The 142,051-nt window shown below is 47.6% G+C and overlaps 5 protein-coding genes across 12 annotated transcripts; all 5 read right to left on the reverse strand.

The window, feature by feature from the left end:
• Nucleotides 1-3,144: 3,144 nt before the first annotated feature.
• Nucleotides 3,145-17,750, reverse strand: ZNF621 (zinc finger protein 621). Of its 7 annotated transcripts, none has more exons than XM_043595673.1 (5): nt 17,647-17,750; nt 16,010-16,095; nt 6,504-6,630; nt 5,828-5,932; nt 3,145-4,353 (listed from the first exon to the last, which is right to left on the reverse strand). In XM_043595673.1, the coding sequence occupies exons 1-5, from the start codon at nt 17,657-17,659 to the stop codon at nt 3,293-3,295; spliced, it is 1,392 nt and encodes a 463-aa protein (XP_043451608.1). In that variant the 5' UTR covers nt 17,660-17,750; the 3' UTR covers nt 3,145-3,292. The 7 variants fall into 7 exon arrangements, with proteins under 7 accessions (XP_043451608.1, XP_043451611.1, XP_043451609.1 ...); XM_043595676.1 differs by having other exon boundaries at nt 17,549-17,660; XM_043595674.1 differs by lacking the exon at nt 17,647-17,750 and adding an exon at nt 16,801-16,923.
• A 6,020-nt stretch (nt 17,751-23,770) lies between these two features.
• On the reverse strand, nt 23,771-35,327 carry ZNF620 (zinc finger protein 620). The gene is made up of 4 exons (XM_043595679.1): nt 34,955-35,327; nt 28,476-28,629; nt 27,743-27,856; nt 23,771-25,631 (listed from the first exon to the last, which is right to left on the reverse strand). The coding sequence occupies exons 1-4, from the start codon at nt 34,976-34,978 to the stop codon at nt 24,625-24,627; spliced, it is 1,299 nt and encodes a 432-aa protein (XP_043451614.1). The 5' UTR covers nt 34,979-35,327; the 3' UTR covers nt 23,771-24,624.
• Nucleotides 35,328-51,409: 16,082 nt separating this feature from the next.
• Nucleotides 51,410-64,320, reverse strand: ZNF619 (zinc finger protein 619). Its single transcript, XM_043595680.1, is given in 6 exon segments — nt 51,410-53,942; nt 53,944-54,202; nt 57,623-57,739; nt 58,334-58,460; nt 63,012-63,097; nt 63,219-64,320. Coding segments are annotated over 5 exon segments (1,590 nt in total). The 5' UTR covers nt 63,036-63,097; nt 63,219-64,320; the 3' UTR covers nt 51,410-52,879.
• A 3,627-nt stretch (nt 64,321-67,947) lies between these two features.
• Nucleotides 67,948-73,288, reverse strand: RPL14 (ribosomal protein L14). The gene is made up of 7 exons (XM_043595681.1): nt 73,122-73,288; nt 71,328-71,581; nt 70,711-70,812; nt 70,192-70,286; nt 68,858-68,957; nt 68,710-68,763; nt 67,948-68,278 (listed from the first exon to the last, which is right to left on the reverse strand). Exons 1-7 carry the CDS (start codon nt 73,126-73,128, stop codon nt 68,000-68,002), a joined length of 891 nt encoding a protein of 296 aa, XP_043451616.1. The 5' UTR covers nt 73,129-73,288; the 3' UTR covers nt 67,948-67,999.
• A 14,482-nt stretch (nt 73,289-87,770) lies between these two features.
• Nucleotides 87,771-125,995, reverse strand: ENTPD3 (ectonucleoside triphosphate diphosphohydrolase 3). 2 transcript variants are annotated; one of them, XM_043595683.1, is made up of 13 exons: nt 125,900-125,968; nt 125,470-125,532; nt 124,891-124,942; nt 119,231-119,358; nt 111,421-111,538; nt 103,667-103,817; nt 100,903-101,062; nt 99,700-99,933; nt 92,807-93,079; nt 92,522-92,632; nt 91,589-91,726; nt 88,550-89,133; nt 87,771-88,496 (listed from the first exon to the last, which is right to left on the reverse strand). In XM_043595683.1, the coding sequence occupies exons 3-12, from the start codon at nt 124,928-124,930 to the stop codon at nt 88,897-88,899; spliced, it is 1,590 nt and encodes a 529-aa protein (XP_043451618.1). In that variant the 5' UTR covers nt 124,931-124,942; nt 125,470-125,532; nt 125,900-125,968; the 3' UTR covers nt 87,771-88,496; nt 88,550-88,896. The 2 variants fall into 2 exon arrangements, with proteins under 2 accessions (XP_043451618.1, XP_043451617.1); XM_043595682.1 differs by lacking the exon at nt 125,470-125,532 and having other exon boundaries at nt 125,900-125,995.
• Between the last annotated feature and the right edge of the window lie 16,056 nt (nt 125,996-142,051).

The following is a 142,051-nucleotide window of genomic DNA, read 5'->3' on the forward strand; positions in this document are numbered from 1 at the left end:
GTAACCTTACTCCAAGTACCTGGTGCTCCCCCTTAACATGTGCCGATGAAGGCATGGAACCCTAGGCTTCAGTTCTGGGAAATCTTCCAGAAGCATTTCTTGCAGCATTTGTTTCTCTCTTCCTCTCTCTCTTAGCGCCTGTCAGGTCACCTACACTGCACCCCTCTTTGTGCTGCGTTCACCTCTTTTTTGCTATGCTTCCCTGGGTGATTTCCTTGACTGTATTTTCCAGTGCTTATTCTCAGTCTCATTTCTGGTATCAACGGTGAGTTTTCAAGAGGTCTTTTTCGGTTCTCTGAATTTCCCTTTTTTGGAGCAAAAAGGTTTGCATCTGTTTCATAGATGCAAACCTCTTCTCCAAGCTTAGAATAAATTTGCTTCTTCCCACACAGTCTGTTCCAAGTGGGCTTTCTTTTTCCTTGCCCCGGCCTCTTTCACATCCTTGGCTATTTGTTTATATCTAAGAACGGAGCAATAAAAAGCTGGCTGGGGGGGGCTGGGCACGGGGAACCTGGCTAAGAAGCTGTATGTGCACAGCTGGAATGTCTAAAGAGCCATTTCACTGAGGAATCAGGTATGTCAGGATCATCGCTCTTTCCTCTCCCAAAGAAAGTTCTTCTGATTTCCAGCTGAGAAGGTACACAAGTCCAGTGGGCAGCATTCTGGATGGAAATGGGGGCAGAAGGCTAGAAGGGAGGGAGAAGCATTTGACATTCGGCATCGTACCCATGACCTCCAAAACTGTTTTACTGCTCCAGAGAATAGAGGGATGGGGCGACCTGAGAATCTTAGTGCTTTGCAAAGACTTAGCAAATTCTCCTGTTCTTGTAGCCCCACCAGCACCCTCCACCTCCACAGAAACGTGAATCTTCAATTCCCAAGTCGCTGTGGGAAATCTGCCACATAGGACGGCTGCTCGGCATCCCCCAGTGCGGCTGTTCAAAGTCACAACTCTTCACCCGCCTTCCAGCCTCCAAACCGTTGGCATCATATTTTCAACATCCTTGTAAGTTTGTGCCTTTTCATTGTTAACCATTTACCGTTTTACTGGGGTTTCAGGAGGCCATGGATGCTAACATGTCCAGCTACCGTTTTCACTAAAAACTCTGCTGTGGATTTGATCTTTGCCAACTTTGATTTGGGTTTTCTGGGTCTGTTTTTCTTGTCTTTAGTTTTTGCTTGATTTGTTTCCCACCACCAAACACCATCCCCAGCTTTCTGAATCCAAGGCCTCAAACTCATTTGCTAAAGAACGCATCCAAGCCTGCAAACACTGCTCTGAGCACCACCTTTTGTCACATCCCAGACCCTGCTGTATACTGTTCTTAGCATTGTTCAGTTCCTGATCGTTCCCAGCAGCCAGTCTGTGCTACCTTGAACCCAAGAGCTCCTTGGAGGGGAATTAACTCATAATACGAACATATTTCTTCATTACTTCAGCCAAGAAGCAAACAGCAAAAGGTAGCCAATGTCAACCCCTGCAAGCCTTTGGCAGGGGAGACTTCTAGAACGCCTCAGAGCCACCTCAGACATCTTTGCCTCTTTCTTTCTTTCTTTCTTTCTTTCTTTCTTTCTTTCTTTCTTTCTCTCTCTCTTTCTTTCTCTCCCTCTTTCTCTATTTCTCTTTCTTTCTTTCCCTCTTTCTCTCTCTCTCTCTCTTTCTTTCTTTCCCTCCCTACTGGCCATATTTCAGTTGCTTTTCTCTCTTCTTCTAAACCAACACCACCTGCCCTGCTTTTAGAGGTCTCTCTGTCTCTCTCTCGAAGATCCACTGTGAAATCAGGCAGTCTCCCCCAAACCCTGTATCAACATATCAACCTCCAAACAGCCCACAGCCATTTTCTGCTTAGAGCATCTCTCTCAATGTATGTCTAGGCATCAGCTCAGATATCCAAAATTAGAACTTCTGGGAGTTAGGCTAGAAAATTCCTCTTTTTACACCAGGTTATTCAGACACACGGTGAAGTTCAAGAGCCACTAATTTAAAGGTTTTTCTGTTAACTTCTGTGGAGAAACATCTAGGTAGTAAGAGCAACAGAAAGGAATAAAATGTATGACTGCTTCCATCAGTGTTTAAGGAGTTACTTTAAATTAATGCTGATAATGCAGGACTCAAATTCTTTCTCCAGAAATTGCTTCGTACAGGCCTTTGCATCGTTGTAAAAGATCCCCATCAAGGCCCAAACTAAGAGCAGTCCAAAATCCTGCTTCGCTGACCTATCACATAAGCCTAGCCACTGACGCATCACACAGCTCCCTCTATGTCTAAAAAATAACTTTAGAGGCTTATTCAGATTTCCCCCAAGTTGGCTTTACACTGATGCTACTGCTTTCATAATTCGCCAAATTCATATTTACAATTCATGCTATCTGGAGCACACAGAACGCAGGAGCCAAAGCTTGCAAACAGAAAACCAGAATGCCCACCGGGAAAAATGGACACAACACATGGAACGAAGACGAATACCTTGGTGTATATTTACTTAGGAAAAGTTAAAAAGAAACAGCTAGATCTCCAGAGCAAAACTACAGGGGAAAAAAAAAAAGTTTTGTGTTTAAAGACATGATTGCTCTCAGTCACATAAATGATCGCTATTACTGCATACACACTGTTGTTTTCCACTGGTTATTTCACATGACCTTTTGCACAGACACAGGAGACACTCAATGACCGGCGCGGAGGGCAACATAACCTCAGTTCTGTTAATGGACCATCTTAGCCCGCTGAGCAATCTGCATTCATTTCTGAGTCCGCTGCTGGAAGCAGATCCCAGCGCTCTTCCCAGCCTGCCCCAAGTTCCTGGCAGCCTCCTGGCTTCCCCGGGGGCTGCCTGGCTCCAATCACAATGACCTAGCGGGGGTGGGATCAAGGGCGGGGGGGGGGGGGGGGGAAGGGGTGCGGGGGCGGGGGGTGCGGTGGGTGCGGGAGGGGGGCGGGGGCGGGGGCGGGGGGGGGTGCGGGAGGGGGGCGGGGGCGGGGGCGGGGCTCTCTCCCAGACACTCCAATGCAACAAAGTGTCCTACCAGCACTTCCAACATCAGCACCCCCACAGTGCAGATCCAGCCATTACTGTGAAAGCCTGAGAGACCAGTGCAAAAGCCAAGTGGTTACACTCTCTACCGGAGGAAAAATCTACAAACATAGTCTTTCAATATATATAGATTATAATGGAGTTTATGCTGAAACAACTGTAATGCATGTAAACGGAGAAAAAAAAAAAAAAAAACAAACAAAACAAGCGAGGCTGAAGATGTGCTGGGCCTAAGAGCCTCAAGGATGCCGAGATAAAGCTCACGAGGAGTGTGGGGAAGGGGTCAGAATAACTGGGGAAGGCTTCACAGGGGGAGGAAGGCCCTGGAAGACACGCACTATTTGGACAGGTGAGGAAGGCATTCCGGACGCGGGCAGTAGCATGAACAAAGGCCCAGAGGTAGGGACGAGCACAGCATGTGGAAAGGTCAGTGAAGGCACGGCCACGGCTGGAGCAGAGCATGGGCCCTGGAGAGGAACAGCAGATAGGGCTGGAGAGGGGCGCTGGGGACTCCTCAGGGGTGGCCCAAGAACCTTGACGGCCTTCTTCTCCACCGGGTGCAATTTCTGGTGCTGGACAAAACTGCCATACCATTTGAACGCTTTCCCGCACACCTTGCACTCGTAGGGCTTCTCCCCGGTGTGGACCCTCTGATGCTGGATGGAAGCTATCTTCTGAGTGAAGGCCTTGCCACACTCCTTACACTGGTAGGGCTTCTCCCCTGTGTGAATCCTCTGGTGGACGATAAAGAGTGACCTGCAGCCGAAAGCTTTCCAACATTCTTTGCATTTATAGAGTTTCTCCCCAGTGTGCAATCTCTGATGCTGGAGATAGGCTGCGCTCCTGCGGAAGGCCTTTCCACACTCCTTGCACTCGTACGGCTTCTCCCCAGTGTGGATCCTCTGATGCTGCGTCAAGGCCGTGTTGGAACTCAAACCTTTGCCGCACTGCTTGCACTCGTAGGGCCCCTCTCCGACGTGGTTTTTCTCATGGACAGTACAGTCATAGCTGGACTTGAAGGCTTTGCCGCATTCCCTACATTTGAAGGGCTTCTCCCCGGTGTGACTCATCTGGTGCCGAATCAGCTTTGAGTTGTACCTGAAGATTTTCCCACATTCTTTACACTCATAGAACTTCATTCCCCCCCGAAGTATCAGATTCGGATTCAGGCTGAAAGTCTGCCACGTCGCCTTGCTTCTAAAGTCAAAGTGCTGGGAAACGTTTCTGAGAAGCCCTCCTCCTGGCATTCTGTGCCACTCTGCCTCTTCGGAGGCTTCCCGCTTTCCAGCCGGCTCTTCGTTCTTGATCCGGGACTCACCACCTGCCCAAAGAAACCACAGGTGTTCCTGGTTACCACACCGGAAGGGGAAGAGGATCCAGGGCTCCCTGTGTTCCCTTGTGGAATGGGATTTTAAAAAATATTCTCGCGAAATGGCTACAAGCACCCACACGGGAGGACAAGAGAGAAAAAGGAAAACAACGATGTATGGCTGGAGGAGCGATGACCCTGGAAAAGGACCAGGAAGTGTCTCCTGTGAGGACGGCTGGGAAGTGGACTGAGGCAGGTGAAAGGGGCACGATGAGGGCTTCCAGAATGGACAGGGTGAAGGCAGCAGGTGGGAACAGAGAGGAAACAGAATGGGAGACGTAAGAGAGATGAGCAAGAAATGGAAATGTTTCAAAAGAGAAGGGGAGAGAGGGAGAGATGCCGAAGAGAGAAGGAAGTCAGGGCTCCCAGGGAGACACGACCAGAGGGCCAGCAGGCTGCAAACCAAACTCAAAAACACTGGAGCTCAACGTCCCACCTGGAAGCCAGGAAGCCACCCTAAATTCCAAATACTGGCCCAGTGACTTTTAAATATTCCACATAATATTCTGGGACAAAAGACTCTTTCAGAAAGTGCACGGGGACACAAACTGAACTGGAGAGCTGTAGGCCACAGGGGCATTTCTGCTAGAAGAACCACTGTTTACAAAATCACAGCATAGATGAGAGTAGCGAGGCCTGGAAGCTTCCTTCCAAAACAAAGAAAATCCAAGTAATCGAGAACTCCCAGGACCAGCGAGCGGTCTCAGGTAAATTTTAGTCTGTATGTGTTGGGTGGGGGTGTGTGGGTGTGGGTGTGTGTGTGTTGGTGTGTTTGTGTTGGGTGCAGTGGTTGGGAGCAGTCCTTGCCTTTCCCTCTACAGCTGTATGTGAGACAAATATAATGCAGACCTAACGATCATGACCTACACAAATTACAGGTGATTTAAATACTAAAAAGGAAAGTTAAGGCATTTTTTTTTTCATTGCTGAAGGCCTAAAAACAGAAGTCACAGCCGTGGCACAAATAATTCAGTTTGACCCACAGAATCATACTTTCCTTAAAGTATGGCTGAAATCTACTTCTTGGCATAAAATTGGCATACAATTAAGTATTTCCATTGGTAAGTGAGAAAAGAAGTGGTTTAGGAGCTACTGGGTCACGGATTTTCTGTGGGAGGTCAGTGGCCATGCATTCCCAGGGACTGGTTTTCCCAGGTTGGGGCTGGAAACTGGGCAGAGGTCAGAGAGTGCGTGGAGTAGGGCCTTATAAAGAACAGGGAGCCATGTTCTCTGCTGCAGAAGAACCATTTCCAATAAACTGGGAAGGCAGGGGTGCCTGGTTGGCTCAGTCCGTGGAGCCTCTGACTCTTGATCCTAGGGTCATGAGTTTAAGTCCCATGTTGGGTGTGGAGCCTACTTAAAACAAATAAAAAATGTAAAATAAACTGGGAAGGCAAAACAGAAACTGCTAGGTCCTCTTACTCACCTGGACAGATGCCTCTCAAAATCTCTGCTTCCCAGGGATCTGGGCCCCATGGCGCTTCCCCTCTCTCCAGGTGGGAGACCAGAACAGGTTTGGGGAATGGAAATGCTACTCCAGCAAGAAAAAGGACAAACAAGTTGAGAGTCGAAGGGAGACTTCCAGAGTTTTCCTGAGATCTCTCTTGGCCCACCCTACAACAGGTTGGGGGGGTGGGGGCAGGGGGAGGAAGAATGAAATGCCCAGTGAGCTACCCGGGGGTTCTGCGGAAGGGCTCCACACTGTGCTCCAAGGTAAGGCCAAGGAGACAGCGATTCTCCTCAGGGAGAAACTGCAGTCTCGCCCTGACCTAAACAAAGAGATGCCTTCAGGAAGAACACAGGTGCTGATATCCTGGGAGACTCCCCCATAGGCAGAAAACCAACATCCCCAGAACACTGGCAGCATAGAGGAACCAAGGGCTCACCTAGGACACAAGAGTCCCTTCCCTCAGGGCCCAGAACCACACCCTGCCCTGGGACATATAGGGAAGTCTGATTTCAACACGTGAGGGCACCAGGGATTTCTTCACCCGACATCTGCAGAAGCTTGTGACTGCAGAATTAACCTCAGGAGTTCAAAGCCCCAAAACATTGGAGGAAGATGTTGAAATATCACAAAGGACCACAGAGAGGGGCCTTACCCAGGGAAGCCATGTTCGTATAATTCTCCAGCATCACCTCGCGGTACAGGGCCCTCTGCATGGGGTCCAGGCTGGCCCACTGATTCTGGGTGAAGTACACGGCCACGTCCTCAAAGGTCACCGGCTCCTGAAACAACGTGTCCCCGGTCAAGCTCTAAGTGGGGGCAGAAGAGGGACCTGGGCTGCAGGGAGGCGGTGGACCTCCCAGGATCTGCACCTCTGAGCCGCATGGAAGGTCTGCTCTACCGAGAACAGCACCCGGCACCCCACAGGGGCAAGCCCTCAGCCACCGCTCCACTTCCAAAGGGAGCACCCCAACACTCTCCCCTCCGCACGGCTCTGGGGGCCCAAACTGTCCTCCCAATCTCGCAGCCTGGCAGTGGGGGCTCCCCGCCTGCTTACGGCATCAACCCCCACGTTCCTGACTCCGTCCCTCTGTACCTCCCACCCTCTTGTATCCACAATCCTGCCACCCGCTTCTGTACACACCGGCCCCTGCCGGCCGCTGCCACTCACCCTGTCTCCACCCACCCAAACAAGCTCAGCCCACTTTTGTTCCCTGCACACAGCGTCTCCTCAGCCTTCCCTGCCATCCCGACTAGTGCCGAGAGGAGGCACACCTTAAAGCTATTTCCAGCATGTTATATACCCCCTTGGCTGGTCAGAAAGCTCTCTCCAAGGCAACCTGCAGCCTGCCTGTTGCGGCCTCTTCTCTGAACCCCCCGTCTCCAGAGAAGGTCAGCACTAACCCTAACCCTAACCCGCTGAGAAAGATTCATCCCCCAGTCTCGAGCTCCATCCCCATCTGCCAAGACAGCTGCTCTCTGCCTCCCCCTGCAGCCCCCACCATCTCCCCAAGGATGAGGGCATCAATTCTTGTTGATGAAGACCCTAGGCACCAGGCTCTTAGGTGGGTATTTTCAAAACATGTATTTCACTTCATCTGAAAACATCTATGTGAGGCAGGATTTATTAAGCCCATTTTCACATGATGAGACGAAGGCTGAGAAAGATTAATGACTGCCCAACACCACACAGCCAGGAAGTGGTTGAGCTGGGATTTCAGCCCAGATCGGACGGTCAAACAGCAAACCTGGGCTCTTCCCACACACCGAGCTGCCTCCCGTACTGGGCTCACGAGCCTCCCCTAAAACACGGCTCACCCCTGCTCCTCAGCATTACTGGGTGCTGCCCCATCTTTGGAGAACAGCTTCTCAAACTCCTCACTCCCAACAGCGCCTGTCTACCCATCTCTACCATGCTCCCACCAAGCCACGGGGCCTCCCTCCCCCAGTGTGGACGGAGGGGTCGGCTATTTCCAAACCCCGCATGCCACCCTGCGAGCCAGAGCCTCTGAATCTCCCAGAGAGCCCGAGGGCCGTCCCTGATGGTGGCCACTGGCTCCTTTCTCTGCTTCCACAGTCGGGGTGTAGGGACCACAGAAACCAGACTCCCACGTTGGAGGAGGTTTCGTGACTTCTGTGCCCTCTCGCCTCGAATCCGCCTCCAGGGAGACATGCGGGACCCTATGCAGTCAGCTTTGCTCTTTCAGCCACCAAAAACAGGAACGCCTCCCCCGGGCGGCTCAGCGAAGCCCCTCTCTGTGCACCACCGTCTCTCCGGGCAGCAGCCTTGCACTGGCATCAGGGCCAGGGCCAGGGAGAAGGGAAGGAGCCCTAACTGCTCTCGGAGGAAGCGGGAGGAAACGCATCCCAAGGATGAATGCTGGCCCTCTTGCTTTGGTGGCCACTCTACGCTGGGTCCTTATGAGGGTGTCCTTTTAAAACAACCAGAAGGAGGGAACCTGGTTCAAAAGGAGACACTGAAAGAACAACAAATGTGGACCTTCTTCAAAGCAAGAGCTGGCCTTTAAACTGGACGAGGACGAGGTCCGAAGGGCCCCCCAAATCCAAGCCCCAAATCCCCCCACTAGGCAGAACCATGATGGCCTGAAGTAGTCACGCTCACCGAGGCGGGAAGGCCTCTGAGGACAGCAAGCACAGGCTCGCAGGTGAACCGAAGTTCACCTCCACTTACGGCAAGTCAAACCTCACCTCCTAACGCCTCCAGGGCTCGTCCCACAACTTCCTCCTCCCAGCCTGGCACCACCAATCTCTTCCTCCCCCCTGTCCTCTCCAGCTCCTACCACATAATCCCAGGGTTCCAGAATATGGGGGGGGGAGGGGGGGGACCTGCCTAGAATTAGAGGAAAACATACTGCTTTAAGGTAGTTGGGTTACATATACGTTTTTTCTTCCTCCTGTGGATGGCCCCTATGTACCTCACCTTATTTTTCTCCACAGCCTTTCTCATCACCCAACAAACTATATTGTTCATGATCGATCCCTCTCCAGCAGAACGGAGGTCCATGAGGCAAGGACTCTGTTTTGCTCATCACCGGCTCGCTAATACACAGCACAGTGCCTGGCAGATACTGGATGCTTAATATGAATTTGCTAAAAGAATTTCAAAAATGGTTTGACCGTAAATAAAATTTTTTAAACTTATGAAGAGGGTCAGGAAACAGCAGCAAATACCACCATAAGTAAAATGCCAGAGCATTTCCTGTAAAGTGGACGGATACCTTACCATGAGCTGCCCACAAACTGCGAGATCGTGACCTGAGCCAAAGTTGGAGGCTTAAGCGACTGAGCCAACCAGGTGCCCCACAAATGGTAAATATTTAGAACTGACAAAATAACTCATTAAGTTATCTAGGGATAGGATAAGTAAACCAGAATCACTGGTTTTCCTAAATACCTTAGCAATTAGAAGATAAAATGGTGGCCAGCTGGCTGGCTCAGTCAGAGGAGCATGTGACTCTTGATCTCAGGGCTGTGAGTTCAAGCCCCGTGATGGATATACAGATTATTTAAAAATAAAATCCTTAGAAAAAGAAGAAGAAGAAGATAAAATGGAAGAACATAAGATGCCATTCATATACAAATGGCTAAGATTAGACCTAACAAAAATGTGCAAGACCAAGATAAAGAGAACTGAAAGTAAGTAAAGGAGAAACAGTGTTTCCAAAGGGGAAGAATCAAATTTATGAACAAGTCAATTATGTCCAATAATTAATTAATTGGACAATTATGTCCAATTGTGCCTAGGAATTCAATAACATCCACTCCCCCACCAAAAAAAATCAATGACATCTGTGCAGAGAAAAGAGGTCATTTAAAGTCATCTGAGGGACACCTATGTGGCACAGTTCACAGAGCGTGTGACTCTTGACCTCAGGGCTGTGAGTTCAAGCCCCATGCTGGGCGTAGAGCCTAATTTTAAAAATAATAAGAATAGGGGCACCTGGGTGGCTTGGTGAGTTGGGCATCCAACTTCGGCTCAGGTCATGATCTCCCGGTCTGTGGGTTCGGGCCCCGCACTGGGCTCTGTGCTGACAGCACGGAGCCCGGAGCCTGCTTCGGATTCTGTGTCTCTCTGTCTCTCTGCCCCTCCTCCTGTTCATTCTCTGTCTCTCTCTGTCTCTCAAAAATAAATAAATGTTAAAAAAAAAAAAAATTTTTTTTAATAATAATAAGAATAAAGTCATCTGGAAAAGTAAATGCAGAAGACTACCCAAAACATTTTGAAGAAAAGAAGTTTCAAAAGAAAAGATGAGCAGGAATTAAACCTTACGTTAAAAAGCCAATACCTCAGATTTATGCTTCCTCTTTCGAAGCCAAACATTCATCAAAGAACAACTGAGTTAAACTATCACTGGTAAACAATTTTCAGCTTTTCCCAGTTGCACTGTAGGATGTACATCAGCAGTAAGTGTACTTAGGTTGATACAGTCAAATTCTATTCAATGTTGCTTTTTTACCACATTACACTGAACCCTGGATACACATTTAAAGACGTGGTTTTTTCGGTAAAACTCAATATGGGAGCTGTGTCTACAGCTAAAAGGGAAGCATCCGGCATGTTTGTTAATTCTAGTTTCATTTAATGACTTCTTAGGCTTGTAAATTTAAGTTTTTAAATTAATGGGGAAAATCTGAGATGCAATACCGATACTTTTGGATTTCTGTCTTAGTGTTTATACGAAATTCTGAGACCTTGATTTAGATCTTTTATTGTACTGTGATTTCCTTTTCTTTTTTTTTCAAGTGTGTTTATTTATTTCGAGAGAGACAGCATGAGCGGGGGAGCGGGGGCGGCGCAGAGAGAGACAGAGAGAGAGAGAGAGAGAGAGAGAGAGAGAGAGAATCCCAAGCAGGCTCCACACTGTTAGTGCAGAGCCTGACACGGGGCTTGAACTCACAAAACTTTAAGATCATGACCTGAGCCCAAACCGAGAGTCGGACGTTTAACCAACTGAGCCACCCAGGCACTCAAATCTTCCTTTTAAACACTGAAAGAAAGGGGAACCTGAGTGGCTCAGTCAGTTAAGCGTACGACTCTTGATTTCAGCTCAGGTCATGATCTCATGGTTCTTGGATTGAGCAGCGTGTCAGGCTCTGCCTTGACAATGTGAGCCTACTTGGGATTCTCTTGCTCTCCCTCTGCCCCTCCCCAACTCACACTCTCCTTCTCCCTCCCAAAATAGATAAACTTTAGAAAGATAAAAAAAAAAAAAAAATGAAAGAAAAAATAGGGTAATGCTATAAGAAAGTGAGAAAATAGTCCGACAGGGAGAAAATAGTTGAAAAGGCCAAAAGTATACAAACAACTCTTAAATCTCAAAGGTTAACAAACAACCCCATTACAAAATGTGCAAGAGACCAGAAGAGACACCTCGCAGAGATATACAGATGGCACAGAGGTATATGAAGAGATGCTCTACCTCATATGTCAACAGGAAAATGTGCATTAAAACACTGAGATACCATTAGACACCTACAGCAACGGCCAAAATCTAGAACACTGAAAACACCAAATGCTGGAGAGGACGGGGAGCAAAAGGAACTCTCATTCACGGCTGGTGGGAGTGCAAAATGGTACAGACGCTTTGGAAGGCAGTTTGGCAGTTTCTTACAAAACTAAACATGCTCTTGCCATATGATCCAGCAATCATGCTCCTGGGGATCTTCCCAAATGAGGTGAAAACTTCTATCTGCACACAGACGTTTACAGCAGCTTTAGTCACAACTGTCAAAACTTGGAGGCAATCAAGATGTCCTTCAGTAGGCAAATGGATAAAACGTAGTACATCCAGGCTATGGGATGTTATTCAGCACTAAAAAGAATAATGCTATCAAGCCCTGAAAAGTCATAGAAGAAACTTAAATGCATATAACGAAGTGAAAGAAACCAATCTGTGAAAGCTACATACTGTAGGATTCCAACTACATAACATTCTGGCAAAGACAAAACTATGGAGACAGTAAAAAGATCAATGGTTGCCAGGGAGATAGGGATGAACAGGTACAGCACAGAGGATTCTTAGAACCTTGAAACTACCCTGTATGATACTATAATGATGGATACATGTCATACATTTTTAACCCATGGAATGTTCTGCACCAAGAGTGAACCCTAATGTAAACTGTGGACTTTGGGTGACTGTGATGTGTCAAGGTATGTTCATCATTGTAACAGAAGTACCACTCTGGTGGGGCAATGTTGATTATGAGGAGGCTAAGAATAGCCAAAGCAATCCTGAGAAAGAAACACAAAGCTGAAGGTATCACAATTCCAGATTTCAAGATACACTACAAAGTTGTAGTAATCAAAACAGTATGGTACTGGTACAAAACAGACACATAGACCAATGGAGAATAGAGTCCAGAAATAAATCCACAGTTATATTAATTAATCTGTAACAAAGGAGGCAAGAGTATACAATGGTGAAAAGATAGTATCTTCAATGAATTCAGGCTGGATTAAAGACCTAAATGAGAGACCTGAAACCATAAAAGCCCTTGAAGAGAACACAGGCAGTAATTTCTCTGACATCAGCCACAGCAACATTTTTCTAGATGTGTCTTCTAAGGGAAACAAAAACAAAAATAAACTACTGGGACTACACCAAAATAAAAAGCTTTTGCACAGCAAAGAAAACCATCAACAAAACAAAAAGACGACCTATTGAACGGGAGAAGATATTTACAAATGATATATCCATTGAAAGGTTAATATCCAAAATATATAAAGAACTTATACAACTCAACACCAAAAAAGAAAAAAAAAAAAATCTGATTAAAAAATGGGCAGAGGACCGGGGCGCCTGGGTGGCGCCGTCGGTTAAGCATCCGACTTCAGCCAGGTCACGATCTCGCGGTCTGTGAGTTCGAGCCCCGCGTCAGGCTCTGGGCTGATGGCTCAGAGCCTGGAGCCTGTTTCCGATTCTGTGTCTCCCTCTCTCTCTGCCCCTCCCCCATTCATGCTCTGTCTCTCTCTGTCCCAAAAATAAATAAAAACGTTGAAAAAAAAATTAAAAAAAAAAAATGGGCAGAGGACCTGAATAGACATTTCTCCAAAGACCACCTACAGAGAGCCAACAGACACATGAAAAGATGCTCAACATTACTCATCAGGGGCGCCTGGGTGGCTCCCTCGGTTGAGCGTCCAACTTCAGCTCAGGCCATGATCTCATGGTTCATGGGTTCAAGCCCTGCGTTGGGCTCTGTGCTGACAGCTCAGAGCCTGGAGCCTGCTTTGGATTCTGTGTCTCCCTCTCTCTCTGCCCCTCCCCTGTTCGTGCTTTGTCTCTCTCTCTCAAAAATAAATAAAAATTAAAAATTAAAAAACAAAAAACAAAAAACAAAAAACAAAAACATTACTCATCATCAGGATCTGCAAATCGAAACCACAATGAGATATCACCTTACATATGTGAGAATGGCTAAAACCAAAAGGATAAGAGGGGCGCCTGGGTGGCGCAGTCGGTTAAGCGTCCGACTTCAGCCAGGTCACGATCTCGCGGTCCGGGAGTTCGAGCCCCGCGTCGGGCTCTGGGCTGATGGCTCAGAGCCTGGAGCCTGTTTCCCATTCTGTGTCTCCCTCTCTCTCTGCCCCTCCCCTGTTCATGCTCTGTCTCTCTCTGTCCCAAAAAATAAATAAACGTTGAAAAAAAAATTTAAAAAAAAAAAAACCAAAAGGATAAGAAATAACAAGTGTTGGCGAGGATATGGAGAAAAAGGAACTCTTGTGCACTGGGTGCAGCCACTGTGGAAAACAATATGGAAGTTCCTCAAAAAATAAAAATAGAATACCATATGATCTAATAATTTCAGTACTGGTATTTACCCAAAGGAAACAGTAACACTAATTCAAAAAAAAATTGGGGAACCCCTATGTTACGGCAGCATTATTTAAATAGCCACAATATGGAAGCAACCTAAGTGTCCATCAATAGACAAACAGATAAGGAAGATGTGAGATACACACACACACATGTACACACACTGAAATATTATGCAGACATAAAAACAGATGAGATGGTGCCATCTGAAACAACATGAATGGAGACAGAGGGTATTATGCTAAGTGAAATAAATCAGACTGAGAAAGACAAATGCTATATGATTTCACTCATATGTGGAATCTAAAAAAATGATAAAAAGAATCAGATCTATAAATACAGAGAACTAATGGTTGCAGAGATGGGGAGTTGGACAAAATGGGTGAGGGGAGAGTGGGAGATACAGTCTTGCATTTATGGAATGAATAAGTCACAGGAATAAGAGATACAGCATAATGAATATAGTGTATGACACTGTAACAATGTTACATGGTGACAGATGGTAATTATGCTTGTGGTGGGGATAGCATAATGTATCAACTTGTCAAATCACTATGTTGTACACTTCAATTAAGGTGACACTGTGTGTCAATTTACACTCAAAAAAATTTCTTAAGGGAGCGTGGCTGGCTCAGTCAGTAGAGCATGCAACTCTTGATCTTGAGGTCATGAGTTTGAGCCCCACATTGGGGGCAGAGTTTACTTAAGCAATCAATCAATCTATCTATCGATCTATATACATATTTAAAGATAACGAGCTATCCTATGCATCTATGGAGGCAAGGGGTATATAGAAACTCTCTGTGCTTTCCAGTCCATTTTACTATAAACCCAAAACTTCTCTAAAAATAAAGTCTATTTAAAAAAAAAAGACAATATTTATCTCTTATCTGGAATACAATATGCTTTTTTTTTTTTTTTTTTTTTAATTTTGAAAGAGAGAGAGACAGAGCATGAGCAGGGGAGGGGCAGAGAGAGAAAGGGAGAGAGAGAATCCCAAGCAGGCTCTGCACTATCAGGGCAGAGCCCGGTGCAGGCTTGATCTCACAAACCAGGGGATCATGAGCTAAGCAGAAAACAAGAGTCGGATGCTTAACTGACCGAGCCACCCAGGCATCCCAGACTACAGTATGCTTCTAACTGATTCATACCCTTCTACAACCAACTCACCAATAGTACTGGGGAAAAAAAAAAAAAAAATTTTTTTTAAGTAATCAACATGGGGTTTTGAACTCACAACCCTGAAAATCAAGGGTTGCATGCTCAACCGACTGAGCCAGCCAACTGCCCCTGGAAAATCTTTTTAATAAATAAATCCAACCCCTGGAAAATCTTTTTAATAAATAAATCCAACCATCTCACCTACCCTGCTTAAAATCCTTTAGTGCCTTCCCACTGAATTCAGAATAAAAACCAAAGTCTTTACAGATGAGCCTACCTCTCCAGCCTCAGTGAACTACTTTCTCTGATCTCTCCCTGTTTCTAGAGTACACCCAGCTTTCTCCCTGACTTCAGGGCTTTTGCCATTCTTTTCTCCAGAAAGCTCCTCTTCAGCTGTCTCCTCAGTAGTTTCCAAAACCGTTTCCATCTCATCCTTGAGATCTCAACCTCATGTTACCTCCTCCATGAGGGCTTCCCTGACTATTACCTTGAGAGGGAGCTTCTTTGGGGTTCCTCAAATTAGAAAAGGTAGTGCATAGGAATCACCTGAAGAGCTTGTTACAACAGATTCCTGGCCCCACTCACCCTCCTCTGCAGTCTGATCCTGGGTCTAGGGCAGGGGCGTGAGAATTTGCGATTCTAATGACTTCCCAGGTGATGTAGACTACACTTTCGAAGCACCGTACTTTAGTGACATGTAATTACTGATTTAAAGACGGTCTATTTTGCCAGCAGTATCTTCTGAGAAAAGGAAACTTGTCTGTGTTATCCAATATTGTGCCCCTAGCATTTATAAAGTGCCTATGGAAGGAACAATGCTGGTTTCTCTGGGATACCTCTACGGTCTGTGGGACAATCTTTTCAATAGAGAATTTCTTGGATGTCAGCAGGCAAGCTTTATGTGCACCACATGACCTGGATTTCCACCTTCAGAGAGAACTTCTTCGCTTGGGTGCCTCTTTTTCCACTTAACCCTACACAATCCAAACTCATCACTCATACACAAAACTCTGATTTCCTCCACCACTATTTACAGCCAGAGCGGTGGAGATAAATTTAAGGAGGAAATCATAGCGTGGCCAAGTCGGACCTTCTCGGTCCCTTCCTGAATACCGGACAGCTAATGTGATTTTAAAAGACTGAAAGAAGCTCAGCTCACCTGAGGCCAAGTTGTTTGGTGCATGGCTGATGTCCCCTGGTTTCGAGCACTGTCTTCTTGATTTGGAAAAGCAAGAACCTTAGGAGCTAAGAGAAGAAGAGCCATGAGTGCAATGGACCCTGTCCTGCAACACCCACAGCGGCCTACAGCCTTCCCAGTCTCATTTCCAGCACTGGTAGGAGACTCTATCAGACCCCCTTGTGGCCGATGGCCTCAACAACCTCATGAATTGCTCTGGTCCTCAGGACAATTCTCCATCTGCCTGCTCAGTCCATGAACGTTCCTGAGACCATTCACACGAAATGGACTGAGGGATCCAAGACGAATCCTATCCCTACGGTGTTCGGTCTGAACAAACCTAAAAGCGCGCTTACAGGAACCATGACGTTGCCCCTAAAGCGGAGCCGATGGAGAGGAGAAGGGACAGAGATGGCAAGATGCGGATTAACAGTAAAATAAATACTCGGTGTTCCAGTGGCTGATGCTGACCGGAGACCCGACCGGGATCTCCGCCCAGGGAATCAGAGACCCCCAAACAGAAACGTCAGTAGAGGGCGCGGGAGGCTGTTGGGCCAAATTCTTTGGGACAGAAAAGAGGATCACGCTTCGGTGGGCAGGGGGCTGGACCAGGGCTCTAGAAGGCCGCGCAGCCACCTCGGGCGGCTTCTGCGAGGCCCGGACGCCGGAGTTCCGCATCAGGGAGCGGGGTGAGCCGACACCGGGCCCGACTTTAGGGGAGGGGGACGCTGACGAGCCGCCAGGAAAAGCGATTAAGCCGGGGCCGGGCGGACCTGGCACGTAGAACTCGCCGGAGCCCACGCTCTCCCCCTCGGAACACGGAAAAGCTGGCAGCTGCAAGCCGACGCGGAAGTGGGCGCGAGCGCCCAGGGCCGCTCTAGGCCTCGCGGAGGCAGCCCATCTCGGTGGTCTCCGCGGCCCGGCCCACGTGACTCGCCCCGCCCCGCCCCGCCCCGCGGAAGAGGCGGGGCTGCGGGCTGGCCGCGGCCGGAGCGTTCTTTGCCTGGGTCTTACTCCCGCCGCAACCGCATTAACGTCCTCCTCGCTCGTGGGCCGCGCGGCTCCGGTGCCGCCTCTAGGTCCACGTGGGGTCCCAGTTAACGGAATGCCCGGCAGTTGTCGGCCGGCTTTACTCCGAGGCTCACCTGGGCTGTGATGGTATGGGGAGGCTGGCTCCGGGTGTCCCCTCTTAAAGGCCCAAGCTGGGCCGCCCTTAGGAAGACTATGGTTTCCATCCTCCCGTTTAAAGCCCTCTCTCTTCCTGGGCCTGCACGTGTGGGGGTGCCTTTTAGGACAGACTCATTTAACTACCAAAATAATGGTGACTAAGGTTGCCAGGCATCCTCTGTATACAGGGCATGTCCGATATTAAATGATGTTCTTCTGTGTTGGCTTAAATGCCTTCTGCTTAGCTTCTCCAAATTTACCAACAAATCTGGAGTTTAGAGCTATGTTTATCACCCAGTAACTGGCACTTACATAATTTCAATGTAAACATTGGCTGGAAAAAAAAAATCATACCTTCCACAAATAGTCTCTCCTGCAGGTTTGGCTTAGTGAAGTTAAAAGAATTGAGAATTAACAGATTAAAATTACGTTTTTCATACCCAAGTAATTACCGTTAATCTGCATAATTTTGGTTCAGTGCACATGCTCTGCAAATCATCCAATGACTGCCTCGCTTGGGTGGTTCCCCGTTGCTGCTGAAAGTTAGCAAATCAATGGCAGCCCAAGCTTCTAACCATGAGCCAATCGGTGGCAAACACCCGTGAACGTCGGCCAATCAGTGCCCTTAATACAATGACCAAGCTTTTGAAATCACTGGGTAGCCTTACGCCAGTGACCACTACGGTTCCCAAAGTCAACAGACCTTTACTTTGATGTTTGTGTTGAGCACATTTTCTGACACGCGCCGCCTCCCACTGGCGGGAGTTGGCCTCCCACTGCTAGGAAATAGAAGGATCCTGGATGTCTGGCTCTATCACAGGACTTTCCGCTCCTTTTGTTACCAAACCCAAGTTGGGCTGCCTGTTGTCTGGAGGAAAGGAATGTGAGCTTTTTTTCAGAAGGCCCGCAATCTGGGAAGAAGGCAGGCTCTTGTCCCCAAACCCAGGTTTCTGCCTGGCCCAGGGGGTCTTTAAGAGGTTTGGGGTAATCAGCGAAGGGAGTGCAGTGGCCTCTAGCATTTCTTGATCACGTGCTGACTTGGAGATGCCTGCTACAAACATTTTCAGTGCTCAAGGGTTGCGCGTGGGGGTCTGGTTCTTGTCTCGCGATGCGCTGGAGTGCTCTATTCTTTCCGCAAAGGAGGGCAAGGTCTACAGATACAAAGGGAGGTTGGTAAAATCATTTGTGTGACCTAAAAAAAAATTGCTGGACTCCTCAGAAAGCCGAGGTGGCTTCAAACAGAGTTGCTGGCCTCTGGGGCCTGGGCAGGTTTGGTTCTTCAGTCCTCAGGGCCAGTGGTCAGCAAATCTCAAAGTAAATTAGCTCTGTTACAGACCAAGGGCCTGAGGTCAGCAAGGAAGGAGTGTTAACTTGAAGCAAGTTAACCCTTAAGGCCGGCTGAGTGCTGGCACACTTCCACAGGAATTAGGCTGTTACTGACCAACTATAGCATCAGGAAGTGCCGCCCCGGAAAGTACAATAGATATCTACCCCCCAAAACTCTGTGGCTGGAAGCCATACACAGTATTTCTCAAAGTGTCTGTGCACCAGGAATTCAGGAGTGGTTTGGCTGGAAGGTAACAGCTTGGGATCTCTCATAAAGTTCCATTCGGGGGTCACTTGGGGCTGCACTCACCTGAAAGCTTGACTGAGCCTGGAGGCTCTGCCTCCGTGATGGCTCCCTTACGTGACTGGCAGATTCATACCGGCTCTTGGTATGAAGCTTCAGTCCCTTCCCATATAGGCTTCTGCACTCAGCTGGGTGTCCTCACCACATGGCTACAAGGTTCCACCTAAGGTACACAGTCCAAAAGGCCAAGGCCACAGGCACCTGGCCGGCTCAGTCGGTGGATGGAGCATGCAACTCTTGATCTCAGGGTCATAAGTTTGAGCCCCAACACTAGGTGTAGTGTTTACTTAAAAAAAAAAAAAATATATATATATATATATATATATTTTTCTTTTAAATAAAATTAAAAATAAACAAGGCCAAGGCCAGCTAGTGTTATGACCTCACTTTGGAAGTCATCACCTCAATATACTACCAATACAGGCCAGTCATAATACATTATTAGATGAGATGCATAAGGGCATGGATGCAAGGATTAGAATCACATGGAGGCTGCCTAACCCTGAGATTTGGCCCATCAAAGAAACCATGTATTTTACAAAACTTATGGTATTTTTATTGTAAAGCTTATGTAGAACTGTTTTAAATTAATTAGGTTTCCAGGAACAATAGCACGAAGACTTCTATTTTCACACTGTCCCTTCTCTAAACCTACCAAAATGAACATCGACCATGAATCTAGAGATGGGTACACATATATAGGTGCATGCATACACACACACACGCACACACACCCTACATCACAGACCCTTAAAAAGTATTAGCCAGTTACTACAATTGGATCTAGCTTGGGGCACTTGGGTGGCTCAGCCAGTTAGGCATCCAACTTCGGCTCAGGTCATGATCTCATGGTTCATGGGTTCGAGCCCTGCGTCGGGTTCTTTGCTGACAGCTCAGAGCCTGGATCCTGCTTTGGATTCTGTGTCTCCCTCTCTCAAAAATAAACATTAAGGGGCGCCTGGGTGGCGCAGTCGGCTAAGCGTCCGACTTCAGCCAGGTCACGATCTCGCGGTCTGGGAGTTCGAGCCCCGCGTCAGGCTCTGGGCTGATGGCTCAGAGCCTGGAGCCTGTTTCTGATTCTGTGTCTCCCTCTCTCTCTGCCCCTCCCCCATTCATGCTCTGTCTCTCTCTGTCCCAAAAATAAATAAACGTTGAAAAAAAAATTTAAAAAACACAAAAAACAAAAAACAAACCATTAAAACATTTTTTTAAAAAATTAGATCTAGCTTGAACGGGGACAATATTGGACATGGAGTTCCTCTATCTGGTATTACAGTGTAGGGAGAATAATGAGGAAGCTTCAGTAGACCCAAGTAAAAATCCCCAAGTTATGAGAATAACTGGAATCCTGGGCAACCAGAGAAGAAAACTGGGAGCGAGCAACAGGGGTCCCATTCCTTCCCAGAACAGCCTTACCAGAGGGGCGGAATACAGGCAGTGCTGACATGCCGGCAGCTAGGCAGCAAGGTGAACCCGGAGAGATGGGCGCTTACAGCTACCAGGGAGTCTGCTCATGCCTCAGCAAAGTTAAAAGTCTGGAACTGGATGTCCCTCACCTGGCCAATGCCACAGGGACTGGTTCTACCCACACACACCATCCCCAGCCACTAGCCAGAGCAATAGGGCAAGAATAAAAAGAAACCCAGAATTGGAAAAAAGTAAAATGGTTATTTATGAACATGATTTTCAATGTTAGAAAATCCTACAGAATTTTTTTTAAAAATGTTATCAGAATAACTGAGTCGTGCAGGGTGGCATGATACAAGGTCAAAACACAAAAATCAGTTACATCTCTCTATATCATCAATGAACATTTGGAAATTTACTATCGTAATAGCATCAAAAAATGATAGACAAATCTGAAAAAGGTGTGAAAACCTATATAGTAAAAATTACAAAACACTGCTGAAATAAAGATCCAAATAAATGGAGAGATTTACCATGTTTTTGAGTCGAAAGACTATATAAAGATGAGAATTCTCCCCCACAATTGATTTATAGACTCCATACAATCTCAATCAAAATCCCAGGATATGTTTTGTAGAAACTGACAAACATTCTAAAATCCACGAAATGCAAAGGACCTAGAATGGCCAAAACAACTTTGGCAAAATACAAATAGGACGACCGACACTGTATGACTTTGACACTTAGAAAACCTACAGTAATAGGGGCACTTGGGTGGCTCAGTTAAGCATCCAACTCTTGATTTTGGCTTAGATTGTGATCCCAGGGTCATGAGATTGAGCCCCACTTAAGTTTCTCTCCCTCTGCTCTCTCTCCCCTGCTCGTGCCACTGTCTTTCTAGAAAAAAAAAATTTCTTTTTAATAAAAAAATGTTTGAAGATAGAACTAAACATAAAACCTATGATGTTTCTATAGGGAAGGGCACCTGGGTGGCTCAGTTAAGCATCCAACTCTGGATTTCAGCTCATGTCAGGATCGCACAGTTTGCGGGATCAAGCCCTGCCCTGCACCAGGCTCCACAGGAAGGAGCCTGCTTGGGATTATCTCTCTGTCTCTCTCTGCCCTTCACACACACACACACACACACACACACACACACACACACACACGCTCTTTCTAAATAAATATATAAAACTTCTAGAAGGAAAATGGGGGGGGGGGAATCTTTGTAAACTTGGGTAAGGCAAAGATTTCTTAAATATGACACTAAAAGCATAATCCATAAAAGAACAAACTAATATATTGGACCTCATCAATATTAAACTCTTCTGCTCTTCAAAAGATTTAAGAGAATCAAAAGATAAGCCACATGCTGTGAGAAAATGTTTAGAAATCACATATCTGAAAAAGGACTTGTATCCACAATCTATAAAGACCTTTCCTCTCCAAAAAAGATCTCCCAAAAATCAATAAAAACAACCCAGGGGTGCGTGGGTGGCTCAGTCAGTTAAGCCTCTGACTCTTGATTTCGACTCAGGTCATGATCTCACATTCATGGGATTGAGCTCCAAGGCAGGCTCTGCACTGAGTGAGGAACCTGCCTGGGATTCTCTCTCTCCCTTTCTCTGCCCTTCCCCTGCTAACACTTTTTCTCTCCATCAAAATAAACAAACAAAAAAACAAAGAATTTTTGAGGGGCATCTGGATTAAGCAATTAAGCAATTAAGCATCCGACTCTTGATTTCAGCTCAGGTCATGATCTCAGGATTCGTGAGATTGAGCTCCATGTCAGGGTCTGTGTTGATAGCACGGAGCCTGCTTGGGATTCTCTCTCTTCCTCTCTGCTCCTCCCCTGCTTGGGTGCTCATTCTCTCTCAAAATAAGTAAATGTAAAAAAGAAAGAAAGAAAAGGAAAAGAAAAGAAAAGAAAAGGAAAAAAGAAAAGAAAAGAAAAGAAAAGAAAAGAAAAGAAAAGAAAGAAGGAAGGAAGGAAGGAAGGAAGGAAGGAAGGAAGGAAGGAAAGAAAGAAAGAAAGAAAAGAAAGAAAAGAAAAGAAAAGAAAGAAAGAAAGAGAAAGAAAGAGGAAGGAAAGGAAAGGAAAGAAAAGAAAAGAAAAGAAAAGAAAAGAAAAGAAAAGAAAAGAAAGAAGGAAGGAAGGAAGGAAGGAAGGAAGGAAGGAAGGAAAGAAAGAAAGAAAAAAAAGAAAGAAAGAAAGAAAGAAAAGAAAAGAAAGAAAGAAAGAGAAAGAAAGAGGAAGGAAAGAAAAGAAAAGAAAAGAAAAGAAAAGAGAAAAGAAAAGAAAGAAAACAACCCAATAATAAAAACACAAGCAAAAGATATGGACACTGGACCTAAGACATAATGGAAGGCAAAGAAGCACATGTAAATATTAGAATAGCTAAATTATAGTTATATTAGAATAGCTAAAATTAAAAAAAAAAAGGCACTACTGAGCATAGCCAAAGATGGACTGGAAATATAAGTCTCATACAATGCTGGCAGGGATATAAAATGATACATCTTCTTTGCACAACAGTTTTGAAGATGCTTAAAATGTAAATATATACTTACCTTATGACCCAGGCATTCCACTACTCTTACTTACCCAAGAGAAATAAAAGCATATGTCATTACAAAGACTTAAAACACAAATGTTCATAGCAGCTTTATTTATAATAACCCAAAACTGGAAACAGCCCAAATGGTCATCAAGAGATAAATGGACAAATTTTTGTATATCTATAATGTAATACTGCCAAGAAGGAAGGAAGGAAGGAAGGAAGGAAGGAAGGAAGGAAGGAAGGCAGGCAGGCAGGCAGGAAGGGAGAGGGAGGGAGGGAGGGAGAAGGGGAGAGTTAAAGAGGGAAAGAGAGAGGGAAAGAGAGACAGAAAAAGACAGAAAAAGAAAGAGAGAAAGAGAGAAAGAGAGAGAGAGAAAGAAAGAAAGAAAGAAAGAAAGAAAGAAAGAAAGAAAGAAAGAAAGAAAGAAAGAAAGAAAGAAAAGAAAATAACCACTGATATAACACATATGCAACATGGGTGACTCTCAAAATAATTATGCTGAGTGAAAGACACCAGGCCAAAAGTAAGAGTACATACAATATGTTGTTTATATAAAATCCTAGAGAAGCAAAACTCATCCAAAGTGACAGCGGATCAGCAACTGCTGTGGAAGCTAGGAGAGGGGCATCAGCAATGTTTGGGAGGTTATGGCTGTTTATTATCCTGACTATGGTGACGGCTCCACTGGTGCACACGGACGGCAAAGCTCGGCAATGGTATCATGATAACAAATAACACTTTTGTTCATTACGTTCGAGTCCTTGTTCTAAGCACTCCGACATGTATTAATGCAGTGAATCCTCAACACAAACCTCTGAGGTAGACTGTCAGCAGATTTTACTAAGGAAACTAGTTGGGTCTGTAACTTCACCAAGACTCCGAACAAAGCCGGCCCGTCTCGGTGTTGTTACCCACTGCTCTGCTTCCCGCATCGGGTAAAGTCAAGCGGCTTGCAAAAGAGGGATGCTACAACAGAACACATGGACACCTCACCTTGTTTCCACTCGTAACACAAAAACAATGGTCACTTTTTCCATGATACAGAACAGCAATGAGATAGATGAGTTTATGATAAATAGGGCCTTGCATCTGACTCAAAGGGTACATACACCCCAACTTTTGCAAAGGCACGGGCTGCAACTGAGTAGTGACAAGTAACTGACGAGTAAGCAGTGTGGGTGGGCCTGCACCCGAGGTAGGTCTCTGAAAATGTGCACCCTACTAGGAATGTCCTCCACCGTGCACATGGGTCCACAGGGACAAGGGCCCTCTGTTTCTGAGTTTAGGGGATTCCTAATATAAAGACACTGACAGGGTGTCCATTTCTTTTCTGAGTGACCCCTTGTTTGCTGTCGCACACCCGAGAAGGGATGCATGGGACATAAACGTTCCAAATCTAAAAGGTCTGAAATACCTTATACCAAACTCACACTTGGGGATACTGAATTCTGGGTGGAAGTTATTTTCCCTTTGAATTTTGAAGGCCTACACCATGGTCCTCTAACTTTCAAGGCTGCTGTTATGAAATCCAATGCATTCACATTCCCGGTCTTTTGTTTTCTCTAGAAACTTTTTGCCGTCTCCTCTTGAAGCCGGGACTCTTGATAATTCACAGTGGTGTTCTCTGACGGAGGTCCTCCCACACCTCCCTCATCCATCTCGCGGGACACTCAGTGACACCACTAACCCCGCGAGGTATCAGCCAGTTACCCGTCCTCGTACACTCGTGACTTAGCGGTTTGTTTCTTTTCTCGCTGTCAAGAGCGTACTGACGAAGAGCATGAGAGTGGGGAGAAACAAGGAGGCACGGCGCCCACAGCTGCGGACAGCCCTACTCTTGCACGGGTACCTTCTGCGTGTGTAGTTTCCGATGCAGGGTGAATCGCCCGCACCAGCTGAAGGTCTTCCCACACACCTCGCACTCGTACGGTTTCTCACCAGTGTGAACCCGCTCGTGCTGGACCAGGGTGATTTTCTGACTGAAGGCCTTCCCACACTCCTTACATTCGAAAGGTTTCTCCCCCGTGTGAATGCGCTGATGCTGAGTCAAGGCTGTGGGGGAACTCAACCGTTTCCCACACTCTTTACACTCGTAGTGTCTCTCCCCGGTGTGCACTCGCTGGTGGACGATAAAGCTGGAGCTACAACTGAAAGTCTTCCAACATTCATGACATTCATAGAGCTTCTCCCCCGTGTGGAACCTCTGGTGCTGGAGGAAGACGGAGCTGCTGATGAAGGCCTTGCCGCACTCCTTACATTCGTAGGGCTTTTCTCCAGTGTGGATTCTCTGATGCTGAATCAAGGCCGTGTCCGAACTTAAGCCCTTCCCACATTCTTTACATTTAAATGGTTTCTTTCCAGTGTGAATTACCTGATGCCGAATAAGTAATGAGTTGTATCTGAAGGCTTTTCCACATTCTTTGCATTTAAAAGACCTTGCGTCGGCGTGACATCCCTGAAAATCCGCCACTCGACTGAAATATCTGCCACATCTTCGACATTCGTATGATACCTGACCACCGGGCACAGTCTGATCTGTAGAGACTCGTGTGCTGACACTAACGTTTTCCCCAGACTTCTCACACTGCTCCCCACTCTCCACGGTGTAGGCCTCGCGACAGCTGGTTGGCCCATCTGTGAAAGCTCTCCTCTTGGACTTTGTCTTCTTGGCTATGCAGTGACCAGGCTGCTGCTCTAGGCTGCTCCCCAAGTCCAGGTGCTGGGGAACGTTCCCTGGTAGCCCTCCTAACGTCGGTCTGTGGGACTCCGTTTCTTCGGGAATGTGTTCCTTTGGGCTCGACTCTTCCTTCTCAGCTCTGGTCTCAGAGCTACAGAGCTCTGTATCACAAAACAAAAACAAAAACAAAAACACACAGTGTCAGCCTCTGATATCGCAGAAAGAAAGTACTTGTGCCGAAGGGGAAACGGGGCCAGGTGGTTCTAATCTACCCTGGGTGGCCATTTTCTAACATGCACACAAAATGGCTACCGAACATCAGCACACAGCAGAGCGCCACAGGCGAAACGAAGACTCCACGGGTGGAGGCAAGCGAGGCCGGGCGGCACTCCCATAAAGAGGACAAAGGCTAGAGAACGGCAAAGACTGTGACCTAGCGGGGCAGGAAGACCAACGGTGTTCTCCCAAGTGAACAGGTTAGGTCAGAGGGCAGACACAGAGAAGGGATGACTAGAGACCCCGAGGTCAGAGGAAATCCAGCAGATCAAAGAAAGGACAGGCCAAGCACCTCAAACTGCAAAGGGTCCCACAACTGAAATTCCTGAAGGGCTGCTCATCTTTTACAACACTGTCCATGTCCTAATCTTTGAGAAGAGAGTGGTCTCTGTCACCAAGTTGGCTCTAGCAAAGCAGCAGGCTCCCACGGTGCGACTAAGGGGACCGGGTCCGGCTAACCCCACGGCAGCTGGGAGGACGGGAGAGGTGGAGCCTTGCCTCTAAAACGGGCGAGTGCTGCGCATGTGAAGAACCCTTCTAAGGATGGACAGGACCTGGTGATGACTCTTGTGCTCTCCCTACAATGCTGCACGGGCCGTATGTAGGGTTTAATACGACAGCAGGAACGTGAAATCCTAAAACCAACCAGATGGAGAAAACCAAAGGCTACTTTCCCTCTGCCGCTAAGGCCTTCTGCAGGCTAACATGGCCTTCAGCACTGGGCCAGGGCAAACTCGCGCGTCAAGAAGCCAACAGTTTAGAAAACACTGTTTACCCAGAGAGCCTGAAGTCCTGGGATCGATCACACCCAAAGGGCACAACCTTAACACAAGGCTGAGGGCAGCTGGGGAGCTGGGCATTGTGAACGGTCACTCCCTGTGAAGTCTGAAGAGCCCCCCAATGTTAATAGGCGGAGGAGGGGTGAAACGGAGTATCAGAGGCAAAAATATACGGTGTGTTGTTACTTTTAATTCCTGGGTCAACACCTTTCGAAATGAGGAAGTCGTCCACCGTTCTTCTGTAACAAGTTTTGCTTCGAGAGTTCAGCTATTAAAATAAAAGTCTTTCTAAGTGTAGGGAAGGTGACGTACTTCGGGTGGCCGCTGACGCAAGGGAATTCCCATTCCCATTAGGAAAACGAATTTTTCTTTATCTTCCAATAACTTTTTAAATTATACAATTTTGTTTTTTCTTTTTACTTACGTCGGTGTTTGGGAACCCGTAACTTCATTTTCCATAGAGGAGTGCCTGGTTGGCTCAGTCGGCGGAGCACGCAACCGTTGCTCTCGGGGTCGCGAGTTTGAGCCCCAAGCTGGGTGTGGAGTTTACTTTAAAAACATGTGGGGCGCCTGGGTGGCTCAGTCCATTGAGCGCCTACCTCTTGGTTTCGGCTCAGGTCATGATCTCGCGGTTCGTGGCTTCAAGCCCCACACTGGGCTCTGTGCTGACAGTGCAAAGCCTGCTTGGGATTCTCTCTCCCTCTCTTCCGCCCCTCCCCTGCTCGCTCCTCTCTCTCTCTCTCCTCTCTTGCAAAAATAAATAAACATTTAAAAAAAACTTTCCTCATAGAAATAATATATTCTGAAGCTGCGGACGGCCAGATAGGCCGCAGAAGCCTATTTTCCCTCCAAGGTGGTTGACATTCTCGTCTCCGCAAAAACAAACTGGTGGAAAAGTTAACTGTTTCCATGAGACAGGACCCCAAAGGGCTGTCATGGTTCAACAGCTGCTGAGCCAGATGCTATCCCCTGGCAGGCGGTGAGGCGGAGAGGCAAAGACAAACACGCAAAGGCATCCTGCAGCCATACCTTCCTTGGAAGAGACTGGCCCTTCGTCTGGCGGGGGGCGGCTACCACTATGAACACAGAATCCCACGTAATGATTCCAGAGGAAAGAAAACAGTCGCGCAAGAGAAGAAACACTCTGCACACACTGAAATGGGAAAATAAGCAAGCAGCCTAAGCAAAATGGGCAGCTGGTAGGTTCTCAGGCTCACCTGGACAGATGCCTCCGAGGACTTCCCTGCCCGCAGGTTCCCAGGGTTCCGGGCCCCATGGCAGTTCCCCTCGCTCTAGCTGGGAGACCAGAACAGGTCTGGTGAATAGAAAAGCTGCCCGGGAGAAAGAAACAGGAACAAAAGGTGAAGGGAATCAGAGAGCAGCATCCCCTCCCGGCTGTCTTTACCTTTCTTCGTTTGCCGAGCCAGGGAGGGAAACGAAGAGAAGTCAGTCTACACCATCTTAGAGGACAGAAAATTCCCACAAAGGGGGGCAGAGTCCTGGAATAACTCTGTGCTGTGCTGACAGTGCAAAGCCTGCTTGGGATTCTCTCTCCCTCTCTTCCGCCCCTCCCCTGCTGGCTCGCTCTCTCTCTCTCTCTCTCTCTCTCTCCTCTCTCGCAAAAATAAACATTAAAAAAAACTTTTCTCCCCACTCACATGAAGGAGTCCCAGATCTTCGTCAGAGAACTTGGAAGACAGAGGCCCAGGGGCCCTGCTGAACTCTCCCTTCCCTCCATGCATGGGACAGAGCCCCTTCCCAGGGTCAGAGGGACAGTGGATTCCAAAACCTGAGAATCCAAAACTCTCCTCACCCACGAGCCTCCGGGAAAGCTCAGCCTTCGTAGCAAACTGCCCGTGAGGGTCAGAGAGGCCGTGATGTCTAAGGAGGAAAGAAAGCAGACGCACAAAGGGCAGAGGGCGAAAACAGCAAGGAGAAGAGATGCCTTACCCAGGGAAGCCACATTTGCATAATTCTCCAGCATCACCTCCCGGTACAGAGCCCTCTGTGAAGGGTCCAGGATGACCCATTCGTTCTGCGTGAAGTACACGGCCACGTCCTCAAAGGTCACTGGCTCCTGAGACAGCAGGTTCCTGCTGAAGCCCTGTGTGAGGGCCGAGGAGCCTAAGTATCAGGGCAGAGACCCACGGGGTAGGTGGCATTGCCAAGGACAGCTCTCGGGGGCCCCCTCCCCGCCGCGGGGGGCAGCCGGCGGCCAGCACTGCCCTCAGCCGCAGGCCAGCCCAGGACTCCCTGCAGTCCTCCCCACCAACAGCCCTTCCTTCTCCTGCTCACCTCTGTGCTGACTCTGCCGGGCCAGGGTCTACGTGCCTGTCGGCCCCTGCGGTTCCCTTCCAGGGGTTTTGCGTGTCCGTGCACAGGGGACAGTGGTATAAACACAGCCCACAGCACTTCACTCCCTCCCGAATCTCACTGAAGTGACAATAACACAACGGCCCAGCAGAAGAGTCAGACAGACTAGGTGCATGAACGGAATTTCAGAAGGATGAATAGCAGCTAAATTAGAGGAGCAGAGAAAGCTGAACCTTAACCGCCAGCAGAGGGGGAAGCAAACAAAACCAAAGATGAGCTCAGGATTTTTAAAGTGTGCTCTGCTTTTTAAGACTTGACAAAATATTCTATCCGTTTAAAAACACCAGGGAGGAGTGAGGAGCCACAGAGTACTTAAGGCAGTAAATGAAAAATACCTACCCAGAGGCGTATCACTGAGCAGTCGCGGAAAAATGAGACCATTAAAACAAAACAAAACAAAACAAAACAAAACAAAACAAAACAAAACAAAACAAAACAAAACAAAACAAAACAACCTAGGGGTGCCTGGGCGGTTCAGTCGGTTAAGCGTCCCACTTACAATTTCAGCTCAGGTCCTGATCTCGAGGTTCAGGAGTTTGAGCCCCGCACTGGGCTCCATGCGGACAGTGCAAAACCTGCCTGGGATTCTGTCTCCCTCTCTCTCTGCCCCCGCTCGCTCTGTACCTCTCTCTTTCTCTCAAAATAAATAAACATTAAAAAACAAACAAACAGGGGCGCCTGGGTGGCGCAGTCGGTTAAGCGTCCGACTTCAGCCAGGTCACGATCTCGCGGTCCGTGAGTTCGAGCCCCGCGTCGGGCTCTGGGCTGATGGCTCAGAGCCTGGAGCCTGTTTCCGATTCTGTGTCTCCCTCTCTCTCTGCCCCTCCCCCATTCATGCTCTGTCTCTCTCTGTCCCAAAAATAAATAAACGTTGAAAAAAAAATTTTTAAAAACAAACAAACAAACAAACAAACAAAAAAAAAAAAAAACTAAAGGCTTCCAGAGCAGGAAAAACAACACACACAAGAGGACTGGGGAGTCAAGATGGCAACAGACTACTCGGCGAAAACAAACAGGGAAACGTTTTCTTTTGTTTTGTTTTAAGTCTTTGTTTATTTTTTAAATACATATATTTTTTAAGTAATCCCTACACCCAACGTGGGGCTTGAACTGACAACCCCAAGATCAAGTCACACGCTCTACTGAGCCAGCCGGGTGCCCCAAATGGGAAAACGCTTTTAAAAATGCTGAGTGAAAACTTCTGCTTCCCGTCCAGATGGAGTCAAAGGGATCGGGTTCATCCTGCCTAAACCGAGACAAGACAAATTACGTCAAACAGGTTCCCAGGTTAGCGACATCTGATGGCAATGAAGGGCAACATTCCCCAAGAGATGGGAGATAAAGAGGTGAGCCCTCAGATTCCTCAAGCTTGTCTTGGAAGGGTTTCCAGGCTGCATCACAGGGAGGGGAAACGAGGCAAAGCCCGGAAGCTTCCCTGGTAGATTCTGAGGAGACCAAGACTGTGGGAGTTTAGAGACAGGACACCACGGAGAGAGCTGCACAGAGAAGCAAACCCAGGGGGGTTATGGGCAGGGGTTCCCCAGAGTACTCAACAGAACAATGACCAGGGCCCTTTTCATCTGAAAAGACTGAAGGGCACAAAGCCTGGTGTTCACACAGGGCCAGTAAAAGTACCTATTTCCACTGGAAAAAATCCATAATTCATGGGCTATTGAATAGAGCTCTCAGGAAACTCTTGCCTCAGTCGTGGAGAATAATTATTTCTAGGCCATGCACCGCTCCAGATCCTAGTACCAAATCATAAAAATCAAGACCAAAAAGGATCAAATGTATTCCTAAGTAATTGAACTTTATTCCAGAAAACACTCAAGGGTATTTTGGGGGGGGAGCACCTGGCAGGCTCAGTCAGCAGAGCATGTGACTCTTGATCTCAGGGTTGTAAGTTCGAGTGCCACATTGGGTGTAGAGATTACTTAAAAATAAAATCTTTAAAAAAATTTGTTTTTAAAGAATATTTTGGGGAAGTAAGGGCACCTGGGTGGTTCGGTCAGTTGAGCGTCCAACTTCAGCTCAGGTCATGGTCTCACAGTTTGTGTGTTCAAGCCCTGCCTCGGGCTCTGTGCTGACAGCTCAGAGCCTGGAACCTGCTTCAGATTCTGTCTCTCGTTCTCTCTCTGTCCTTCCCCCACTTGTGCTCTGTCTCTCTGTGTCTCTCAAAAATAAATAAAAGTAAAAAATAAATAAATAAATAAATAAGAAGGTGGGAAAAGAGGAGTAAAGGGAACAAAGAACAGATGGGACAATTAGAAAACAAATACGAAGGTGACAGACTCAAATCCAACCACGTCATAAATAATCTAAGCATCCCAACAGGCAAACATTATAAAGTCAGCCTACTATACGCTGACTTTAAGAAATGCATATTACATATAAAGACAGGAATAAGTTAAAAGCAAAAAGATGGGAAAAAATACACTAGCCAAAAAAAGCTGAAGTGGCTATATTAATTTAAGGTAATGTAGATTTCAGAGCAAAGGATATTAAGAGAGAAAGATAGTCGTTCATAACCACAAAGGAATCAGGGCATCTAACAATCCTACATGCCGGGGCTCCTGGCTCGCTCAGTCCCGAGAGCATGCGACTCTTGATCTCGGGGTTGTGACTTCAAGCCCCATGTTGGCTATAGAGACTACCTAAATAAATAAAACTTAAAAAACAAAAGCATAAACAAACCCCCCCACCATCCTACATGTTTATACAGTTAGCAACAGAGCGTCGAAATACATGAAGCAAAAAAACTGATGCCACTGCAAGAGAAATAGACAAATCCATAATTGCAACTGGAAATTTCAATAACCCCTCTCAACGAGGATATAGCAAACATAAACAATACTATTATCCAACTTGACTTCACGGACATTTACAGAACGCCCCACCCACAACAGCAGAATACACATTCTTTCCAGGTGTCCAAGGAACCTTTTGTAAGGTAGACCATACTCTGGGCTATAAAGAAGAAATCAGAAGGATCAAGTCATACAGAGAGTGTTCACTAACCACAACAGAATTAAATTAGAAATAACAGAGGGGCGCCTGGGTGCCTCAGTCAGTTGAGCGTCCAACTTCAGCTCGGGTCATGATCTCACAGTTCAGTTTGTGAGTCCAAGCCCGTCCTAGGCTCTGTGCTGACAGCTCAGACCCTGGAGCCTGCTCTGGATCCTGTGTGTGCCTCTCTCTCTGCCCCTCCCCTGCTCACCTCTGTCTCTCTCTCAAAAATAAACATTAAAAATTTTTTAAAGAAATAAATAAACTAGAAATAGCAGAGACGCAAGGAAAATTGCCAAATATTTATGAACTACATAACACACAGATCGAAGAATAAAACAAAGAACTCAGAAAGTATTCTGAGCTGAATGAAAATGAAAACACAACGTACCGAAATGAAGGATGGTGCTAACACAGTACTTAGGAAGACATTTATAGTATTAAATGCCTGTGTTACAAAATTTAAAAAGAAAAAATGTCTTGAGCCAGTGACCTTTAGAATCTAGAGAAAGGTGACCTTCACCTTTAGAATCGAGAGAAAAAACAAATTTAACACAAACTTAGCAGAACAAACAAAATAAAGATCCAAGTGGAAATCAGTGACATAAAAGAGAAAATTAGAGAAAATCAGCAAAACCAAAAGTAGTTCTTTGTGAAGATCAATGCGACTTCTAAATCTCTGGTCGGATGAATCAGAAAAAAAAGAGAAGAAATAAATTAGCAATATTAGTTATAAAAAAGGTGACCACTACAGATAATAAAAGGATAGTAATTATTATGAACAACTTTATGCCATTAATGTCCACAACGTAAAACGGACAAATTCCTTGAAAGACACAAATTACCAACACTCATTCAAGGAGAAACAGAATAGCCCTATACCTACAAAGGAACTGAAACTGTATTTTAAATTTTTTTGTAACATTTTATTTATTTTTAAGAGAGACAGAGACAGAATGCGAGCGGGTTAGGGGCAGAAAGAGAGGGAGACACAGAATCCGAAGCAGGCTCCAGGCTCCGAGCTGTCAGCACAGAGCCCGACGCGGGGCTCGAACTCACAAGCTGTGAGATCATGACCTGAGCCGAAGTCGGACGCTCAACCGACGGAGCTACCCAGGCGCCCCCTGAAACTGTATTTTAAAACTTATCAGAAAGAAAACTCCACATATAGATGATTTCACTGGTTACCAAACACATAAGGAAGAAATGTAATCAGTTCTATGCAAATTCTTCCAAAATATTGACAAGGATGAAATACTTCCCATTCTATGGGACAAGGACATTACAAGAAAAGAAAACTGAAGATCAATACCTCTTACAAACATAGAGGCAAAAATTCTACACAAAAATTTAACAAAATAGAATCCAAAATATAGTCAAAGAATAATACATCAAGACCAAGTAGTTTTTATCCAAGGAGTGCAAGGTTGGTTGAATATTTGAAAAAAAAAAAATCAATGTAATTTGCCACATTAAGAAACTAAAACAGGAAAATCATATAATCCTCTAAACCAACATAGGAAAAGCATGTGTCAAAATTCAACATCCATTCCTGCAGCAAGCTAGGCATAGAAGAGAACTTTCTCAATCTGATAAAGGGCATTTACAGAAAACAAAACAAAACAAACCCTATGGTGAGGATCATTCTTTTTTTTTTTTTTTAATTTTTTTTTTCAACGTTTATTTACTTTTGGGACAGAGAGAGACAGAGCATGAACGGGGGAGGGGCAGAGAGAGAGGGAGACACAGAATCGGAAACAGGCTCCAGGCTCTGAGCCATCAGCCCAGAGCCTGACGCGGGGCTCGAACTCATGGACCGCGAGATCGTGACCTGGCTGAAGTCGGACGCTTAACCGACTGCGCCACCCAGGCGCCCCGAGGATCATTCTTAATAGTGAAATACTGAATGCTTTCACCCTAAGGTCAAGAATAAGACAAAGATGCCTGTTCTCACCACCTCTACTCAACATTGAAATGGAGGTTCTAGCTAGTGCAGTTAGGCAAGAAAAAGGAATAAAAGGTATCCAGACAGGAAAGAAAGAAAGACAACTGTCTTCATTTGTAGATGGCATGTCTATGTAAACATCCAGCGGAATCTACCAAAAAGTAATGACGATACTAGAATTACTTTATCCATGGAAGGACTTCAATTTGTGGACAGAGGTGAAAAGGGTCCTCACTGTATGCAATGATGCAAATTTCCCGTTTAATGAATTTCTACTTTTCAGCCTCGATTGCCAAACCTATCCCAATCAATCCCCTACACTTGTTTTTCCATCCTGATCGTGTCTTCGTTTGGGCCTTCTCATCTGTCTGTCCCTCTCAACTCATCCTCCCCTGTCCAAACACACCCGTTGGTGACAGATGCAAATGAAAGATACAAGCCTGCGAAACAGTAAGGAACCTTGGGAACAAGCCCCATGTGCACCTGTGAAACTCCCCGCCGCCTGCCGGCTGTTAGCGCTTTTCTTGCAGAACTCCCTACCGGATATTTTTACTTTGCTCGCAGAGCAAAGCACCAGCTAAGGAGCAAACCCAGCCAGGTCCACCCCCACCCCTCACCCCCCCCCACCCCCAGTGCCGAACTTCCACGATTTTCCCCCCATTATAATACTAAAAATCATGCCCAGGGGCCCAGATTCAACACGATCATTACGCACGCGATGCATGAAGAAACATGACCTTGAAGTGCGCAGGTGCTAATAAATCCCTGCCTCTACATGCGTAGACAGCCCCCTCTTCCCACCGAAGTACCTTTAAAAAACTCTCCCAGACCTCTCCTCGGAGAGTCAGCCTGAGGATTCTTCCCTTTGTGCTGCTCTTCTGCGCTCGAGCATAAGCCCCAATAAAGCCTTTCTTGGGACTTTACATTTTGGGTCCCGTCTCGTTTCTACCAACGCTGGGTCCAAGGACCCCAGTCCCGGAACACCTGCACAACTCAGGCTCCGGATGCAGGCTGACAGCTGCTCTCTTGACATCAGAGGGTGGGAGGGCCGGTTACGGGAGGGGAGAGGGGGGGAGCGACAGAGGCGGAGAGGAGGCTCGCTCACCTGGTGCCACGTGATCTGGAGCATGGCTGGGGTCCCCGTTTCACACGCCCTCGGGGTTCGAGGGGAGACAGAAGAGAAAATAAAGGACGGGCAGGACAGCTGCTGCCGGGCACCCCGCAAACGCCGTCTGTCCGCCGGGGGCCCCCTGCGTCCTGGAACCCCCCCTCACCACAGAGGCACAGGGATCGGAGAACCGAGCATTGAAGAACTCCGCGGGGATGCGACCCCGTTAGCCCGTTCCCGGGACGCGGAGCCCAGGCGACCGCGGACGCCGCGCGCCCCGGGCGCAGGGAACGCGCGAGAAGGCGGTCGGCCAGGGCTCCCGGGAAAGCTTAGGACCCGCGCCGCCGGAAGCGCGTAGGGCCGTTTCCCCTCCTCTCTAGGAAGCTGCAAACTTCCCGGTCTCCGTGGTTCCCCAGCCCGGCGGCCACCGCCACGGTCTCTACTCCGGGAAACGTCGAGCCAGAGTTACCGGCTCCAGGCTCGGGTCCTGCAGCGCCCCCTCGCGGCAGCTCCTCCGGAAGATGTCGTCTAGCCAGCTCGGGCCACAGACCAGTTGCACAGGCCACAGACGGGGAATCACCCAGGGTTCCTTGGCGTTTGCCACTTCTGGCAGCCCTTCGGCTATTGAAGGGACCATTGCTCCACCTGTGCCAAAGCCTGCCTGGGTTCTGTGGCTGCGCTGCAGTGGGGGGAAGAGTGGGACCCATCACTTCCAACAGCCAACTGGGTGTTGGTTGAGAGCATTGACTACCTAGGTCCACGAACCTGGCTGTACCACTTCTTAGCTGTGGGAGGAGCAGCAAATTTCTTTACCTGTTTCCTTATCTGCGAAATGGGTATAATAGTGATACCGACTTCAAAGGGCTTTTGAGGTTTAATAATTAAGTGAGTTAGTGAGTTGGCAAAGTATTTATAGTAGTTCCTGGCACATGGTAAGTGCTTGCGAGTTGTTTGGTTTTCTAATTGTGTTTTTGCTTTTGAAGATACAAGTGCTGCTGGGACTGCCACTATGTGGCACCGTTTAGGGAAACACCTATTAAACATTTAGCCTTAGACCCCTTTCCCACCCTATCCCTGGATGTATGTTCCAGGCCCCGCCTGGAAACAGATTTCAGTTGATGGCTCAGCAGCCTTCCCTGTGAATACTGTGTCCCTCATATTAAGTTAAATGTTTTATATAGCTCGTCCCCTGCCAGTCTTCAAAGACTTGTCAGGGTACCCCCCTGCACAGATAGACCTGCCAATAGGAGAGCCTCCGTGATGGGTCTTCATTACATATTTGCAATCCAAGCAGATGTCTCCACCCTATCTCAAGAAGCTCTTCTTGGAGGCTGTCCGTGGGTTTTGTCAGTGATTGAGTGGCCGAACCTGGTCTGTTTGGGACCCCAGGAGCCAGGTGATCTTCAGCCTTGGCTTCATTCCCTGTTTTCCAAGATTAGAAGGAATGATTTGAGCATTCTGGAAGCTGAGCAAGCAGAGGAGCCTAGAGATTCAGTATGCATCCTTTGACAATCCCCGTTTTCTAGAACTGGGTGGATCATTCCTGCCCCTTCAGCTTTGCATGGTGTCCCTGAAAGAAGGACATCTATGGTTCACCAGTTTGAGAAAACGCACTTCCAGATTTCTGCCTGGGGCGGGGGGGGGGGGGGGGGGGGGGGGGGGGGGGGGGGGAAGGAGAATCACATGGCTACATGGAATCAGGGAAAGGATCTGGGATCAGGCTGAGACAGGGAAACTAAAGAGACCCCGTGAAAGCTGCTTTTTCACTCCTTTTCCTGCTTCTATTCTTGTTAGAACCTACATCTCTCCCTTATTGCAGGCATTATAGAACAATGTACATCCTCCTTGTAAAGGTCAAGGATTTAATTTCTCTGGCGTCTTCCAACACAACAGATGACATCTAAGAACCAAGTGGAGTCATGTGAAAGTTTTCCAGGACCAATGACTCACCAAGACCCCTGGTTCCAGGGTGTAAGTGAATTAGGGAGGACACGTCAATACTCGTCTTTGTTCCTGGATTACTAAGAAGACAGGTATACGAGACAACTGTCTTCGATAAAAACGCCAGGCTCCAAGCAAAGCCAAGACTCATTTTCCTTCCCTTTCCTTTTGGAGTCACCCAGACACTCTCTATGTATCTATACTCTGTCTCTGTGGTCTTCAATAAACTCTGCTCTCATCTTCTCTTGGCTCACATTTGATTTCCATTCTGGGTGAAGCCAAGGACCCTCTTGGCTGGTCCCGTGGGACCCCTGCTGGGTCCTTGGACCCAGCCAGGCTGCATTAAGGACTTTTAAACAAGAGCAGGGACAGCTGGGTGGCTCTGTCGGTTAACCATCTGGCTTGATGTCGGTTAAGCATTCGGCTCAGGTCATAATCCCACGGTTCGTGAGTTCGAGCGCTGCATCAGGCTCTGAGCTGACAGCACGGAGGCTGCTTGGGAATTTGGTCTCCCTCTTTCTGCCCCTCCCCTGCTCGCTCGCTCTCTCTCTCTCTCTCTCTCTCTCAAAATAAATAAAAATAAACTTAAAAAAAAAAACACAAGAGCATCTTCCCTATGAGGGCAATGTGTTTAAAAACAAAAAGACAAGGCACTTATTGTAAGTCAAACTATCATACTATTAATCTCCGTGGGAAAGATTTTATACATTTCTAAGCTCTATTATAAATTATGCCAGAACACAAATTTTATTGAGATAAACAAAATTATTTCAACATTTGATGTAACACAAAAAGTCATTTTTTTCATTAATAACTCTGCAAAATGGCTGTGTGAACATCTTCATTTAGCATTTTCTTAGGAAAGCGTTACATACAACACACTTAAGACTTTACAAGGAGCACCTGGGTGGCTCAGTCGGTTAAGTGTCTGACTTAGGCTCAGGTCATGATCTCACAGTTCGTGAGATGGAGCCCTGCGTTGGGCTCTCTGGAGTCTGCTTCACATTCTGTGTGTGTGTGTGTGTGTGTGTGTGTGTGTGTGTGTGTGTCTTTCTCTCTCTGCCCCTCCCCTACTTGTGGACCAGTCCTCCCTCTTTCTTTCAAAAATGAATAAACATAAAAAATTATTTTAAAAAAGATTTTACAAAGCGTATGTAGAATATTTAATGTCCATTTATCTGAACATTTATACCAAAAAAAGTAAAGACAAAGAAATCTGAAACTGATGGAAACGATGTCAAATTATCACTGCTATAAGCTAGCAAATGACAAATGCCCTGAGAAAGCTTCATGCAACATTTACATATGGTTAGGGAAGATTTAACTAGCGAAGTTTTACAAAATCCTATTGGAAATAAGGTAACCACAGAAAGCAGAAGGTGCAGCACAGCTCAGCAGAGCCTTACCGGGTCCTGGCATACCAGGTGAACTTGGTATATACCCAGTGTATCAGACAGATGCAGCTCAAGTTACACATAGAGGATCCTCAAGTGGGTCCTTCTGTGTTGGAGGAACTCATCTTTTGTGAGCCATGCTTTTATACTCAAGGTAAGCTAATCAGAATTTACACACAAATGTGTGCACTTCTATGTCAAGGAACGTTTACACATTCTGGGCCCTTTTGGTCCCTGCAACACAGCCAGAATCTGTCAGGTGGCAATAATGATTGCAGTGCCCAGATGTCACCCAACAATATCTCTCTCTCATTCCAGCAACTCAGAAAGACTTTTTCCCTATGCCATGTAAACAGTGCTCGCTACAGAGCCAAATGGTATACAAAGATTATATTTCTTATATTGCATAACTTTTTCAAAATTCCTAGTTGCTTTTCTATTTTTCACTGCTTTGACTTTATGATAGCCTAGGTTTTCCACAAACCCTCCTTGGTATTGTTGCCTGGTGAACTGGGGAGACCCCAGGCCCTGGGGCCTTGACCCAGCCAGACCTGAAGGAGTTGCTGACAGTTCTTGGTCTTGTCATGAGAATGAATTCAAAGACAGACACACAGCACAGTAGACAAGTGACACAAGTGGAAAAGTTTATTAAAGCGAAAAGTACACTCAAGATGTGAGAGTGGGCGAGAGAAAGAGAGAGAGGGAGAGTTGCATGCCCAGGGGATTCAGTTTCTATCTTTGATTGACAGTTGTTAATTAGGGGTGTAATATTCATTACCTGGGGAAGGAAGCAGTGTTTAGAGCTTTTTCTTCTAATTTGATCAGGAGTTTCCTGTCATGGCATCCGCCATCTTGGGTCTGTCTGGTTTGATCTGGCTTGTGGTGGAGTGGTGCCAGGACAGGCCTCTGACCTTCCCAATAGCTGGCCATGACTTCCTTGGAGCTGGCCTCCAAGTATCCTGTTAGAACCTAACTAACTGCCCACTCTAACAGTATGAGAGGACACAAGTTTCCAGTCCTGCTGCACAACTGTCATAGTGAGTCTTCACAATTTCCCCACAGTGGACCCATGCTTTTCTGGACACTATGTCCTCCTCATTCTTCCTTCTGTCGCTGAGCACATGCTCCAATAATGATGTTTAGTCACATCTTCAGGGCCAGTTTATATACATATATATTATACATTACATACATTATACATATATATATATACACACATTTTATATACACACATTTTATATATATGTATGAATTCCCTGCTCCCTTTTATATCTGCCTGGCCTGGCTTTTATGGACTTGAACTTTCTTCTAAGGAAATTCCTTTTCTTCCTGCTCAGTTAGCTTATCTTCTTTCATTTTGCTACCATTTACCCAATGTTCCTGTTCTGACTATAAGCTTAAATCCTATTTCCAAAATTAATTCCATTAGTCCTTGAGTACCTGAAAAAAATCGTTTTCGGTCAAGTGCTAAAGAGGCAATCATTTACATTTTTTTTCTTATCTGTACAGTTTTTCTGTACAGTTTTTCTCTCCATCAAAGATGTTATCTTTCCCGTATAATATCTAACGCATTATTCTAGATGGGCTCTTATTCTGTTTTATCTTGTCATTGATAAAGAACCACTAACTCACTGCAGAATAGGTTTCTGAAATTTACTCCCACAATCAAGTTCTTTATAAATAAACCATCGGCCCACGAAGGACTAGTACAAACAATTCAAGGCACAGAGTCTCAGCCTTCCCAGTATTCCTGTCCTCATATGATGGGCCATGAGCAGGGCAAATTCCTGTCCACCAAACAGGACCCCAGAGATCCCATATTTTTCTCTCCTGCTCTAAATGGCTACAACACAATGGTTTTTCAGGGGTTCCTCTCTCCTACAGACTGTGAAAAAACATGGTGCGTCCCTAGCTTCCCTGGACCCCTATTGCTGCACCAAAGATCCTCTCTACTTAAAAGTCTTCTTCCTGGGGCACCTGGGTGGCACAGTCAAGTGACCACCAACTCTTGGTCTCAGCTCAGGTCACAATCTCACAGTTTGAGTTTGAGCCCTGCATGGGGCTCTGCGCTGACGGTGTAGAGCCTGCTTGGGATTCTGTCTCTCCTCTCTCTGAGCCTCCCCTGCTTGTGCTCTCTCTCTTTCTCTCTCAAAATAAATAAATAAATAAACTTAAAAAAAAAGTTTTCTTTTTTTTAATCACTACAGGAAAACACAGCCAATAAATATAGTTTCCAGAAACCAAAATCATTGTCTTTTTTCCTACAGTTTAATGGTTTTTCTTAGAGATGATCTGGGATTGACTCAAACTACATCTGGATGCACTAAGCTTGAATTTTGATTTTTCTCTTGAATCCTACCTATTGCATACCCATTATAAACAAATGGAAGAAAAGCCCCCTGAATCCCCCTGTGAAGGTCATTAAACAGGCTACATAGAAACCCAAAAAGAGAATTCACAGTAGATGCAGGGAAGTTTTCTCACCAAAATAGTCCTAAGTCCTTCCTAGAATGGGGTCCTTCCTGAGAAGGGACTGCTTCAAGGTAATAGTAGGGCTGAATTAGAAGGAGAAATGCTATATGAAAACTCTGTATAATTTGAGAAATTGGAATAGACTGACAAGAATAGGAAAGGCCACAAAATACTCTCTGGATTTTAAAAAAATCTTTCTTAATGGACTTCTTCCAAATGAAGAAAGCTAATTTCCATCCCAGTTATGACCATGAATGCCTCAAAACGTTCAACGTTTAGTGACCTTACATGTTCTCATAGAAACAATGAATGGTAATGTTACGTATGTTCCCCCAGGCTAGTTCACGAAGACTATATTCCTCTAATTGCAATTAAAATACACCTTTGTGTTGAAAAGAGTAGAACATTAACATATCCCATTACATGAGAAAAACGTATGGAGGGGCAGAGGGGGGGAGGGTAACACAAATATGTGGCAGAATGTGCAGAACTCTCGCACGCATGCATCCCTGGGGACTGTCCTTTCCAGTTCAGGGCTGGTGCTCCAGTGAGCCTTCGCCAAATGTTCTACAACACTTCTGTTTGTGTTTTTTTTTTTAATTGTTTTTATTTATTTTTGAGACAGAGACAGACAGAGCATGAGCAGGGGAGGGGCAGAGAGAGAGGGAGACGCAGAATCCGAAGCAGGCTCCAGGCTCTGAGCTGTCAGCACAGAGCCCGACGCGGGGCTCGAACTCACGGACCACGAGATCATGACCTGAGCTGAAGTCAGACACTCAACTGACTGAACCACCCAGGAGCCCCCTACAACACTTGTGTTTAAGAGTGACTATTGTCAGGGCGCCTGGATGGCTCAGCTGGTTAAGCGTCTGGCTTAGGCTCAGGTCATGATCTCATAGTTTGTGAGTTCGAGCCCCGCGTCGAGCTCTGCACTAACAGTAGAGATCCTACTTGGGATTCTCTCTCTCCCTCTTTCTCTGCCCCTCCCCGCTCGTACTCTTTCTCTGTCTCGAAATAAACTTAAAAAAAAAAAAAAAGAGTGACCATTTTCATCCCCCACAGCAGCCATTGAGAAAGAAAACCTCTTTGGGTGATAAATGATTAAAACAAAGGGAGAGACTGAGTAGGGAGGGCAGCTCACAGGCCCTCCTACTCACCTGCACTGACATCTCTCAGGACCCTTCTGCCAGCCTGTGCCCAGGGGTCCGGGCCCGTGGTACCTCTCCGTGCCCCCGCAGGGCTATCAGAACAGGAGGGGGCTGGGAATCAGACCTGACTCTGGAACTCCTTCTGGCCCCTCCTCTGCTTTCCCAAGTGGAAAGGGAACTGACCACCCAGGAGAACAAGGTAGGTGGGCCTTAGGGAAAGAGGAGCCTTCTAAAGAAGGAGCCCAACAGGGGCACCTGGGTGGCTCAGTCAGTCGAGCACCCGACTTCAGCTCAGGTCATGATCTCGCAGTTTGCAAGTTCAAGTCTCACATCAGGCTCTCTGCTGTCGGCGTGGAACCCACTTTGGATCCTGTCCCCCTGTCTCTGCTCCTCCCCTGCTCACTTTCTCTGTCTCTCTCAAAATAAATAAACTTTTAAAACAAGCAAGAGCCCAACTGTCTTACTAAGGAAGAAACTGAACTTATGGGGCCCTATCTGAGTGTGTGCTAAAACAGAGGAGTGGCAGTGGAGGACCAAGATGGTCCTCTCAAGAAAACAAGGATGAGGTTTAAGGAGGGCATCAGGAAACTTTTAACTTCCCATTTTTCCCAGAGCAGAGCCTCTAACTAGGGAGTTGGGGACGTCTGTTTTAATACTAAAGAGAACCAATGCGCCTAGGTGGCTCAGTCGGTTGGGCATCCGACTTCTGTCCAAGTCATGATCTCATGGTTTGTGGGTTTAAGCCCCATGTTGGACTCTGTGCTGACAGCTCAGGGCCTCGAGACTGCTTTGGATTCTGTGTCTCCCTCTCTCTCTGGCCCTCTTTGCTTGCACTCTGTCTCTCTCTCTCAAAAATAAAGAAACATTAAAACAACAGTAACAACTGAGGAGAGACACCTCAGCGCACAAGAGGAATGGAACCAGGAAACTCCAAAGTACAGAGACTGAGTCCTAGAGGAAAGAGAGGCCTTACCTAGAGAGGCTACGGTCCCATAAATCTCCAACATCAAATCTCAGGCAGGGGCTTCGGAGCAGGCATCAGGCTGGCCCATCGCTTCTGGATGAAGTACACAACCTTGTCCTTCAAGGTCACTGGTTCCTGAAACAAAAGCTTCCTACTCAAGCTCTGAGCTAGGCACAGAGGGAGGAATGAGCTGTCAAAATTGGATGGCCAGGGGCGCCTGGGTGGCTCAGTCAGTTGGGCGTCTGACTTCGGCTCAGGTCATGATCTCACAGTTCGTGAGTTCGAGCCCCGTGTCGGGCTCTGTGCTGACAGCTCAGAGCCTGGAGCTGCTTTGGATTCTGTGTCTCCCTCTCTCTCTTCCCCTCCCCTGCTCACACTCTGTCTCTCTCTCTCTCTCTCTCTCTCTCTCTCAAAAATAAACATTAAAAAAATTTTTTTAAAAAGAGAACAATCAATACTATATTGGGGCACCTGGGTGGCTCAGTCAGTTGAGTGACTTTAGCTCAGGTCACGATCTCATGGTTCGTGAGTATGAGCCCTGCATTGTGCCTTCTGTTGCACAGGGCCCACTTCGGGTCCTCTGTCCCTCTTTTTCTCTGCCCCTCCCCCACCCATGCTCTGTCCCTCAAAAATAAATAAAACATTAAAAAAAAAAAAGGAATACTATATCCCCCAAATCAATTAGAAACTGGACAAGAGGTATAGTTTACACACACACATACCCCTTCACTGAAGAACATAAAAGACCTGAACAAATGATTAAAAAAAAAAATGTTCCTGAATTAGAAGCATTAATTTTATGAAACTGTCATTTCTCAAATTGATCCATAAATCAGGGCAATCCCAATGGAAATCATTTTTATTCCAAAGTCCTAAAGAATCTGGATTTTGATATATGAGACTCTTAAATATAGAGAACAAACAGAGGGCTGCTGGAGGGGCAGACTACATGGGTAGTCTGGGGGGATGGGCTACATGGGTAAGGGGCATTACGAAATCTACTCCTGAAATCATTGTTACACTATGTGCTAACTAACTTGGATGTAAATTAAACAATAAATTAATTACTTTTAAAAAAAGAATCTGGGGGCGCCTGGGTGGCGCAGTCGGTTAAGCGTCCGACTTCAGCCAGGTCACGATCTCGCGGTCCGTGAGTTCGAGCCCCGCGTCGGGCTCTGGGCTGATGGCTCGGAGCCTGGAGCCTGTTTCCAATTCTGTGTCTCCCTCTCTCTCTGCCCCTCCCCCGTTCATGCTCTGTCTCTCTCTGTCCCAAAAATAAATAAATGTTGAAAAAAAAATTTAAAAAAAGAATCTGGATTTTGAAATTTATATGGAGGAATAGATGAAAAGACCAGCTAAAAATATTCTGAGAAAATAAGAAAGGGAATTTGCTGGACCCAGATAGCAAAACATCCTATAACAAGGGAGCAACCATTTCCTGAAGAGTCTCCTGCAATAGCCTAACTAGCCTCTTAAACCTCAATGGACTTTTTTTTTTTTTTTTTTTTTTAGGTTTTATTTATTTTTAAGAGTCAGCATGAGCTGGGGAGGGGCAGAGAGAGAATCCCAAGCAGGCACCACACTGTCAGTGCAGAGCCTGATGCGGGGCTCAAACTCAGAAACCGTGAGATCATGACCTGAAGTCAAAGTGAAGAGTTGGAGGCTTAACTGACTGAGCCACGCAGGTGCCCCCAGGAGCCCAAGCAATCTCATAAAGTCTTCAGGAAACACTCAAAAACCTTTCAGTGGCCAACCGTTGCTCGTATGATGAAATCCCAAGTCTTTCCCATGAGCTAAGGTCCTACAGATCTGGCCTCTGCATTTCTACAACTTCAGCCAGCGCGACGCTCTTCCTGGGCTCTGTGTCTGGTCACCTGCTTCCTTTCTCTCCTCCACACAAATCCAACTCTCTCCCACCTCACGGCTTCTGTGTCTGCTCTCCTACCAGCCTGGCGGTCTCTCCCCTGGTCCTTCCTTCTCCATAGATCTCTGAGCAGACGTCACCTGTTCAGTGAGACCTTCCTTTACAACTCTGGGTGCAGGAGGCCATGCCCAAGGACACAACATCAAAGCCACACAAGAAGTGGCTCGCCTCTCTCCCTCTGTCCCTTTCCCTCTCTGTCCTTCTCTTTTTCTCACCTCATCTCTAGCTACCCTGCCTCGCTCACTGCACTTAGGAAATACTCGCCTTCTTTCTGTTGCTTAAAAACTCAAATAGTTTGAGAGGTCACACCTTTGGACCCTGATGTTCCCTCTGCCTGGTTTGCTCCCTCACGCTATTCTGCTCAAATAGCATGGCCCTTCACTCAATGCACTACTGTCACTTTCTGTCCCCTTCCTTACCGTTCCATTTTAATGTGGATCGCTCCCTGATAGCATATTATACGCTCACAGATACGTTGTCTGTGTCCCCCAGTAGAACCTAGAGCTCCAAGAAGGCAGTTTTGGGGACCATTGGCACAAAGTAGGAACTCCATAAATGTTGGTTAAATGAATGAATCTATCAAAGTAAGAGCTCAGTCAGTACGTTATGTAACTATTAGTATTGTTCTCCTGGTACTCCCAAAGCCTAGTTCATGGCACTGCACACAGGGTGCTCAGTATATATCTGGTGGATGAACAAAGAGGTCTTAACTTATGCTATTCTACATAAACAATTTACAGAGCGAACGTAGTCCCCTAAAAGGGTTTTCCTGCCTGTTGGTAGATTCATTTGTTGAAAGTGATATGGATTATGGGGTGCCTGGTGCCTCAGTTGGTTAAACATTTAACCGGCTCAGGTCATGATCTCACGGTTCTTGAGTTTGAGCCCGATGGGGCTCCCTGCTATCAGCACAGGGCCCGCTTCGCATCCTCTTTCTCCTCTCTCTGCCCCTTCCCAGCTCGCCTGTGTGCGTGCCCTCAAAAATAAAAAATAAACGTTAAGAAAAAGTGATATGAATTTATAGCTCCCAGGAATTTCTACTGGCAGGTGCTCCCACCTTACACATCTACATGGATCTTCTGAACATCACGTCCTCTCTCTGATCACAGATATTTCCCTGGATAATCTCATCTCACCTCAAACTGCTTTCCCCAAACAAACACACCCTCCTGTGAATAGACACACATATACACCTTCCAGAACTACGTAGCAAGGGGAAAGCCAGGCCAGACCTAAGTACTGTACGGACTTCTCTGAGAGCTGATCCAAGAAAGGCTATCAGGATCACCTCTAAGACCACATTCTCTGGAGCATGGCTGCTGACTCCCAGCTTCCGGCACAGCTCTCTGACTCTGGAAAAGGCAGAGCCTCAGATCTAAGACAGCAGAAGCCCTCCAGGTGAGACTGCCCCTGTCTTGCAGCCCATAAAGTGCACTACTCGCCCATCTCTCCCCACCATCCCTGGACTCTTGGGCTCTTAGAACAATGACTGTCCTACCACTGCAGGGGAGCCTGGCCCTACCCTCACCCACAGTGACAACTGCTCCTTCAGTTTATTTTTCCATCCACTTGCTGGCAAGGCACAAGGCTTCTCAAAATTAACCGCTACACCCCACTCTCCAGAACCAAGTGGAGGAAAACCCTGGCTTAGGTGACTACCTGGGTTGGAGTAGAAAATAGTTTTTACTGAACGTGTTCGGTGACCCTGACCATTGACAAAGATTCTGTCCTTGACCAAACTCTAACCAGGCTCCCCGAGCCCTTTCTCTACTAAGCCTATAAAGACCAACAAAAAATAGTCTCTAACAGCTCAAGGTCACATCCCAAGGATGACCCTAGCCCCTCTTAGACTGAGAAAACTTAAGGCTGCCAAAAGAACGTACTGTTTGCTCCAGCCAACACTTGAAGATAGGGCCCCTGTCTCCCAGGCTCTGTGGGAATGCTGGAACCAAACTTCTCTGAGCCGGGTGGGCAAGCCCTCATGGGCTCCACATGACATCCTTGACGCCATACTAAGCCACCCCTTCCCGCCCCCTCCGCCATCATTCTTCTTTTAAAAGGTCCGGTCACTTCTGTACCAAGGCCGAGTTCAAGTCACCCTGGGCTCTCTTCTCTCCTGCGATAGTTATTACTGGTTAAAACCTGTCCGGCTTTGTTCATCTTTGACACCACGACCAAGAGGCGCAGCCTCTGGACAGAAAGAAGGCAGAAGGCGTCTGGACCGAGAAGGGCTACAGGACGAAATGCAGGTGGCGGCGAGGCCACGGGTCAATGCAGGAAAAAGATGCTCAAGCGCGCAGCTGGGTGGCAGTGGGCGCTGACCGGGTCGGTCCCCCGGGAAGCTGGAGACGCCAACACCCAGGCGCAACAGGGAACGGGCCGCGGCAGGTGCTCCCGAGGACGAAGGAGCCCCCTCCGCGGGCCGGGGCGCAGGTAAGGGGCCTCCTCGGCCAGGCACTTCCAGGTCAAGGCTGGCCAGCCCAGACCACCGAGGGCCGAGGGGCCTCGTAACAGTGAATCGGCTCCCTGAGTCCCGCCGCGCCCGCACTCGAGCTCACCTGCCGCGGGGGGAGCGCGGGGTCTCCAGGAACCAGCGAGGAGCCCTCCTCCCCCTCTAGGAAGTCTGGACGTTTCCGTCCGTGTGGTGCGCGGGTCCTGGACGCCCCCGCGCCCCGTTTGCACAGCGGCGCCCTCTCGCTGCAGGTGGCAGCGTTGCAGAGGTCTAGCGGCGGTCTTGAAGTCTCGTTGCCACCCCGCCGGCACAGGCCTCAGCGGCTGGCCACAGATGGGGCCGCAGCAAGGCCGGGAACGACCTTGCAAATGTTTGGGGGTCCCACGTGCAACTGTGATCGAAAAGCCAGACACTGCCCGGCAGTGTGCGTCATATGGGGCAACGGCCGTTTGAGTCTCTTAAGCCCTCACTATTTCTGGAACCCAGTCCAGGGTCTGGACCGGTGAAGATTAATGAACAGTGTGTAAGTCTGTGCTCCTCTCTGTTCCCTCTAACCTCTGAGGTCTTGTGAACAGGGCAAGACTTGATATGCTTGAGTACTAACCTGGGGAGAAGGCCAGAAACTAGAGAATTAGCCCGACCTCACACTTTAAACGCTGAGGACAGTCCAGTACGTTGCAATTTAGACTGGACTGGCCGGACTGCGGGAGGAGGTCCGCCCACACCATGCCCGATCTCTGTTAGGGTAAAGGAGACAGGGAATGTACAGAACGTGATCTCTCCCAAGGTGCTACTTAGAAATCTCCGGTTCAGGGGACGAGGGCTGTGGCAGGGGCAGTTAAGGCAGGTGCAAGGGAGAACCTGCCAGAAGTCTATTCCTTGTGGAGGCCCGGCAGTGGTAGCTAAAGGAGAAACCGGGCAGCCACATTGTTTTTATCACCAGCCAGCTTCCATGTTGGAGTGGCTGTGGAAAGACAAGGAAAACCAACAACTACCACCAGAGTCGAACCAGACAAGAGCTCCAACCAGGGCACCAGGCTTGCGGTTGCTGAGTGGGCTACACACACAGACCCCAAAGGAAAAAGCCCACGAGCCATAGCGATTCAGCCTCACTCAGCCCAGGGCCAGAAGTGCCTGTTGATCCCAAACGCACGGAGTGTAGGGAAACCAGAGGGGACCACAACCTCACTTCCTGTAACCCCACCAGCTCTTCCACCCCAGACTAACCAGTCACAAGCCATTCACAAAAGATCTGAAGGGACGCCTGGGTGGCTCAGTCGGTCAAGTGTTGGACTTTGGCTCAGGTCACGTTATCAGGGTTTGTGAGCTCGAGCCCTGCGTCAGGCTCTGTGCTGACAGCTCCGAGCCTGGAGCCTGGCTCGGATTCTGTGTCTCCCCTTCTCTCTGTCCCTCCCCTGCTCTTGCTGTCGCTGTCTCCCTCTCTCTCTTGAAAATAAACACTTTTTAAAAATTTTAAAGAAAAAAAAAGATCCGAATGCACAGACTGAGAGTGCACTGTGAACCAAGAAACATTAATGGAGGACGATCAACACTTCCCATAAGGGGGCTGTCAAAGCTAAATTCCTAAAAGCTTCCAGGCATTGGGGAAAAAATATCCAGAAGCTTCTCCTCAGTTATCTTAGTTGCCACGAGACCCGGAACAATGGAAACAAGAGAAAAGGTTGTGATCTCAGAAGTCGGCAAGCTATCTTTCTGGTGTCTGATTAGCCCAGTTAACTCCCCCTTACCAGAGTGGGACCCCAGCAGCCTCATCCACACTATGTGACCTAATCTCTTGGCCAGAGAAGTGAACACACCTAAACTGGGCAAATCAGATTCTCTCTCCCAGGGATTTGTCACGGTCTGGCAAATTCTTTGGGCTAGTCCCAGGATAGAGTTGTAAACATGAAGTCTGGGGCAACCTCTGCCGTGTGCCTGGGGATAGAGACAGCAGAGCTGAAGAGGGGAGAAGGGATCAGACGTGAAGAAAGAGTGGGGACTGCCTGTTGCTCCTGCTTGGGTTTTCCAGGGTCCAAATCTCCTGCTGCATATTCTTGCCTTTGGTGCCAGGATACATTTAGGAATCCTTATAATTAAGTGTACTTACACTAATTGAAATAAGTTTGTTATTTTTTTTTTTTTTGAGAGAGAGAGCGAGCAGGGGAGGGACAGAGAGAGAGAGACAGAGAGAGGGAGAGAGAGAATCCCAAGCAGGCTCCACACTGTCAGTGCAGAGCCTGATGCAGGGCTTGGACTCACAAACCATGGGATCATGACCTGAGCCAAAATCAAGAGTCAGAGCCATCCAGGCGCTGCAGGTTTCTGTTCATTTTAAAGAGTCCCAAATAACATAGCCAACTCACTGATAAAGGTAAAAGTCTCAGAACTAAATGATTCAGGTAATATGACACCCATATCCCTTTCGTAAAGGAAGTGGGCAGTCCTCAGGCTCATGTTAACATAATAAGTTTGGGGGGCAGGGGGAGTCAGTACGTTTAGACATAGTCAATTCACCTTCAGAGAAAACAAAACTCTTGGAAGAACCGTATGTTGGAATTTAAGTGATGTGAGTTTATTTTTACATATCTGTCCTTTCAGTGAGCTACACATGGCCCTTGTCAAGAAACAAGTACCTATAGGAGGACCTGGGTGGCTCAGTCGGTTAAGTGTTCGACTCTTGGATTTCAGCTCAGATCATCATCTCATGGTCTGTGAGATTGAGCCCTGTGTGGGGCTCAGCACAGAGTGTGGAGCCAGCACAGAGCTCTCTCTCTCTCTCTCTCTCTCTCTCTCTCTGCCCCTCCCCTACTCATGTGCTCACGCTCTCTCTCAAAAAAATAAATGAACTTAAAAAAAAAAAACACCAAGTGCCTACTATTGGGGCGCTTGGCCGGCTTATTCAGAAGAGCACGCGACTCTTGATCTCAAGGTCGTGAGTTCAAGTCCCACGTTGGGGTGTACAGGTTACTCAAAAATAAAATCTTAAAACAAGTGCCTACTAAGTGCCAGACAACCTGGCAACGCTGCTCCCAGCATTAAAAAGAATGGCACGTTATTCATCTTTTGGCCCCTAGTAAGTGCTATGGAAGCTGTATAGTAACATTTGTGCAACAATGGGGGAGACCCTACGTGCCTGTGGAATTCATGAACAAGGGAAGAAACAGACGAGAGAATACCAGTCATCACCGTCAGAAACCCGTGACTCTATTAGCTGTGAGGAATCGAAAGTCATTTTTCAACCCAGAGCTGATACTGATTTTCCCTACACGCCTTGCTTTCTTCTCATCTTATAACATCTATAATCTGTTACCTTCCACCCTTCCAAACTATATTTAGAAGTTCTGTTTTTCTGAAATTTGGCTAGTTTTGAGGTCCCTCACCCCCACCCTTCCATGCTATAATCTTCCGAGAAGCCGTGAGGCCCTGTTTAATGGTGTTTGCGGGAAATAGAATGGATGTTATATATATATATTACATTTACCATAAATTAAATATTAATAACATATATACTATAAATATATATATATATATATAATTTTGTGTGTAGGAGAGAGAAATATGGCAAAGAAACCAGTAATGATCATTTTCCTACATTTTGACTGCTTTTCTTAGTGGTGATTCTAGGTGAGGGATCTTTGCGTATTCTGGAACCTCTAACTACAGCTGGGAAGATACGTTTGGTTTCTGCCTTTTCTTCTCCTGACTTCTGTGTATTGCACAAAGGAAGAAAATAAAGAAATATCTCCAACATCCCACAAACATTTAAATTTCTCCCTGTGCTGAGGGTGATGGAAATTTTTTTTATCTTGGTTACACAACTGTATTCATTTGTCAAAACTCACCAAACTGTATACGTGAAAAGGGTAAAGGCGGGGCGCCTGGGTGGCTCAGTCGGTTGGGCATCCTGCTTCAGCTCAGGTCATGATCTCACCGTCCGCGAGTTCGAGCCCCGCATCCGGCTCTGTGCTGGCAGCTCAGAGCCTGGAGCCTGCTTTGGATTCTGTGTCTCCCTCTCTCTCTGCCCCTCCCCTGCTCATGCTCTGTCTCTCTCTGTCTCAAAAATAAATAAAAACATTTAAAAAACTTTAAATTAAAAAAAAAAAGGGTAAAGGCTATAAAGTATATCTCAATAAAACTGACCAAAACCAAAACGGTGCTTTATGCTCTCCCTTGCAGACATCATTTTATGGTGTTACAGTAACAGTGTATATATCATTTACTTAGTGTTGTATTCCTGCTTAGTTAATTAAAGTACCTTTCCATGTTGCTACTGTCGTCCTGAAACAATGATTCTGAGAAGGACCATGCCACTAGACAGGACGTATAGCCACACCGGTGGCATCATACCATTTGGTAACATTTGCGTCCATAAACCCTTCTTGGTGCTCTCAAAATAGTTCATCATAAAATTAACTTAAAATAAAAAACTCAGATTGTATCACAGAGGATGTGGAGTAGGTGTGAGAACACATCAGAGTATGTGTATGGTTAGGAATAAACTCTCCCTTGAGGCAGGAGCTACAGCAGGTCAGGGTTAGGTCTCTCTCCTTCCCTCTGAGGCTCCACACTGTGTTGCCAACAAGTTCACTCCAGGTATAACTGAGAGATGGCTACACCCAGGCATCTGCTCTCAATGCACAGGCCCTAATCACTTTCCGTACCTACGTATTTGAGTGGGCACTGAAGAAAAGAAAAAAAAAAAAAAAAAGATGTGGCTAGGGACAGAAAAGGAACCCAACAGAAAAGCCACATCCCCTTCCAATCAAGTCTAGGAACATAATTTTACATTTTTGCCATCAATGCTGACTCATCACTTCCTATTCTTTTTACTGGTTATCTCCTCGGTCTATTGCTCAGTTACACAGGATCCTCATAATGGTCATTATCAAGGTAGCAAAAAGTCCCAGGCTCAGATGCCACACAGTGAGCCTTGCTACTTCCCCACCAAATGGCCTTCCTTAATTCCTGAAAGCAATCACTGCATACCTCCTTCGATTACCTCCCATGGGCTTTGCATCCCACCCCCTTTTTTTAATGTTTATTTTTGAGGGAGGGAGGGAGGGAGGGAGGGAGAGAGAACGAGTGGGGGAGGGGCAGAGAGGAGGGGGGACAGAGGATCCAAAGCAGGCTCTGTGCTGATAGCAGAGAGCCCTGCGCGGGGCTGGAACAGAGACCATGACCTGAGCCCAAGTCCCATGCTTAACCTACCGAGCCATCCAGGTGCCCCTCCCCAATTTCTTGAACTACAGCAGGCCATGTCATTGGCATGCCGCGCCCCTAACCCCCCCCCCCCCCCGCCCAGATCTTCCGTAAACTCCTCCAAATCCCGTAGAGAAGGCAGGTGCAGACCGAGGCTACCGGCCCATCCCGAACAGCACAAGGGACAGCTGCCACCATTTCCTACCCAGGGGACGGAAGCGGGGAATCCAACACGGTCCTTAAGGGTGAGACCAGACGTGGAACTGGGAAAGCGACGACCACTTACACGAGCCCCGGAGAGCAACGGCAGAGACGCGGGGCCGGGGCAACAGGACTCCGGGCGGGCGGTGGAGAGCGTGAGGGAGCTCACCGGGCGTGGGGCGAGGGGTTCGGGCTCCCGGGGGAAGTGAGGTCCCGAAGGCCGTGCGCTACTCGCCCGGGCGAAGGGCCGGCCGCCGCGGCCCGGGGGCGCAGCACGAAGCCAGGCGCGGGCGGGGCCGCGGCGCGGGCTGCGGGGCAGGCGGGGCGGCCCCCGGCAGGGCGGGGGCGGGTAGCGCGGGGCGGCGGGGCCCGGGCCCCGGCGCCGCCGCCGCCGCCCCCCGGCGCGCGTGCAGCTTGCGGTGCTGGACGAAGCTGGCGCTCCACTTGAAGGCTTTGCCGCACGCGGCGCACTCGTAGGGCCTCTCGCCGGTGTGCAGCCGCCGGTGCTGGACCAGCGTGACCTTCTGGCTGAAGGCCTTGCCGCACTCCTGGCAGCCGTAGGGCCTCTCCCCGGTGTGCACCCGCCGGTGCACGGCAAAGCGCGAGCTGCAGCTGAACGTCTTCCAGCACTCGGTGCACTTGAACAGCTTCTCGCCCGTGTGCAGCCGCCGGTGCTGGAGGAAGGCGGAGCTGCGGCCGAAGGCCTTCCCGCACTCCTCGCACGCGTACGGCTTCTCCCCGGTGTGGGTTCGCCGGTGCTGGCCGAGCACCGACGCGGAGCTGAAGCTCTTCCCGCACGCCTGGCACTCGTAGGGCTTCTCCCCGGTGTGGATTCGCTCGTGCACGAGGCGGTCGTAGCTGCACCGGAAAGCCTTGCCGCAGGCCTCGCACTGGAAGGGCTTCTCCCCCGTGTGGACCCGCCGGTGGCGGCGGAGTTTGGAGTTGTAGCTGAAGGTTTTCCCGCAGTCCTGACACTCGTAGGGCTTGTCGCCGCCGTGCAGTTTCCGATGCTGCCGGAGGTGGGAATTCTGGCCGAAGGCCTGCCCGCACTCCTGGCACGAGTAAGGCCTCTCCCCGGTGTGGCTCCTCTGGTGGCGGGCCAGTTTGGAGCTGTACCTGAAGGCCTTCCCGCACTCCTTGCATCCGAAGGGCCTGTCATCCATGTGGACGCTCTGATGCCGCTGCAGGTCTGAAGGCAGGCCGAAACACCGGCCGCGCTCGCCGCACGCGTAAGCCGCCGGTCCCCGGCGCAGGCCCGGCTTCGTCAGGACACGGGCACCGGCGCTTCCCCCGAGGTGTGCTGGCTGGCTCCTCCCTTTCCCTGGTGGAGGGTCTGTACCCCTGCACCAGCCAGCCCGTGAAACCCCCTCCGTGTGAGCCCGTGTCCGCCCCCAGGTCACACAGCGGTGGCTCCTCCAAGCTGGCTTTAAGGTGAGGCTGCTGGGGACCGTCCGGGAGCAGCCCCTCCACCGCCAGTCTCTGGGCCGCCGATGCTCCAGAAACGTCCGGCCTTGGGGTTTGCTCCTCCTTCGCAGTCTTGTTTTTACCACCTGGCACGAGAAAAAAAGGAAACAGAGGAGGCACTTACTAAGGCTACAAGGGGAAAGGGCGTAGGCGGTAATAGTATTGTTTGGAGAGAGACAGGGCTACCTGAGGATGCCCGGAAGGGAGAGAAAAGTCCTGGGGGCGGAGAAGGCGAGCCAGGCCATTTGCACACGAAAAGCCTCGCACGAGCACGCCGGCAGAGTGAAGAATAACAGGAGCGGGGTGGAGAAGGTGCTGGAAGGGAAAGCGGTGAAGAAAGAGGGAGCTGATGGGGAGAAGGAGATCTCTAAGGTGGAGAAGGGAGCTGGGTGAGCAGCCCCAGGCCACCCAGCGCCCGGGGCCGGGAGTCGCAGCGTGCAACAGTGGACCCCAAGGCCCAGGCGTGGGATGGGGCCTGACCAAATGCTCCAAACCGTTCTGTGACCTTTAAAGAGGATTCTGTCCTAAGCCTGGCTGGAGAGAAAACAATGGGCCATACTGCCGATCATGAAGGGTCCACAGGAGGACCATGATTTCAAAACCCACACCGTGTACTCTGAGACACTTACCTCTGAAAGGAAAAGGGTGTAGATTTTATGTTAAAAAAAAAAAAAAAAAAAAGGAGTGATGCATGTATGACAGATTTTATATATTTTGGTCTATTTAAGTCTAATATAGTCCAGACTAATTTTTTATTTTGAGAGAGAGACAGCGTGCGAGCAGGGGAGGAGCAGAGAGAGGGGGAGACACAGAACCCGAAGCAGGCTCCAGGCTCCGAGCTGTCAGCACAGGGCCCGACGTGGGGCTCGAACTCACCCACTGTGAGATCAGGACCTGAGCTGAAGTCAGATGCTTAACCGACTGAGCCACCCAGGTGCCCCCAGACGAATTTGTTTTTAAAGGAGTCTTCTCTATTAGAATAACTAGGGTTTTTTTTACAACTATGTAATTTTTAAAATCTTTTAAATTAAGTAATTAATTAATATATTTCAAGTAATCTCTACACGCAACATGGGGCTCAAACTCACGACCCTGAGATCAAGAGTCACATGCTCAGGGTGCCTGGATGGCTCAGTTGGTTAAGTTTCCGGTTCTTGAGTTTGGCTCAGGTCATGATCTCCAGCCCCACATCAGGCTCTGCACTGGCAGCTCAAAGCCTGCTTACGATTCTTCCCCTCTTTCTGTTGCTCCCCTGCTCACACTCTGTCTCTCTCAAAATAAATAAATAAACTTAAAAAAAAAAAAAGAGAGTCACATGATCTACCAACTGAGCCAGGCACCCCCCACCCCAACTTCCAGGGTAATTTTTAAATGCTAAGCACAACTCAATGATGAGATGCAACCAGAGTTTAAATGATATGGTTTGAGGGGCACCTGGGTGGCTAAGTCAGTTAAGCATCTTTTTTTTTTTAACATTTATTTTTTGAGAGACAGAGAGAGAGCACAAGTGGAGGAGGGGCAGAGAGAGAGAGAGAGAGAGAGAATGGGACACAGAATCCAAAGCAGGCTCCAGGCTCTGAGCTGTCAGCACAGAGCCCGACGTGGGGCCTGAACTCACAAGCGGTGTGATCATCACCTGAGCGGAAGTCAGATGCCCAACCAACTAAGCCACCCAGGCGCCCCTCTGACTTTTTTTTTTTTTTAAGTTTATTTATTTAGTTTGAGAGAAGGAGTGCAGGGAAGGGGCAGAGAGAGAGAGAGAGAGAGAGAGGACAGAGATGGAGAGACGATCCCAAGGAGGCTCTGCACCGCCAGCTTAGAGCCCAATACGGGGTTCAATTCCATGACCATGAAGTCATGACCTGAGCCGAAATCAAGGGTCAGTTGGGGAACCAGGCGCCCCAAGCATCCAACTCTTGATTTCGGCTCAGGTCATGACTTCATGGTCATGGAATTGAGCCCCGTATTGGGCTCTATGCTGGCGGTGCAGAGCCTCCTTGGGATTCTCTCTGTCCCTCTCTCTTTGCCCCTCCCCTGCTTGTGCTCTCTCACTCGCTCTCTTCTCTCTCTCAAAATAAATACATAAGCTTAAAAAAAAAAAAAAGATATGGTTTGAGATTCTCAAGGGCAGTAGTCTTGAAGGTGTGGTCCCTGGACCATCATCACCTGGGAACCTGTCAGTAATGTGAATTCCTGGGCCTGCCCACCCCCCCCCCCCCCACCCAGTCCTGCTGAATCGGAACCTCTAGAGCTGGTCTCCAGCAAGTCCACACTCTAACAAGCCCTGCATGAGATTCAGATGCTCACTGGAGTTTGAAACCACTGATCCAGAAGCTAAAAAGGCAGGGGGAGGCTGTTCCTGTAATTGTTTTATGCCGCGCTGTACATAAGGAAGTCTCTAGACGCCCGTGGCTACTTAAATTTAATTAAAACGGAGCCAAATTTAAAATTCAGTTCCTCATTCGCACTCACCACACTTCAAGTGCTGATGAGGATAAGGGCTACCAGACTGGGTAGCGCAGATGCAGAACATTTCTGTTCCACGCTGTTCTATCTGACTGTGCTGGGTTAAAGCCGTTGGCAGACTAGACAGATGACGTGTAGCTGTGGCAGAGGGAAACACTGAACTGCAGGCAGACCGCTGGGAGAGGTTTCTAATCAAGACCACGGCACGTGCTGAGTCAACCCAAAGGCCCCGACGAAGGCCGAAGTGGGGCTGAATCAGGAAGGGGCATTTGGTTTCTAAGACTTGCAATAGCATATGGGATGGAGGGAGTATGCGACCAGGGCCAACTGAGTGAGAAAGGCTGAACACCCAATCTCTGGATGGTTCTCATGGTATCTTTCAAAAAGGGAAACCATTCATTCCCAATAAATACACAGGCTTTCTTTCGACAGCTAATCTGTAGGGTTTAGGAGCTCCTAATAATTCTATTCTCATGTACAGTTTCATACACACTCATGCCCACAACGTTCTTATAGAAACAAGTTCTTACTGTATTGCATTTATATTCCTAAACTGACCCCCCCCAAGCCTATTTTCACCACATATTTTTTTTTTCAACGTTTATTTATTTTGGGGACAGAGAGAGACAGAGCATGAACGGGGGAGGGGCAGAGAGAGAGAGGGAGACACAATCGGAAACAGGCTCCAGGCTCTGAGCCATCAGCCCAGAGCCTGACTCGGGGCTCGAACTCACAGACCGTGAGATCGTGACCTGGCTGAAGTCGGACGCTTAACCGACTGCGCCACCCAGGCGCCCCATCACCACATATTTTTGAAACCCTGTGGCTTTACAAGGAAAAATAACAGCAAATGAAATGTTGGGACGGGTCGTTTCGAGTTTGGGGCTGAAGGCTGGCAAGGGGCACTTTTCTGAATGAGAGTGACCGTTGCCACGTCCATAAGAGCTGGTATGACAGAAGCCAAACCTTCTTCCGGTTGAATCATTAACGGACGGGAGGAGGCCAAGCAGAAGAGGACAGTGGCAGGCTCTCCTGCTTACCTGTGCGGACATCTCCCGGGGCCGCTCCCCCCATGGGTGTCCAGGGATCCAGGCCCCACGGTGCCTCTCCCCGCTCCAGCTGGAGTATCAGCTCTGGTTTGGGGAATGGAAATGCTCCTGAAGGAGAAGGAAAAGGAACAGGAAGCTGAGGAGAGACCCTGCTGACCCTTCTCAGTCCACCTTCTGCTTTGTCCGGTGAAAAAGTCCCAGGACACCAAGGGAGGTCAGTGTTGAGACAATCTTGAGATCTAAGGGATGCTCAAATTGTTCTGCTCAGGGGTGGGGGTGGGGGTGGGGGTGGGGGTGGGGGTCTTACTCTGGCTCCATCAGAGAGGACAGAAAGCTCTGTCGTTACAGCGTGTACAGGGGGTCCTAGGAGACTCTCACACAGGGGAGACGGGGCCCAGGACTCCAGGGCACTGGAAGAGTGAAGCAATGAAAACGGGGCCACCAGGAACCTTCTCAGCTGTCTGCGCCCAGAGCAAAAACCCCTTTCAGGAGAGTCCCCACCAGGAAACAGGGAAGAGGCAAGTCCTGCTGAAAACCAAAGTGATCCCAGATCGCTCTCCATTAGCTACTCCCAAAACTAGGGATCAGGGAGCTCGGCTCACGGAAGCATCAGTCCTGGGGGTATGGGAGACCCCAGATCCACCAAGGAGGAAGCCAAGGGCCTTGAGGGCAGAGCTGGTTCAGACGGAAGGGAGGACTTACCCAAGGAAGCTATATTTGCATAATTCTCCAGCATCACCTCCCGGTACAAGGCCCTCTGCATGGGGTCCAGGCTAGTCCATTGATTCCGGGCGAAGTACACGGCCACGTCCTCAAAGGTCACTGGCTCCTGAAACAACAGGCCCCCGCTCAAGCCCTGTGTGAGGGTCCAGGAGGGGCCTGAGCTCCGGCGTAGCCCTGATTCGACTGGAGTCCATGGCTCTGAGCCCCATGTACTGTTCATGCACAGTACCTGCCTGCACTGGCAAGGAGCTCCGCAACGGCACCCCAGCCACGGACAGCCCTCCCCACATTTTCAATGTGCAACCGCTGGGGCCCCAATCCAAGCACACCCTCCAGCACCTGCTGCTGCCTGCCTGGTGGTCACATCAACCCCACGTCTGGTTCCATGAGCTGGGTCAGTCTTCCCGGCATGTTTTCTAAAATGACCATAGCAGGCCATCTGTCTTTTACCCTGACTCCATCCATCCTGGAGCCCCTATTAGGGCCCTCCACTCAGGTTCTCTCTGGTCGTTCCCAGTCATGTCTTTGTGTGGACAGAGGAACAATTCCAAGGGCACAGAGTTCCCTTCACTCTGGTGGTTCTCCCTCCCTCTGCCATCTTGCCTTACTGTCTCTTGAAAGCGATGTGCAGTGTTATCTCCTCCTCTCCCAACATACCTGGCTCCAGAGACAGGGCGCCAGTCTCCATCCCTGAGCAGGGACCTGCTTCCAGATCACCCAAGCTCTGTACGACCTGGCAACACTGTCCTCTGCACCACGTGCGTCTCGTTGTGTCCCCTGGGGCCATTTCCACCTTCTCCGGGGAGAGGGAAACCTTCACAGGTTGTGCAGGCCTTTGTGCCTTGTCCTCGGTGAACTACTCTTACATCAATTCACTCAATCGTCAGAACGCATGTATGAAGGAAGAGTTACTCTCTATCGCAGATGATGGGAATCAGTGATATTAAGCACTTGGAAATAGACAAAAGGGGGCCCTCTTTCTTTGAGCACTTAATACAAGGTCGAATAAGGAGGCAACCATTTCAAAATGAACTGACCACTTACACAAAAGAGTGGCCCTATAATGTCTCTTCCTTGACTTACACTCTACTCTGCCCCAGTCTGTCACGTCAACAACCTCTCTGCGTGTAGCATCTGCTGGGTGGGAGACAGAGCTCATAAGTACCACAGGACTGCAGCCATCGTGGTGAAGATTGGTTCGGACCAGAATCGTTAATGGATGCTAAATCTAGGAGGAAATTTTGACGGTGAACAGGATAGTTGCGTGATCTTAAGCGTCGCCCCATAGATTTCTTATTAGTTGCAAGGGAAAGATAATTATCTATACGCTGAAGAAACCAGGTATCACCTTGACCAGGAAGTTTAAATGTGGCTAGTGTGACTGAGGAACTGAATTTCTCATTTTAATCAGTTGAATTTTATTTTATTTTATTTTTTTAACGTTTATTTATTTTTGAGACAGAGAGAGACAGAGCATGAACAGGGGAGGGCCAGAGAGAGAGGGAGACACAGAATCGGAAGCAGGCTCCAGGCTCCGAGCCATCAGCCCAGAGCCCGACGCAGGGCTCGAACTCACGGACCGCGAGATCGTGACCTGAGTTGAACTCGGATGCTTAACCGACTGAGCCACGCAGGCGTCCCGAATTTTATTTTTATCTATTTACTTATTTTAAATATTTATTCATTTTCAGAGAGAGAGTGCACGTGAGCAGGGAAGGGGCAGAGAGAGAGAGGAAGAGAGAGAATCCCAAGCAGGCTCCGCACTGTCAGCACAGAGCCCAACTCCGGGCTCGATTCCATGAAACGTGAGATCATGACCCGAGCTGAAATCAAGAGTTGGATGCTTAACCGACTGAGCGGCCCAGGCACCCCTCATTTAAAAAATGTTTTTCATTGTTTTTATTCTTTTTTCATTTTGTTTTTGGAGAGACATTGAGACAGAGCGTGAGCAGGGGAGGAGCAAAGAGAGAGGGAGACACAGAACCCAAAGCAGGCTCCAGGCTCTGAGCTGTCAGCACAGAGCCCGACATGCGGCTTGAACCCGCGAACCATGAGATCATGACCTGAGCCAAAATCAAACGCCCAACCGACTGAGCCACCCATGTGCACCCCTCATTTTAATTAACCTAAACAGGCACATATAGCTACCTTGGTGGACAGTGCAGAATAGATAGTTCACTGACCCCAAACGTAACTTTCCTCCTGTCTTCATCTCCTTCAGAGTCAACACCTGGGAACGTGGCCCTGACCTTCTTTCCTCACACCATGCCTCTACTCCTCCGCACCTCTGAGACCCCTCTCTAACGATCAGCGCATTCTTTCTTCCTTTGTTTTCGACAGCACTTGGCTTCTCAGCATCCCGTTCCGTCTCTGATCGCTCTGCTTCTGTCCCTTGCCAGCACTGACTCCTTCTCCAGGATGAAGCGGGGCTGGTGATTCCCCAACACGGGAAGTAGGTTCCGAGGCGCCACAGCACCGTGCAAACAGCACAGGCTTCGGAGCCGCGCTTCTCAATGGGGAAATGCCCGCCACGGGAGATATGGCATTGCGTGTCTGGAGACGGTTCCTGTTGTTCCGACCATGGCGTGGTGTGGGTGCTGCTGGCACCTCGTGGGTAGAGGCCGGGGATTCTGCCCATCATCCTGCAGTGCACAGGCCAGCTCCCCACGACGAAGAATTATCTGGCCCAAGATGTCAATAGCGCTGAGGTTGACACACTGGCTCTGGAGCCAGACTCCCTGGCTTCAAATCTCACCTCTGCAAGCCATCAGCTGTGTGACCCTGGAGGAGATACTCAAATTTTTTTTTGCCTCAGTTTTCCCGCAAGGCTCTTGTAAGAGTGGAGTGAGTTAATACGTGTAAAGAACTGAAATATCATCTGGCAAATGGCATCACAGAAACCTGAGCATTTACAAAAACTACAGATGAGATTAGGGGAACATTTCTCATGGAGCCTGTAGATAAGACTGGCAGTTGTCCAAACGTGTGTGTGTGTGTGTGTGTGTGTGTGTGTGTGTGAGAGAGAGAGAGAGAGAGAGAGAGAGAGAGAGAGAGTCTATTTTTTCCCCTCCCTTTCTTTTTTTATAATGGAATCTTTAATTTCACCTGGGGCTGCTCCCTGCTCCAGCAACTATAAGGGAGGCCAGTGAAAAACACAAGTATAAAAACTGGTGGGAACTCTCGGGGAAGGTTCCTGAAAGAGCGCAAACTGCTGAGAGGGTTGCCTTTTTTGTCATCTCTTCTATCTGGAACTCACACATGATAGCTGGAGATCAAGCAGCCACTTTGGACCATGAAGCAGCCTTGAGCACGAAAGCCAGTGCTAGGATGACGAAGCAGAAACAGATAAAGAGCCTGGGTGTGTGACAATAGTACCACTGTCACAAAATCCCTGGACTGCCTCCCTCCAACTTCTTTTGCGTGGGAGAGAAGCTCTATCTATCTCGTTTAAGCCGCTGTCACTTAGGGTTTCCTTACTGGAACCCAACCCTGAGTGACTACTGTGCACCACGTAAAGCACCAAGAAAGAGACTGCCCCCCACAGATGCTTAAACATTTCCTGACTTGGAACTGATTTTGGCTCACGTGCTGACACTTAAGCAGAACTGAAGAAGATGGCCAGTGCCCCCCAGAAAAAGAGCCATGCACACATTATTATTATTCTAATGACATGACCCATCCATGACATGAGACACCCAGCTTTCACATTACGTGATCTAGGATGCTGGAGAAAACTTGGATGCAATCATCCTCTAGGGCCAAGAACACCCTGGAAGGAGAACAGCTTCCAGTGCTGCATGAATTTGTGCCAACCAAGGATTCAGGCTCTCCTAGAGGTTAAGCTGGAGGCAAATGGGCTAGAGACACTGGCTTCAGTGCCACACTCAGCATTCCTCCAAGAATCCACCTCCCTCGTCAATACACACCCTCCACAGGCTCCCAGCGGTGGTTTCACTGTACCCAGACTTTGAGATGGGCACGGCAAACTCCCCCTGTGGGAGCACCTGTTTAAACACAGGAGGTGGCCTTCCTCTGTATGGTGGGATGCACACGAGCACGCCCCAAATTTTAACTTGCCCATTCGTTCCCCAGGTATTGTACAAATGTAGATTCTGATCCAGGAGATCTGGGTTGGGGCCTGAGATGGAGCCTTTCTGGCATGCCCCTTGGTAGCTGCTCATCTGTGAACCGTACTTGCAAGCTCCATATTTGCATGGATGCAGATTCTCACTTTCTAGGAGAATTTTTTTTTTAACGTTTATTTATTTTTGAGGGGGGGGGGCAGAGAGAGAGGAGACACAGAATCCAAAGCAGGCTCCAGGCTCTGAGCTGTCAGCACAGAGCCTGATGTGGGGTTGAACTCCCGAACCGTTAGATCATGACCTGAGCCGAAGTCCAGTGCTCAACCGACTGAGCCACCCAGGCGGCCCTCTAGGAGAATTTCTTGTCTGGTGCCTCCCTCTCTCCCAACCAACTTGATCCTCCCAAGTTTACCGGCTCACCCTCATCACCTCCGCTACCACATACTCTTCTGCCCTACTCAACTGATGGATGCAAAGCTAAGCATGGGACTAACCAGGTCAGGCTACTTACTGTTCCTGTACTGACTGTTCTTATCTATTCTGGATGTGGAAAGCTGGAAGAAAGCTCAGCTCACCTGGGACCACAGAGTCTGGAGCATGGCTGATGACCCCTGGCTTCATGCACTGCCCTCTCTGTTTGGAAAAGCAAGCACCTGCGGAGCTAAGAGAGAGAATCACAATGAGGCTGACCCCGCCTTGTTCCCCACCTCTTCCCCCTCAGTCTCCTTGCCTCTCTCATTGGAAACGATATTTCCAGGACACTCTGGGCATTCTCAACGCACCTCCTCCAGTGGTTCCTGGGGTGCTGAATCTGCTTCCTGTGTAAATTCGACAAAGCTGCCTGGCGAGGCTGAAGATTCCCCGAAAGGATGCCTGAGAAGCGAGAGTCAAGAGCTGCCGTGGATTTGTGGCTTTCAAGAAAAATCCCTGGCCCACGATGAATGAATTACCAGTAAGTTTGTACCGAATGATTCTAGCGATGGTGGCAAAGATCCCAAATGCGCATTGAGAGAAGAGGTAGGACAACCGGGCCCTGGACCAACCACGGGCTGCACCGCAAAATCCAAGTGGTGATCTGGCCCCCGGGGAAAGGGGGCGCCGCTCAACGTCCCAGGGGGCGATGCTGACCCGAGACCCGACGCGAATCTGAACACTCCACCGCGGGAAGTGGGCGACCCCACGCGTCACCGCCCCCCACCCCGGGTACCGCGAGCCGGGGGACGTCAGGCCAGCTCTTCGGGGCAGGAGGGTTGGTGGCGCCTCGGCGGGCAAGGGCCCCTTGGGCGATGTCTGTGGCCCTGACGCCCGAGCCTCGGGACGGGGGCTGGGGGCGGGCCACCGCACGGCGCGGGGCCGCGAAGACCCGGTCGCCCCCGCCGACCGCCGCCGAGGCGGAAGCGCACTGGCGGAGGCGTTCCCCAGCGCAGCGCCGCTCTAGGACGGCCGGAGGCTGGGTCTTCTCCATGGTCCCGAGCCAGACCCGCCACCCGCGCGCCCGGGTGCCGGCTGTCCTCCCGCCCGGACTCCGCGGCTCCGGGCCCCAGCGGGCGACCAGCTCCTCGGGGACGCCGAGTCCGCCCCGCACTCCGCGTGGGTCTGCGAGCGGGTTGTGACGCCTGCCGGCAGTACTTAACCTCCTACTGAATTCCTGGCCCCATTCTCCGCCCATCGGCTACCGGACTGCGCCCTGAGACCTCCAAGTCCCGGCTCTGACTGTCCCCGTTCTGATCCCGGCGCCACCACCTATATCCACTGTAGGGCCTGTGCGAGGTACTGAAACTCTGTGCCTCCCTCCGTTTCTCAATTGAGAATGGCAGTAGTTTCGAACTCATAAACTCAGCGCATTGAGTGTGTCAACTCATGCAACTTGTGGTTCTCACCGTAAGTCCGAGTAAGCGTTTGCACTGTTGTTGATGGCATTATTAGTATTCCCGCCTATTGTTGCCACTTTTCCTAGAACACACGCCCATATCTCTCCAGTCCAGATAGAATAATAGTCACAGCAGCAGCGCTTCCTATCGGCCAGGCATCATGCAGGTAGTTTTGAGCTGGAGTTCTGTGTATCAACCTGCCTACCGTTTCTTTCTACTTGGCTAATCCACAAGCACCTAAAATTCAAAATGTTCCAGACTGATCTTGTCATCCTTCCCTCACCTCCTGTCCCACCTTCCAGGGGTGCCCTGTCCCTTTCGCCCCACAAACTGCACTGTAACCGAACTAAGATGAGTTCATTCCTTGGCGAGTTACAGGTAGAGACTATACCAGGTGGGTTTGTCACACAAAGGAAACTTTATTTGTGGCAAAAAAGGAGATTACGGGGGATAACTTTTCACACATTGGATTGGCAAATTGTAAGATATCAGGAATTCAAGATTGTCAGGCAGGAATGCCCGCATTCACTCTTGATAGAAGTCAAAATTGACAGAGCAAGTCTGAATTGGTAGAACCTCCAGGAAGAGTGATTAAAAAACACTTGCATTCTTCAACTCCGCAAGCGCACTGACTGGTAATGTGCCCCAAATAAACAATGACATGTACAGAAGGACGTGCGTACAAGGATAGTCACGGAAGTACTATTTATAACAGAAAAAAAACTGGCACCATTCTTAAGGTCTATCAATAGAGATCAAATAAACCTCCGCAATGAACTTCAATAGGTCACACGAACATTCACACCAGGAACTATTATGCGGAAGATAACTAGGTAGATTAATAGGGGCTGAGTAGATAAGATCTCCAGACGTATGAAGGGAAAAAACTTGCAGAATATGCAGTGTTAGATCCGTGTTTGAAACATGAAAACTAGATCATGTAGATTATAAATGCATGGAAAATGTCTGCAAGGACATACACAGCGGTTCCTTTGCAAGATACCATAGTTGTTAGTGGAGATAATCAAAGGGCCCTTTCATTTCAATTCTACTGTAAATGTATTAATGATGTAATGTATTCATGGTTTATTCTGGACACACACACACACAAAATTCAGCTAGCTGGCGGACCTACAGGTAACCTTAATAACTTGGGCACTAAAAGATACACAGAATTTCATCCAAGAGCTGAGAGGTAAAGAAACATGTGAATTAGAGAAAATAGAACTCAAGACGAATTCCTGTGGGTTGTCACAGTTGGGAGATGCTAACTGCCTAGAAACTGGAGGCTGTAGGGGGCAGAGGCTCTCTGAAAAGCCAACTATCCAACTGCCTTACTTTACCTAGAGGACCGGGTGACGTCTGTCTCATTTGATCCTTGCCACGGTGTTGTGTAAAGCAGGTTATCAGGGTCCCTGTTTTTCAGATGAGGCTCATGGGAAGTACAAGAACGGGCTAGGGATGCAGGACAGGATTTAAGCTTGGATCGGACTCTGAAATCAATATGCTCTCCGAATGCCATCCTCCCTAATAAGGTAACTGGACAAGTGTGCAATTCTCTATCATCAGAGTGGACTATTATGTACCTGTGTATTTTAGTAACTTCCTGATCTCCCCTTCCATCCTGCTCTCCCTCTCGAGTCTGGACTAGGCTGCCAGATGGATTTTCCCAAGGATTACAACCTAGCTAAAAAATCTTTATTATTTGCACACCTCCCCCCCCCCCCCACTGTACTTTCCTACCCCTTTTCAAGTGCCTTATACCTCAGTCACTTCCCTGCAGTTTCCCTAGACTGAATTTCCAAGTTCTGCTGTTCCCTATTGCACCCTTTTCTAGGTGCAGCTCAAAACTGCCTCCACCCTGAAGCGTTCTCAACCTCTCAGCCTTAAACTCATCCTCTGAGCACCTCATGGATTGGAGGTGAAGGGCCATCCAAATCAAGGTCTGACAGAAGCACTCTCCCCTCTCCTCCATGGACAATTTCAAACCTGCATTCTCTGCAAATCTACATTCCCTCATCCCTTTCTGCGCATGTCACCTTGCTTTCAAACTCCAGAGAAATTCAGAGATGAGACACCCTTGATTTGCTGACAGCAAAACTACAAATTTAGCTCCTAAATCCATTTTCTTTTTCCTCTTCAAAGGATGTATAACTTCTTAATCCCTCCTCCTTTAGGCTCCATTCTGTCTTTTCTCAAAAACTGATTCCTTTCCAACTAGCTGCTTTTCCAGAAGCATCCAAACGTGTCCATCACTCCAACTACAAGATCAAAACCTCCAAACTCTACGTAACATTTCTTCACTCACTGCCCTCTCCCTCTCATGTTGACAATCCCAACGTTCTGTGGCTTCCATGTCCCCTTCCTGGTTTCCCACCTCTGATCATTCCTTCCCAATCTTTCTCTATTCGTCTCCTTCCCGAGGGCATCTTGAGTGACTGCTTACATACCCACGAACCCCAAATCTGTCCTTAAGAGCTGTGTCATAACTACCACCGCTCCTATGAACCAGTCACTGGGCTGTCCAATCCATTTACTTCCCTACTCCATGAAGCACACCGCACAGGAGGAAACTGGGTTTGAGGATAAGGAACATGCCTGAACCACAAAGCACTTAAGTGACAGAGCCAGGATCTGAATGCAGGTTGTCAGCATCCTGGTTTTATCTACCAGACTATCAGGTTAGGTCTGTGTAGTACCTATCCTGTGAATAACCTTGCTCCAGCTTTTTCTTCCACAGGCAATGAGCCAAGTACAAACCAGAAAACCTTAGCACATTCGGCTCTTACTTTCCTTCCAGCCCAATCCATGAAGGCCTCCTACATGGCACTGCAGCTACTTGGTTTGTACCAGTCAAGGTGAGGAATACTGCCACATCTGTACCACACCTTTGACCTTCCCAGTAAACGTTCCCTTAAGATTCAGTCCAACGTGACCTAAATCTGAGGGATCACTCCATTGGAAAACACTCAATGGCCTGTGGCACTCCTCATGGATCAAACGCTAACCTGCCATTTTGTTCTGGGGTCTTTAGCCAGTCCACCACACTCTTGACTTTCCTGCCACCCTTCTCTTTTTTTTTTTAAATTTTTTTTCAACGTTTATTTATTTTTGGGACAGAGAGAGACAGAGCATGAATGGGGGAGGGGCAGAGAGAGAGGGAGACACAGAATCGGAAACAGGCTCCAGGCTCTGAGCCATCAGCCCAGAGCCTGACGCGGGGCTCGAACTCCCGGACCACGAGATCGTGACCTGGCTGAAGTCAGACGCTTAACCAACTGCGCCACCCAGGCGCCCCTCCACCCTTCTCTTTATACCAGCTTTCTTTCAGGTTCCAGCTGAAGATCCCCACTTACCTAGATAACTCCCCACCCCTCAGGAAAGGACAGGTAACCCTAAACTGCCTGTATTTCCCTTATCTACTCTGCACCATTTGCCTATTAATATCACCAAACAAAGAAGAGTTTTGTCCTCATTAATCCCAGCGAGGCTCCAAAGCCAGCTTTTGGTTAGAAAATGATATGGAACCAGAGAAACTTTAACCATCATCCCTTAAATGGTAACATTAACAATCCTATCAATCTGCGCCATAATCCTGACCCTGGCAACAGACTTTATGTCATAGATCAAGTACACTTGCCAGCGTGTCAAAAAGAACCTTTATTACGGATTTATAATAGCCTCTTATGCTTTTATGCTTTCTTGCCCGATGCCTTCGGAGCAGGTGCTTTCTGGGCTGGAGCTTTCTGACCCTTCTGAGCCTTTGGAGGTGCTGCCTTCTGGCCTGCAGCTTTTGAGGCAGGAACCTTCTGGGCTGGAGCCTTCTTGCCCGCAGCGGCCATCTTTTTTGCTGGAACTTTTGCAGCAGCAGCTGCAGCAGCACCCTTAGCAGCAGGTGCTTTTTTGGGAGAAGCTTTCAGGAGAGCTGCTTTCTGTAGCTTCCTAACTTCCAGCTTGATTATTCTGTTCCTCTGAAAAATTTCAACATAAATTATTTACCACATACGCACACAAAAACCTATTTTTTCCATCTTGTATGTATAGAACGTATATGCACAGAAAATAAGCCTTATGTCTAAGACCCCTATGAATTCAACTTTGGTCTACCAAGCTTGGGCAATCTGAATTACCGACTTTAGGGTTTGAATATAAAAATCTTGGGCGCCTGGGTGGCCCAGTCGGTTAAGCATCCGACTTCAGCTCAGGTCATGATCTCCTGGTTTGGGAGTTTGAGCTCCACATTGGGCTCTGTGCTGACAGCTCAGAGCCTGGAGCCTACTTCAGACTGTGTCTCCCCCTCTCTCTGCCCCTCCCACGCTCATGCTCTGTCTCTCAATAATAATAAATAAATGTTAAAAAAAAATTTAGAATATAAAAATCTTAGAACAATTTTAAAACTTACCATTTTCTTTGCCTTCATGACTTTGTAACGATCAAAATCTGTCATCTTGGCTTTCTGTGAACAAGGAAGTAAATATAGGATCGCTCATACCACCTACCACTCCTCCATAAAAGAAAAGGTCACAATTCAAGTCACCCTAAGTCATTACCCTTTCTCTGGCTTCAATCTTCTTGGCCCATCTTGTGGCTGCCCATTTCGTATTGATATCTGCCTTCTGCCAGGCTTGTCGGACATATTTCTGGCGAGCACTAGAAAGAGCCAAGACCAGATTAAGGAATCAACTTTGAAGCCACACAGACCCAAAGACAGCTCTGAGCCTTCTGAAAGCACAATTTATACACTGTTAAGTTAAACAGCATAAGCAAAACAAGCCAAAAGCACCCTTCCCACTTCCAGCTGTAGTTGTCTCCAAAGACCACATACCACTTGGCACACTAGGTCTTTTACTCACTTGAATGTTGTTCACTAAACCTGGATGGCCTATTTATTTTTAAAGTAAGCTCTAGTCCAACATGGGGCTTGGGCTCGCAACTCCAAAATCAAGAGGTCCCATGCTCTTCTGAGCCAGCCAGGCACCCCTCAAACATACAATTTTTATAATAATAGTAATAAAAAAAGCAAACCAATCTTTCTGGATATAAAATTACCTCTGATCTTGTATATACCATCACTCTGGTGCAGTGGATGTATAAAAAGCAATTTCCTTTTCATAAAGAATGAGATAAAGCTAATCCTTAGGCCTAATGTTTATTCTGTACAATAATGCTTAAAGATAGGCGGCCAAACAACAAAAAATCTAATTATAATAATTTTGAGGTTTCGTTCAAAAATACTTGAAGTATCAAAACCCTGCATGCGTAATAAACCAGCAGTACACGTGACAGCACACGTTCCATGCAATCAACCGTCACTGCAGTCGAAATAACTTTAGAGTAACACATCACAGTGTTTTAACTTCCATAATCTATATCACGTCAAGAAAAAAAAAATCGCTATTGATATCTTCTATTTCCTGTAAGTAGCTGGAAACAGAATCGCTTTAGTGGCTGTCAAAAAGAAATGATGTAGGTTAAATACTTAATAATTGACACACACTAAAAGCTGAACTGATGACAACTAGTACTGGAAGAGACAAAAATTAGTTTTTGCTTTTTAAGCTAAAGGTGACTACAATGTCTGGGAGACCAGAATTCCCCAGGGTGGTATCTGTCGTGTAAATCCTGAAAGGAAGCAAGAAAAAGATGGCAAACCTGGATAAAGACAAAGCCAGAGAACTAGCAGGGTGGAAAAAAAATCAAAAAGGAAACAACGGCCATTCCTTTCTATACTGAAAACCCCTCTTCTAAATTGTTCTTTCTCTTCAACACTGTATGCTACATTCTCAGGAAAACAAAATGGCAAAATGTTTTCTGAATTAGATGAAGCAAACTTTTACTAGTATAAACAAAGTTGGGAGAGTGGTGTTGACTGGCATATAGTTACCTGTGAGGAAACTTGAGGATGAAGTCAGTGAGCTGCATGCATTTGAAAGGCATCGCCTGCCTCCTTACCTGAGTGCAAGGTCCATCAACCAAAGCCTAGAACACATAAGATCAAAAATCTCAGTGCAAAACATAATAGTACCCCAAACAAGGATTCGCAAACTTTGGTCACTTAGTTCATGGTTCTCAAATACCAAGGGCTTTCCGTGTGCCTGGCTTTGTTCTACACTCGCTTTACGCACAGGAACTCCTCTAAACCTCACCAACTGTTTCAGCCCACAGTCAGTCAAAAGGTCTGGCCAGTTTAAGTGGCAGAGTAATACTCAAACCCAAGAACATCTGGCCAATTCAAGCCTGTGCATGAAACCCCCACTTGGCACTGCGTGTTTCTCAATGGTAAATTAAAGCTACAAGCTGTCCCATTCCTAGCTCAAGAGGGCCATTGGGAAAATTGCCATTGCCATCATACTGCAGATCAGTCACTGGCATGTGAAGCTGTGCTGCTTTTCCTTACACTTACCCTGTTTTGATCAATAACATCTACAATCGCTACCAGCTTCCCGGCATGAGGCCCAAAGGAGACGTAGGCCACCCGGCCAACCTCCACGAAACGCCTGAACACCTAAAATCGAGGGGGAGGGAGATGGAAAGACTTACTGAAATTGAAAATACTCGTCGGTTTATAAGGCTTTGCAATCCAAAAGCAATAGAAGTACAGCAAAAAAGAACGTTCGGGGAACACGCCCAAGTGCCGTAAGACGACCTGATGAATGGACAAAACACGCAGAGGCGGCGGCGCCAAAGTCCGGTTCCCGCGGGCTGGAGCTCCAAGCACATGGGGTCTGCACAGTCCTAGGCCGGCTGGGCCCCGGCAGACCCAGGGCCGCTCCAGCTTTCCAGCTCTGGCGGCTACCGCGCGCACGCGAGGCCCAGGCGTGCCGGGCCTGCAAGGCCTTCCACGCGCTCTTCGACCGGGCGCCTCGGAAGCTCCGAAACTCCGTACCCCACCCGCCTCGGGACCCTCACCCCAGGCTACCTAAGTCCCGCTGGACATCGTCCCACGCCTTCCTTCCCCCTCCGAGGCGGAGGTGGAGCGGCATGGCCGCCACACCCGGAGGCCGCAACAGCAATACTCACCATGTTGGCGGCGTTCGGCGAGAAGGAAGAAGGGCCGCCCGACCGGGCGGATGTGTAGAAGGCCGCCCCGCCCCTGCGATTAACGAGCCGCCGACGCGAGCACTGATTGGTTAGGGTCGTACGTGCATACGCGCACGCATGCTCACTGGGAAAACATGGCGGAGCTGGTTCGAGCCTTGTTGCATTTTGGCTGGCCGGAGCAGTGGTGTATGGTGTGGCAGCCTGGTTAGTGGCCGGACGGTCATCTAGTAGGACTTGAGAATGAAGAAGAGCACAGAAGCTGTGACTTTCATTATAATTGTGTCCTCATTCCATTTGACTTCTTTTAACGTTCTTCCATTTTTCTTCCGTTTCTCCTAAGTACCCCGGATTTTTGTCTAAATGGGTGTTACTCATGGCTTAGTACTCGTTTTGTTTTGTTTTGTTTTGTTTTCCTCTAAGTGATCCCAGCAATTCTGTTACCTTTTGTTTTATTTGTTTTTTTAAAGTAGACTCCCTGAGATCAAGAGGCACATGCTTTACTGACTGAGCCAGCCAGGCGTCCCTTAACCTTTTATTTTAAAGTAATTCAGGCTTACAGGAAAGTTGCAAAACGGTACAAATAATCCCCCAAACAGTTTCACTTACGTTCCCCAAATGTTAACATTATATGTTTGCTTTACTGTTCTGTCATTTACTTCTAAACCCATTTGAGAGGATGTTAGACATGATGTACCTATTAGACATGATGTACTATTTCCTAAAAAACGAAGACATTATCTTACATAATCAGTGCAATAATCAAACTTAGGAAAATAATATTAAGTCTATCGTTTATTCTGCAGTCCTTATTAAAGTGTTACCAGTCGTCCCACTTACGTCCTTTACAGCAAATACATTTTTTTTTTCCTGGTTCATGATCTAATGGAGGATCACAAGTTGGAAGCTGTCACGTTTAGTGTTTTAAAATCTGTAATAGTTCTAAGCCTGTCTTTCATAATACATTTTAATTTACAGGCCAGGGGCGCCTGGGTGACTCAGTCAGTCGAACTTCAGACTCTGATTTCGGCTCAGGTCATGATCTCATGTTGGTGGGATCAAACCCAGCTTCAGGCTGTGCACTTCCACCGCAGAGCCTGCTTGGGATTCTCTCCTCTCTCTCTCTCTGCCCCTCCCCACCCTCTCTCGAGCACTCACAGTGCCCCCCCCCCCCCCAAGCAAATACATCAACATTTTGAAAAAAGGTCTTCAGGGGCACCTGGGTGGCTCAGTCAGTTAAGCATCCAACTCTTGGTTTTGGTCCAGGTCATGATCTCACAGTTCTCAAGTTGGAGCCCCACATCAGGCTCTGTGCTGACAGTATGGAGTCTGCTTGGAATTTTCTCTCTCCTCTCTCTGCTCCTCCCCAACTCTCATATGCTCTCTCTCACTCTCTCACTCTCCCAAAATAAATACATAAACTTTATTATTTTATTTTTATTTACATTTAAGTTAGTTAACATACAGTGTAGTCTTGGCTTCAGGAGTAGAACCCAGTGATTCATCTCTTACATGACAGCCAGTGCTCATCCTTCCTTAAAGTGCCCTTCTTAATGCCCATCATCCATTTAACCCATCCTCCCCCAACCCCCTCAAAATAAATAAATTAAAAAAAAAATCTTTAAAATACAGGCTAGTTGTTTTGGAGAAGGTCTCTCAATATGGACTTGGAGTCAGATTCCGATTATGCATTTTTGGCAGAAATGCTGTGCCACTTGATGCAGAATGTCAGAATACATGCATAGGATATCTCTTTGTCTAAATACGCAGTGTTACCTTTCATTGCTGGATTAAGGTGATCATTGTACTGGCGATTCCCAAATATCTTTCAGTCCTTTCCTCTAAACTCTATGCCAATATCTTCCAGGACTGCTCTACCTGCCTCCTAAGTGACCTGCTTTCTCCATTGCCTCCCTTAATCTATTCTCTGCTCATCAGTCAGAGGGATCTTTAAAAAAAAAAAAAAAATTAAGATTATATCACTTCGTTGTTAAAACACTTCAGTGGCTTGGCTTTCTATAGTATTTAAAATAAAACCTAAACTCCTTACTCTAGCCTACAAGGTCCCGCATCATATGCGCCTATATTCAAACACACCTGTGCCAACCCTCCTTCCCCATCTTCATTGTTTCAGCTGCGCTGGTCTTAACAGGCCAAGTTCTCTCCTGGTCTATGAGTTTTGCACATAGTGACTCCCGGCCAGGGATGCTCTTCCCTCTGTTCCCACTCATTGCATGGCAGTGCCAACTCATCTCCTGTATTTCTTTCTAAATAGTTCTTCTGAGAGACTTAACCTATCACATAAAAAGATAGGTTAGTGCCCTTCCTCTTTTTCTAGCTCAATTTTATGTTTTCCTCAGAACCATTATCACAATTGCAATTGTTGACTTATTTTCCTGTCCATGTAGGTTGTAGTTTTGCACCAGGTGCGATAAGTTCCATGAGAGCAGGACTTTGGCCACTTTTTTCTTTGTACAGTAGGCTCAATAAATGGGTAGTGAATGAATTAGTCTTTAGGCCTTGGTAATTTGCTTTATAATTTACAAAGCAAAAGGCATGAGTAAGAAAGTTCATAGCACGTTTTTTGTTAGTAGCCCCAAACTGGAAACTATGGAAAGGTCATAAATAAGAGAATGGATCAAAGTTGCTAGCAATGGACAGCAACTGCAAGAACAATATGGATGAATTTACATATGACACCAAGTGAAATAAGGTGGATACAGAGAGCGTATGGTATATGATTTAATTTATATAAAATTCAAAATAGCAAACAGGCAATCTATTGTTGTCGGAAGTAATGATCATGTTTACCCTTGGTGCGGGCAGTAGTGACTGGGGATGGGGTGGGGAAGAGAGGCTTCTGAGCTGTGGGTGAGGTTTCTTCATCTGGGTGTTGGTTACACCAGTGTGTTCAGCTTGTGAAAACTCAAATCTTATGACTTGTGCGTTTATTTTCCCCAAATGTATGTTCCCTGGCTCTACAACTAGAGAATCTGATTTGCGGGCCTAGCGAGGGGCAAGAACCTGCATTTAAAAACAAGCTCCCCAACGGGTGCGCTGAAACACGCCTGGAGAAACGCTTTAGTTTTCTCTACAATTACTGAATTATTTTCCTGATTTCATTATCTGATTATGTCACTCCTGTTTAAAGTGCTTCCAATGTTTCTTTTTATCCCCTGTTCTGCAGGGGAAACTCCCTAGCCTGGCATTCACGGCCTCCCACAATCTCACCCCAACCCCTTCCTAGCTTCTTCCCTCTGGCAATTCTGCGTCCGTCACCCCAAATCCCGTTGTAGCTACAAGTCTGGCGGCCATTCATGCAGCTGTGCCCCCTCTTCCTGGAATAGGATCCCCACTCTCCCTTAAGAACGACAGCACGGGGGCGCCTGGGTGGCGCAGTCGGTTGAGCGTCCGACTTCAGCCAGGTCACGATCTCCCGGTCCGTGGGTTCGAGCCCCGCGTCGGGCTCTGGGCTGATGGCTCAGATTCTGTGTCTCCCTCTCTTTCCGATTCTGTGTCTCCCTCTCTCTCTCTCTCTGCCCCTCCCCTGTTCATGCTCTGTCTCTCTCTGTCCCAAAAATAAATAAACGTTGAAAAAAAAAAAAAAGAACGACAGCACGTCCTTAAAGAAGCATCTCAATGAGTAGGGAAAGGGTTAACAGTAGGCAGGGATACATAAGGTACCCTCCAGAGGTTGATTGCAGCGGCCGTCCTACTCCTTGCGTCCACCGTGCCCCCAGCCCCCGGCTGCAGATGCGAGTGGGAGGCTATAACTGCGGACGGGTTTGGGGGCGGGGGGGGGGGGGGGGAAGATAAACGATTCCAGACCTGCCCATGCTAGGTGCCATGAATAGAGTTTCACAGGCTTTTATCCAGTTCCTGATAAGGTCCCAATAAAAAGTCAGAGACAAAATTCCTTGGCGGCAACCCAACTGGGACCCCTCTCCCTCTCAAGAACTTGGTACTTTCGCTCAATAAATTCTATCGCTTTGCTCAACTCTCTGCTGTCCGGGTGATTCTTTCTTCTACTCTGTGAGACAAGGACCAGGGTCTCTCTCACCCACCTGTAACGTCAAGATCCCTTCCCAAGCAACCCCAAGGCGGTTTTCAGATTTCTTCGAAGCTCCATTAGAATGCGTAGGCAACTCTCCAAGCAAACTTTGTGTACCTCGCCGGGTCACAAGCGTCCTGGGAGGAGGAAGGAGATCTTTAACAGCCGAGACTTCAGAAACCAAATTACCAAATCAAACACACGGTTGGGGTGGCTGGCCACGCCCCTTCCGGGACACCTAACAGGTTCGTCCAATCACCGGGAGGAAGGGCAACTCCTGGACCACGCCAGGGATGCGCTCAGTAGTTCCTTTGGCTCCTCCCTGCGGGGCCACGCCCCCGCCGTACGCCGTCCTGCCCGTCCAATCACCGAGAGGAAGGGCGCACGGCAGCCCACACCGGTAACCCACGTGGCAGTCCGCGGGCACACTTAGCTGGTGTTTCGCGTGGGATGTGTGGGAAGCTATGTCCGCTTCAAGCTGCGCCTTGCGCTTGCTTGTGGGAAGAGGTCAATGTGAGGGGCAGGGCAGGCGCCCTTCGGGTGCCTGCAGGGGAGCACCGAGCATGGGAGTAGCGCTTGGTCCCAGCTGAGGCTGGGAGACGCGGGGGACGGCAGCAGCCCGCCGACTTCCCCTTAGAGTCCCTGCGGGTGTCGGCACGGCCAGCTGTCCACCTGTAACCAGCTGCTCCCCAGAGTGCCTGTTAGCTTCAGCTGAGTAGGTGTGTCTCATTTGTTTCTTTCAGTCACGGGGGATGGAAGCGTCAGTTTAGCCAAGTTTGTCGATGTCCCCAAAGAGAAATCCAAGCCTGTTCAAGATGTGAACCAAAAGCTACCCAGAACCGGGTAACCTTTCCGAAATGTGAACCGATCCCAGTTATGACCAAACCGGCACGGTAGTCATGTGTATGCCTGCCTGGCATAATATATTTAGGAGTGGAAAAAAAAAAAAAAAGCGCACGTTACAACTGTTATCAAAATTTCCATGTTAGGAGCCCCGAAGCTGAGCAAGACAGTGTCTCAGCCCAATCAACCAAAACCCACCGGGAATAAACCTGTAGTCCTACAAAATCAGGTATGTTGATTCATTGTAATGAGGGAGACTGCACACCACAAACATCATGGGGCATTTAACCAAATAAAGTTACAGGATTGGAGGGAGATGTGAAGTTTAGATGAATGGCAATGGAACACTGTTTTGATAGACTCAAAGCAAAGCAGGACTGTGTAAAGGGAACAATATCAGTCCTAGACAGCAAAATGGACCCAAGGTCCTGTTTCTTTGAGAGTGTTGTCCAGAAACCCCTTTTCTGCGGCTTTGCACCTGGATGGCAAATTGAAGCTATTTCATTCTTACTGATAAAACTTCAAACACCGAAGTTTCTGAGAGTCTTTGATTTTAGAGAACAAAGTTTCTCCGTAAGTAAGAAAGCAGCAATCAGTCAAAGAAAGTTATTGGGGCTCCCGGGTGGTTCAGTTGGTTAAGCATCCGACTTTGCCTCAGGCTGTGATCTCACTGTTCTGGTGTTGGAGCCCCTCATGGGGCTCTTCGCTGACAGCTGGGAGCCTGGAGACTGCTTTGGATTCTTTGTCTCCTCTCTCTGCCTCTCCCCTGCTCAAGCTCTGTCTCTGTCTCTCTCTCAAAAATAAACATTAAAAACAAGAAGGTTATTATGACACTTTATGGATGTAGCATTGGTTGCAGAAATATTGTTTCTTTTTAACTTTATAGCTGTCTTTTTTTTTTTTTTTTTTTTTTAAGTAGTCTCCGTGCCCAGTGTGACATCCAACATGGGGCTTAAACTCGCAGGCCTGAGATCGAGAACTGAGCTGGGATCAACAGTCGGACACTTAACCAACTGAGCCATCCAGGCACCCCTTGCTGTCTTTATTTGTATCTGCTTTTTCTGCTGGAAGGAAGAGCCATGCAGGTTTTACTTCCTCACTCAGAGCTAATTTTTTTTTTTTTTTGGATTGTGAGCGAGGAAGGGGCAGAGAGAAGGCGGGGGATAGAGAATCTGAAGCGGGCTCTCTGAGAGCCCAATTCAGGGCTCAAACTCACAAACCATGACATCATGACCTGGTCTGAAGCTGGATGCTTGGGGCGCCTGGGTGGCGCAGTCGGTGAAGCGTCCGACTTCAGCCAGGTCACGATCTCGTGGTCCATGAGTTCGAGCCCCGCGTCAGGCTCTGGGCTGATGGCTCAGAGAGAGCCTGGAGCCAGTTTCCGATTCTGTGTCTCCCTCTCTCTCTGCCCCTCCCCCATTCATGCTCTGTCTCTCTCTGTCCCAAAAATAAATAAACGTTGAAAAAAAAATTAAAAAAAAAAAAAAAAAGAAACTGGATGCTTAACTGACTGCACCACCCAGGCTCCCCAGTCAGAGCTGATTTTTACTTCACAGAAATGCTGATGATAGCTATAGGAGGAAAGAACTTTGAAGGTTTTTTATCAATGGGGAAGTTTTAGATCTTTTATGTTGTAAAGCAGGAGGTACACTCACAAACCACATATTCTAGGATGAGAAAGATGTCCATAAGGAGGAAGACAATGGCCTATTAAATCCCGGGGACCGGAGTAAGAGCAAATGAAGGTTATTTTAGCAACCCATTGGTTGCTCACTTCCAGCTTCAAGTTCCCTACGAGATGATGGACTCAGGAACGGGTCAGACCCTTGGGCTGTAGCACCCAGCTCCTTCAGCAGTACAGGCTTGTCCAATACTCCAAAGGCCTGGATGGGGTATTTTGTGGTCTGTTTTTTGTATTTAGCAACCAAAGAGATAGTGTTGGTTTCTGTGCTTTTCAAAGACTGGTCCAAGAAAACGCTTGGGAAATGCAGCAGATCTAAGGAACACGGCAAGGCCACAGCAAAGGTGGAGGCTTCTGTTGCCTTTGCGTATAAGAAGCTGTTGACAGAAAGAAGTTGTCGTGCCCTAAAGTAGATCATTAAACTCTTTGTTCTCGGTGGAAGACAGAATATTCCACTGCATGGAGGGCTCACTAACACCAAGATTATATAGGCATTCTCATATTATGTTACAGAACTGGACCCAATGTTAAAGGAAGATGTTACCTGTGCACTCTGGAAACTGCTGAACAAATGCAGAGTGAACTGGTCAAGCTAATAGGCCCCTAAATCCAGAACAAGTTCCAGGAACAGGGAAAAGCAGCTACATGCCTCAGTGTAATCATAGATGGGAGCACCGGTATCTCTTTCAAAGGAAGTCCCCCCTTCTTGCTGTGCTATTTTCACCAGGGTGCAGAAGTTAAGGTGGAACTTTGTTAAGATCGAATTGATTTTGTAGAGGCTGTTGACATGACTGAGAGTCCCCTGCAGACGACAGCAGTCTGGGGTTTATCAGAGGAACTCCTGTGGGCTTTCATTTGCCAGAGGGTGATCATCCCATCAATGGCCAGCTGGCGACGGTTTGTGACAGCTCTCCCACGGTCTTTTTCTTGACCTCTAAGATGAGGGAGATGGTTTCGCTATTATTTGGTCCTGTGCAGTGGAACCAGTTACCAAGGTTCTAGATACTGTGGGCAAAGTCACGGATGGCTAAAGGCATTCTGGGAGCACTTCACCACTAGGCTGGGTCTGCGGCAGGCATTCCTGAATGAGTAGGGGGAATCCCTGGGAGGAGGAGGAGGAGGAGGAGGAGGAGGAGGAGGAGGAGGGAGAGAGAAGCATCAGAGAAAAATGCCAGCTGGGGCAGACTGAGCATCTGAGCCTTTTCACAGCTAAGTGTACAATCACCATCAAAGTTTCTTTGGAAATAGGCACCTACAGGGGTGCTGAAAGACCTTTTTTATTCTTTTTTTAAATGTTTACTTATTTTTGAGAGAGAGCACAGCGCGGGGGGCGGGGGGGGGGGGGAAGGCAGAGAAAGAGGGAGACAGAGGATCCGAAGCAGGCTCTGTGCTGACAGCAGAGAGCCCGATGCAGGGCTCACACTCATGAACAGTCAGGTCACAACCTGAGCCGAAGTCTGTGGGGTCAAGACCTGAGCTGGACTGAGCCACCCAGGCGGTCCAAGACTTTTTTTTTTTTATTCTATCAGCACGTTCAACTTTACGGTGATGACACTGTGTGCTGAGTACATCCTTTCATATACCGAGTCCTTGCCTCAGGACATTCAGCAGGCTGATACTGCACGTAACATTTGAACCTCATTTCCTACCCCTGTATCAGTACAGCTGTCTCTAGCCTGGCCGCTATGCCTCTTCACGTACACCCTGCAGCAGAAGAGAATCTGAACCTTACAAGGCACTCTGGCAGGGAGCAAAGGCTTGCCTGCGTTGGCTCTGACATGAATTCCTCAGGACAGCCGCTAGACATCGGGTCTTGGATGACTTTGACACCTACACACACAGACAAGAGTGGTTGGGATGCTGTCTGAGTTGCTGAGCTTATAACTGGTACTTGGAACTTGGCCCAGGGAAAATGCATCTGCTGAACATAATTTTGGGTTTTGCTGTTTGATTTATATGATTGTTTTTAAAAGGCTTTCCAGTGTAATGGACCTTGTACTAGAGGAGGTGAATCTTGTGAAGCTTTAATGCAGTCAGGTTGAGGGACAATTTCTTAAGAGGCAAGCAGCGGTGCTCAATATATTTAAATCTTAATCACTGTGGTTCAGTAAAGAAATTAGAATTCATGAGGAGTTCTTAAAGGCAAGTGGCTTTGTACATTTTCTTTCCCTGCTATTATTGGATTAAAGCTTTGCAGAGAGGAGCGCCCGGGTGGCTCAGTTGGTTGAGCATCTGACTCTTGATTTTGGCTCAGGTCATGATCTCAAAGTTCATGGGTTTGAGCCCTGGATTGGGCCCTGCCCTGATAATGCAGAGCCTGCTTGGGATTCTCTCTGTCTTTCTCTGTCGTCCCCTGTGCATGCTCTCTCTCTCAATAAATAAATAAACATTAAAAAAACTTTGCAGAGAAATTCTGGGTAGAAACCCAAGTACACTTTTTTTTTTTGAGACAGAGAGAGAGAGAGAGAGAGAGAGAGACAGAGAGAGAGACAGAGAGAGACTGCATGTGACTGGGAGAGGGGCAGAGAGAGGGAGACAGAATCCCAAGCAGGCTCTGCACCACCATCACAGAGCCTGATGCAAGGCTGGAACTCACAAACCTCGAGATCATGACCCGAGCCTAACGCTCAACCAACTGAGCCACCCTGGCACCCCGCACATTTTTCTTTCTAAGCAACAATATCTACTATAGAATCACTAGTACAGTCAAGGAATCCTTTTATAGGACCCGAGGCAAGGGAAAGGGAGGAAAAGGGGACCTTCAGAGAGTGAAAAAAGACGTACTTGATGAGGAGTGTGCCTGGGTGCCTGGCAGAGCAGCAGTGGGGTTTGCGGGAAGAAACACGGGCTGTTGAGTCAGCCCTGGCTTCACATATCCCGTGTCCCTCCCTGGCTGTGTGACGTTGGTTGCGTTACTCAACCTTTTAATCTCCTTTCCTGTCTGAAATCAAGGTGTTTTGTTGTTGTTGTTGTTGTTGTTCTTTATAAATAGACTCCACACCCAATCTGGGGCTTGCACTCATGACCCTGAGATTATGAGTCCCTCTACCAACTGAGGCAGCCAGGTGCCCCTGAAATCGAGGTTTAAAAGCTCTCTGGGGGCACCTGGGTGGCTCAGTCAGTTAAGCATCCAACTTCAGCTCAGGTCATGATCTCACGGTCCGTGAGTTCGAGCCCCGCATGGGGCTCTGTGCTGACGGCTCAGAGCCTGGAGCCTGCTTTGGATTCTGTGTCTCCCTCTCTCTCTGCTCCTCCCCCACTCGTGCTCTGTCTCTCTCTGTCTCTCAAAAATGAATAAACATTAAAAAATTTTTTCAAAAAAGGAAAGAAAAAAAAATCTCTCTGTATTTCCCTAAACATTGCTGGTAGTTTGAATTGGGATAGAAGTTGTGACAAATATCTTGTAAATTATAAGTTTGTATATGTGGTTAACTACCCTGGTGCTAAGAGATTTGTAGTGAGACTGACATTCATTGATTCACTTATTTAGCAAACTAGCACATACACATAATGATTATAGCTCTCATTTGTTGATTACACAGCGCCAAGCCCTGTGCTAAGTAAGGCCCTGTGGTCAATAAGACAGCCTCTGCCCTCAAAGACCTGTAGCCTGGGACAGCTCTTCTCTCATGAAACTGCCCTCTCGCAGCTCAGTGCTGCAGGCTGGGATGAGTTCTCCGGGCAGGACTGGGCTCCATAGCCTGGGGCAGCCTCTTTCTCAGAAGAGCTGGATCTGGTTTGTTCTCACCTCTGTGCTCCTTTGGGAACAGGGGAGGGCTCTTCCTCTGGGGGCGCCGACGGAGCTCTGGAAGAATGGTACAGAAGCAGCACCCTCCGTGATGGCTGCGTTGGAACCCACTGATGCTCCTTTATCGCCTGTAGAATGTGCTTGCCTCAGGAAGGTCGGGCTGTCTGCTTGGGGAAAGGGGGGCGGAGATGTAGGAAGTTTGTAGGGAGAGCTGGGGGGTTGGTTGGGATCCCAGGGTGAGGTTGATGCTCCTGCACCAGTGGACAGAGTCATTTCTGAACGAGTAAAGGGACAGAGAAGACAGAATGGCCTTTAGCTCCAGGAAAAGTACTTATGGTGTCCTAGCTGGCTTGAGACTTGATACTTCAATGCTTTGGGTTTCTTTATCCTACTGTATCTCCTCACTGATGTTCCCAGGAGGTGGGGAAATGACAGGGAGGTGATGGTCAACTTTATGTGTGAACTTTGCTAGGCTACCGACCCTCGTTATTTATTAATCCAGGCGTTGCTATGAAGGTTTGCGGATGTGAGTAAAGCCCATAATCAGAGTTTTTAAGTGAAGGAGGTTATTCTAGATAATCTTGGTGAGCCTGACTAAATCAGTTGAAAGACCTTAAGAGCAGAGCCTGGCCTCCCTGAGCAAGAAGAAATTCCGCATGTAATCTTCGCACGTGCTATGTCCTGAGCTTAGAATGACCTTTCACCAGGTGTTCAGATGGCTGACTACTTGCGGACGGAAGCGTTAGCTCAGGCCCTCGGGTTCCGGCCCGCCCTTCCTGACAGCCTGCCCCATGGATTTCAGACTTACCTTCAGCCCCCGTGATCACACAAGCCAGTTTCTTGGAAAAACTGTGCCTTGACGTGTATCTCCTACTGGTTCTCTTTCTCTGCCTAAACCCTGACTGATCTACGAGATAGATCATTCATTTCATCTGGAAATAGTTCAGCAAGTATCTAAATGGGAAGGATTCTTGAGACATACCCACGAATTCACTATCTCACCTAAACAAAAATGCAGAGCAGTTTCCTGATATCATCAAACGTTCAGAACCCCAATCGTCGCATTCTTTTATAATACTAAAAATATTTTTGAACGAGTGATTTTTTTCAGCATCTTTAGTTAGGGAGAGAAAAAGCAAACACCGTCTTGGAAGGATTTTCTCTGTGGCTCCAGCAGAGGGCCTCAGGTCTCATGTGTTTCCAAAGGAAAGAAGTTGGTCTGGCTTCTCCTATAACCTCAGTCACGCCGCAGCCCAGCCCTTAGCACAGAGTAGACTTTTGGAAAATTTATGATGAATGAATGAATGAATGAATCAATGAATGAATAAGCGGGCGAAACAAATACTTCTTAAACTTGAATTCATTGGCTATCCTCTTGGCTACGTGCTAAATTTTCTCTTTTCTTATAACCATCCCATGAGGTATAGGTATTATCCTTCTTTTATATATGAAGGAATCAAGGCTCAAAGAAGTTTAAAGGCTTTATGAAGATCATAGAGGTAGAAAATCTTTGAGTTAACCTAGATTTACAATTTTTATTTTTTTAATGTCATGTAAGACAATAGAAAGTATATAAACGGCTGATGAGGCACCCGGGTGGCTCAGTCGGTTGAGTGTCTGACTCTTTATTTTGGCTCAGGTCATGATCCCAGGGTCATGGGACTGAGCCCTGAGTCGGAGTCTGTGCTGAGCATGGAGCCTGCTTACGATCCTCTCTCTCTTCCTCTGCCCCTCTCCCCAGCTCATTAAATTAAGTAAATTAAGTAAATTAATTAAGTAAATTAAGTAAATAAAAAAGTAAATAAATGTATACAAATGGTTGAATAAAGGCAATACGTGTAACCACTAGCCAGTTATAGAACATCACTGTCACCCCAGAAGTCCCATTGTTATGGGCCAAATGTTTGTATCCCCCAATATTCAGATATTGAAGCCCTAACCCCAACCATGATGGCATTTGAAAATGCCTTTAAGAGGTAATGCCTTTAATACCTAAGAGGTAATGTCTTTAATACCTAAGAGGTAATGCCTTTAATGCCTAAAATACCTAAAATACCTTTAAGAGGTAATTAGGGTTAGATGAGGCTATGAGGGTGGGGCCCTCATGGTGGGATTGGTGCCCTTAAAATAAAAGATACCAGAGAGCTCAGTGTCTTTCTCCCCCCAACACAAGCACAGAGGAAAGGCCAAGTGTAGCCTCAGTAAGAAGATGGGCTGTCTACGAGCCAGAAAGTGGACTCTCACCAGGAACTGAATTAGAAGGCACTTTGGTCTTGGGCTTCCTGGCTTCCAGAACTGTGAGAAAATAAATGTGTATTGTTTAAGCTACCTAGTCTCTGGTATTTTGTTATGGCGGCCCTAGCAGACTAAGACACTCATTTATCCCCTTCCAGAGTTAAGAGTAATAATTTCCTTGATTTCCTTGAGAGTTACCTCACGTGTTTGTTTTTGTCTGCTTTTGAACTTTGTATAAATGGAATTATACTATATATGTATTTTTTTTGTGACTTGCTTTTTACCCTCAAAGTAATCTTAGCAAGATCCATCCATATATTTGCATGTGTTTGCAGTTCTTCTGTTTCCATGCTTTATGGTATTTTCTAGTACAGATACATCACAATACACCCTTCCATTTTATGCAATAGGCATCTTGGCCGCTGGTAAAAACATTCCTAGGCATGTAGCCTGGTGTACATTAGAACACGTATGTCTAAGGTATATACCTTGCACTAGAATTTTTGGGTCATTCAGGACGCATATTTTCAACTTTAATAGACAATACCAGAATGGTTGCATTAAATCACATCCCCAGCAGCCGTGCCTGAGAGTTCCAGTTGTTCCCCACTCACCAACATTTAGCGTTGTCAGAGTTTTTAATTTTGCCAAACGATGGGTGTATTGTGTTAATTCATGGGAGTTTGTTTTAATGTTTATTTATTTATTTTGACAGAGAGAGAGGGAGAGAGAATGGGTGGGGAGGGGCAGAGAGAGAGGAGAGAAAGAATCCCAAGCAGGTTCTGCCCTGTCAGCACAGAGCCCAACTCAGGCTTGATCTCACTGATCTCACAAACCTCGAGATCATGACCCGAGCCGAAATCAAGAGTTGGACGCTCAACTAACTGAGCCACCCAGGCGCCCCAGTTCATCATAGGTTTAATTTGCGTTGCCCTGATCTGTGCATGAGGTTGAGCACCTTTTCATATTTATTGGACAGTTAGATTTCTCCTTTTGTAAAATGGCTTTTCAAGCCTTTTGCCCATTCAGGAAAATTGGATCATTTGCCTTTTTCTCAGTGAAATTTAGGAATTGTCCATGAAATTTGGAAACTGGTCCTTTATCAGTTATATATGTTGCAAATAACTCCTTCCATTCTGTGGCTTGTCTTTTCACTTTTACAATGGTGTTTTTTGAGGGACAGAATTTCTTAATTTTAATGTGATCAAATGTATACATACCTTCTTACGGTTGATGCATTTTGTATAATGCTAAATAAACCCTTCACTTACTCAAGATCTTAAAAATATTCTCCTCCTTTCTGTTCTAAAACCTCTGTAAGTCAACCTTTCACACTTGGGTCTTTAACCAGCCTGCAAATAATTTTTGAAAATGGTATGAGGAAGGGGTCGAATTTCCTTTCTTCTGCATATGGAAATCCAATTGTCTCACATCTTTTTCACTGCTCTGCCATGACACCTCTGTCATAGGTCAAGTGTCTGTACGTGAATGAGTATGTTGGACTACAGCATTCTAAAGTCAGACTCCTATCTGCCATGTGACGCTGCCTTTCCCTGTGAACGGGAAATGTGACAGAAATAATGGGTTTTAGATTCAGCCAGAATCTCAACTCAGTCTCCACCTCCCAAAACACTTACTGGCTGCGTGATGTTGGATGTTATTTTACCTCTGAGCGCATGCCTTTCCTACATGGTTATTCTAAAGAGTAGACACAATTTGTGATACCTAATCACTTTCAAATACATTTGGGGGCCCCTGGGTGGCTCAGTCGGTTAAGCGTCCGACTTCGGCTCAGGTCATGATCTCTCGGTCCGTGAGTTCAAGCCCCACATCGGGCTCTGTAAACAGGGCCTGGAGCCTGTTTCAGATTCTGTGTCTCCCTCTCGCTCTCTGCCCCTCCCCCGCTCACGCTCTGTCTGTCTCTGAGAAATGAATAAACCTTTAAAAAAAATTTTTTTTTAATTACATTTGAAATTTTCACTTGTTTTGGTTGGAGTCTTGGGGCCTGGGTTCTGTAGTATTAATTTTCTATTGCTGTGTCACGAATTTCCATAAACATAGTAGCCTCAAGCCACACCTATGTATTACCTCCCGGTTCCATAAGTCAAAAGTCACCCGGGTTCTCCTCTTAGGGCCCTCAAAAGGCTGAAATCGACGTGTCAATCTGGTGGAACTCTTAACTGGAAGTTCTGGGGAAATATCTAATTTCTAACACTATCTATCTAATTTCTATCTAATATCTAAAACTTCCAAGTCTATGCAGTTGCCGGTGGAACATAGTTACTTGGAGTTGTAGGCCTGAGACCCCTGCTTTCCTGCAGGCTGTCAGCCAAGGGTTGCTGCTAGTTTCCAGAGGCTGCTCTCAGGTTCTCTCACACCTGACCTCCTCTGTCTTCATGTCAGCAACAGCACATCAAATCCTCCTCCCGCTTTGAATCTCTCTGACTTCTGGAGCAAATCCCCTGCCTTTAAAGAGTTCATGTGAGGAGAAAACGCCTACCTGGATAATCTCTCCGTTTTTAGGTTAACTGATTAGTGATTACATCTGCAAATCCCTTTGCCAGGTAACGACGTAATCTCCGGAGTACCACCAGAGGGCAAGGTGATGGGGGCCATGTTAGGCTTCTGCTTACCACAGTTCTTACTAGATAGGTTGTTCCCTGTACTGCAGATTTCATGATGGTCCATCTGGTAAGAATTCTTTGATACATGTCAGAAAGCCCAAAACACCTCATCAGCGTGTTCCAAAGCCAGAAACATTGCTTTCGTGAAACCTTGGCCCTCTTCCCTGCACAGACAGATCTGTTTTTTTCTTGCAAAATCTTGGTGATTTGGATGCTATTTTCATCTGATATCTCTAAACTTTATTGTCCACCCTTCAGTCGTTTATGGAAATGACATCAATCAACAAATATGTTGAGTATAGTACATCCTTGGCACGTATCTAAATCCAAGCTCATGCCTGGCAAGGTATTAGGCCCATCGTAAGTGTTGTTTGGATGTCTGTTGAATGAAGCAGTGAGTGATAAAGGGTGGGATTTGCCGTTTCGTAGCCTACTGTCTATTTTAGAAATAAGCCGTGTGCACACACAAGATCAAGAATATAAACATTTGGGGCGCCTGGGTGGCGCAGTCGGTTGGGCGTCCGACTTTAGCCAGGTCACCATCTCGCGGTCCGGGAGTTGGAGCCCCGCGTCAGGCCCTGGGCTGATGGCTCAGAGCCTGGAGCCTGTTTCCGATTCTGTGTCTCCCTCTCTCTCTGCCCCTCCCCCGTTCATGCTCTGTCTCTCTCTGTCCCAAAAAATAAATAAACGTTGAAAAAAAAAATTAAAAAAAAAAAAAGAATATAAACATTTACCTAACTAGTTTTTAAAAGGTGATCCAGGAGATAGATCACGTGTGTGTGTGTGTGTGTGTGTGTGTCTGTGTGTGTGTGTGTAGAGAAAGCTTTGTGGAAGAAGCCGAGCTAGAATCAGGCCTTGAGAAATATGCATTATTTGGACAGTTGGGGAGATGAACCACAGGCCAGGTGGGGAGAATTGTGTGAGCAAAGGAGCACTTTAGGAAGGGAGTAGCCATTCTGGGTAGGCGTCAAGAACTGAGTGACAGGTTCTAACTTCCCCACTTATGAGTGTCAAATAAGGTACAGAAATGTGTGACTCAAATATCTCAAGGAGCCAACGGCTTTTATCAAAGGGAAGCACTTTGACTTCTCGGGAATGAAGGTGACATTAATGCATAATTTTCTTAGCTCAAGAAAGTCTATTCTTAAGAAAATTTTCCTCATTTTTAAGAACTTCCTCTCATAAATGCCACCTTGGGTCCTTAGGAGAAAACAAAATACTGTTTGCAAGGTCACACACACGCTGCCAATAAAGAGTCCTTTATTCCACATGCAGCTAACAAACAACAATCTGGAATAACGTTGATTTTCAGTTTGTAGCCACTTGCTGGATTCTTTCTCATCCTCTATCGGAAGGAGATGTCCCTGCAGTCTCCTCTTCTTTCCCCAAAGAGAAGAAGGATGATGCTATCGCACAGAGGCCTGCCATCTAGGAAGGCGGTAAGCAAGAGGATCTTGGGACAGCGGGAAGTACCCGTGCCGGAATGGCATATTGTAGCATACACGCCATGACCCAGTGAGAAAACAGCCCGGAGCGAAAGCCTAGCAAAGGCAAAAAGATCTGGAACATGGTAGCCTCGCTAGGAGTACATGTTTTATAGGAGGACACAGCAACGTGAAGGGGCGGTGAGAATGAAGACACACACAGGCTGCAGTCTACCAACCGGAGCCCTGAATGGGACTCCCCCTGCAGCATCCTGGGAGACTTTCTGTGCGTCTCTGCCCTTTGGGTTCCGCCTGAATGACAGGGCCTGGCCATGGCCACTGTCCTCGGGGGAATGGAGTCTTCTCCCCCAGATGCTATTATGCTAGTAGACTGAGGGAGCTCAATGCTTATGGGATTGCTAAGTTTTGGTTAAGAATCAACGGGAGGAAACCATAAAGCGACATATCTGTGTCAAATGCTTCATGGGTGCCTGCCAGCTTCCAAACTTGCCGGGAGGAATATGGCGTTTCTGTGGAAGGAGAAACTGTTCTGTGGACAGTTCTGTGGAACTGAGCCCTCAGTGGAACTGAGTTCCACTCAGTTCTGTGGAACTGAGCCCTGAGGTCAATTCTTCAACATTAAACTGTCACAGTCTCAATTCCCTGTTCCTCTAGGGCACTTGGAATAAAGAGCCTGACTTTGATGGCCTGTCTCTCCTCTGTTCCCCAGTAGGTCAACAAGTGCGTGGTAGGGTCTTTGGAGGAATAAACAGTTGAGAGACTCCCCAAGAGGTGCTTTGGCATAAATTAGTTATCGGAGAGGCACGTAACCTGGGTATTTGACTTTAGTCGCATTTCCCAAGACGGACGTTTCGCCCGCGTTGTCTGTTGCTACCCAGGCTGGTTCCAGGCAGCCCTCAGGCTCCAGGAGCTGCTTCACGAGGCTCACTCAGAATCCACTGTGTGGTCGAAGGCATGCTGGGAGCGCCTCTGCTTCCTGGATGAAGCGCACAGGTACACGAGGAACGCCAGACACAGCAAGGCCACTGCCGTGAAGAAGGCGAGGGTGCCCACAAAGGCAGGTGGGTCCATGGGCAGGCGGATCAGGGGGCTTTCGGCTGGGATCTGGTTGGTCAGGCTAAGCATGTAGCCCAAAGACCAGGCTATGCTGCTGTTCCCCACCTGTATGATAGAAAGATGGCTTCGTTCTCAGGACGGGGCTCGAGGCAGAAGTTACACACATACACCACGGTCATCCTCGTGAACCACCCACCCGAAGCTGTGGCCTAGGGTCAAGGGACTTGCCCAAGTTCAGACACTGCAGAGACTGGGCTAGGACGCAGGTCACTGAGACCACAAAGGCTCAGGGCCCTACCCTCTCTGCACCGTGGAGAAAAGCCGTCAGCATCCTCCCAGCCTCGTCACAGCCAAGTGGAATGTCGGCACAGTTAGTAACAGCAAGAGTGTTTCTACTGTCGGGTCCACAAGTGTCTGTGGCTAAAGAAAGAGGGTAATGAGCAGCTTACATAAATCTAGAACCAGTTTCTAAGCCCAGGGGGTCAGTTTAAACACGCAGCACAGACTCTGGCCATTTCTTATGTTAGTTCCATCAGTTTTCATTTCCATGTCTCCAGGCTGGTTTATTAGATACAAAAAAAGTCTAGAATTTACAGTCTTCAGAATGGACTCTGTATCATTATGTTGGAATCCTCTGTATCTTGAATGATCCTCTTAAAGACTATTTGGTCAGGTATTACAGAGCTCCACTGAAATTTGAAACAGTCAGTTCCACCCCTTTTCTTGGGGTAGTGTTTGCCTGATAGTTAAAGAAAACTTTTTAACTTTTAATCTTGCCATGTCCTTATGCTTAACGCCTAAGGGTTTTTCTTACAAACGACATATGCTTGATTTTTAAAAATCTGATCTGACAATATCTGTCTTCTAGCCGGTAGGTTTAGTCCATTTATAATTATTTTGGTTATTGATATATTTGGGCTTCCGTCTAATGTCTTAGTTTTAAATTTTCAATCAGTGCTGTTTTCCTATATTTATTTTTTCCATTCTTGCCTTAAAAATGTTACATATATAAAGGCCTCCTTTACAAGATGAGCATGTTATGACCCCTTATCCTGCTCCCTTCACACTGGATATTAGCTATACTTGAATTTTGGGTTGTTATGGATGGTTTCTTCTCTTTTACTTTTCTTTGATGTAAGTTTTCTTTTTTTAAAACAAACTTCAAGGCACCATATCACTTATTCTGACTGCCTATATGTTTATAACATCCTCCTGGATTTATTTCTCTTCGTATTTATTTCCTCCACAAATATTTTGGATGTCTTTGTGTGGCAAATCTTTAAGTCCTTTTTATGCCTTTACATTTGAATGCTAATTTAACGATATATAAACTTCTTTATGAATAAAGGAAAGGGACTTGAAAGCTGGGATTCTGTATCCATCCAAACTGGTGTTCAAGAGGAAGTCACTTTCCGTTCTCTTAATGTACTTTCCCGCTAATTAGATTCATTACAAGCAAAGCTTAGAGAGTGCATGCCATCAACAGTCCCTGTGTCTCCAGACAGCCTCATCTTTTGTGGGATGACTCAATTTTCTTTATGTAAAAGTAGACAATCACAGGCCTCATGCTGGGTATTGATTGGTTTATCCTAATTATTGCTAAAGCTGATATTGAACATACTGGCTTCCGGCTTTATAGCAGCTATTCCTGAAATGAGAATATTTTCCCCAAACCTGAACATAGTGCTGCGTGGACATGTCCACAAGGCTGAGTCCTGCCTGGAAACAAGGCCCGGAGGGTGACAGACCGAACAGTCACCTGGTAGCAGCTATGACTGCAGCTTCAGACCATCCCCGGACACTTGACGTACACACAGTGACCTCAGGCACATTCCAAGAGAAATTCTTCCTTACTGCTGCTATGAATCCCTAATACTCTCCGTTACCCTGACATCGGTGTAAAATGGAGAGCAGCTAATTACTATCCTCTTTAAAAATTTGGGGCGCCTGGGTGGCGCCGTCGGTTAAGCGTCCGACTTCAGCCAGGTCACGATCTCGCGGTCCGGGAGTTCGAGCCCCGCGTCGGGCTCTGGGCTGATGGCTCAGAGCCTGGAGCCTGTTTCCGATTCTGTGTCTCCCTCTCTCTCTTCCCCTCCCCCGTTCATGCTCTGTCTCTCTCTGTCCCAAAAATAAATAAACGTTGAAAAAAAAATTAAAAAAAAATTACTGTTATGTTTAAAGTTTCTTTTCAGTATGAAAGGTCTAATCCTTAACATATTTATTTATACACTTGCCAAACATTTAGTAAACACCTTCTAGGTTCTCAGTCCCGTGCTGAATGGTAGGAATATGAAAAGAATGAAACAAGTCCTGTGCTCGCGGAGCTCAGGGTCCGCGGGCACCTGGCCTCTGACCGCTGCCTCGTCTGGAAGGGTCTCCAGCGACACCTCCTCTGAGTTCTCCGCTGTCGTTTCTTTGGTCACGAGGGACCGAAGTCTCCTCAGCTTCCCTTCAGCAAACTGAAATCACCCCTCCCCCTGTAAATTCTACATTTCTTTCGCACGTCTACACACAAACCTTTTGAGAGCGAGGGGAGGAAACAACCCGTGCCTTGACTTACTTCTTTTTTAAAATATATTTGGGGCCAGGTCTCCTCGGTGAATCTGTATCCATTCACCAGCAAGTGGTAGATATAGTGGGCGGAGAAGCAGTAGGAGCGGGCATACACCTCGTCAAACCTGGGCAGCAGCAGCGGGAGCTGAAAAGGAGGTTCCACACAGATGAGGCAGGCACGCTTGGAAAAGGCATGCTCCAGAACACTGCGTTTTATTTTATTTTTTTCAACGTTTATTTATTTTTGGGACAGAGAGAGACAGAGCATGAACGGGGGAGGGGCAGAGAGAGAGGGAGACCCAGAATCGGAAGCAGGCTCCAGGCTCTGAGCTGCCAGCACAGAGCCCGACGCGGGGCTTGAACTCACTATCAGTGAGATCATGACCTGAACTGAAGTCGGACACTCAGCCGACTGAGCCACCCGGGCGCCCCTCTCTTTCCTTTTTTTTTAATGTTTATTTATTTATTTTTGAGAGAGAGACTGAGCGAGTAGGGGAGGGACAGAGAGGGGGGGATAGGCAATCTGAAGCAGGCTCTGCGGAGCTTGAGAATCTGTGCTGTCAGCAGCAGAGCCTGACGCAGGGCTCGAAGTCGTGAACCGTGGGATCATGACCTGAGCCAAAACCCCAGAGTCTGGCGCTTAACCGACGGAGCCACCCGGGCACCCTGCCCTTTTCTCTTTATGTTATTTATTTACTTAAAAAAAAATTTTTTTTAACGTTTATTTTTGAGACAGGGAGAGACAGAGCATGAGCGGGGGAGGGGCAGAGAGAGAGGGAGACACAGAATCCGAAACAGGCTCCAGGCTCTGAGCCATCAGCACAGAGCCCGACGCAGGGCTCGAACTCACGGACCGCGAGATCATGACCTGGCTGAAGTCGGACGCTTAACCGACTGAGCCACCCAGGCGCCCCATGCCCTTTTCCCTTTAAATACTGACCTGGCTCCAGCTCTCTGAGCAGAAATCCCAGCTGCTTGAGTTGAAGGCACTGAGGGAGAAGCTCCCTGAGAGATTGAAAGCGCTGGCTGTGTAGTAGAACCCAGCAAATGCCTGGGAGGATGTAACACAGAAGGAAGTTAGTTCTCAGAATGGGACACACCATGGAGCTTTCAGGCTAGGGGAATAAGAGAGGGGGAAGCAGGTGAACAGAAGAGAAACAGAAAGGTGAGAAGTAAATCCTCACTGGGGGGAGAAAGGACGCTTTTGGGTGGGTTTTGCTCTTACCACAAATGTCCCTTTAACTTTTGGCTGATAGACCCCATCAAAGGAACAGGCTTCCTGGTCACGGCAAGCTGTGAAGTCAAACAGGGAAGCCACCTTTTCCCTACACAGCGATGGGTCCCCGGTTCCTCCAACAGTGATGATGTCGTCAGGGTTGTAACTGACAGGCCTCAGGTCGGCTGTGCACAGGCTGTCAAATATGTAGCCCCCGGTGAAGGTGGTGAGATAATTCCGAGGGTAGCAGGGGTTGATGACATTGGTTTTGGTGGGAGAATCCTGCAGGTACAAGAGTGAGGTGTCAGAAACCACTTTTTGGTGGGGGGGGGGGGCAAGTGTTCCCCTCTTGCAAATTCTCACTATTGTTACCCTCCAGTGCCAAGACAGAAATGGATGAAAACATGCCGTTCTGGGTCAGCCCGTGCCTGAAGGCAACGCCCAGGTTGCCTCGATACGTCCAGTGGGGGTGGGTGAACAGTTAGTCCCGCACCAGCCACCACGCTGGGCTCTCGCTCACGTTACCGGACCCGCCCCCCACGACAGTCCTGTGAAGCAGGTTTTAGGAAATCCATTTTGAGGAGAACACGAGACATGTTGAGATTAATTGATCATTTCGAATAGAATATTATCTATCCACCGACAAAATGACCCAGAAGTTTGCAAATAAGTATGTTGTGAAAATGAGGGCTCCCTCCCCGCCATGTCTAGCCACGAGATCCCCTCCTTAGAAGTAACCACTCTTGCCAGTTTTTGTGATTTCCTACCGGAGATTTTGTGTATACTTCTTGTACGCATACACAAATATCTTTTCTTCTCCTCCCTCTTCCTTCTTCTAAAAACTGTAAGTGGTAGTACTCTATACACAGTTACACCCTTTGCTTTTCTTACTGAAAAACGTATCTTCAGATCTTTCCGTTCACTGTACATATAGAATGGCCTCGGGGCGCCTGGGTGGCGCAGTCGGTTAAGCGTCCGACTTCAGCCAGGGTCACGATCTCGCGGTCCGTGAGTTCGAGCCCCGCGTCAGGCTCTGGGCTGATGGCTCGGAGCCTGGAGCCTGTTTCCGATTCTGTGTCGCCCTCTCTCTCTGCCCCTCCCCCGTTCATGCTCTGTCTCTCTCTGCCTCAAAAATAAATAAAACGTTGAAAAAAAATAGAATGGCCTCTTCTTTTTAGTAGCTGCATAGCACTCCGCTGTACAAATCAACTACAGTTTATTTAAGGTATCTCCTCTATGTGAACATTTAGATGGTTTCCAATCATTCTGCCATTATAAACAATGCTGCAACAAATATCCTTATTCATAAAAATCTTTGATCCACTTGTAATTTATTTGGCATAAAGACTGTTGTAGCGACCTGACTTTACTTTTTCCAAATGACGATCCAATATTCTACTTACTGGTGAAAAATGCTCCGTTTTATCTTATGCTAAATTCCAAAATGTGTAGGGTCCTATTTATGGACTCTCTTTTCTAAGGAATTGTATTTGAACTTTGGCCAATCTCAAAACCACTCATTTTGACTCAGTCACATTTTGGCTTCAGACAATATTTATTCCAACTCCTTTAATTTACGGATGAGGAAATTTGAGGTACGTATCAAGGTAATGCAATCATTTAACAAAGGTCAGTGACAGGACTGCACACAAAATCCTACAGAAGTCCAACACTCATCCAGTATAACTCTAATGAGTGTCCTCCAGAAAGATCTTACTATGACTGAATCTGTGAAGGCAGCAAATAGGTTCCTCTCTGCTTCAATGGTATGAAAAAAAATCCATGATTTCCAAAAATTGTTATGTGTAATTTGTAACATGTCGCACCAGGGTCACCCTGTGGTGGAAATACTATTTTAAAGGGAAAAAGAAAAGAAAAGAAACTAATACCTGGTTATTTAATTTCCCCCTCCAAATCTGACATGCTTTTAAGATAGTTAAAATAAAATACATTATTTCTGGCGTGGCCTGGACAAGAAGCAAGATATAAATTGTTTCTGGCTTGGAACATAGAAGCAGCTCAGGAAAGATGATTTCTGCGCTCTTTTTGGAGTTTGAATTATTTGTTATGCCTTCTTTAAATATAATTTGCCAATGGGCCAAGCTGTTCAGGCCCTCAACATGGAACAAATCTCGCCTGAACTTAGTATTTGCAGGACATTGGCACTAAAGGGTCAACCATTAGGCTTCAGAGCAAAAAAGGCCACTGGAAAACTATAGCATAACTTGATCTCAGGGTAAATCCTATCAAAAGTGGAAAGACAATGATAGGAACTATTCTTAATAGTGATAGGAACCATTAAAAAACACATAGGAAACTAATTTAAAAGGAAGGTACGGGACCCATAATGAAAACGATAAGTTTTATTGAAGGATGCAAACCAAGAACTAAATAATTGGAACAATATTTTGTAACTCTACACAGAAATTCCTAACATCATTAATAAGCCAGTATTTTACCAAATGAATTTGCAGTCAATGCAACTGCAATCATAATCTCAATGAAAAAAAAGTTCCTCTTTGTTGCTACTTTGAACGATTTTGAAGTTTCAAATAAATGTCTCAGGGGCGCCTGGGTGGCGCAGTCGGTTAAGCGTCCGACTTCAGCCAGGTCACGATCTCACGGTCTGTGAGTTCGAGCCCCGCGTCGGGCTCTGGGCTGATGGCTGGGAGCCTGGAGCCTGTTTCCGACTCTGTGTCTCCCTCTCTCTCTGCCCCTCCCCCGTTCATGCTCTGTCTCTCTCTGTCCCAAAAATAAATAAACGTTGAAAAAAAAATTTAAAAAAAAAATAAAATAAATGTCTCAGAGTAGAAAAACAAACTTTTGCAACTAGGATAACATGATACTGGCTCAAGAATGGAAAAACGGGTGAATATAATAGGGAATTCAGAAGCAGATCCTCATTATCCAAGGACTTATTAATGGCTCAGGATCCCTAAAATTCTCAGATTGCAAAAGGTCATCACAACATTGTTGGTGGGAATCTGGATGGGTTTGTGTTGGAAGATTGCCTATTTTTTCCACTTATATTTCTCATAAAATCTCATTCCTTCGATTAAGGTTACGTGCACAAGAAAGTTTACGGTATTATTGTTGCTGCAGCGAAACAGGACATAGCCTGTTGTCCATCGGGATCGGAATGGTTGACAAATTGTGAAATCTTAAAGGATAAAGAAAACAAGTTAGACATTGATCTGGAAAGTCTAGAATAACAATGCATCAAGCTGTGAACAGTGAAGACGTTAGGTGACTAGCATTGGAAAGTCATTTTTACTTCAATGCGTTTTTTGCATGCTTTGACATTTTCACAATAAAAATGCACTTGTCTTTTATGAGAAAACGACCTATCTCGTTTTTCTTTTTAAATAATGGTGCTTGGAATATTATGCGTCCAAAAAAATAATAAGTTCAAAGGCTACTGAGCAACACAGGCAATTGCTCAAAGCTGGAGGGGTGCCCGGTGGCTCAGCCGGTTAAGCGTCTGACCCGATTTCGGCCCAGGTCATGATCTCATGGTTTGTGAGATCAGGCCCCGTGTCGGGCTCAATGCTGACAGCGTGGAGCCTGCTTGGGATTCTCTCTCCCTCTCTGCCCCTCCCCTGCTCATGCTCTCTCTCTCTCTCTCTCAAAATAAATAACATTAGAAAACAAGGGAAAGGCTAGATATAAAACTATATATAGCATATGAAGCCAAATTTGTAAATATACATATTCATGCATGAAAAAAAAACTGCAAGAAAATGCAACAGTATGTTTATGGTGGTTAATTCTAGGGTTCTTTGGTTTTATTATTTATATTTTTGTGTGTCTGTGTCTGCATTTTCTAATTTTTTTTTCACTGAACATGTTTTACTTTAAAAATAGAAGACGGGCGCCTGGGTGGCTCAGCCAATTAAGTGGCCAGCTTTGGCTCAGGTCATGATCTCGTGGTCTGTGAGTTCGAGCCCCGCGCTGGGCTCTGTGCTGACAGCTCAGAGCCTGAAGCCCGTTTCAGATTCTGTGTCTCCCTCTCTCTGACCCTCCCCCATTAATGCTCTGACTCTCTCTGTCTCAAAAATAAATAAACTTAAAAAAAATTTTTTTTAAAAACAGAAGAAAAAGTCTTAAAGAGGGGAAGAAAGAAAGTGAATGCATGTCCTTAGCATCTAAAAATGCTGTCACCCTGGAGCAACTGGAGGCTTGTTCATATGAAAACAGGCTGCAAAGTATGGCTCCAGGTACCATCCACACCAGACTGGGACACATGAGGAAACCAGATCCAGACCTGGTGGAATTTACTCAGCCAGTGTTCATGATGTAATAATCTTTGTGAACCTTCTAAGCCGGGGCTTGGCAACATGTATTTGGCACATGAAAGTACTGGCCAGGCAGGTCGGGACGTGCATCTGTGGGTGATCGTCAGCACACTTGGATCCTTTCCCTCACCTGAGTCAGAAGGCTTTGCGGGCAGAGCCACCTTCTCAGGCATCCGGAGGCTACCAGGCAAGTTGGAGAGCTGCCCCTGTCCCTCTGAACTGACTGTCCACATTAGAGGGTGGGATCGCCCACCTCTGCCCCCAGGCCAGGCTCACACCTTGAGACCTACGTTCTCAAACCCAAGTGAGACCTCAGACAGGTGGAGTATTGGCTTCTCTACTGTAGGTTCTTGGATACGTGGATAATCATTCTTTTTTTTTAAATTTTTTATTGTTTATTTTTGAGAGGAGGGGAGGGACAGCGGGGGGGGGGGGGGGAGAGAATCCCAAGCAGGCTCTGCGTTGTCAGCACAGAGCTGGACGGACATGGGGCTCGATCTCACAAACCATGAGATCATGACCTAAGCCAAAATCAAGAGTCAGATGCTTAACTGCCTGAGCCACCCAGGTACCCCGACATAGATAATCATTCTTTTTTTTTTTTAATTTTTAATGTTTATTTATTTTTGAGAAAGAGAGAATGAGCAAGGGGAGGGGCAGAGAGAGAAGGAGACACAGAATCCGAAGCAGGCTCCAGGCTCTGAGCTGTCGGCATGGAACCCGATGCAGGGCTCGAACCCACGAGCAGCGAGATCATGACCTGAGCCGAAGTGGGACGTTCAACCGACTGAGCCACGCAGGCGCCCCAATAATCACTCTTTAATAAACTTTGTAAAAATAAACACATGCACACATTTTCCTCAGGGCCAGTCGAATTTAAGAGGTTAGCTTCTCTGACCTTCACTCCCTCTGGGAAAAGGATGATTTCACCTGCCCCCTCTCCTGTTTCGAGTTCAGAGGAGCCCCCTGCCCTCTGCCCCCACTAGGGTCAGAACTGGAGGGAGAGGCATTAAGCATTGCCAGAAATAAAAGGAGATGGAGAAAAGAGGTGTTTCCAGAGTTTCTCTCCTGGACAGAAGAGCGTGTTGGCTGAAGTACGTTAGCAAGCGATCAGGGATGAGTAGAGGTCATGGAGACCTTGCTAGGGAGGATCGATCCGGTTCCCTGTGGGGCTCCCTTTGGCCAAGTGGGGGTGGTGTGAGTCTGGGGTGGGCACTGGGTCTCCCGAGCCCCAAGGGCTGCCTGCAGGGTCCCCCACTCTGTCCTCCCCAGGCAGTGTGCAGCCTCTCCCAACAAGGCATGTCACAGGCATGTGTACCGGGAAGGTAAATGCAGGGGTGTGAAGATGTCAGTTTTGCTGATGGCACTTTGCTGAGCCAGCCCATTGTTCCCTCAGGCTAGTGGCGGGGGGGGGGGGGGGGGTGGGGGGCACTGCTTCCTTCCTCAGCTGCCCAAGTAGGCGGGAGGGGTGGGGATTAACCAATGGTGCTGTGTCCACTATGTTCACAGGCTGACCCAGCCCTTGTCCCCTGCCCCTGGGTCTCACCAGAAGCCAGGATCTGTGGCCTCTGGCTGGCCTCATGCCCCTCTAGGTGGTCAAAGTCCCTTTCTTTCATTTTCATTTTCCCTGCTCAGCCATGCATGGTTGAGACTGATGTCCCCCGAGCACTGGAATTTGGGGTCTAGGGTATCCCTGGAGTCAGTGCTGACTGACACACACACCACACTAACACTGAGTTTATATTAACGACAACCTCGGGGCGCCTGGGTGGCTCCGTCGGTTGGGCGTCCGACTTCGGCTCAGGTCACGATCTCACCATCCGTGGGTTCGAGCCCCGCGTCGGGCTCTTTGCCGACAGCTCGGAGCCTGGAGCCTGCTTCCGATTCTGTGTCTCCCTCTCTCTCTTCCCCTCCCCGGCTCAAGCTCTGTCTCTGTCTCTCTCAAAAAAATAAACATTAAAGAAATACTAATTATATATTAATGACAAGCTTCCAGTTGATGCCTGCAGAAGCCGTCTGGGCCAAGGGACAGTTACTGTATCAATTACTGACCAATGTGGTGGCATTCAGTTACTCCCAAATCCCACCAAACAAAGGGCATCAAACCTACCTAATATAGGCCCATCTAAAAGGAGGCCGCACCCGGGGAGGGCTCAGTTCTCTCCCCTGTCAGCAAGTATTTCTCTTGGGACCACTTTCATTATCTTGTCAGCACTCGGGGGAGTCACAAGACTCTCAGGTTTATTTAGCTGTTGGTTTAAAGCCGCTTGTGTCCGTAAAGGGATCCCAGGTCTTGAATCATTTGCCAAACATCTGGTGCCCTGTACTTTCCCTAGACTTCGGACTCAAATACACTGGAAGTGGTCAGTACAACACAGGGAGCGGGCGAGCAAGCTCGGACCCCGTGAGTGATCTGGCAAACTGGTCTTGTTTCCGATCCCATCAGAAGATGGATGGGCAGACCCCAGAAGGCGCCCTCCCCTCCAGACCCCCAAAGGAACGCCTGCTGCCCGCCCCTCCCCTTCCCCTCCACCCGCCCTCCCCCCCCCACCCCCCCACCCGCCCTCCCCACCCCCCCCCACCCCCCCACCCCCCCGGCTCAGGTACCTGAAGAAGTATGGCCAGAAACCTCTTCTCAGCCTCATTGCGGCCGTAGCACTGGAAGCTATGTGTGTAGAGCGAGTACACGTAGCCGTAGAGGGACACCTTCATGATATGGCTGCTGTTCAGCCCCACCTTGTCTCCGGCCGCGAAGGATATTTGGGTAGAGGCACCACCTAAATCCAGGGCACCTGTGGTCTCCACTCCGTTTGGATGCACCCACATATGCCACAGGTTCTTCTGCACGGTGGGGAAAGGAAACGAGAGAAAAGGCCAGAGGCACCATCTCTGTTTGCCCGGGACTCTCCACCCAAGGCCCAGCTCTTTTCGCTAAGAAGTCTGACATGAGCATCTGGAGGCCAAAACGCTCTTTTATTTCAAGGGTGGTGAACTCACATGCTTCCAGGGGCTAGACAGGCAACATAAACGAATGAGGTAGGTTAGGTGGGGACGACAGGGAAGGTTAGGTGGGGGACTGTGGCAAACTGGGGACCGCACGAGCCACGTTCCGTTCCGGTCTAGCCACACTCTTCCGGTTGGTTATTGCCAACGTGAGCCCACTGGGACCAGTGCTTCCAGCTTTTGCGGGTTGTGGGGGTCAGGGAAAGCTAGAAATGTGGATTTGTATGTGACGTTTCTTTGTGTGTGTGTGGGTGGGTGTGACATTTCTAAAATATGAACTGCTGGCAATTAACTAAAATTTAAGAATGTATTTGAGGGGGAACAAGATAGGTGTTGGGCTGGATAAGGCTCACGTCCTCTGTAACATGGTGATTGTCCCTTGGGGTCAGCTTTCCTTTGCACAAGGGGCAGGGCAGGGTAAGGGACCCGGGGACACAGGACGGTTCCGAGGGCTCTGGAAGTTCCAGAGGGCTGTGGAGCTTCTTAGAAGAGTCATTCTCCAGCTACCCTTCAAAAAACCCATAGCCTTTAGATTTAGATCCCCCCACCTCCAATTTCTTATGAGCTCGTAAAGTGATGATATTCCCTCTCCCCTGTGCATTTGGTCCTATTTACAATGCAGTGTTTTTGCCCCCGCTCTATGTGTATTTTCTTAGCTATTGTCTCATCGTTGTTTCCTCAATGCAGTATATGATAGGGATGACACAGGACAGATGCCCCTGTCAGCATGCACCTCTGCTTAAGTGACCACCCACAGGGGACGGGGTAGAGAGCAAAATTAAAAACCATGCATTTGTTTTCACACACCTCCAGGAAATTTCCCATTAAATAGTTGGCTGTAATCCATCCATATATCCCTTCCTCTTGCCCAGAAATGATTTGAGCACCCCTAAAATCAAAGGGCTGGGACTTGAAGTAGTTTTGGATGCTGGCAAGGACTTCATTAGCTGCTGTTTCATTCTGTAACCTATGCAAGGCACAGAACACAAAAGGCTGAGTGCCTGGACAAGAGAGTCTTCAAATAATCTCACTCAGGTGAAAAGGCAAACCTCCCCACCCCTCCGCTGGCAGGGATGATTTTCCAGATGTGTGCAAAACTGGCAACCTTTCGCAGGTCAAAACCTCCCAGGCAACCAAGGCAGATGCCCTTGTTACCTGTCACACCGCCAGGCAGACAAGTAAAAACACCCCTTGTTCTCTCCTCCCCTACCTGTTCCTGTCTCGTTCGCTAGCAACCAGCTGATCAAAAGGGCCTTCTGCTTAATCACCATTGCTCTGTCTCAGATCAGCACAGGCAAGGGGGTTGGTGAAGGCATAGGGGTGGCATAAGGAATCCGCTGGGGGCATCATATAGAGGAGCCCTGGCCAGGCCAGAAGGAAGGGGGATCTTTAGGAGGAGGGGGGAAAGAAAGACGGTTAGGCGTTCAGCAGTCGCTGCTTTGCTCTCAGGGAAGGCTTCATCATGAGGGTATATAACGGCTATCATGGCCGCCATTGGATTGGAATCCATCAGTGCACTGACCCACGGGAAAGTGGAAACATAGTATTCTAATATCACCCATGACGGGGCATTATACTATTGTTCATTGGCTGCCACTTTACCTTATGGAAGCACATTCACTTGGGAGGGTACCTCCCCTTTCATCACGGGGTTAAGAAAACCGGGGCACTGGCTCACTATTGGCTCAAGGAGGAGAAAGAGCCACGCCACAAGCTGAGGTCCATTCTAATTCAGCCACAAGGGATCACTGTTTGGAAAATAATCCAAGAGTCTTCCTAGTTTTATCAGTTCCCCTCCCAGAGGATTCTCATTAAATGCTTTTTCTTTTTTTTTTTTTAATAGTTGACTTTTCCCTCAATGGAAACATCAGCTAGATCCTCAGAAGGAATGGATTACCATCAGAAAGTTTTACAAGGAGGAGTTAATATTTAATTTATTCAAATGGGACATTCACTGTTTTCCCAAGTGGCGAACTTCCTATTCCATGGTTTTTATCAGGGGCTGTAAGTCACAGAGTCTTCTAATTATTCCTCACTGAGAGGAGTGAGAGAAAAAGCAACTAAGAGAAAGTCGGATGCTTTGTTTCCATAAAAAAGGAAAAGGCAGAAGGAAGGCATTTCTGTATCATTTCTTTCAGGTAAACGCAATCATTTTGAAACACCCTGCAGATTCCAAGCGGGGCAAAGAAATGCAACTTTTTCCCACGTTCTGTTCGGTCAACGAGGATAGAGGGATAGAAACAAGGAGAGGAAAACCTCAAGGAACAGGCCCAATCCAACCGAGGGTGCTTCGTGATTTCTTTTAATCATCATGTTAAAGTGGCTCTGTTTGTTTGTTTCTGTGTATCTTCTTTATGCCCACACATATAATTTTATGTTACTGGCACCACAGACAAAGTGGCCTTGAAGCAATAGGACTGTCATCTTTGGGGGATAAAGCCTTATTTTCAAAGTTCAGAGCAGGCTTTACCCTGGGTAGATTTAAGTTTGATTTTTTTAAAAAAAAAACTATTTTTCTTGGGGCGCCTGGGCGGCTCAGTTGCTTGAGTGTCTGGCTCTTAATTTCGGCTCAGGTCATGGTCTCAAGGTTCGTGAGTTTGAGCCCCACGTCAGGCTCTGTGCTGACCATGCAGAGCCTACTTGAGATTCTCTGTCTCCCTCTCTCTCTCTCTCTCTCTCTCTCTGCCGTTCCCCTGTGAGCTCTCTCTCTCTCTCTCTCTCTCTCTCTCTCAAAAATAAATAGACGTTAAAGAAAAAGAAATATGTTCTCTTAAAAAATAAAAATAAAAACTATTTTTCCTTTATTTCAAGGTCAAGGAGCTACAATAATGGGGAAAAAAGAGAGAGCGAAAGGGCACTTGAACACAGTGAACTGGGCTCAAAGTCATGGCTACAAATCTAGAAGGAACTGCTAAACTGAATGAAATGAGCTGTTTGTTTCCTAATAGCTGCAAAGGCTTTGCCTGGAGTGAAGTGCAGGAATTCCACTAATTTTTTTCGAGGGAGAAGAGAGGCAGAGAATCCTAAGCAGACTCCACATCAGTGTGGAGCCTGACATGGGGCTCGATCTCACGACCGTGAGATCGTGAGCGGAGCTGAAATCAAGAGTCGGACGCTTACCTGACTGAACCACCCAGGCGCCCCAGTGAAAAACCACTCTCGTAAAGCAGATTGCAGCGAGATGGTGTACGTGAGTAGACGCCACGTAACTGTGGGTCGCACTCAGGATGGCTGCTAGCACACCGGGGTCAGAAGACCAGGCATCCAAAACAGTTTTTACTTTTCTAAAAAACTAGAGGTATACCCCATGGGATTTCATGTCACCTGCCTTTTTTTCCCCAGAGTTCTCGGGAAAATCACCAAGGTGGAAGGAATCCCTTTTAGCGTAGTCTCTTTCTGGGTATTAAAATAAAGACTAAAAGCGTCCCAACTTTTAAAGCCTAAATGTATGGCAGAATATGGGCTTCTTTCTTTCGGATTTGTCCCCAGGCAGAGAGTTACATTCTTGGCAAGGCTCAACACATTCTTAATTTCGGTCAGATGGGCTCCGTGGGGCCACCCCAGCCCTTACCTCAGCAAGCGCATCCCCGCCGTGGCCCCCAGGTAAATGCGGGTGGATCTATGGAGGTGGGCTGGAATCTGCCCCTGGACTTTTTGCATGCAATCCTCAAAGGCTTTGGGCACATCTCGGGGGTTTTTCCCATAGCTGGAGATCCCAGAGCCTGAGGAGCAAGCAGTCAGCACTTCTTAGCATTCCCAGGAACCAACAAGAGCACTACAACTTCGAAATAAACACCAAATCGGCTTTGGGAAGCAGTGGGCTCGAGTGGGGGGTTGACAACAGGTGGAGGTGCTAAGTCCCGTGTGGTCACACTGAAGTGTCAACTCCCCAAATACAGAAGGAAGGAATTACAAAAGTGAAAACATGAAACAGGATCTGCTTAAGAAAAAGGTCTCATTACGGAAATTTCAAACATCAATAGAAGTAGGGAAGAAGGTATAATGGACCCCCTTGTATCCACCTCCCAGCTCTCACAATGATCACCTCTGGTGTCGTCTGTTCTCTCTCCCCACAGAACGAACTGCAGAGATGGTATTATTTCATTCTTTTTTTTTTTTTAATTTTTTTTTAACGTTTATTTATTTTTGAGACAGAGAGAGAGCACGAACGGGGGAGGGGCAGAGAGAGAGGGAGACACAGAATCTGAACCAGGGTCCAGGCTCTGAGCTGTCAGCTGTCAAACTCGGGAACAGAGAGGTCACGACCTGAGCCAATGTCAGATGCTCAACTGACTGAGCTACCCAGGCGCCCCTAAAGATTTCATTTTTAAGTGATCTCTACATACCACGCAGGGCTCGAACCTACAACTCCAAGATCGAGAGTCACATGCTCCACTGACTGAGCCAGCCAGGTGCTCTAGTAAATTCACTTCTTCACAGAATTTCCACCCAATGGGTTTTGAGACACAGTAAAAGGTGGGACAGGAAAAATGAAACAAAAATTCAAATCTATTCCATGTGTTCAAACGTAGAGGGGAAAAAAGAAATCTTGTCATGATTTATCTTCAGGAAACGTTGTGGCATAACTATATGTAATTTAAGATGTTATCCTAAACATTAAATATGAAAGAATACCAAAAAGTCCACGTTTATCAACGTCAACAAGAAATAACACAGCTAGAGAGACCTATAACTCAAACAAACCCATGACAGGGTTCCTCAGCTTGGTCAGAAATCTCCGTGAAGCTGAAATGAACGATCACAGAAAGACTTGAAAGTAGGGTTAGGCAAGAATTCTTTTTTTTTTTTAATTTTTTTTAACGTTTATTTATTTTTGAGACAGAGAGAGACAGCATGAACGGGAGAGGGTCAGAGAGAGGGAGACACAGAATCTGAAATAGGCTCCAGGCTCTGAGCTGTCAGCACAGAGCCCGACGCGGGGCTCGAACTCACGGACTGCGAGATCATGACCTGAGCCGAAGTCGGCCGTTTAACCGACTGAGCCACCCAGGCGCCCCAGGCAAGAATTCTTTTAAAGCAGTGTGAGCGCCTGCCTGCTATTAACGCCTGTAGAAATGAACAGAACCAAATTCTAGTTAAGGTGCCCGTTTTCTCCATATTCATCTTTTCCCTCCCTCTCGCCCTCCCCCCACCTCTCTCTTTTCTCTCCCAGTTTGTTTGAATTAGAGTCCAAATAAATTCCACCCGTTCCAGTTGGCTTGTGTGTCTCTTGAGTCTCTCTTTTTTAAAAGATTATTTATTTATTTTGAGAGAGAGAGAGAGCGTGCACGCATGCACAAGTGGAGGAGGGGAAGAGAGAGAGAGAGGGAGAGAGAGAGAATCCCAAGCAGGCTCTGCACAGCCAGGGCACAGCCCCATGCAGGGCTCAAACTCATGAACCCCGAGATCATGACCTGAGCCGCAATCAGACGCTTAACCGACCGAGCCGCCCAAGGCGCCCGGGCTCTACTTTCAAAATACCTCTCAAATCTGAGCACTTCCTCCCCTCCCTCCCCAGCACTGTTCTAGATCAGTTTCTGCACGTTGCCACTACCCCCGTTTGGGGCCGGACAGTTCTTTGCTGTGGGGCCGTCCTGCGCACTGCGCAATGTTTAGCCGCATCCCTGGCCACCACTAGATACCAGCAGTATCCCCAACCCCAGTGGGGACAACCAAAAATGTCCCCAGACATTGTTAAATGTTCTCTGGGGAGCAAACTCGCCCCACGCTGACAAGTACAGTCTCGGCCAGACCACCGTCACGTCATAACTTCATGACATCATAACTTCATGACGTCATAATAGCCCTGGTGACCCTGCTTCCGGTCGCAGCCTCTGACTCCACGTTCTACATCCAGAATGCTCCGTGAAACGTAGAGGTCATATCCATGTTAGTCCCCTGACCAGAATCTCCTAGTGGCCTCCCAGTATAGTCCGAGGAAGCCGCATCTGAGCACAAGTCAGACGCCTCACTGCAGCTCAGGGCCTCCGCGAGCCGGCCTTGGCCGAAGTTCTGGCCTCATCTCTCACCTTTCGTCCTCTTATTCATCCTGCCCCAACCACAATGGCCCCTCTGCCTTTCCTAGAATACGCCGAGCGGCTTCCGCCCCTGGCCTTCTCCCTTGCCGGGCCCTCTGTTCAGCACATTCTTCCCTCAAAAATGTGTATGGCTCACACTCTTGCACTTTGCCTCTGTGCAACTGTCCCCTCTTTGTCCTTCCCTGATGATCCTGTCAAAAACAGCAGGACCGCTCTCTGTCTGCCTACCTCGCTGCTTTCTCCGTACAGCACTTCTCCCTGACGTGTTTCATACCCACTTATTTCTGATCTATCGCCTCGATTCGAATGCAAGTTCCACAACAGCACAGACTTTGTATATTTTATTTATCTATTTATTTACCTTTTATTTTTAATTTATTGTTATCTACTTTTTTTTAAGTTTTTATGTTTATTTTTGAGAGACAGAGAGTGCGTGAGCAGGGGAGGGGGAGCGAAAGGGAGACACAGAATCGGAAGCAGGCTCCAGGCTCTGAGCTGTCAGCACAGAACCCGACGCGGGGCGCGAATTCATGAACGGTGAGATCATGACTTGAGCCGAAGTTAGATGCTTAACCGACTGAGCCGCCCAGGTGCCCCTATTTTTATTCACTTTTAAATAAGCTCTGTGCCCAATGTGGGGCTTGAACTCATGACCCCAAGATCAAGAGTCAGATGCTCCACCGACTGAGCCAGCCCGGTGCCCCTGTATATTTCAGTTTGGAATCCCCAGCAAGAACAGTTACCGGCAAACAGTTGGCACTCAATACATATTTATGAGATAAATGAATCAATCAGCCAATGAGATTTTCAAACCAGTATGAAACTCTATACTAAGGGGATCATGCAGTTCAATCTGGATCAGCCAGAGCTGGTCTCTGGAAAGGGACTGGTTAGGAACCTTGCTGGAATGTCAAAACTTGGGGTATCTGAGCATGTCACCTGAGACCTATTTGCATAAGGTCCCATAAGCCTCCTAGAGGGAAGACGGGATTGGGCTCATGGGATCCTGGGACTCACAACCCTAAGAAAGGAGGGTTGGAACTGCTATTCCAATCTGGAGAAAGGCGGCTGGACAGATGACACAAAACTTACTCGAGGACATGTACCCAAGCAAAGGATGCTTTCAAAACTGTAATGGCCAGGTCCCCAAAGCAACTCCTTAAGGCATTTCAACGGAGGAGATGGCTACACTTAGGCCCCAGTAGAGTTCAAGCACTGGTTTAAAGGGAACACGTGAATGTCCTTTGTGGGAGGAGATAGCAGCAGGCTTTAGCACCGCACACTGGGAAAGACAGGAGGGGCGTGTAGGGGACCGGTGCCCTCCAGGGAATGGCTTTACGACAAGCAGCCAGAGCTTCAGACACCAGCATGGGGACCAGCAGCTAAGGCAGCACCCGGTGAACTCAGGAAAACAGCGGCAAGTGAGGAGTGATGATACTCACCAGGTCCCTCCTCGCCCACAAGAAAGAAATCTCCAAGAGCCTGGGTATCTGGGAAACACTGCAGGGCAAGCAAGCGTTCACCACCCCCTCAGACTGGCCAAGGCAGGGGAGCCCTGGGAAATTTGCAACTGGGAAACCAGAAACCCAAATTATCCTTGGAGAAGCCACGTGTCTTCAAGGCGATGGCACTTGCCAAACTTCAACTCTGTATTTTGCGATTTAGTTTGTGGTCTTCTGGTCATTTGGAGTATATATATGGATCCCTGAGGCTACTACGATCAAAGGGAAGACTCATTTATGGATATGATGTGGGCTCCATGACCCTGCCCCTCCCCTAAATCACATCCTGGGTGGCCAAGGGCCCCTCCCATGAAGGTCACATCTACCCCTACAGCCAGAAGATCATCAGGACTGACTTGGCTGAATTGCTCTCCGGGTCTAAAGACAGATCTGGACAGACTAACTTTGTGGCAAGAATATCCAGGAGCTCTAAACCGTGCCATGAATAATAATAGCTAACACTTACTAAGTGCTTACCACGTGCATTTGCTACCTGCTTTACACATATCATGTCATTGAATCTTCAAATGATTCCCAGGGGGTGGGCATTACTATTCTCATGCTTCGTATTTTAGAGATGAAGAGATTTTAGAAGACTCAGAGAGGTCAGAAACATCTCAGGAACTCACACAGGAGGGATGAGGTGACGTCTTAACGACTGCCCTACATGACCCTCTCTTTTCTGGAAGTGGCTGGTCTCACCTTTCAAAATGAACATCCTGCTGCCCTCTTTCACGCTTGAAGGGGAGGAGATGGCTCAGAAGTGAGGACAGCAGAGAGGCGATCTCCGGCTGAGCTCCGAGCAAGGCCGTGGCCACCCGTGTCTTGTGGATAACAACGCAATCGGTACTCAGAAAACATCCGAGTGCCCCGTTGTGAGAGAGGCCAGCCAGACGCCCCTTCAAATAAAGGCTTAGGGTTTCCGCTGTCCGCTCCTTCATGGTTTGCCTTAGCTGCAGACAGCTGCCTTGCTCAACGTCTTGCTCTTCCCAGGATGCCGCCATCCAACAACTGAGGGCAACGGGGGTGTCGCAGCCCAGCCAATTTGGGCCATGCAAGATAACTGATCGCCCGGAGCTCTGTCAGGCGCATGTGCCAGTATGACTTCTCTTTCCGGCCAGTCCTCCTCCTTCTCCCTTCCCCCCACAGGTATGGATCTCTCACAATTACCTTGCATCCCAAACTCTATCTCAATATCCGCTCATCGACAACCTAACCTGGACACCTAGGTACCGGGGTAGGTGAGCTCCTGGCTGCCCTCCATTGAAAGGCAGATGATCAGAATTCGCCCTGTTATTCAAAGATCTCTGTTAGCCTCCCTGTGGGAAAGGCTAATTCTGCTTCCCAGCTTTTTCAATGCCATGACCCCCAGAGATGATTATCTTTGGGCAGATCATGGAGGCAAATGAAGGAGGCTGCTTGGGGCCGGGGGAACCTGTCCAGGGTCTCTAACCTGTTGTCCGTGGGCTGAGGGTATACCTCAGTAACACATTCAGGATGTGTTAACATCCTGGTCAGGAAGCTCCAGGCCAAGTCAGAGATCATGATGCTCTGGAGAGGGTGGTTTTTAGAAAGGCACACACATAAGGGATGGATCACTGGGTTCTACTCCTGAAACCAATACTACACTGTGTTTGAATTTAAATACATAATTTATTTAAACAATAAGTTATTTAAATAAATACATTTAAAAGAATAAAAAGGCACACACAGACACACACACACTAACCGGGGTTGGTTATGTGTACCAAAGACTTAATTGTGGGGTACTTGAGGCTCAGTCGGTTAAGTGTCTGACTCTGGGTTTCAGCTCAAGTCATGATCTCACGGTTTGTGGGTTCGAGCCCCACACTGGGCTCTGCACTGCCAGTGTGGAGCCTGCTCAGGATTCTCTGTCTCCCTCTCTCTCTGCCCCTCCCCCCACTCGTTCTCTCTTTCTCCCCCCCCTTCTCAAAAATAAATAAACCTTAAATATAAAAGACAAGATTATAAAACTTTCACTGAAGGATATCTTTATGATCTCAGGCGAAAGGATTTCTTAAATACACAAGAGCAAAACCATAAAGAGAAGACTGATAATTGTGCCTACATAAAAAGAACTCCTATTCACCAAAAGACACAATGAAGAGACTTAAAAAGACAAATCATTAGCTGTGAGGAAATATGAGAACATAATAATAATGCTAGCTGGGCACTCATATTCACAATACGTATAAAGAACTCCGGGGGCGCCTGGGTGGCTCAGTCGGTTAAGTGACCGACTTTAGCTCAGGTCATGGTCTCACGGTTCATGGCTTCGAGCCCCACGACGGGCTCTGTGCTGACAGCTCAGAGCCTGGATCCTGCTTCGGATTCCGTGTCTCCCTTTCTCTACACCCCTCCCCCACTCATGCTGTGTCTCTCTCAAAATAAATAAACCTTAAAAAAAAAAAAAAGGAACCCCAATGAGTCAATGAGAAAAAGTCAAGAATAGGAATTTCACAAAACCAGAAATGATCATGTGACATATAAATATAAAATACATAAGCATATTTATAACTTATAATGTTATAAGTAAATTAAAATATAAATATACTCAACCTTATCGCTTCCGTAATCATGGAAACACAAATGCCCATCAACAGGGAAGACCGTATGAGCTTCCTCTCCTCCCTATTAACACACATGGATCTTAAAAACCCGACGTCCGTAAACGAAGCAAATTACAGAATAAATGTTGACTCCATTTATGTGTATACATGTTTGATCCCGCTTTCAAAAGCAGGAAAAACTAAACGCATAAGGATGAAATTGTAAGAAGGACAAAGGAAACAGTGAATGTAAAATTCAGTCTATGTTGGGGAGGGTCATTAAAGATGCCGAGAATGTTCTGTCTCAAGGGCAGGCATCTCTCAGGCCAAATCCAGTTCATCACCTTTTTTTTTTTTTTTTGTACAGCCCATGGGCTAAGACCATTTTTACAATTTTAAATACTAGGGAAAAAATTAAAAGAATATGTTGTGACACTTGAAAACTATATGAAATTCAAAATTTCAGGGTCTATAAATCAAGCTTTACTGGACCCGAGCCATGGCCGTCTGGTTATGCCTTGTCCATCTATCTCTACCACCGCCAACCCCCGCCCTGACATACACGGCCAATTAGAATACCATTCCCCTACTGGAATACAATTTTCCACGACTCCCTCATGTTTCTGCATGTCCTACGAGCAGAAGTCCCGACTGCCTTTGCTCCGGATTATACTTTCAAGGCTCAGAAGATAGAGACAGCGTTTCCCCCCAGGTCAAGAGGCAGGCATTATAAATGTCTCAGGTTCCCTAATCTCGGGGTTCCTCTTCTGTAATACGACCCACCGTGCGAGCAGATACTATCTGGCCCTCCTTACATCACCTGGTGCAAAGTGAAACTCAGAGAACCAGCACAAGAAAATGCTGATACTCTGCCTACTGCTAGTGCTGTGAGTAAGAAACCATCCTTTGTTCTGACCCAGGAGACTTGTGCCTTCCGTCAGCATTCAAGCAAGTGTGGCAGGGTAAAATCTCACACCACGCACCGCCATGTTTTAGACATGAGAAAACTGAAGCCCAGAGGAAGGGGGTGACTGGCCCAAGGTCACTGCATGGATGGGGAGTGCCACTACCATTGGATGACATATGTTCCTGACGCCCAGTGCAGTGCTCATTCCTGCCTCCAGGCAGCTTCTTGGGATCCCTCCAGGCCTCCCAAGGCCCTTAGGACTCTCCCTTGCTTCCCTTTGGGCCTCTTGCACACAGTCCGGGCCTTACCTTTCACACTACACTTGAAGGTCTGACTGACCACTCCAGTATTATTCTCCTTCTCCGCTGGCCACTGATAGACGTAGACGGTGGTTCTGGAAGACCCGGCATCGAGCACGATTCCGTACTGAACAAAAGGGGGAAGGGAGAGTCAGAAATGGGCTGGGCCTCTCTGAGGACTCTTTTCCAATGGGCCACCGAGAACCCCGAATACTCTCCAGAGGGTAATCCACACTGCTTCATTTGGGGAGGGGCTGACCAAGGGAAAAAACCGAGTTTCTCCAAACCAACTTTGTCTCCTTGGGCTGTGGGGGAAGGGGATGGGGATGGGGTGGGTCAGGTGTTCTGGGGCATGGTTCTCACTCTTGGCCCACATTAGAATCACTTGGGGAGTTTTGGAAACTCCCAGGGCCAAGGCCACATCCCAGACCCATTAAATCAGAATCTCCGGGAGTGGACCCAGGCATCGCAGTTTCTAAAGCTCCCTTGGTGATTCCAATATGCCGCCAAGGTTGAAAATTAATACTCTGAGGATCTTACTTGTTCCCTGATTCTTCCTCTTCCAGACCTCTGAGGTGGGGGGACAGAAGCCACCTGGGCCTCAGGAGGGAAATGAAAATAGTCAGTCGCCTGCTGCCCTCTGTTCTTCAAACTTCCAGGCCAATAAGCCTGAAGTAAATATGGGAAATTCTCAGAAGGGTGACTGCACTGGCCTGCAGAATGAAGGTATTCACAATTCAGGAGAAAAACCCCAAAATGCCAACTAACGTTGACATACTGTCCCCCTTTGGTAACACGGTACATGGACAGACGGGGGGGGGGGGGGGTTCTGCCAGAGCAGTGCCAGGACTAGCTGTGCTCAGGAGAGCAGGCTAGGAGTCCTGGACCATGTCCCCACCTTGAGGCAGGCATCAGGAAGCTTCCTCCCCTGAGGGTGTGGCCCAGCCCAGGCCCTGGACCAAGCCTGAGCAGGAAAGGGCATGCGTTAGCAGCCTACGGGGATTGGAATGAGTAATGCTGACCTAGGTCAGTATGTGCGTGGGCCCGGAGTCAGCCCAGGGCAGTGGAGGCTTCTGGAGCTTTTCTCCAATTCCACTGCTGTTGGGTTAAGCTAGCTGGTCTCAGGGAGGAAGATGAATTTGGGTTCTGGAAGCAGGTCGAACTCAGACGGATGCTTGCTTGCTTTGCGACCCTAGGTAGCAAGAGGCCTAACGTCTCTGGGTTTCCTCATGTACAGACGACTTAACTTGCAGAAGTAAACAGACCCTATGCCTAACACTCGTGGCTGCTCAATAAACACAGGTGATATGGAAAGATCAACAAAGCAAAATAAACAAAACCACAAAGACAAGAGGAAAGAGAAGTAAATAACACCCCTCAAATCCCCCTATTGTTATAACACCTTGTTATACATCTTTTCTAATGGCCACCTGTGCATACAGCTACATATATGAAAATGCGGTCAGACATATGTTTTCAATTCAACCCAGGATTATACTGTACGTAGACTTTTCCAACGCTCTGTTCTTACATAAAAAGTGTATCATGTACATCTCTCGCCGCCAATAAAAATACTGATATCGCTTTCAATACATTCCCCACCTCTTCCGTGAGATGTACAATAATCCATTTAACCAATTCCCTGATGCTAGCCATTTGGGAGGGCTCCAGCTTTCTACTATCAACAAACGCTTGTTTCATTTGAAACAAGGGGACCGAATAAAAACGGGTGGCCCTAGCTCCTCAATCGCAGCTTTCTCATTATATTGAGACGAACATCCTGCGTCCGTCGGTATTTGAACTTAGACACCCTCCTAATCTCAGCCTTCAGTCTGACGAATGCTGACGGGGATCCTGACATGACACCCCCCGGGGGAACAAGGAAGGCATTGTTCACAGCCTGCTCACCCGGAGATTAACGCACAGGTGGCACAGAAGGAAACCGGGCACTCAAGCGATCTGAGCCTCCCTACCAGTCCGATTTCTCTCCTCCCTCCTGCTGCCGACCCCCCACCAGCCCAGCACCGGCCCCTGGCCCCTCCACACTGGATCCTGACTACAGGAGGGAGCACACGTGAGCAACCACTCCACAGGGTCCCCACCCTTCCCAGATCTTCTGGATCCCAGCTCTTCACAAAGAGTGCGTTTTCCCTGTGAAGGAGGCTTGGGGCTGCTGTGCCAAACTCAGGAAGGAGGAAGAAGGGCCATTTTCACGTTCATCGTCATCCCAGCTGGCATCCAATTTTCACCAAGGTGGGAGCAGCTGGCCCTCCCCTCGGGCACCTGCCGGATGTGCTGACAGGGACCAGCCCTGAGCCCGGGGCTACTCCTGAGGACTAGGTATCCACCCCACCACTGATCGCTGATGTTTTCCAAAGTGGAAAAGTTGGTCTTTTCGAGACCTCCCTTACCTAAATCAGCGGAACTCAATGTGGTTTGATGGAGTGGGTGGGATGGGGACTGATTTCATTCAGTTCAGCTGGGCAGTGAGTAACCCCCTGTCCAACGCAGTGTCAGAAAAGAACGTGGCTTGAATGTAGAACTGAAACAGTCTTCCGTGAGAACCCCATGATCCAAAACTTAAGGGGTGTGTGAGCTTCTAACAAAAGCAAAAGTCGTAAGAACAGTTTTCTTAGATTTGTTATTAGCACTATCATCATCATCCATCATCATCCCTCTCGGCATAATAAGAGGGATCCTAGTAGTAATACACATTTGTGGAGCACTTCTAATATGCCAGGCATTGCCCAAAGTGCTGTAGTGTTGCATCTACAGGGCAGGTGTGGTCATCCTTCCCACTTGACATATGGGGAAACTGAGGCTCACAGAGGTAAAGCATTGCCCACCGTCACAGACTTGGGCCCGAGCTTGGTTCTAACTGGCCATCAGACCTCTACACACAGCCCCCATGCTTTCACTGAGTTCCAAGGAAACCAGGTCTAACAGGGTTGACTGTTTAGTAATAAGGTGCCTAGGGTGCCTCGGTAGCGAGTCGGTCGAGCACCCAATTTTGGCCCAGGTCCTGATCTCACAGTCTGTGAGTTCGGGCCCCGCATTGGACTCTCTGCCGTCAGCTCGGAGCCTGCTTCAGATCCTCTTCCCCTCCCCCCCCTCTCTGCCCCTCTCCCACTCACATGAACACACACTCTCTCTCTCTCTGTCTCTCAAAAAAAAAAAAAAAAAAAAGATGCCTGGTGCGTAGAGCAGACTTTCTTTGTTCAGACAAAAAGTCCCTCAAAAGCAAGCTTGTAGCTAAGTAGTATGCAGACCTGACTACAGAGGAGGTGGACCGATGTGATGAAGAAGCCACATCTGTCTGGAAAGGAAGAAACTAATTATCCAACTTTCGCTCTCTAAGGGGTAACCAGGAAGGGCCACAAGGCACCAGAGATCCCGGCTGATGACTGATAACCAATGAGGGTTACAAGGGAATGTTTTTTTGTTTGTTTGCTTGTTTTTGAGAGACAGACCGAGAATGCAAGTGGTGAAGGACAGAGAGAGAGGGAGAGAGAGAATCCCAAGCGGATTCTGCACTGTCAGCGCAGAGCCCAAGGCAGGGTTTACACCCACGCAGCATGAGATGACCTGAGCCAAAATCAAGAGTCGGACGCTTAACCGACTGAGTCACACAGGTGTCCCTACAAAGGAATGGTTTTAGCACAGCCTGGTCTCGTGGTTGTGCTTTGAAGAATAACGGCCAAGCACGGGAGTGTGACTCAATACGGGGATCTCATGTGACCTGAGCGGGACTACGTAGGCCCCTCTTGGACACTGATGTCCTGTGGCTGCAAGGGGCAGTGGCAATGGGGTACTGATCATACTGGACTGAGAAACTCCAGGGCTTCTAGACAGTTGTGATTGGGGCTGGGGAGGGAGAAGTCTCGAGAGGAAGAGATTGGACTTCATGAGAAGGAAGCAGGTGGGGGGCTGAGTGAAAAATAGAAGTGATGCCACCATGTTTACTCTTCAGGCTGGTGGAGCAGGTTGGACCAGAACAATGAAAATGGCACTGGGGACGCGTGGACCCTTGACTGAGTTTTGATAGTTCTGCTCTTAAACTCCGATAGACCAAGGTTAGGTAAGCCAAGGTTGCATGTAATAGCCAGCTATCATGACCTTTCATTAGGGTCTTAAGGAAAATTCCAGCCCACCCCCACCCCCCACAGGCCATTGTGGAGCCGACTCTCGTAACCGACTGTCATCTTTACACAGAGGCAAAACAACGTTCAAGGTTATGAAAACACAAACATAACAACGTAAAAGCCCTTGAATTCATTCAGCTTCACTTCCACAACTGCCCTTCCCACCCCTGGCACACACCGAAGAGCCAAACACAAGAGGCTTGTCCTCAACCTGAGAAGGGCTGCAGGTGGAATGTTCTTTCAAGTGGCCGTTCTGCTCCCGGTACCCCCGGCTCAGAACATCTGTCTTTTCTCACATTTAATCCACCCAGCTAAGCAGAATGAGTCCTCTGAGTCAACATTCCAAGGTGATACAACTTCTCGTCCCCTGCAACTGTGACTGGGGCCTGGCAGCGCGATTCTGAGCAGATTACAGGTCCCCTCTTTGAACGAACTGTCTGCTAATTGGTGAGCGTGGGTCTTCTGGTCCTTCTAAACCCTCGTTCGAGGCCCTGTTTTCTGTTCTCTTTTGTTTCTTAGGTCCCACGTCTGCTATTTCCAGTGTGAGCAACTGTGAGAAGCGATTCACCCTTTCTGCTCCTCCGTTCCCACCCGTGAGTAATCATATCCACGTGGAATAGTCATGGAGGGTTCCCTGCCCACACGCCTCAGGCCTTACCGCTGTGCTGTCCAACCATGCGCTTTCCACGCGTCTAAAGGCTTTCTCTAGTGGCCGAGCCCACCTGAGCATGCGGCGTGCCAGAAACACGAGGGGGTTGGCGTCTCCCAGGGAGCAGCCACTCCGCCAATGGCTAGTGGAAGCTGGTCGTGTAAGTACGTCCTTGAGTGGGATACCTGTGAAGCAGGTGTTCCAGATGCCCTTTGGTAGAGGACTCACCTGGGGATGAGTTTTACACTGGCTCCCAGACTGAGAGTCCTCCCCAGGACTGAGCCCCCACTGCCCACAGTGGTAACCTGCTGGGTGGCAGGCCCTCCAGGGGCTGCCTTCCCTCCTGTCTCACCTCCCACCCCCTACCTGTGTTTCCTCGGGTCATTCCCAGATGGCCTGCTTTTACTCACATCTTTGATCAGGGGAACCCACCTGACCCAGGAGCCTGAGACATGTGTGCTCCTCTCTTTCAATGGTAGCCTCCTTACTGCCCTGGGGTCTACTTTTCTCTACTCAGTTTACTCTTCTAGTCTTCTAATCCCTCCACGCCCCTCCAGTATGAACAGAGGACTTACCTCTTACCTCCTAGAACAAGTGAAAGCTAGCGGCTGTCAACTGCCTTAACCAACCCATCCCAAACTTCTTCGGGGCCTGAGGGAAAATTTTTTAAATGAAGACTTTTACTCCCCCTCCAAACTTCCACCCGTCCTCACCCCACACCCCTGGCCAATCCACAGAGCAAAGAGCCTCACGCACCTGTATGCAGACTCTAGAAGGTGGGACAGCTCCGACCCCATATCCACGCTCTGTCTACACTTCCTGCAAATGGCTGCCCCTTTGCCACCCCTCAGATCACTGGTGAGGTCGGTCCTCAGGAGGAGGTCCACACAGACCCTGGCTTCTGGAGTCTCAGGCACCACAGCACATTCTAGAAGGGGACGCACGACTCTGGGTGGGCACATTCCCTTGCGCCATGGAGAGGGATAAACCTGGAATACAGCTAGAGCTGGTTCCTCTGAAATATGGGGTGTAAGAGTGGTTCCTGGGGTGTAAGAGTGGCTCGTGGGGTTTAAGAGTGGCATTAGTCTTGCCCCCAATTGGGGGGTACTTCCATCCCCCCGTTCAGCAAGCCTTCCTGCATCTGCGCCCACCCTCCCCCACCCATCCCTCCTGTGCAAAGGAAGATAAGTTCTCTAGTCAAGGTCAGTAGCTCCTCCTGGGTCCCTCATTCTGAACTTAGGATCAGGGAGAGGAGGGAGGTAGTGAAGAAAGCCCTGGCCTCGGGAACAGGAGGGACAAGGTTTCAGTTCCCGTCCTGCCATCCACTGGCCAAACCCATGGTTCCTCACTTGCAAAGTGGGGGTGACAATGCTTGCTTTGTCCCCCTGCTATCGCTGCCGCAAGGGTTACATGAGATAATTCAGGGAAAAGTGCTCACCAAGCTGAGAAGTTTACAAAGCATAAGGAGATGGTGATACGCCTGGTTGCGATCCTGATTTTATGCAGTTTAGAGAAGAAGACAGTGCCCCGAGGTTGGGAGAATGGCTTCTCTCGGCCTTGGCTATTGTCTTTAGACAACCAGATAATCTGTTTTTCTCTCATCCCTGGACAGTTGCATAAGGTTGTTTTTTTTTTTTTTTTCTTCATGTTATTCATGGGGCCTGAGATTTTTTTAAGTTTATTTATTTTGAGAGAGAGAGAGAGAGAGAGAGAGAGAGAGAGAGAGAATGAGCAGCAGAGAGGCAGAGAGAATCCCAAGCAGGCTTCATGCTGTCAGCACAGAGCCCAACTCGGGGCTTGATCTCATGAACCATGAGATCATGACCTGAGCTGAAATCAAGAGTTGGTTGCTTAACCGACTGAGCCACCCAGGCGCCCCTGGAGTGGGGGGTGGGGGGAGGCGGGGGCTGAGATTCTTAAGTAAAATGTCTTATAAAAGAACCAAATGCCATCATCTAAAGGAGTTTTACTTTAATCCTTCAGAAGAGCAGCCTCAGAATGGTGGGTCTAACTCACCCACACGGCCGAGGCAATATTAGTTTCTTTTTTATCTTATAAAATTAAAAAAAACTTCTATTTCAAATACAGCCTTTGAATAGTCACTAAGAGCAGGAAGATGTAGACAGGATTCTTGAGGTCAAGGGTAAAGGCTAAATGAGGTTCAAATAACGGTTGGTTTTCTTGGCTCCTATGGCCCTATAGCTAAGAAGGGTTTGTACATTTTTAAAGAGTCATAGGAGACAAACAAACAAAAAAAAGATACGTGACAGAGACTATAATGACCTTTAAAGTCTAAATATGTAGTACTTAGCTCTTTATAGAAAAATTTTGCCAACCTCTACCCAAAATGACTGAAGGACTCTTTTCCCCTTCGTCTGACAGTCTTGCACAGGGTCACCTCCCATCACCTTTACATCCAAGGCTGGGGTGATGTATATGGTTCTCAGACTGTCGGACATCATTTGAGAGGTCATTTGGGCACTTATCAAAAGGGCTAAAAGTAGCCTCTGAAACTGAGCACGGGTCCTGAGTAATTTTTCAAGGGGAAGAGTCAGAGGGATCATGGCACACTTTTAGACTCAAGAGAGGTTGCACAAATACAGCTCAAGGGGACCTTTTCAAGTCATTGATGTCTTGTTTACCAGGTCAGGCCAGAAGAGGAGGCTGGGTCTCCCTGGCTTCACTCATGGTCAGGGTTGTGTGGTCTTGGGAAATGTACAAGCTGCTAGATCTCTGGCAGCCTTCTGGAATCCTTGGCTACAAGGTCTAGCTTGGGCTCCAACAGTCAGGAGTCAAAGCAAGGCCATACGGTCCTTGGAGAAGGGTCACCATTATCAATCTGTAGTGTCAAACAGCACAAAGCCGGTATGCCCAGAGCTTCTCCCCTGGGTCTTATGTCAAGGATCCCTGGGTTCTTCCTTGGGTCTTCCCCCACTGGAGACGGGGTAAAGGGTTTTCTTCTAACTCATGGCCTTAGAATACCTGACGTCATAGCCCATCCCTTCAGTGCCAATCCCTTCACACTTACCTTCAGTCCTGGAAGGAGGACCTCTTTCTGGTGAAACTGGATGAGTGTGATGGTCACAAGCACCACAACACTCAAAATCAAGACCACCAAGGCGATGATGGCTGGGGTTCGAGAGAGGGCCTTGAGGCCTAAAATGGAAAGACCCAGAAGACACATGAGGGGAAAGTAGGAACAAGGCACTGGCCTTTTTTGTAGAATCCAAGGACTGGGTGCACGACTGCATGCCTACAGCACTTTCTCTGGCTTTAGTAAGGCCAAGACTTTTTAAGGCAGAGGAGTGATTGGGCTCCAAAGCCCATTTATCTTTTCTCCAGAGAGGGAACTAAAACGCCATTTGCAGAGAAGGGGTGTGTGGTTTAGTTTCCTGGTATCTCCCGAAATGTGTTATGCATATTATCGGTCAGCCCTGAGATGCTTTACAATAACATTTACTTCAATGGAGATGAAAAAATATGGGTTTTCTATTAATGCCAGCGGTATAATATCTCATTTAAAAATAACATCAGACAAAGAGAAATGAATACTACGCTTCAGATATAGTCAATGATTATCAGGCTCAGTACTCAGTGACATACTGTCAAGGAAACAGTAACATGTATGAATTTCTGAAATATTTGAGTTTCCAGTAAGATGTCAACCTCAGCCATTTTTCCTGTGTCTGCAGTGAAGGTATAGGGTTTCCCCTACATTCACAAAGAATCACTAGACCCACGTGTTCACTCCCAAAGGGGTCATGTCATCTCTGGTACTTGTAATTCAATCACAACATGGAAACTATACTCATTTAAAAGCAAAACAAAACAAAACAAAACAAAACAAAAAGAAGCATATGAATCATCTTCATCTAAATACATAGCCTCTGAATAAAGATAATTATATCTGTATTGTATAAAGGTACATGATTACCATAATGGACTGATGATTAACTAATATTGCTTAACTAGATCACTTAAAAAATGTTTTTAATGCTTTATTTGTTTTTGAGGCAGATCGTGAGCTGGGCAGGGGCAGAGAGAGGGGGGAGACACGGAATCCAAAGCCCGCTCCAGCACAGAGCCTGACGCGGGGCTCGAACCCACAAACCATGAGATCATGACCTGAGCTGAAATTGGATGCTTAACCAACTGAGCCAACCAGGCGCCCCACTTAACTAGATCATGTTGAGCAGATATTTACTTGGGTCGTAAGAAACCAGTATGGGCTAATGGAAATTTCATAAATGCAGTAGCAACAGATTTTTTTTTTTTTTTAAAGAAAGAAACAAATACTGTTCTGTACTGAAATGATTCCATTCACGTGAAGTTCTAAAACAGGCAGGTGACTAAGATGAGAACAGTGACAGTCCAGAGGGCTGGGGCAGGGGTTCCCCGGGAAGGAACACAGGAGCACTGTCTGGGGTAATAGAAATGCCCCATATCGGGGCGCCTGGGTGGCGCAGTCGGTTAAGCGTCCGACTTCAGCCAGGTCACGATCTCGCGGTCCGTGAGTTCGAGCCCCGCGTCAGGCTCTGGGCTGATGGCTCGGAGCCTGGAGCCTGTTTCCGATTCTTTGTCTCCCTCTCTCTCTGCCCCTCCCCCGTTCATGCTCTGTCTCTCTCTGTCCCAAAAATAAATAAAAAACGTTGAAAAAAAATTTAAAAAAAAAAAAAAAAAAAAAAAAAAGAAATGCCCCATATCTTCACAGAATTGTGGAGTATATGGGTGTGTGCCTTTGTCAAAATTCATCAAAACTTTCATAGTCCTTTGAGGAAAATGTGAAAATTAAAGTAACCAGCTCCACACTTTACACACTGTATGTTAGCCAATTTGACAATAAGTTATATTAAATAAATAAATAAATAAGTAAGTAAGTAAGTAAGTAAGTAAGTAAGTAAACCCTTCTGGGGGGAAATTTAAAAAAAAAAGGTTTAAGAAAAATAAAAGACTGACAGAATTCCCCAGGGCAGAAAATAAACAAACAGACAAACAAACAAATAAATAAAGTAAACCACTCCTTAGGTATAATTTCCCTTAAAAAAAATTTTTTTTTTCAATAAATTGCCCCATCCTGGGGTGCCCGGGAGGCTCAATTGGTTTGATTCTTGATTTTGGCTCAGGTCGTGATCTCACGGTTCATGGGTTCGAACCCTGCGTCAGGCTCTGTGCTGACAATGTGGAGTCTGCTTGGGATTCTCTCTCTCTCTCTCTCTCTCTCTCTCTCTCTCTCCCCTCTCTCTCTCTCTCCCTCTCCCCTGCTCATGTTCTTTCTCTCTCTCAAAATAAATAAATAAACATGATAAAAATTAAAAAAAGAAATTGTCCCATCCTAAAAACATCCCCTTTTGGAAGACAAGGGTACCCAATTTAGGGGCACAACTTAAGATCTATCCATTTCACTGTATATAAATTATACTTAATTTTTTTAAACATAAAAAGGCATTCAATTAAAATATTGACTTGGGGATGCAAGCTGGTGCAGCCACTCTGGAAAACAGTATGGAGGTTCCTCAAAAAATTAAAAAAAGAACAACCCTACGACCCAGCAATTGCACTACTAGGCATTTATCCAAGGGATACAGGTGTGCTGTTTTGAAGGGACACATGCACCCCCATGTTTATAGCAGCACTATCACAAAAGCCAAAGTATGGAAAGAGCCTAAATGTCCACTGATGGATGAATGGATAAAGCAGATGTGGTATATATATACAATGGAGTACTACTTGGCAATCAAAAAGAATGAAATCTTGCCATTTGCAACTACGTGGATGGAACTAGAGGGTATTATGCTAAGTAAAATCGGTCAGTCAGAGAAAGGCAAATATCATGTAACTTCGCTCATATGAGGACTTTAAGATGCAAAACAGATGAACACTCGAAAGTGAAGCAAAAATCATTTAAAACAGGGAGGGGAACAAAACATAAGAGGCTCTTCAATGTGGAGAACAAACAGAAGGCTACTGGAGGGGTTGTGGGAGGGGGGATGGGCTAAATGGGCCAGGGACATTAAGGAATCCACTCCTGAAATCATTGTTGCACTATATGCTAACTAATTTGGATGTAAATTAAAAAAAATAAAATTAAAAAAAATATTCACTAAATAATAGTCTTGGTAAAACTATGACATAAATGTAAATGGTGATACCCAATTGGTTTTGGGGGTAGAGTCCCATGATTCATCGCTACATACAACACCCAGTGCTCATCCCAACAAGTGCCCTCCTCAATGCCCATCCCCCATTTTCCCCTCTCCCTGACCCCCCATCAACCCTCAGTTTGTTCTCTGTATTTAAGAGTCTCTTATGGTTTGCCTCCCTCCCTCTCTGTTTGTAACTATTTTTACCCCTTCCCACCCCCCGTGGTCTTCTGTTAAGTTTCTCAAGTTCCCCACGAGTGAAAATACATGGTATCTGTCGTTCTCTGACTGACTTATTTCACTTAGCATAACATCCTCCAGTTGCATCCATGTTGTTGCAAATGGCCAGATTTCATTCTTTCTCATTGCCAAGCAGTATTCCATTGTATATCTAAACCACATCTCCTTTATCCATCCATGTGTTGATAGACATTTGGGCTCTTTCTGTAATCTGGCTATTGTTGAAAGTGCTGCTGTAAACATCACCAACTGGGCATTTAAACGTAGATGAATTAATAGGGGCACCTGGGTGGCTCAGTCGGTTAAGCATCCAACTTTGGTTCACGTCATGATCTCACGGTTCCTGGGCTGGAGCCTCGTGTGGAGCTCTGTGCTGATAGCTGGAGCCTGCTTCGGATTCTGTGACTCCCTCTCTCTCTGCCCCTCCCCTGTCCATGCTCTGTCTCTCAAAAATAAATAACCACTACAAAAAATAAATGTAGACGAATTCAAATAAAATTAAAAACTCAGTTCCTCTGTCTCACTAGCTACATTTCAAGTGTTCTATAGCCACGTGTGTTCCTATTCTAGAACATTTACTTGTAGATCATATAACCTAGGCTTTGCTTCTTCGTTGTTTCTAGGAGACATTTTTCTGGAAAGAAAAAAGGGCATGTGTATAAAACTGTATAGAATTAGGTTCGGTCTCAATATCCGATTATATCACAGTACTGAGTAGCTGGCAAGGCCAGTCACGTAGTGCATCTCTGTAGCTCAGAACAGCCAACTCTTCTTGCCCATTCTGATTTCCCTGAGGTACAGACACTTCCTGTTACTAAAGGTGGTCACCCAACACCCTAATTCTCCTACCTTGTCACGGGGAGTGTAAACCCGCACACCATCAATGGAGAGTGGTTTGTCAATGTTTATCAAAGTTCCAAAGGTGTGTGCCATCTGACTTGCAATCCCACTTCTGGGAATTTATGCCACGGAACTAGCCCCGTGTATGCAAAACGACTCATACCTAAAGTTACTCACTGCAGAATTGCATGTGACAGCAACTGGAGGGAGGCCAGCCACTGTGAAGTTGACCTTCAGAGCCTCTAAATGGGTCCCAGATCAGTTTTCTGTGATTCCAGATAAAAGTACGTGAACTAGCCAGAAACCAGTTTATCCGCAGACGTAAGAGTCTGATCAACATTTAAAGAATATGTCACATGTCAGTGTCAGTTTTACAGGTTTAAGGCACTTTCCGCCCCCCTAACAGGACACGGGAGAACTTTAATTTGCTAAATTAAACCGTGTAACAAGTTAGCCTGATGTGTGGTATTACAGTATATGTGTTAAAATTTCAAAGCATTTTGGGGGGAAACCTGGAAATCAAAGTAAATTAGCTCTTTAGGTACAATTTCCTTCTACAGAAAAAGACTTGTATAAACTGCTTCTACTATCCTAAAATCATACCCTTTTGGAAGATAAGAATGCCCAGTCTCGGGACACAACTAAGGATTATGTGTCCAGGGCAGGGAGGGGGGTGATACGTGAGCAGTGGCTGACCACACTGGACTCCCCAGTCCTTCGCCTCAGCAGTTTTCAGGTAAAAAGCTATGATTACCCTTAAGCAGACCTTTGCCCCAGCAGAAAAGCGTATCACAAAGCAAAATGGGCCAGACCAGGTCTCATTCATTTAGGGGATACAGCCCAGAGCTGTGCTGTCATTAGGAGTGAACAAACCCCGTAATTACAAGGTGTCTACCTGAGAGTAGGGAGGCCAGACCCTTCTGGGCTTCTAGACAAACAACCGCAAAACATACTCCAGAGGCAGGCAGGCAGGGCAAGCTTGGATGCGGGTGTGTGAGAGTTCTGCACATGTGCCTCCGGTGTAAGGGGTAACAACGCTGACCTGGGGTGGGGTGGGGAGCGCCGGGTGCCGTAGGTGCTGTGCCAGCAGCAACACTTGGGTGGAAGTAGAGGACTGATCTGAGGACCTCGCAACTCATCACAAAACCAACAATACTCTGAGGCAAACCTTCACACACAGGTTGGTAAGGGAAACCACAAAGGGCCAAATTAGTGGCTTATGCAACCCGGAAACACCATTTAAGCAAAACATGCACGTTACGTTAGTCCTCGTTTTGTGTAACTTTGATGGAAAGCCTTACTTATACCTGAGGCATGCCTGGTGGTGAAAGCCTGGCGAGCAACTGAGGCTCCAACCAAAGCCCTTAAAGTCACTGGCAGGGGACAGACAGGCGTTAAAACACTGGGGGCTGAAGCGGGGATTGTGCCTTGTCAATATCACACTCGCTGCCTGTTCGGAGATACTAACCTGCTTGCTCACAGGGTTGGCGGGTCAGCAGAGTGAACATCTTTCCTCCCAACTGTAGGTGAGAGAACACAGAATGACAGTGTGTCCGTGGACCCTGACTTCAGCTCCCCAAACGTGCAGTGTCAAACCCAACTTGGGGGCGCCACTAAAGAACATCTGTCCGGGGGGCGGGAGGGGGGTGATGTGGAAGCCACGCAGCTGCCTCTTAATCCTGTTTTTCAGATAAAAAGGCTATGATTACCTTTAGCAAAGGAATCTCACTGGTCCCAGCAGAAAAGCCCATCACAAAGCAAAACCCGCTTTCCAACCCACTTCACTTCTTCCAAATCAAAACCTTCCGGGGGACACATAACACCTGAGATCTTCGGCCCCGGACCCAAAGCTCGGCTGAAATTCTAGCGTCCCCTCCGCAGACGCGAGGAAAAGAACGGGTCTGCCCAAATTTTAAACAGAAAATCTTCAGAGAAGAAGTCAATCACTTCCTGCAGATTTTTCCACCTGTACACACCGCCCTGGGCAGAACGAATCTTCCACCTACTGGTAACATTCACAGGGCTGAGGCAGGGCTCTCCAACTCACAGCAGCAGGGCGGGTTCCTGGGGGGGGGAGGGGGGTCGGCGACCGGTGAACTTGGAGTCGCCCCTGGAAGCCCCGGGAGGTTTATTTTTAGCTGCCGGCTGGAACCAGCTGCAAGGGGATCCAGGGCCCCCCGGATCCAGCGCCCCAGGATCTGGGAGGCCCCGCTCTGGCACTGCGTCTCCGCGCAGCCAGGCTCTCTGCGCGCCGGCGCATCTCCGGGCCCACAGATGCGCTCGGGGAAGACGCGGCCACCTCTCCCCGCTTGGCACGGACCCCTCCCCGCCGCCCGAAGGTTGGGGCGCGCGTCCTTCGGTCCCTCCCTCCCTGCCTCTGCGGAATCCGATTTCGCCTCCTTGCCTCCCAGCGCCCAGCGCCACGAAGCTTCCAGCGCCTCCCTCGGCGGCGGGGGCGCGGGGTCCCCGATCCTCACCTGCGCGCGGACGCTCGGCGGAGGGCGAGCTGCGCTGCCGCAGTGGCCGCCGGCCGCCAGCTCGCGGGAGGCTCTGCGGCGGCGGGGGAGGCGGGGGAGGCGGGGCTGCGCGGGGCGGGGGCGGGGCCGCCGCGGCCCGGCGCCGCCCCCTCGGCGGGGTCAAGGCCCAGCACCTTTCCTACGCTTCTTCCAGTGCCCTCCGTCCCCGCCCCGCCAGCGCTACCTGGAGAAGGTGAGGAGGGTGTCGACTGCCCGACTCCCTCTTCCATCAACGTCAAGGCCAAGAACGCTTGGACCTCTCTTTCGGTTTCCTCCACCCTCACCCCAAGCCCAAGTGGAGGGGGAGTGGGGCCACGGAAAGCGCCTCGCGGGTGCGCACAGGTGAGCCCTGTGCCCCATCTCTCCGTGCAGTGGAAGCCGGTAAACACCCATAATGTTGAGCGTGAGGCCAGCAGGCACCCTGGTCCCTGAGTCACTTGGCCCAGGAGAGGAAAGTAATACAGAGACGTTTCCTGGCATGTATTTTAGAAGAGCTAGGGTGACCCTGCCCAAGGACCCCCTCACTGGTTACTCAGCAATGCTCTACCCCACCGCAGTTCATTTCTTCCTTTCTTATCTATCTATCTATCTATCTATTTTTTTCTACCTCATTTTATATGGGTATCATTAGATTATGATTCAGGGCAAGCTCTTCCTGGAAGAGGCCAAACAGGACAAAAATGCAGCGATTCAAATGTCCCAGGAGTCTGTTTTTAATGCATCAGCAGGCAGATTTTTGGCTCTACTCAGCGACCTCAAGGACTCTTGGAATGATCCAGCGAAAGGGTTAAGTGGGCTTCTGTTTGACCACCCCTCCTAGTGGCTCCAGACTATCTGGAAGGAAGAGCTAAGGTCTGGGCTGTGTCTGCCTGTTCTCCTGGAGAGCTAGACCCTATGTGCCACTAGTTTCCTGTCCTGGGCAGATGGGGCCAAACCCACTATTATGGGGCCCTTTAGAGAAGAATGCCTTCATTTGAGACCTCTGAGCCCAGAGACAAGGGCTCCAAGCTAGGCGTATGTGTGTGTGTGTGTGTGTGTGTGTGTGTAGGAGCATCCGTCACTCTGAGTTGTTTGAAATGGGCCCTTCTGGGAGATTTGTAGAGGGTCTGCGAGGAGGATGTCAGACAATCAGTGAATGCTTGTTGAATTACAAGACTGACTTTCTTTGAAAGCTTTGTGCCAATGAGAGACAAGACACACGACTGAGAGCTGATCTCTGCACCCGGGGGCCGTAAACCCACAAACAGCTGCTGATGCTGCACTGACACCTGAGGTCAGTGACTTTGGGCTATGGAGTGAATGACTGACCTTAAGATCCTCAGTGATTCCCCAGGAGCTGAGAGAAGGTTCCTGGGCCTAAGGGGCTTTGAAATGCAGTTGGTGCTCGTTCTAAAGATAACAGAGACCCGTCCATGTTGCCAGCTTTCCTCTTTGCTTCCCTCAATTTAGAGGCTTTGGAAATGTGAGCACCAGCCTCCTTTGAGGGCCCAATGGTCTCCTTTATTTTCCAAATGTCCCTGGAAACTCTGCTCCTGGCACTGTCTCAAATTCCTTTGCAGGTCCCAAACTACTCCTAGTCATTCAGAGGCACTTCTCCACCAACCTTCCATGTGTAAGAACACACACACACACACACACACACACACACACACACACACACACTTCCCCATCAACCCTCCACAGGTACATACACATTCATACATATGTAAACTGTTATGGGTTTTCCTGATTATAAAGTAATACAGATGTGCACTACCAGATATCAAACCATAACATAAAGCTACAGTAATTAAAGCAGGTGGTTTGGGTACAAGAATATATCAAGAGATCTAAAGAACAAAAGAGATAGGCTGATATTGGGGCGCCTGAGTGGCTCAGTCGGTTAAGCGTCCAACTTCGGCTCAGGTCATGATCTCACGGTCCGTGAGTTCGAGCCCCGCGTCGGGCTCTGTGCTGACAGATTCTGTGTCTCCCTCTCTCTGACCCTGCCCCATTCATGCTCTGTCTCTCTCTGTCTCAAAAATAAATAAACGTTAAAAAAAAATTTAAGAGATAGGCTGATATCAGATTAATGGCCTACGGGATTGAGTTTAACATAAAGAGGGGATTGAAAGATGCCATTTCTCAACTGAATTGAGAAAAAAAATCCCAATTACGCATCACAGACAAAACTAGATTTTAGTCAGATTAAAGGTTTAAATGTAAAAAAGGATTTACTATCCTAAGAAAATATAAGAGAACATTTTTGTGATCCTTGGAAAGGAACAGCGTCCTCCAGCATGAAACCAAAGCAGGAAGACAAAGTCAACAATCTTGCAAAAAACAAAAACCAAAAAACAACCCCCCCCCCAAAAAAAACGTGAAACAACTGCATGGAAAAAGACATCTTAAAAGAGAAAAGAGGGGCACCGGGGTGGCTCAGTCGGTTAACCATCTGGCTCTTGATTTTGGCTCAAGTCATGACCTCACGGTTGTGAGCTCAGTTAAAAAAAAAAAATTGCGTAGCAATATAGAAGAATGTGACAGCAAAGAGTGAAAAATCAAAATATATAATGAGGTCATACCCATCTAGAAAAATAGGAGTATCTAGAAAAGGAAAATGGACAAATGACGTACCCTGGCCAACTCACAAAAGAAGTATAAATGGCCAGTAAATATGGCAAAGATGCTTAATCTCATTACTTACCCCAAAATTGCCAATTAAAATTTTGACATCTTTGGGGCATCTGGGTGGCTCAGGCATTTGAACGTCTGGCTCTTGATTTCAGCTGAGGTCAAGATCCCAGGGTCGTGGGATTGAGCCCCATGTGGGGCTCTGCACTGAGCGTAGACACTGCTTGGGAGTCTCTCTCTCCCTCTCTCTCTCTCTCTCTCTCTCTCTCTCTCTCTGCCTTTCTCCCTCTCCCCCACTTACACACACACACACTCTCTCTAAAAAGAAAAAACAAAAAGAAAAAACAAAAAAAACCTTGACATCTTTAAACAAGATTTTTCTTGACTTATCCGTTTAGCAAAGCTTTAAAAAAAACTCTTAGGTGCTCTGTGTTGGAGAAGGTGTGGGGGAAACACTTCTTGAAGTTTCTGGGAGGTGACATGCCCTAGTTTTCTTCCCGCCTCCCCAGATGCTCTCTAGACGCTTTTTGCTGGTTTGTGCTCCTCTCCCAAGAGTTTCTCAAGACTCTGCCCCGGGCCCTCTTTCTTCCAAACCCTGTGCCCCCTTTCTCGGTAATCTCATCCATGCCTGTGGCTCCCGTTTTATTCACAGAAGCCTCTTTTTTTAAAGCTTATTTATTTATCTTGAGAGAGAGAGCACGCACAGGAGAGTAGTGGAGGGGCAGAGAGAGAGGGAGAGAGAGAATCCCGAGCAGGCTCCTCACTCTCAGCACAGAGCCCAGCGCTGGGCTCGAACTCACAAACCTTGAGATCGTGACCTGAGGTGAAGTCAAGTCAGTCGCTCAGTCGCCCCACCAAGGCGCACCGAAGCCTCTTCAACGCATGTGTCCTGCTCAGGCTTTTCCTCTTGAGCCGTGGACCCAGAGAATGGCCTGTCTGATTTCTTCTGGATGTCTCAGGGGCGTCTCAGTTTTGTCGGGCTCCAGCCGAGCGCCTCATCCTCCCCCAGCAAACCGTCAACTTCTCCTGCGTGTCTTGTCTCAGTGGATGGTAGCCTCACTCATTCGAGGGAGCAAGCCAGAAAGTGGAGGGTTCCCTTTGCTAATCGTTCCCTCTTCCCTCATCATCAACCAGTCACCGAGCACGGCTGACTTTCCCCTCCTAATTCTCTCCGCAGTGTGCGCCCTGTCTCCACCGCCACCACAGTCGGAGCCAGGGGTTCTCAGTCTAGGCACGATTTATATTTCCAGCCAGGTAGTTCTTTGTTGCAAGAACAATCGTGTGTACCATAGGGTGTTTATTTAGTAGCATCCCTGACCTTTAGCTGCTAAATGCCAGTAACACCCTCACGCACGGTGTGACTATCGAAAACGTTTCTAGAGATTGCCAGGTGTCTTCTGAGGGGGCAACATGTCCCTGGTTGAGAACCTCTGGCCTGAGCTAGCATTCTCTTTCTCCTGGATGTTGGCAACGGTCCCACCTAGTTCTCAGTGTCTACTTTCTCCCCTTCAGATCCATTTTTCCCACTACCACCGGCTTCATCTCGTCAAAACACAAATCTCGCCGTGTCGGCGCCTCCTTAACAATCGCTCCTGTGCTGTCCATTCCTCGGTCGATGCAGGTTTCAATCCTTAATGTGACCTAGAAGGCCCTGCACTGTCTGGTGCCTGCTTCCCTCTCCAATCTCTTTGAGCCACATCCTTCTTCCCACTTTATACCCGGAGGGCATAGCAGCCTTCTTTCAGTTTTTCAAATATGCCACAGGGCCTTTGCACGTGATTTCCTTGGCCTGTGGTGTCTGCCCCTTCTTCCACCCTTCCTTAATTCGTGCTTGTGTGTGCTTTCATTCTCAGCTCAGAACTTCATTCATAGCCCCCGACACTCCCCAGTCTGGGTCACACATCCAGCATGGGTCAGGCCCTCCCTGACATGTGTCCTCGGCAGGCATTCCTTTCCTCCAGTTAGTGTTTCATTATGATAATTGTCGGGGGAGTGGCACCTGTGGCCTAACAGCAGGGACAAGAGTCCCAGGATGTCAAACCACTGCCTAGTTTGCAGGTGTCGAGGTTGCCAGGAAAGACATGACTCACGCGGGCCCTGGGCGGAAGGACACTTCACTCACGTAGAGAAGAGACAGCAAGATAGGCTTCAATAGCTGTATTTGTCTCCTACGCACGGCCAGCGGGTCTTGACCTCACAGCCCACACGGGGAGATGGTCCGCACGCACCCCCTTTGCACTGCAGGCCGAGGACCCCATGCCCTCCGCCTTGGGGTCTGAAATCCAGAAAGCTGAAGTCAGGCCTGAGGGCCTTTGACCACGCTTAAATAGAACAAAGAACTACGTCTGTTCAAACGTGGGATGGGAAAAGATATTCCAGAGACCAGAGCTATACCCAGCACAGGTCATAAGGGCTCTTTATCACTTTGTAAGGGAATGTTCCAGGCCCAGGGCCACCCTACGATGCAGGAGCCTAGAGGCTGCACGTGACTGCCTTTCCCAATGGCGATTTCAGATTCATTTGTTTCTGCCCACTAGACAGTGAACTCCATGCACGGAGAAACCGTGCTATTCTTACTCACCATTGTGTTCTTAATGTCTAGCACAGTGCACCTGCTGAGCACTGAATAAACGTGTTGAATGAACAGGACGCTCTTTTACAAATTAAGGATATTAACCCTGTGACTCTCCGACGGGACAAATACTTGCCCCTGGCTTTCTATTTAAGACTCAATGTTTTTTCCTTCCCCTCCCCCGTGGTCTTCTGTTAAGTTTCTCAGGATCCACATAAGAGTGGAAACATACGGTATCTGTCTTTCTCTGTATGACTTACTTCACTTAGCATCACACTCTCCAGTTCCATCCACGTTGCTACAAAAGGCCAGATTTCATTCTTTCTCATTGCCACGTAGTATAAAAAAAGGTTAGAGAGGGAGGGAGCCAAAACATAAGAGACTCTTAAAAACTGAGAACAAACTGAGGGTGGATGGGGGGGTGGGAGGGAGGGGAGGGTGGGTGAGGGGTATTGAGGAGGGCACCTGTTGGGATGAGCCCTGGGTGTTGTATGGAAACCAATGTGACAATTAATTTCATACTAAAAAATTTTTTTTTAATTTAAAAAAGACTTGGGGCGCCTGGGTGGCGCAGTCGGTTAAGCGGCCGACTTCAGCCAGGTCACGATCTCGCGGTCCGTGAGTTCGAGCCCCGCATCGGGCTCTGGGCTGATGGCTCGGAGCCTGGAGCCTGTTTCCGATTCTGTGTCTCCCTCTCTCTCTGCCCCTCCCCCGTTCATGCTCTGTCTCTCTCTGTCCCAAAAATAAATAAACGTTGAAAAAAAAAATAAAAAATAAAAAATAAAAAATAAGAAAGACTCAACGTTTTTATGGGTGACTGCTGTATGTTGAGGATTTGTAGTATCTGAGGTGAACAGAGCATATCTAATTGAAGACAGCAGATAGCTAACAAGGATATAGACCAGAGGGAAAACCAGGTTATCCGAGAGAGTGCTAGAGTACTATTGGGGAAATCTGGCTTCTAGTCTCAACTCTGCTAAATTACCAGCAGATACACGTCCCTGGACACATCTCTAGGTTTCGAAGCTCTTCAGTGTTATGATCTGTGAAATGAAGGCACTGGGTGGCATCATACTATCTACGTTTCCATTATTTTTGAAAGCTCAAGGGATATACATCATTAGCACACTGGGAAGGGCTGGAGTTTGGAGACTAGAGGCGACCAAGGGTAAAGAGCTAAGAGTGGAGTCTTGGGGTGGAAGTCATGTTGCCAGAGATCATGAAGAATGCACGAGGAGGATGTGAAGCAGGTGTGTGTGTGTGTGTGTGTGTGTGTGTGCGTGTCCATGTGCCCCCGACAACCCAAATTCCTGCCCCCCTCCAAAGCAGTCCTCACCTCAACCATTTGAGCCAAACTTAAGTTCTACTGAAATTCATTACCTCGTTTTCTCTGATGTTCTTTTGTTGATTTAGCAAATTTAATAAAGCACGAGGAGCATGTATTCTCTGAATTTACGACATTGGTCACATCTGTACCACTTTCGTAGGTGAAGGGCCATGGACAAAGATCATTTCTACTGCTGTGGAATCAGCAACAGAATCAATAGGGGATAGAGAGATCGATAGATCAATCAATCAATTGTGTGGTTATGGAGGTTGAGAAGTCCCAGGATCCACACTGGACAAGCTGGAAACCCAGGAGAGCCAATGGTGTATTTCTAGCCTGAGTCAAAGGCCTGAGAACCAGGAAAGCCGATGCCGTGAGTTTCAATTTGAGTCCAAGTCTGGAGACCGGAGAAAACCAAGTCCTAGCTCCAAAACAGGCACAGCGAGTTTGCCTTTCTCTGTTAAACCAGATATCTGAGCATGGGATGATACAGTCAGGTTGACATATAAAATTAACTCTTCTGAAATCCAATTGCCTTTTCTTGCATGTCGATCCTGGCCCCGGATCCACGTCTTGCCTGGGCGGTGTCACATAGGCAAGCCATCCTTTGCAATAGAAGTTCTGGGCCGGGAAAAGCTTTGTCCCAACCTGCTTCTGTGGAGACGGTCAGGAAGACTGACAGATGTGCTTTGTGGCAATGGCTCAAGAGTCCCATCTAGAAAGGAGAAAAGGCAAATCTGGAACAAGATCAACGAAATTAAAAAGTGAGACCATTGCGCACTTCTGGGCTATTCTTGCCCTTTAGTAGGGGCTCCCTGCACGTTTCCATCCTTCTAGACCTGCCCCCCGGGCCAGACCCCACTGGAATGCAGCCGGGTTTGATGCAACAGCTTCTATCCCCCTTGATCCTCCCTTCCTTCCTTCCTTCTTTCTTTTTTTTGTTTTGTTTTTTTAATATTTATTTATTTGAGAGAGAGAGAGAGTACAAGTGAGGGAGGGGCAGAGAGAGAGACACACACACAGAACCCAAAGCAGGCTCCAGGCTCTGAGCTGTCAGCACAGAGCCCGATGCGGGGCTCAAACTCATGAATGGCGAGATCTTGACCTGAGTCAAAGTCAGACCATTAACCGACTGAGCCCCCCGGGGACCAGGATCCTTCCTTCTTTCTAACCTCAGAAGCCCACTTACTGGACCAGCCCAGTATATCCCACTTCACTGCTGCTTCCCACGCCAGTTCCATTTTCCATTCATTTAACAGATTAGACTTGGTGGCCTCTGTATTCCAGGCACTGTGCTAGGGGCTGGGGCTGGGCAGGAAATGAGTCAGATGGGGTTGTAGGGCTGAGCTTCCCCTCTGTCCTTCACACCCTCATTCCAGCCCCGCTATCATTGGATCAGACTGCTACAGCCTTCAGACATCTTCCCTCCTCTTCCCGCTCTTAGCCGTCTTATTTTTCACTTTTCTTTTTCCTTGGGGCCTTGGACCCCTTTGCCAGTCCAGTGATTCTCAGAATCATTTTTTTTTTTAAATTTTTTTTCAACGTTTTTTATTTATTTTTGGGACAGAGAGAGACAGAGCATGAACAGGGGAGGGGCAGAGAGAGAGGGAGACACAGAATCGGAAACAGGCTCCAGGCTCTGAGCCATCAGCCCAGAGCCTGACGCGGGGCTCGAACTCCCGGACCGCGAGATCGTGACCTGGCTGAAGTCGGACGCTTAACCGACTGCGCCACCCAGGCGCCCCCAGAATCATTTTTTTAAACGTATAAAATGAAACACAGAATTACAAAGGAAACCTTCACATTAAAATGCATTTTTGAAATGTTTTAAAAATCAAATTTGAGATGTAATATATATGTGTGTTTTAAATTTTTTTTTAAATGTTTATTTCTGAGACAGAGAGAGAGAGAGAGCATGATCAGGCAAGGGGCAGAGAGGGAGACACAGAATCCAAAGCAGGCTCCAGGCTCTGAGCTGTCAGCACAGAACCTGCTCTGGGGCTCGAACCCACAAACCAGGAGATCATGACCTAAGCCAAAGTCAGATGCTTAACCTACTGAGCCACCCAGGTGCCCCTCTGTGTGTTTTTTTAAATCAATTTACTAAGTAATGAGATCCAGCAGCAGATCTAAAGCCTACTCTAATTTCCAAGGGTGATGAGTAGAAGGGTATTTAAAGAAATCTACCGCAACTATAATGTGATAGGCAAATATCTACGGTTTCTGTTAGTGCCAAAGTCACAGTTCCTGCCAATAGCACTGTGTTTTGTTGACTACACTTAATGGAAGGAAACGTCCCATTTCCTGAAAACAAAGATAAATCCCCCCCCCCCCCCCAGGCAAGGACACAAGCCCCCTGACTTGTGTCTGTGGACCTCAGGTTAAGAAACTGCCAGACTGATCTTATAGCAGAAGTGTGGGTTTCCTGCTCAAAATCTTTTGATGATTCATTCATTCAACAGTGAGCTCTCACTGCCTGCTAAAGTAAGTCCAAATTCAGCCCGGCATTCAGAGATTTGCTTCTACCAATTAATTTCTTTTCTAACTTGAAAAATTATGTAAATGGTATTGTATATGCCTCTTCTTCTCTTCTGCCAACCTGCCTTTCCCATTCAAGAGTTTTTTTTTTTTTTCCCCGAGACTTACCCGTCATCTATAGATTTAGTTACAAGTAAGCTGTATACTATTTTATTAAACAAATAAAGCACAGTTCACTCATGGTTTTCCACAGGTATGGATATTTGCCTTGTTATCATTTCGCATTGTCTGTGAATGATGTATTGAATTTATAATTGTTATATTTAGGTGAATAAAATTTTTTAAAATTTGAATACAGTGAATATTGGTAGCTAAAATCCATGAAAATAAAAGCCGTTTGGGGTCCTGAGAACTGTTCTAGGCCAATTCTGCCTGCGCCACAGATCGGCACATACTCAGCCCTTTCTTAGGATGGGGCCCTGTCTGTGCCCAGGACCAGGTGGGCATGGGCGGACCTGGCCAAAACCTTTCAGGTGGACTGAGATCTAGAAACAAGTTTGGGGTGCCTGGGTGGCTCAGTCAGTTAAGCATCTGACTTCGACTCAAGTCATGATCTCGTGGTCCGTGAGCTCGAGCCCCGCGTCGGGCTCTGTACTGACAGCTCAGATCCTGGAGGCTGCTTCGGATTCTGTGTCTCCCTCTCTCTTGGCCCCTCCCCTGCTATACTCTGTCTCCCTGTCTCTCTCTCTCTCTCTCAAAAATAAATAAACATTTTTAAAAATTAAAAAAAAAAAGAAAGAAAGAAACCAGTGTTTCTCTGGGGAACCAATTTGAATTGCAATCTTTCTCCATCACTTGATTTCAGGGAATAAACTTCTGCACTCCTAGCTGGAATATGCCTGATTTCCTTTTCCATATGACTGGCTTCAGGGTATCTGTTTTTCTGCCTGATTGGATTCTGCATTCTTTCAACAGCTTTCTTGGCTGGCTGGCAGCCACAATTCCATTGTCATTTTGTTATTGTCCTCTCTGCAGTGTGCCTTACTTGCCATCACAGCTAGTTTTGTTATTTTTATTACTTCCTTCTTTCCACTTTTTAAATTGTCATTGTCCATTTTGTAACTCCTTGAGCCAAAGGGTTACTTTATTATTAAAAAAATTGTTTTCTGGGGCTCCTGGGTGGCTCGGTAAGTTAAGCATCTGACCCTTGATTTCGGCTCATGTCATGATCTCATGGAGATCAAGCTCTGGGTCCGACTCCATAGTGAGAGCAGGGAGCCTGCTTGGGATTCTCTCTCTCTCTCTCTCTCTCTCTCTCTCTCTTTCTCTCCCCCCCCCCTCCCGCCTCTCCCACACTTGAGCACAAGCACTCTCTCTCTCCCTCCCTTTCTCTCTCTCTCTCTTTCTCTCAAAATAAATACACAAACAAAAAAAATTCCTGTCTTCTCTGATTATGCTCTTTACTCCAAAGGCCACTTGGGCTGTGTTCTACACGTTTTCACATTTAATGCTTCTGTTATTATTCTGCTTGAAATATTTTATGGGTTCTATCATGCTATTCTTTTCCCCATTGATTTTTTTTTTTAACATGCATCTTCTTAGTTTCCAAAAGGATAATGTCTGGGAGCTAAATTTTTATAACCGATTTAGAGTTTTATTGGACTGTAGTTAGAAGATCTGTGTGTGTAATATGGATCTTTCCTGGTTCTTAAGATTCCTTCTGTGACCAGGCACTTGGTCAAGTATATATTTTATTGAACTTCAATAGACTATGTTTTTAAAATTCAATTTAAAAGTTTGTTTGTAGGCAGTAACATTCCTGGTTTTGGTGGTCAGTTCAGTGAGTTTTCGCGGATGCATAGAGTCGAGTAGCTACCTACCATGATGGGACTAGAATGGTTGTCATCCTCCACTGCCCCCCTGCCCCCCCAGCTCCTGGCCATCTCTAACCTGTTTTCTGTTCCTTTAATTTTGCCTCTTGTAGTCGTATTAATGGACACGTAGGTATGTGACCTCTTGAGTCTGGCTTCTTTTATTCAGCATAATGTGTTTGAAATTCAGCCACATTTTGTTACAAGTAACAGAATTTCATTTCTTTTTATTGTTGAACAATATTCCCCTGTGTGGATATACTGCCATTCCTTTATCCATCCACTAGCTGAAAGGAATTGGTATGGTTTTCAGGAACACTATATATTTTATTTTATGTTTTTTTTTTAAGTTTATTTATTTGTTTTGAGAGGGGGGCAGAGAGTCAAAGAGAGAGGGAGAGAGAGAATCCCAAGCAGGCTCTGCACTGTCAGCGGGGCTCGAACTCATGAACCGTGAGATCATGACAGGATCTGAAACCGAGAGCCAGATGCTTAACCGACTGAGCCACCCAGGCACCCCAGGAACACTGTATGTTTTAAATTATTGGGAGTAGAATACTCTCTCTATTTTTTAAAAGAAGCTTCTTGTGTTGTTTAAATTTTCTGTAGACTTAGAAAATTCTTGTCTGCTGCCTCCATCACATTCTGGGAGAGATATGTCAAAACCTCCCACTATGAGAGTGTATTTGTTATTGTCTCCTTATAACCCCTGTGGTATTTTCTTTATATACTGAAAAGCTTATGTTGTTGGATTCATACAGCTACAGGACTGTTACATCTTCTAGATGAATTATTTGTTCTACCATTATGCAAAACCCCCTTTCATGCCTAATAGTGCCTTTGTCTTTAAAGCCTCTCCCCACCCCCGTCCTTTTTAAGTAGGCTTCATGCCCAGTGTGGAGCCCAACGTGGGGCTGGAACTCACGACCTTGAAATCAAGACCCGAGCTGAGATCAAGAGTTGGGCGCTTAACCGACTGAGCCACGCAGGCGCCCCATAGCCCTTTGTACTGAGCGTGAAAACTGTCATACCTTTTGCCCCCCTTCTCTTCTCTCCCTGGCGCACAAACTGTCCCCCACCCCCACCCCAGACTCTCTTGCTAGCTGCCTGTGGTTAGGCTGCCAATGGGAGGCAGGAGAGGTAAGATTGGAGAAGAGAGGTCAGGTGTTCCTTCCCTCTTCTTCCTCACTCCAAACTGCATTATATGCAGAAACGACATCCTTGCACGACTGTAGGGCATGGAGACCCCTCCTCCAGGACTCTGACATCCTCTGAAGTCTAGCAAAACTGTCTTCCCCATGTCACTTGTCACCAACAATTTCTCTCTGCTTCTCATCCCTGTTTTATTTCCCGAATCTTCCTCTACCTCCCTCTGTGGGCTGTCCCTCGGGGGGTTGTCCCTAAAGTCTTTTGAACCATCTGATTTGGATTCTACTGGAACCCAGCCTGATTCACCTGATAGATTTTTTTCCATCCTTTGACTTGTTGTGTCCCTAGATTTCATGTGCCTCTTAAAACCTTTCCATTTTGGAGGGGCACCTGGGTGGCTCGGTCGGTTAAGCGTCTGACTCTTGATTTTGGCTCAGGTCATGATCTCACAGTTTGTGAGTTCGACTCCCACGTCAGGCTCTACACTGACGGCACAGAGCCTGCTTGGGATTCTCTCTCTTCCTCTCTCTCTGTTCCTCTCCTGCTCAGGCTCGCGCGCTCTCTCTCTCTCTCTCTCTCTCACAATAAATGAATATACTGAAAAAAAAAACCACTCCATTTTTAAGGTGAATTGGTGATTACTAATATATTTTCATTCATTTTTCTACTATCTTATTTAGCGACCTTTATGCACTGTGCTTTAACTCTCTCTCCTCTGTCCTTTCCTTCCTGCCTTCCACTAGAAGTTATTGAGCTTTCTTTATTCCCTTATTTCCCATCCACCAGTTTTGATTTTTTTTAATGTTTATTTACTTTTGAGAGAGAGAGAGACAGGGCATGAGCAGGGAGGGGCGGAGAAAGAGGGAGACACAGAATCCAAAGCAGGCTCCAGGCTCTGAGCTGTCAGCACAGAGGCCGACACGGGGCTCAAACCCACGAACCGTGAGATCAGGACCTGAGCCCAAGTCGGATGCTTATCTGACAAAGCCACCCAGGTGCCCCATCCATCCGCCAGTTTGGAATGCATACATCCTATTTTTATTCTTTTGTTAGTTGCTATGACATAGCAAGATACACATATTTGGTTTCTAACCCTGGTTTGTGACCCAGAGCTCCCAAATGCCTTGGAATTTCTTAGGCAATAGAAGCATAGTTTGTTCTTTTTTTTTTTTTTTTTTTCAACGTTTATTTATTTTTGGGACAGAGAGAGACAGAGCATGAACGGGGGAGGGGCAGAGAGAGAGGGAGACACAGAATCGGAAACAGGCTCCAGGCTCCGAGCCATCAGCCCAGAGCCCGACGCGGGGCTCGAACTCACGGACTGCGAGATCGTGACCTGGCTGAAGTCGGACACCTAACCGACTGAGACACCCAGGCGCCCCAAAGCATAGTTTGTTCTAATGAGACAATTCTCAGTGGGCTCCTGGATGGGGCCTGCTCACCAGAAAGACCAAGCATTGTTAGAAGTTTGAAGCTTTCAGCCACAACCCCCATCCTCCTAGGAGGGGAGAGGTGCTGGAGACTGAGTTAAAAATCAATCACGCTATGTGATGAAACCTCTATAAAAATCCCTAACCTATGGGCTTCAGACAGCTTCTGGGCGAACCTGGCCATGTGCCAGGAGGGTGGCTTATCCCAAGTTCACTACACGTAGAACACTTCTGGGTCTTGTCCTATGTATCTCTCCCTCTGTATCCTTTCTCCCTTCGTTCTCTCCTTTATAATGAATCGATAAACGTGTTTCCCTGAGTCCTAGGAGCAGTTGTAGCAACTTATTGAACTTGAGTAGGGGCTTGTGGGAACCCCCAATTTGTAGCCAAGTAGTCACAAGTGTAACCGACAGCCTGACACCTGCGACTGGCCGCGGAAACAGGGGAACAGTCTTGTGGGACGAAGCCCTTCGCCTGTAGGGACTGCACTCACCCCAGGTAGTTAATGTCACATTTGGATTCTAGGACACCCAGTTAGTGTCTGGAGAGTTGGAAAGTTAGTTTGGGGGGAAAGCTGCCCCACATCTGGTGTCAGAGGTTAAGACTAGAGCAAAACAGGTGGGGTTTTTTCCTTTCAGTGACTCTTTAACATGTGCACTTGTTATAGCAAAGATGTAAAATGCATGCTTGATGAAGGTAATCGGTAACTTTATTATCTTAGCCCCAAACAATGCACAATCCGTAGATGGCAATCACTCTGTTCCCAACTTCTGACTTCCGCTTGCCACTTTTGTTGCCATTATTGGGTCAGCTCGGATCACCATAACAAAATACCACAGACTGGGTGGCTTAAACACCAGGTATTTATTTTCTCACAATTCCGGAGGCCAGAAGTCCCAGATCCAGGGGCTGTCAGGCTTGGTTTCCGGTGAAATCTCTCTCCCTGGCTTCTACACAGTCACCTCCTCACTATGTCCTCACATGGCCTTTCCTCTGTGCATAGGCAGAGAGACAGAGAGAGAGAAAGAGATGGGGGGGGGGTATCTATCTGGTTTGTTCTTTAAAAACAAAATCTTTCTTTTTAGTGTATTTATTTTGAGAGAGAGAGAGCAAGAGCAGGGGAATGGCAGAGAGAGAGAGGGCGAGAGAGAATCCTAAGTAGACTCTACACTGTCCGCGTAGAGGCTTGAATTCACGAACTGTGAGAGATCATGACCTGACCCGAAATAAAGAATCAGACACTGAGCCTCCAGGCACCCCATCTGGTCTCTTCTTATAAGGACATCAGTCCCATTGGATTATGGTCCCACCCTATGATGTCATTTAACCTTAACTACTTCCCTAAAGGCCCTATCTCCAAATATAGTCACGTTTAGAGATAGAGCCTCGGGGCACCTGGGTGGTTCAGTCGGTGAAGCATCCGACTCCGGCTCAGGTCAGGATCTCATGGTTTGGAGCCTGGAGCCCGGAGCCTGCTTCGGATTCTGTGTCTCCCTCTCTCTCTGCCCCTCCCCCACTCATGCTCTGTCTCTCTCTGTCTCTCAATAAATAAATAAACGTTAAAAAAAAAAAAAAACAACCCTAACTATGCCTGATATTGATTTAAGTGAACTGGAGTCAGTCTTACTATGACATTACCTTTACATCTGTATTTTTCACTTCCTCAGAAGTAGTGATTTTTCTAAAATAAGCTTTTTATTTTAGACTGGTTTTAGTTTTACAGAAAAGTTGCCAAAATATCACAGAGTTTCTGTATTCCTCATACCCAGTCTTCCCTCACATTAACAATACCATGGTACATTTCTCAGAACTAATACATTGATACTGATCGTGAATTCAAGCCCATATTTATTCAGATTTACAGTTTTTACCTACTGTCCTTTTTCTGACCCAGGATCCCATCCAGGATGCCATATTACGTGTGGTCATCATGTTCCTTTTAGGCTCTTCTAGACTGTGACCGGGTCTCAGAGTTTCCTTATTTTTGATGAGCTTGACAAACTGGAGAAGCACTGGGCAAGAATTCTGTAGATCGTCCTTCAGTTTGGGTTTGCGTGACATTCTCAGGGTCAGAGAGGAATTACAGGTTTGGGAGAGGAAGAACACAGAGGTGAAGCGCCCTTCTCATCACTTCCTATCAGGGGTACCAGCTGTCAACATGACCGTCACTGATGATGTTGACCTTGAACACCTGGCCAGAGCATGTTCATTAGTTCTATCCAAACATACTCTTCTTTTCTTCTTTTCCATTGTGTACTTCTGAGAAGGAAGCCTTAAGGGGTGGGGAGTTATTTCCACATCCTCGAGGGCGGAGCATCTACATAAATTATTTAGAATTCTTCTGTACAAGAGGTTTCGTGGCTTATTTTTTCATTCAATTGTTATGTTCACCAGTTTCTTTGTGCCCCATTGCTTCTTTTTTTTTTTTTTAATTTTTTTTTCAACGTTTATTTATTTTTGCGACAGAGAGAGACAGAGCATGAATGGGGGAGGGCAGAGAGAGAGGGAGACACAGAATCAGAAACAGGCTCCAGGCTCTGAGCCATCAGCCCAGAGCCTGACGCGGGGCTCGAACTCCCAGACCGCGAGATCGTGACCTGGCTGAAGTCGGACGCTTAACCAACTGCGCCACCCAGGCGCCCCCTTTTTTTTTTTTTTTTTTTTTTTAATTTT

The sequence above is a fragment of the Prionailurus bengalensis genome, chromosome C2 (assembly GCF_016509475.1).
Source record: "Prionailurus bengalensis isolate Pbe53 chromosome C2, Fcat_Pben_1.1_paternal_pri, whole genome shotgun sequence".
Taxonomy (NCBI): Eukaryota; Metazoa; Chordata; class Mammalia; order Carnivora; family Felidae; genus Prionailurus; species Prionailurus bengalensis.

Coding starts and splice junctions, on each gene's coding strand:
- ZNF621 (XM_043595672.1), bottom strand. CDS start 16,392: ATGGTTCCTGTAAGCGCGCTTTTAG. Junction 16,096..16,367: donor TCCTGTAAGCGCGCTTTTAG/GTTTGTTCAGAC, acceptor TTCTTCTCTTAG/CTCCTAAGGTTCTTGCTTTT. Junction 4,354..5,827: donor TTTGAGAGGCATCTGTCCAG/GTGAGTAAGAGG, acceptor TTCTTTGGGCAG/GTGGTGAGTCCCGGATCAAG.
- ZNF620 (XM_043595679.1), bottom strand. CDS start 34,978: ATGCTCCAGATCACGTGGCACCAG. Junction 28,630..34,954: donor TCCAGATCACGTGGCACCAG/GTGAGCGAGCCT, acceptor GCCCTCACACAG/GGCTTCAGCAGGAACCTGCT. Junction 25,632..27,742: donor CCTCGGAGGCATCTGTCCAG/GTGAGCCTGAGA, acceptor TTTGTGATACAG/AGCTCTGTAGCTCTGAGACC.
- RPL14 (XM_043595681.1), bottom strand. Junction 70,287..70,710: donor ATGTTATTGATCAAAACAGG/GTAAGTGTAAGG, acceptor TATGTGTTCTAG/GCTTTGGTTGATGGACCTTG. Junction 68,958..70,191: donor ATCCTCAAGTTTCCTCACAG/GTAACTATATGC, acceptor GGCTCTTTCTAG/TGCTCGCCAGAAATATGTCC.
- ENTPD3 (XM_043595682.1), bottom strand. CDS start 124,930: ATGTTCACTCTGCTGACCCGCCAACCCTGTGAGCAAGCAG. Junction 101,063..103,666: donor GCGGGGATGCGCTTGCTGAG/GTAAGGGCTGGG, acceptor TGCCTTGCATAG/GTTACAGAATGAAACAGCAG. Junction 89,134..91,588: donor AAATATATTTTAAAAAAGAA/GTAAGTCAAGGC, acceptor TCTATCATACAG/GTGGGGAACAGCAGCATAGC.